The following is a 134,884-nucleotide window of genomic DNA, read 5'->3' as shown; positions in this document are numbered from 1 at the left end:
AGGCGAGGCTGCCGGACACTGGCGCCACTGGGCCCTCTGACCACCACCAGTAGGCAGCGGGTGAAGTGTCTTGCCCAAGGACACAACGACCAAGACTGTCGGAGCCGGGGCTCGAACCGGCAACCTTCCGATTACAAGACGAACTGCCAACTCTTGAGCCACGATCGCCCCGTCGCTCAAACAAGTTACAAGAAATCACATAATGTCACATTTTATTAAAAAAACTAATTTCCCCATTCAAAAGATATAATTTATTTATTTAAATTGTATTAATTAATTAATTAATTAATGTATTTGGGATTGTAGGAGGATTTTAGTTTCAGTCCACTATATCTCTGTAGTCCAATATATTGATGATCTTCATAATTTTCTCAGAAACAATACAAAGAAAGATATTACAATACAGTTGTAAAACCTGCCTGCAAGTCATTGTGTTTTCAGTTTCTCAGATTTGCAGTATTAAAGTAATTAATTGATCGCTGATGACAACACAAAATCTTCTCATACCTGGGATGCACGCCTCGATTTAAGGCCCACATAATATAAGTATAAAACTACCCGTCAGATGTAATTAATATCCTTGATTACCTTGTTTGGCAGCTTGTTGATCCTTTGGCCTTGTTCTTTCTGCCAGATTGAGCGTTTGCAGAACGTTCACCTGTGTCGTGCCTATGAAGCACAGAAGAAGCACATTTCTGATAAGAATGCACACGAGGGAGGAGCAGGGGAGAAACTTCTGTACCACGGGACGACCCAGGACAATTGTTACTCCATAATGAAAACTGGATTCAACAGGCGCTTTGCTGGGCAAAATGGTGAGTGTTTTTATAGTCTACAATTACAGAACATATTAGCATTTATCTCCTAAGGTTTTGAAAAGTACCAAATGCAAACTGTCAGTGCCAACAACTTGCATAACATGTTTTAACCAAAGTCAACACTGGAGTCTTCTTACATTTGCACAAATATTTTCAAAGCACTGAACAAGTAGAACAAGGAGAGTAGAGCTACAATTAAATGTGGAAAGAAAAAAAAACATTGTCTTTACACTAACAGGTTTTCTGTTTCAGGGCATAATAAAAGTAACCTGGTCCTTAGCAGTCTAGTCTTAAAATTAAGTAAATAAAACCCCGGTTGATAGGGAAACATGATATATTAAGTTTCATTATTCTTTTAATAAAAATTAAGCAAAAGGGGGAGCCAGTGTATGAAAACTAAAGTGTCCCCTTAAGAAAACATCTTTATAAAAGCAGGAGTTTTGGCATTCTACTGATCTAGAGCATTCAGGTGTGTGTCAACATAATACCACAATTTTCCTAGGAGTGGACATCCAAGCAAAGTTGCCCCAAGGTCAGGACCTTGCAATGCTCAAAGAAATTGTGAAACACCCGAGAGCTACATCTCAGACTCTACAGGCATCAGTTAGCATGTTAAAATAAAGTTCATCTCTATGCTATGAGATTAGAGACAATCTTGCCTAAAATGATTCATTCAGACCAGAATGGCTTTATCCAAGGGAGGCAGGGGTTTCACAATATACGGAGGGTCATGAATATCATTTATGAGAAAAAAGAGACCAGAGACAATGCGTTAATCTCAATGGATGCGGAAAAAGCCTTTGACAGGATCGGATGGCCATTCTTATTTGAAGTTTTGAAAAAGTTTGGTATTGGAAATATATTTTTTAAATGGATTCAGTTGATATACTCCAACCCTCAAGCAGAGATTTTAACTAATGGTCTTTTTTCCGCACCATTCAGGTTATATCGTGGAACTAGACAAGGGTGCCCCTTGTCACCTCTCTTGTTCACCTTGGCAATTGAGCCTCTTGCAATGGCAATTCGGAATCATAAAAACATATCAGGAATTAAAGTAGGCAATGCTGACCACCGTATTGCCCTATATGCAGATGATGTGATCCTGTTCTGCACTAATTTAAACAAATCAATACCATCCATATTAAGTCTCATTAATACATTTAGTACATTTCCAGGTTATAAAATAAATTTTGATAAATCCGAAATATTATTTTTGAATAAAAATGAACGACAATATCCTCCAATCAATACTCCCTTTCTGCTATCTAAACATGGGTTTACTTATCTGGGTGTGAAATTAACTCACACAATTGAAAATATTCTGGCATCCAATTATAATTCCTTAACGACGTCAGTTACTGCACTTCTAAACAGATGGATGAAACTACCTATATCTTTAATTGGTCGTATTAATATACTAAAAATGTCAATTTTGCCAAAATATCTTTACCTTTTTCAATCAATACCTCTCTCTCCACCAAACTCTTTCTTCTTAGATTTGCAAAAACTATTCCGAAACTTTATTTGGAATAACAGAAGACCAAGACTCAGAATCTCATTATTATACCTCCCTTATGAAAGAGGAGGTTTACAACTTCCAAATTTAAAGTGGTACTTCTGGGCTGCTCAAATCAGAGCGGCAATGTTTTATTTTGTTAATGAGTTAATTCCAGTGTGGGTTTCTATGGAGTCTACAGAAATCAAAATTCCCCCTAACTTATATCTTTACTCAGCCGACAGGAAGACACTAAATAAGCAAACTAAGAACCCCTTTCTAAAAACACTATAATGATCTGGTTTGAAATACATAACTACTTGGGAGAAATGATACAACTGTCTAGGTTTACTCCGATATTTGGAAATAACAACTTTCTTCCTGGTAGGGCGGATGCAGGTTTTAAATTTTGGTTCGATCAAGGTATAAGAAAAGTGTCTGATATATTTAGGAATAATACTCTTATGTCTTTTGAACAACTCAGAAGTACTTTTTCTATTCCTGCCAAACATTTTTTTAAATTTCTTCAATTAAGAAATTTTGTCTTAACCACACAAGGTAACAGCTTAAAAATCCCCACCTACTCCTCTCTAGAGAACACAGTTATAAAGGATCTAAATGGGAGAGGCCAAGTTTCTCCATTGTACAAATTATTTATGGAAAATTCCAAAGAATCAACACAGTCTATTTTAGAGGCTTGGAGGAATGATTTGCAAATGAACATATCTGATGATGAGTGGTATAAATCATGCTCCTTGGCCCAGAGTCAGACAATTAATGTGCAATCTCGGCTACTTCAATATAAATGGTTAACAAGACAATATATTACTCTGTCAAAAATGCATCATTTTAACTCAAACATCCCAGACACCTGTATTAAGTGTGGAGTGGACAGGGGCACTTTATTTCACTGTATATGGGAGTGTCCACATGTGAAAAATGTTTGGGAAAAGGTAATAAATCTGTTGAGTCAAATTATTGGTGATGTGATTCCACTTCATCCTAAAATATATATTTTAAATATATACCCGAATAATTTTGTACCTGCTGCAAACAATAGAGCTCTGTTAATGATTGGACTTTTGGAAGCCAAGCGCTGTATTGCTATGTGTTGGAAAAATCAAAAAATATGTGGACTATCTCAATGGCTTAATGGACTGACATCTATACTATCTATGGAGAAAATAACTTATACATTAAGGAATAAACTGGACAAGTTTTGGGCGATATGGTCTAAATTCTACGACTTTCTGGAGAGCTGCAAAGTATACACTGTGGACTTAACAGCCTGAAACGCTAACTTGATTTGTATATCTGTCCTTCCCTTTTGTTATGGTTTTCTTTGTTTTTGTTTCTATTATTATGTTGTTTCTGTTTCTGTTGTTGTTGTTGTTGTTGTGGTGGTTTTGTTTTTATTTATTTATTTTATTTTATTTTTACTTTATTATTTTTTTATTTTTTTATTTAATTTTATTATTTTTTTTTTGCTCACGGTGCATCATGTAAAACCGGTTAAAACCAATAAATAAATGTTTAAAAAAAAAAGTTCATCTCTGTACAGCTAGAAAACAACTGAAAGAGTATGGCTTGTTTGGAAGGGTTGTATTTTTTAGTGCAGATACAAGACTAGTGCACCTTACAGTCATTCAGTTGACCATGAACGCCTCTGTTCTAGAGAGTCTAATGGGAGGCTATCTGTCTGACAGCTAAAGCATATCCAAACTGGATCATGCAGCAGGATAATGATCCCAAGCACAGCAAATCTACAACAGAATGGCTGAAGAAAAAGTCCTGCAATGGCCCAGTGTCCTTACTCAAATGCTGTGGTGGGACCTTGGGAGAGCTGTTCATAAATAAATTCCTGCAAACCTCAATGACCTGAAACAACGCAGTAAAGAAGAAGGGGGCTGAAATTTCTCCATAACAATGTGCAAGACTGATAAAATCACACAAGAAATGATTACTTGAAACTATTACTACTTAAGATGGTTTAATTATTAAGGTATTGAGTCGTAGGGTCTTAGTTTTTCATACACTGCTTCTGCATTTTGGTTTAGTTTATTTTAAACAAAATTTACTATCCTGTATGAGACTTAACAGATTTTTTACCTTATGAAGTGGTACGTGAGAAAAAACACTTTGTATTAATAGTTTTTTTACTCCATCAGTCCATCGATGCGTTATCCAAAGCGTTGGTTGGCATGAGCAACCAACTTTGTGAACACCATAACACAAAAATGAGGCGACATAAGATTTTCAAATCGATATCATAGGTGTCTCTATTAAAAATCTTGTATGAGTTCAAATCTCAGTGGCCTTGAAGTCAGCACCCCTGTTTCAGTCTTTTTAAAGATGACATTCAGAGTTTTTTCCCAATTTGCATTCAGTGAATTTTCATAATAGTAGTAAGCCTTTCACTGGTTCTGACTACCAGGAAAGAAAATGTTGTCCAACCAAATTGTTTTTAATCCCCCAATGTTTGTAAGGTAATCAGAAGACTGAAATAATGTTTTGGGGAAAAAAAGTTTTTATTTTTAAGATATCACATGCCCATTGTACAGGACATTGGAAGGCCAAACAGGTAAAACTGAACTTTGATGGCAAACAGTTGCTCCCCCCGACCCAAAAAAAGGGGTAAACCTAAGAACAAGTTTAACATCCACAGACCAGCATCACTTTTGATTAGTTCTGTTGTGCTTATTTGGAATGATGCTTTAAAAAGCAATTCCCCTTATTGGAATCACAGAGAAATACCTTGCACTTTGTGCACATCACTTATGTTTTGCTCTTGCAGTTGGATCTGCGACATCTTGATGCATTTGTTTCATGTCCACCATCTCTGGAAGATGGATAGCAACATAGCGTCTCAGAGCTTCATTTGGCTGTGGTTTCCACTTTTGTTTTGGGGGAGTAGAGTCATCTTCACTGTCACTTGCGCTTCCTGCTTGAACCCAAGTAATCAACTCTTCACCAAGGAGCAGCTTGAAGTCGAGGAACTTCAGTGGTTTCTTCCTCCGCAACTGCAAGTCACTTCTATACTGAAGCCACGAGTTGTTTATTTCCAGATTAAAAAAGTGTAGAACTGCACATACTGTCCGAGTGCAAGAGGCCATCCTGTAGAAACTCAACATTCGGTCAACAAGGTCACACTACCCATGTTGATAGTGTACTCAGAAACTGCCAGTGGCTTTGGCACCTGGACAAACTTTTTGTCTTTCTTGGATCATCTTGTGCATGTGTCCTGAGGTTCAATACCATAGGCAGAGGATGCCTCATGAGGGTTCCAGTTCCAGCCAGCCCTTTCATCTTTAGGGTTTCAAGGACGTTAATAGTTGTAAAGAACCTGTCAAAGAACAGGTGGGCTTCTTGGGGAACAGACTCTGCCAAATGAAGAACAGTTTGCTCTCCAATGCCTATTCCTCCTGTATCTTCAAAGGTAGTCTTGCCTTGGTAGACCACAAACTCTAGTTGGTGCGGCTAAGACAAACACCTTCAATCCAGTTGGGCATGACTTGCCTGGTACATACAGGCACACTGGCGCAATTGTTAAACAAAATTTGGCATTGTTTTAAAATTGTCAGATATGCGGATGTAGAACCCACACACAGGACTCTTTGAATGAAGACAGTGCGTTCATTTACAGTGAGGTGAGTGACAAAATGCAGAATATTTTCTTCTGGCGATTATTGTCTCCATTTCCTCTGTTCCCAAAACCTGCGCGTCAGCTCGATCCACCTGTTTCCGTGATTCTGCAGGAAACACTACAAAAGCTGTTGTTCATGACGGGGAAACCACTCTCCAGACCCGGACTTGCAAGTAGACCAGAACACATCACACACACACATGCACACACACAGATGAGGAAACGGGGAACTTGAAGACACATCACCATGGCAAGACACCCAGTGAGGACAGTGGGCCATGACAAAAATACAAACTCAAGATGTACTTTGAATTCCTGCTCCAGAGTGGACACCGACTGGACTGTTCAGCTTGATCTGACTCCTCAATATCTGCTTGCCCTGCCTGAATTTCATCCTCAGAGCTCCCTGAATCATCTTCCTCTGCTTCTTGCTCAAACAATGCATCTTGATCTTCTTCATCAGACAACTCAAGATTTGAGTTTCCCTCAACAATGTGCAATAAAATTCCATATGCTTCTGGTCATTTAAAAAAACAGAAGAAAATGGAGGAAATAACTACAAATGTCCACTACAGAGAACATTTCTTTAAACCAGGGGTCAGCAACCCTAGGCACGCGTGCCACAGTTGGCACGCGAAGGAATAAATGATGTCACGACCATAACTAGACTGGCCATCGGGCATACCGGGCATTTGCTCGGTGGCCCGATGACAGTGTAAACAATGAAAGGTGGTGGATTGGCCAGATGCTGGCTGGTGTGTAAAAATAACTCAGTTGTTTGGTGGTGGCATCGTGGAGCTTCCACAGATTCAGTAACATTAACAAGTGGTGGAGGCCAGATGAGGGAGAGGGGAGGCAGGAGGAGGAGAGACCCGAGGCGGTGAACTGAACTTCAGGTAAGAAGTTATGACCTGCAGTCTATCTGGGTCAGATATAAACCAAGTTTAGGTGGAGTTTATTTTCGTTGTGCTGACTTTTTACAGTCAGTTACAATAACTCGTACTGCATACTAGCTAGCATGATGGATTTTATATACTTCTGGGTGGGTGCTATGATGTTACTGATAGTGAACTTTATTTTATTCATAAGGTTAGTTAGTAGAGTTGCCAACTGTGTCGTAAAAAACAGAATCGTCCCGTATTGAGAGAAATTATTACGCGTTTCGTGTTGAGCTGAGAAGGGACGCAGTTTGTCCCGGACTTCATCTAGGATGAAAAAGACACAAAGGTGGATTTATTCTGTCGTTACGCTGCACAGCTGCCTCTTCTTCTCTCATTCTCTCCCCTCTCTCTCCTGTTTCTACTTTAATCGTGAAACTGATCAATGATCAGCTGATCGGCTTTACTCTCTTGTTTGTTTATCGCCCACTTTGCGCCAGAAAGAGGAAACCAGCGGATGTCGCACTAAACAACAGCAGCACGTTTAAGCTTGATCAGCTGTTGTTAGGATTTATTTAATATTCATTTCTAGTATCAGCTGATGTTTGCTGGAGCCACAGCTGTAAAAGCTGCTGGTCATGATATCGGTTTGTATATCTGGTGAGAGGGAAACATCAACAGCTGAACAGGTGATGGAGAAACAGGTTTATCAGGATCTAGCAAAGTTTTGCCAGGGGGGCCAGGTAGAGCATTAACAGGGAAAGGGGGCACAAAGAAATACTTTTCTTTCTTATTCTCGTTTAAAATGTCTGACTGTTATTAAATAATTATCTGAATCTTACAACCAAATCAGATTTTCTCTCACATAAGTGTCCTCAGGTAGCTGTCTGAATGCTGGACACTCGGAGACCTGTGTCTTTGAGTGGGAGACCAGAGATCACATTAACATGTGTGTCTCTGTATTAACAAACATGCCATATTGGCTTAGTTTATTTTTCTTATCATTGTTGTGAGGAGACCATATATAGCATTTGTATTTTCTGTTGTACAGTCCATTTGCTGTTATGGAGTTCTTGTTATGGATGAAAAGTCTTTTTTCTTTTGTCTTTTTTTGTTTCAAAATAGCTGATAACTATTCACTGATAGCTGCCAACATCTGCAAACAAATAGAAATCTATAAAGTGGTTCTGTATTGTGTGTAACTGTTCATATAGAGCGTTATTAAATTTATTGATAATGCAATCATATGGCACGCTGACTTCTGAGGAAATTTTAAATGGCACTCGCCATCAGAAAGGTTGCCTACCCCTGCTTTAAACACTTCAATACTATCCTTAATTAAAGTAAAATTAGCATACTATGCTTTAATGTGTTATTATTAAGGGACTTATCTAAAATATGTTAACAACATTTATAGTCAAAAATTGCTCCACCACAACCACCCACACATGCAGGACCTTGGAGTAGGGGTATGTCACCAGGGTGCAGAGGAGGCTACCCCCCCCCCCCCCCCCCCCCCCTCTGTCCCCTTCTGGCTGCCTCTGCCTCAATTTTATCCCACAACTTAGACATTCACATTACTCACACTCTCATTACACATACATATAGGATCTTGGGGGTGGGCACGATACACGGAGTCCAAATTACCATCAGGGTGTACACCTCACCCCTGGCATCATTGCCCACCTCTCAATTTTAAATACACGTAGACATTGAGGGCTAACAGGAGGGACTATGCGCTTACCTGCTGCTCTCTGGCAGGTAGCTCCATGCCCTCCTGGGTTTTAAATGCACCTTAGAACACACATGCATCAACACTACAATGAGCGGGTGGAGGGAGGTTTGGAGTCTTCTCTCACCCCCATTCTCTGCGGCCTGCTGGAGCGGGGGGGCTAGGAGGAGGAGTTGGCCGTCCGACTGCGGTCTGGAGTGTGGGGCCTCCCTGCTGCTACGGAGTCGGGGCGGTCTGCCTCCCCCCACCGCAGGGAAAAGGGTAACACCACCTGGGTCTGGGTGCAGTTCCCCCCTCCAGGGGCAAGGGTACCTAGACCCGGTTCGTAGAGTACGCTTGGGGAGTGTGATCGTGTGTACAGCGTCTCTTTATGTCTGTCTCCACGTTGGTTGAGTGTGGAGTAAGTGCATATGAGAGCATGAGGGTGGGAATGGATGTTTGTATATGTGTGTGCCTGTATGTCTGTGTCTATATGTCAGGTTGGGTATCAGACGCCACCTCTCTGGGGACATCTCAGGCCCTCCAAGGTTTGGAGGCCTATCTCCACCCACCACCACTTCCCCTGCCAGTGGCGGACTCCCTCAGGTGTCGGTGCGTTGGTGGTTCTTTGTGTCTGGGGGTGGGCGTCCGGGTACACACCGGCTCACTCCTTGGCGGCCGCTTATCGGGGCCTGGAGCCTGGGGCTCGCTCGGGCCACTTCGGAGGTGGGGTGCCCCCGGCCTCTCGGCCGGGGGCTCGGTCACTCAGGCACAGCTGGCTGCCGGCGGAGCTCACGGGCGCGTTACTGCAACTCCCCCTGGCTTCTCCTCCGCGGCTGCTGAGTGAGCCCTCATCTGGGACTCTCCTCAGCTCTTACTGGGACAGTGGCGCGGCTGCCCCTCTGTTGGTCTTCCTTGGTCTCTTGTGTTCTGGGGGCCTCTGGATGTCTGGAGTTTTGATCTCCTCCATACCTGCTTCATACCCTGGAGGACGGGGCTGTGGCCCCCCCCACACTCCCTAGCAGATCGTTACATGGAGAAACCTTTGGAATGCAAGCATGCTGATCCACACAGGTGTACACACGGGTGTACACACGAGTATTCACAGACGCGGACTACAGCTTTCTTGGCTGCTGCCTCAAAGCACATTGTGCGCTGTCTGTCTTGCGTGCTGCACAATATCGTTTATTATTTAGTATCTACTGATATCTACTGCTAGCTAGTTTATTGGGATGGTGCCGTTTTTTTTATTATGTTGCTCTTTGTTGTTTGCTTTCTCTTCTGTTTTTTTTCTCCATACAGGTGACCCAGGTGTTTTTTTTTTTTTTGTTTGTTTGTTTGTTTTTTTCTTTCTTCCCCCCTTTCTCACCATCTCTTCTCCCCTTTGGTTTTCTTTCTCTCCCTCTCTTTCTTTCATTCTTTCTCCCTGTCCTATCCCCCAGTCATGTCTGTCCCGTTTGTAGCAACTGAAAATAAAATAAATTCATAATTGTAATAAAGGTCAATCAAATGGACCAATATGGCAAGGCCATGATGATCCACTTGGTAAAATAAATCCGCTTGGCATCTTTCTTGGCCTTAAGACAACAATTCTGATGGCTAAAGATCCAAACAGGACAAAAAAATAAAAAAAAAAATAAAAAAAATTGCTCAATAAAATGTTTTATGCACTTACTTTTTTTTCTTCCCATAAAATGTGCTTGTAGTAATGGCCGTCATGTTCCTTGATGAAAAAACTAAAGTTCCCAAAGCCTCACCTCTTTACATTTGGTATCATTGGAAAGCCCTAAATGTGCTCTGTAAATACCAAAAGGAGGTAATTCTGTAGTATGTAGTGGATGGGAGATATTCAGGTTTAGAAATGTCCTCTACAGAGGACAAATTTGTATTGCTGATGGTCAGGGGGATATGGATGTAAGTACAACTGTATGGAATTTTTGGGCCAGAGCACAATTTGATAAGAGAAGTGTTAAAGGATGTTCCACGCTTCAGAAAACTGACTCTTAAGGTGCATAGATTTAAGTGTTAATTACAGTATTTGTTACTAGTTACCAATGAGGAGAGTTAATGTGTTTAATGAAACCTTTGACAAGTAACAGGCAGTCAACTATAACCACTGTTTGGTCCTGCATACTGTCATGACAATGCAGGTAAGAATACACTGTGATTACGCGCACATAAGAATGAATAAATTATTTTCATGTCTGGTGACATTGGTGTTTGAAGGATGACATGGAAGGCAGGGATTTGTTTTTTGTGTTTTTTCTTTTTACACTGTTAAGCATTTGTAGCTTTAGCGACACATGAAACCTGGGGGCTTAAGTGTCGGTGGGGTTTTAAGTGATTGTGAAGATGTTTTCAGGTCTAGTACAATAACAGCACTTGATTCCTTATCAGGTTGAAAGATGTTTTTGTGTTCCTGTCAATTAACAGTGTAGTTAAAACACATGGTGAAAGATATGAAAGTAACAGTATGAACTAGTAATTCTCTGTTCTACAGCTTGTACTTCCAGGGTATTTGTGACACCTAAAGAATCTACTGCCAGGAGGCTGAGGGGTATCATGTAATTAATGTTGCAAGTCACTACAGTGTAAATAGGATCACCTATTGCTAATTTTGTTTTTTTCTTTTCACACTCAGCAACTTCATATGGTCGCGGGACCTACTTTGCTGTAAAAGCCAACTACTCAGCCCACCCCACCTACTCCAAGCCAGCTGCTGATGGTTCTCAGTTAATGTTCGTCGCCCGAGTCCTCACAGGCGTCTACACTCTAGGCCAAAAGGATATGATGGTGCCTCCACCTCGAAACCCCCAGCAGCCTCACGACCGTTACGACAGCGTGGTAGACAGAATGTATAAACCCAGCATGTATGTTGTGTTTCATGACAACCAAGCGTACCCTGACTACCTCATCACATTCAAGGGAGAGTAAAGGAAAAGTGTTTTCCACTGTTTACAAAGGAAGGTGTCTTAAAAAACCCCAAATAATAATATAAAACTTATATATGTACATTTGAAACTACAGACAATTATATTTAATGAAATGAAATTAAGTATTGAATTATATCTGATTTTAAACTCGTGGAGTAAGTCCATTCCTTAGTACTTCCCAGTTTAGTTTCATGTTATTTTGTATCGTTGTCATCTTTTGTCAGCAATAAAGCTGTATTTTGAGTTCAGTCCTGTTTTCCTGTGAGTTGGCGTTTGGGTCCTATTTCCTGCCTGCCACACAGCCAGTTCATGACAGAATTAGCTAAACAGTAACTGCTTCTGATTGAATGAAATGACAAGTCCTGAGAACCAGCCTTTTATGGCCTCATTTATGGCCTCTGTAATGGACATTTGTTTTTAGTCAATATCTTTTGACCTCTTTGAGCTACCCTATTAAGTCCTGATGTACTAAATAGAGGACATCCTGGGCTTTCCATTGATATCTCATGTGTTTGGATTGTCTCTATTACTTCTAAAGAGGAAGAAAATCACCAAAAAAGGTCAATGGGAAGAGTCTCTTATTCTCGGTTCTCAGATGGATATGTATATAAACACTGGAAACATATTACAAGATTATGCAGTTTTAAATCTTTTATATAGTTGACATTTGCATCATATATCTTCACTTTGTAAAGTATAAAGCACTTAGAATCACATATAATTAATCTGAGAACTTGTCACAATACCATAATAAAGATTTATTGAATGATAGTCTGGTCCATGCTTAAAAAAGGGGAAAAATTAGAGTAGGTGGGTGATCAACATTCAAAAGGAAACTGTGAATTTTTAATTGAATACTTGTAACCAGAGATGGGCAGTAACGCGTTATACGTAATGTGTTACAGTGGTCCCTTTTTTGTCGCAGGAGTTCTAAAAATAATCTGCGATAGGTGAAATCCACAAAGTAGCCAACTTTATTTTTTACAATTATTATAGATGTTTTAAGGCTGTAAAACCTCTCACTACACACTTTATACACTTTTCTCAGACAGGCATGGACATTTTCACACTTCTCTTGTTTAAACACTCTCAAAGTTCAAACCTTAATAGAAAAATAACAAAGATCAGACCCTGTTTTCAGGTCCAGAACATGGGAATAAAGCATTAATGAATCAATGGTACAGAAGTAGAGGAAGCAAGAAGAATGAGTCGAGTAAAGTTTGACTCTTCTGACTGTTTTGTTTCGCTTAATGCGTCGTATAATGCAGTCTACCTTATGGTCCGAAAAATACGGTTACTTCTACCTTCCTTCAGCATGTCCAGAAGCAAGGGCGTAGATTTGGCATGGACGGAAGGAACATGTCCCCATTAATATCCAGCGATTATTGAATTGTCCCCACCAATAATTTGATCTCTTCGAGTAAAGAAAAACAAACCCGATAGAAAGAAAAAAAAAACGATCTGTCAACGTCTCATTCACCCAGCGGTTACAGGCTATACTAAGCTTTGGCCCACATCAGTCTAAAATTGTATGTAACCATGAATAGCGTGTTTTGGAAACTAACTGCACAGCAGGCAGCACTATTAGTTATCTCAGTCTCCCAGAGCATTTCTAATTTTGATTGAAACTGTCACAGAAAACGGCAGCGTCGAGTAAGCCAGGATATTAGATATTAGATACAGAGGCTGTTAGAATTATATGTCTAACGTTAAAATGTCGGTGACACAATAATTTCATCCTAATGGTACTGACATATTCATAGGGTTAATTTTTGAGACAAAATATCATGAGGTAGTCATGATTTTGCAAATATCCACCTTGTAGTGCAGTTTGCACAAATTGTTTTAAAAATGCACTCACGCTACAAACATTACTGATGAGTCAAGATCTGCACAAATTGACAGCACTGAAGCAGCTCCACATTTTATTCTTATTGTCATGTATGTCCTATTTGTCAGGTGACAGAAGAACCAACACAAAGCTCAGAGAGCAATGGTGATACAAGATTACAGGTGAAGTTGGATGATGACTTGTTGGTTCATGACTATTTGAAGCACATGTGTGACTGCATGTATTTGGAATGTCTCACTGTTATTTATCAGGTGACAGAGGCAGCTCTGCCATGTTGTAGCTCAGACAGAGGCGAGGTCACAGGTGACTGACTGATGATTTGGTGCTATAGTTTAAATAGTATTTATTATCATGACAGTTGTTAGGCTGCTGATGTAAACTGATTCATTAGTGTACATTTGACAGAGAATCTGAATTGACATGTCTCACTTTTTATATGGCACGAATCAATGTGTTATTTTATCAGGTGGCAATATGTCCTAGTGCAGTTAGAGAGGAAGAGCCAGGGCCAAAGCTGAGGCACATCAAGCACAGAATAATATTCATCTTAGATGAGTAGTTTTATGTACAAAAACCACCAGGTCATTCAGTGTTCCCTTAGTGCTAATGTATAAGAGATGTTGGTGTACTATAACTGAAGTAATGTTGTTAAGTCCTTAAAGTCATATTCTTTTATTGTCATGACTGTATTTGAAGCTATTTTTATTTTTGTATGATACCTGATTTATATGGATTATGGCTGAAGTAAACTAAAGTCTAAAATACTTAGTCAGTCATTTGTTTAATAGTAATTTAACATTATGTAATTTACATATAAAACTATGAATTGTAATTTTAAATGGTTTAAAAGCATGTAGAATAGCATATGTATATGTAGCATATGAGGAATATGATTAGGTTTGAGACTTTTTCAGAGATTTACAGCGGGACCTGGGTGGTCCGTCGGAATGCCATTCACTCACTTGATGGATAAAGTGAGACAGAGTAAGAAACTGGGCTAACAGAGAGACAGACTGACATGGGGACAGGAAGTGAGTGAGAGGCAGGTGGAAGGGTTTGATTAGAGTGTGACGTGAGAAGGGACTGCCTTGACACAGGGACAGATAGTGAATTGACTCCAACTGGAGGGCGGGGGGTGATACTGCAGGTCACCACCTGACATGTAGAGGTAATCCACACATGGGCCAGCACCGGACCACCATTGTGTCTCCAACTGGCTTTGTGCTGGCCCATGTGTGGGCCACCTCTGGTAAACCTGATCTGAGCCGTCATTCTTTGCGGTATGTGGGCCATGTGTAAGCACATTGTGTGGGCCATATCCAGGCCATACCAATTTTGCTATGTGGGTTGTAGTTTGTTTTTCTTTTTAAATTATTGTCACACTGTTAAAATATTGTCTATAAGCTGATATATTTTTGTTAGCTGTGGGGTTCAGGACCAGTTAAGTTTCACTGTTTATTCTTGTGACCTGTGTGCAGTGGGGTCTGGTAGTTTCAACACTGACATACTTTGTAGAGTTATATTAAGATGTGACAAGTTGAATGAACTGCTCTATACCCTAGAACATACCCCAAAGCAAACCTTTACACTACACACACACACATACACTAACGTCAGCATTCCCAACTTCAAGGTCCTCCCCACGGCTCTGCACATGACCCTAATGGAAAATTGCAAAGCAAACATAAATAAGTTCAGGATTTGGTGGGCTCCCAGTCAGCTTTCCTAGTGTGTGGTGACTTCACTGGCCCACTTCTGGACCTAGCAGCCTAAGACAGGGATTTTTGCATGTTTATAACTGTGGTTTATAGCTAATAGCTATTATAGCTAAAACAAACAAACAAACAAACATTGGACTGATTCAGCAGACTTCAGATCTCTTGTTAAAACCTTATATATTGTGAGGTTGAAATTGTTAAATATTGTCATTGTGTTATTAAGTTTGTAAGAATGATCAAAGACATTCTTCTGTTTCTGTTGACCTCCCCAGCCTGTATTTTATTATAGGCACATCCTATGTGAAGGTTCTGTTTTCTTGTTTAGTAAGCTTCCTGCTTTTATGACCCTTTTGTGGGCAGGAGGTCACACAAACGCACCCCCAAACACACACACTCACATGCATACACACACACACACACACACACACACACACACACACACACACACAGATGGTCACACATACATGCATACACACACACACACACACACACACACACACACACACAGATGGTCACACATACATGCATACACACACACACACACACACACACACAGACACACACACACATAGACACACGTGCTTACACGTGCACACATATACACACATAGTACCTTGTCTTTTAGAACCATAGGGGGGGTTTACAGTGGGTGGTGCTTGTGTGTACTGTAACTGTTTCCAATAAAAGGCGGCAAGCAGAAGCTGGTTCTTCGAAGTGGTCTGACCGAGGGCAGGAGGGCTGCTCTAAGGTCCTTCTCTTGCGTCTTGCTTCCTTGTCGTGGGAATAAGTCTCTAAACCAGCAGGGCCTGTGGAAGCGTAGACCCAACATATATAACTGTGACTGCTCACCGAAGAGCATATTTTTATGAAAATCTTCTTCATGAGGTAAAAATTCATCATAATAATATAATAATAATAAACTTTATTTATAAAGCACACTTAAAAACCAAGGGTATGCCAAGGTGCTTAACAAGTAAAATAGAGTATAGGAGCCAAAAAGAAGTCCAGCTGTCATATCCTGTATTCGTGAATCCCTCCCCAATCTGGTCAGCGATTTGCTGATGGTAAATATGTCTATTGCTGCACAAAATGAGCATTAGCAAACTTAAGCAAACAATTAACCATTAGCACTAAACACAACAGCTGAAACTGGGCTATGCTATACATTAATGAAGCAGCTCAGCCATGGAAACCCATGCCATGACGCTCCCAGTGCACAGTTTTTGTGCTGATATTAACCTCAGTTGGGGGTTTGGAGCCCTGCAGTTAATAGCTTTCAGGCACTATCAGCATCTGTACTCGGCAGCCCCACTCTGTAGGTATACATGTTCTCACACTTTGTGGCTGAGGTGCTGTGGTTCCTAAATGTTTCCACTTTGAAAAAAAAACACCTCTTTGAGGTGATAGTGGAATTTGTACAAGTAAAGAAATGTCACAAACGAACCTGTTGGCATGGTGACATCCTGTCACAGCACCATGCTCACTTCAGTGGCCTCTTTAGAGCGACCCAAGAACTATTTCTTTCACAAATGTTTATAAAGACAGACTGCACAGCTAGGCGTTTGATTTGTACACCTGTGGCAATGAGACTGAAAACGCCAGAATTTAAAGATTACGAGGTGCGGCCCAATTAAAGTGAATGTAAGAAAAACAGACAAAACATAAAGTTCATGGTATTTCGTGTATAAAACCAGTCACTGCCAGTTCCACAGTCAGCAAAATGCTTTGAAGTTTCAGTCTAGTGTTACGGGTCCCAAGGATGAAGACCACGATGACAAATATGTTACCTGTAAAAGCAGGTGAAGAGCGGAGTAAGGAAGACACGATGCGTCTCTGCTTTCCTCCAGAACGTGTCTCAGTCTGATTTATTTCACACAAATAAATGCTATAAAACACTAAACATGAGCTTTCAATATACTGTTCAGCTGGTTCCTCATTTACATCAATTACATTTACTTATTTCACAACATCAGTGAAATATACTCTTTTAACTGGTTCAGTTTCTCCAGTTCACACTTCTTTCCATAACAACTACATTCTTTTATCATATCCATAAACACATCACATTGTCTTCTGCAGTGTCTTACTGGCTAAACAGTTATATTCAATAACAGCATTGGTAAATACATTACATTTGTTCCCTCCAGTAATTTACTGGCAAAATCACTATTTAGTGCATCATGAAACACAGCTTGTTTAATTAACCCGTGAATGCCTCTGTTAGCTACACAGAGTTGCTCAGAGTGCTTGTGTTACACTAGCTAATCTACTCAGTCACTTTCCACATAACTATTAACATTCATATCTCACAGAACTGATTTGATTGGAGCATTACAACACGTTTGCACAGAGCATAGGAGCGCACTGACTCTGCTTCACGAGCGCTCCACCTAACGAGCGGGCTCGCGGTGCGGTCGCGCGGGACACTCCTCTGGTTTTCTCCCGCGTTTACATGTAATTAACTCGGGCGGACCGCCTTAACTCTCTCATTCACATTAACGTGGGTAACCATGGTAACAATAAACAACATTTTCGGTGCGAGCACCATTTACCGACCTGTAAAAGCAGGTGAAGAGCGGAGTAAGGAAGACACGATGCGTCTCTGCTTTCCTCCAGAACGTGGGGGTGTCCAAATTCATGGGCTGCATCCTCCTGAGGCCGCATTTGTAGACCGATTACGTTACAGTGACGCGATGAAGGCTGTCCAAATTCATAGACTCCTCCGAATGCAGCCGACAAATGCGTCCTCCTTTTCCCCGAATTTGAAGGATGGGTCGGGTGTGTCCTTCGTGGCCTACCATATCCCAGAATTCATAGCACGGCCCAGCCAAACTCCAGTTTTCAACAATGGCGGTCGCTACTAAGTTTTTAATATTACTCTTACTAATCTTTCTGGGTCACAAAATAAACTTTTAACATATGGTAAATGGCCTGCATTTGTATAGCACTTTTCTAGTCCATAGGACCCCAAAGCACTTTACACTACATTCAGTCATCCACCCATTCACACACACATTCACACACTGGCGATGGCAAGCTACATTGTAGCCACAGCTGCCCTGGGGCGCACTGACAGAGGCGAGGCTGCCGGACACAGGCGCCACCGGGCCCTCTGACCACCACCAGTTATATATTTTCAGGCGAGAAAGTAGCTGTGTAAACATCAAATATCTGTTCGGTTTATCAAGACATCACATATTTGCAAAAGTGCTCAGACGTTTTCGGAGACGTCTGTTACCCACCAGCTTGATAGCTAGCCGGGAGCTCGAGGGTCACTAGAGCCGCCAAGAACGGCACAACACATAATTTTCAGATCACTGCGGTCTTTTGCTACTCGGGTTAAACGTAATGTATAAGTCACTTAGACAACCTAAAAATGTTATTCTTTGGCTTTTTTCAGTGTTTTGTTTGTTCGTGAGTAAATCGGTTTGGCTGAGATTAAAGTTATTAGATTAGATTAGATAAAATAAAACTTTATTAATCCCCCGGGTGGGTTCCTCCTTGGTTTTCACACAGCTGAATAAACATCAAACAGAAAACTGATTAAACAGAAGTGTGAGACGGTCGAGAATTTACAATAGTGTCCTGTTATATTTTAGTTCAATTCAATTCAATTTTATTTATATAGCACCAAATCACAACAGCAGTCGCCTCAAGGCACTTTATATTGTACAGTAGATCCTACAATAATAGGAACAGGAAGAAAACCCAGCAATCATATGACCCCCTATGAGCAAGCACTTTGGCGACAGTGGGAAGGAAAAACTCCCTTTTAACAGGAAGAAACCGGCAGAACCAGGCTCAGGAAGGGGCGGGGCCATCTGCTGTGACCGGTTGGGGTGAGAGAAGGAAGACAGGATAAAGACATACTATGGAAGAGAGACAGAGGTTAATAACAGATATGATTCAATGCAGAGAGATAGCAAGGAGCAGACGGCTGAGTTTATTAAACTCCACCGAGACAGCGGTGATGCTAATCTGAAGGCTAGACCGTCCAATTTCACAGCCGTTTACTTCCGGCCTACCCGACCTTCTGAGGACCCGGCCTTCGCGTTCTACATGGGCCGGGTCCTCAGGAGGATGCAGCCCATGAATTTGGACACGACCCGTGTCTGAGGAAGCAGCGGAAGGTGGGCTCCACTTACTGCACCCCGAAACCCCGGAGCAAGCACCAAAGTTCCGCCCTCACTGCTTTCTAACATAAAATGAATCCCTATTACATGGACTTTCTATCCTCTTAAAGAACTGAAAATAAATACATATAGCAATGAAAAATGTCCCGTTACATGAGTGTTTTACACAAAATAACATTAATGTGGTCATTCCCTCACAGGGGTGCCACACTAGCTTTAATTTGGACTAGTTTCAGCTCGCTCTACAAAAGGGAAGGTTATTTGGTTTTGCACTTCCTTTATAAAGAGGAAATGCAAAACCAAACCTTCTATATTACGACACGAGTCAGGACAGCCGTGAGTCCATCATAAAAAACTGATTCAATAGGAGCTTTTCTGGGAAACATGGTAATGTTAAAATACATTAAGAATCGATGTAACTGATGTAACAGAGTGAGATGAAAATAGAAGAGGCAGATTTTCCCAGCCCTTGTAGGCGGGGCTGCTGAAGCACCTTTGAATGGGAAGGACATATTTAAAGAGGCACAGATCACTGTTCATGTCGAGACAGTTCAACATATAATTTATGTCAGGTCTCTGGTCTTTCTGTCAATTTACACGTAAAATATGAGCATTTCAACAATGTTATTCAAACCATATGTTGAAAAAAACATGTCATTATTTGTTCATGCATAATAAACTAAGCTTACTTCAATTGAACTCTAAAGTTTGGGGTCTGAGCTTTAGATATTTGTAGATTACTACTTGAAACTACATGTGAGAATGTGGAAGAACACTGTGGAAGACCAAGACAAAATCTATAAGTGTAAACAGGCATTCATGTGAAAATGAAAACACTTGATGACTTATAAGTAAATGCAGAGTTTAATAATGAAGTGAATGATGTGTAATTTCCTCAGCAGTGAATATTATGGCATTTTGAGTTTGTTTAGTAGCTGTGGCTTTATGAAAATTTCAGTGTTTTAAAAATGTATTAAATCAGTGATGCTTTTTTGCCCTGTGAATTTTAACATATACTGTTTTAGCTCTTAAAATAAACTATTTGAGAAAGAATAATCAAAGATACAGGTACAAAAACTGACTGATTTCCAGATTTTAGATTCATTCCTCTGACACTCAGGGCCGTGTGTGTCTGAACATCCTGAACATTTATTTATTTATTAAAGAATACACACATAACACCTACATAAATGCTTTTTATCAGTACATCAGTACAAGCAATAATTGTGCTTTACTTCTTAAAACGGTTTGATAGTTTCTATAAACATTTTAAATAACATCTTTTCATTCACTGTATTAACAAATTAACATTTTAGAACTGGCTCTATTGCTATTATGTTTTGTTTTCTTTCACTCTGAAAGCCACTTCATGAATTAAACCGAAATGTCACATGAAGCAAAACATGAATAAAAACACCTTAAATGTAATTATTATTACGTTTCACTGCACTGACACAGTTTTGGGTCTATAATGACACCTAGTGGGTCGGTGTGGTAATATTACAGGATATAAGGAAGGTTTTACACGAAGGGATTCCTGTATGTTCAGGGTGTGCCCCGCCTCTACAGACCTATGGTAGCTGGGATAGGCTCCAGCTCCAGTGCGTCCAGATAGGGATAAGCGCAAGAGGACGAATGGATGGATGGGTTTATGTGAAATATATTTGCAGATCAGATGAAGCATAAAATAGGAACCCTAATTTGTTGTAAGCATAATTACTGGTAAAATGTCTTTCTCAAAATCATATTAAGACATAAATATAATTTAGAGTTATACTCTGACAGCTGACACACCTTTAAAGTACCTGCAGAGCAGGTGAGCCGAGAAAAGCCCCTGAGAATTAAATGCGGACTTTTTCCATTGCTGGGTGTGGGAGTGTAAACACCAGGATGTGATACTTTAAAAGTGAAAGTGAAACAAAAACAGGCCGTGACAGAGCGACACAAACAAGTGTTAGACGGGCTGAAAGTTCTCATGTTAGTGTAGAATTGCAGATAAAATGGATGAATATCCGTATCCACTGTTTTTTGAAGCCACTGACTTTACAGACAGAGAGAAGGAGAAAGTGAGGAGATACTTTCAGAAAAGGCGAGACTCCGGGGGTGGCGACTGCGGAAATCTTGAAAAACTCGGAGGAAGCGTTTATAAAATCTGTTTCAAGTTAAAAGAGGGTAGGACAGTCGATCATTTGTAAAAAAAAAAAAACAAATTTTAGATTTGTGTTTAAATTCAGGCTGTTTCAGTGACTCTGTTTATGGATGTTTTCCAGATCAAGACAGAGTTTTGCAGAGGAAGTTTCACACCATCACTCTTCCGAGTGGAGAAGTGCGGCTGACCGTGAGCCGGACAAGTTCACCACAGACCTCTGACCAGCCATCGACAAGCCAATCACTGGTACAGTTTACTGCTCTTTCAAACATGACTTTTGGTTACAGTAAAAACTGAGCGCCAGAATAATGTGGCCAAACTAGTTTAAGAGGAGTGAGTTAGCCTCCAGGGGAAGTTGGACAGCTGAGGACAATATTGACAAAAAACAGATGATTATAAAATATTTCAAAGACACTGTAAGTACTGCAAAGAATACATTTTAAATAGTAAAACAGTCCTTTTTTAAAAAAAGATACACGATCATTAAATTTGACGTCAGGGACAAATATAGAGAACTATGTGTTTGCTCCACTTTTGCTGGGCCCTCTTTTTTATAGCTTTCATTTCATTGTGCCTCAGTGTTTTCAGTGGCTGACAGTTCTCAGGTTTCTTTCACTTCTGAGTCTTGCTGTTAATACAGAGTGTAAATATACAGTCTAGTTCAGCATTTTTTAAATAAGAAAGCCTTCCCTGAAAAATACATCATGTAGACGGCACAGTATGTAGATACAAATACAAAAACTTTATACACTATTTTGCATTTAAAGCCTTTGTAGATAAGGAAGAAACCAGTGCCATGTATGATACTCCATCTCCATACCATCAAAGATACTGTTTTTAAAAACATAGGTCATAAAAAGCCAGATGGTAACACTCTCACTGGACACTTTATTAGGTACACCTTGAGAGTAACAGGGAAGACTTCAGTGCTGCTTTAAATCTTTGCAGTTAATTTTTTATTATAATGTTGTGATGTTATTTGAGTTAATGTTTCCTTCCTATCAAGTCAAAGCAGTCTGGCCATCCTCTGACCTCTGACATCAAGAAGACGTTTTCATGCAGAGAATTGGATATTTTCTCTTTTTCATTCCATTCTCTGTAATCCCTGGAGATGGTTGTGTGGGAAAATCCCAGTAGATATATATATCTGAAATACAACAAAATATTAAATTCTTTGTGGAATCCATTGCCACTGCATCCCGTTGGCACACAAATGAAATAATATTGTGTTCTAAATTATCACCAGTCATTGCATTCTACTTTCAGTTACATTGTGCACAATATCCTGTCCGTTTTAGAAACAGGGTTGTAGCATATTTCTGTTCTAACACAGTGTCAGAGTCAGATATAACAATCAAAAACAAAAACATATAAACAGATATTAATTTAATGTGTTTTTATCAACATAGGACTGTATGAATCTGTCCCGAATTCGACAAGTGGCACAAAAACAAACCAATGGAGGCCCCAGTAGAGTGCAATCAGATGAAGAGTTTATTAAGAACACACATGCAGGAAGAAGTAAACTCGAAGCAGTCTGGCCATTCTCCTCTGACCTCTGACATCAAGAAGACGTTTTCATGCAGAGAATTGGATATTTTCTCTTTTTCAGTCCATTCTCTGTAATCCCTGGAGATGGTTGTGTAGGAAAATCCCAGTAGAAATAAATCAAAGCAGCCCAAATTTATTTTTCATTCTGATGCTGAGTTCGAACTTCAGAAGATCCTCTTGACCATGTCTATATTGTTAATTGCGTGTGATTGGCTGATTATCCTTATGTATTAATACGCTTAAAGAGGTGTACCTAATATAGTGGCCAGAGTGAACAAAATATTAAATTCTTTGTGAAATCCATGGAGACTGCACTCTGCTAGCACACAGATAAAAAACCTTTAAATTATTCACCAATCATTGTATTCTGCTTTCCTTTACATTATACACAAATACCCAGACTGTTTTAGAAACAGGCCTGTAGCATATTTCTGTTCTAACACAGTGTCACACAGTGTGAATTGGGGCAACGGACTGGACATAGAAGAGATGGCACATATTGGATGGAGTATTAATAGATTTAAAGTAAAAAGAAATAAAAAAAAAAACCAGACATGGTAAAGATTACGTCAATTAGAGGTTTTGAATGACGGTTGTGATTCATTTTTGACTTACTGCCCAGGCCTATGTGGTACACTCCCACTGTTTACAATAAGTAGCCTATCGTATATCATAAATTGACAGATTTTTTTTCTTTCCTTCTTTCAGATCTCTAGAAACCCAAACATAAAGGGTCTTGAGAAGACTTTCAGGATAGATGTTTTCCTGATGTTTTTCCTGAGAGACAACTGTAAAGCATACAAATTTTTGGAAAAACAACTGTCTTCAATCGGCTGCACAGTGGAGCTAAATTTTGATGAAGAAGAAGTTTTGGTTAGAGGGGAGGTTGACAAGGGTCCAGGAGGAGGATTTGGTGGTGCTGCAGAGAAATGGGAGTGCCAAGTGGATCAGGTCTTCATTCGGCTCACCGAGACCTACCTCTGTTATCATGTGCTTGAGCCAAAACAGATGAAAATGGTACTGCAGGACTCGGCCTTTAAGACAGATGATATCAAAGTTTACACAGAGAGTGGCTATGCTGTGGTTGTGGGAGAGGTTGATGCCATGAAGGAGAAGATTGCAATTCTGGAAAAAAGCCTACCCACCAAAAAGGAAGTGCCAATTGTGGAGAAGAAGTTCAAGCTCATAGAAGAAGAGTTCAATCGAGAAATGCGTGCTAATTGTCCAGAGGTTGCAATCATCAGAGGTAGTGCCATGATCACTTTGGAGGGCCCTGACAAAGAGGTGCAGTCAGGAGCTGCAAAACTGGTTGAACTGATTAAGAACGTAAAGGAGAAGAGCGTTAAGTTCCCTACAGCTCTGCTAACCTTCATGAAGACCAGTGATGCCATCCCAAAATACCAAACTCGCTTCCAGCAGAGCCTCAGAAACCCTGTTTTCTTTGAGGTGGGTGCAGATCTGGTTCTGTCCAGTTTGTCCTCTGATGCTCTGAATGAGGCCGAGGCAGCAGTAATGAGAGACCTTAAAGTGACCACTGTACAGCTGCAGGGTGCAACAGATCTCAACAGGTTGAAAGAAATTCTGATGAAAGCCAAGAACGAGGCAAACAGTAGAGAGTTCAGAGTGGACATCAGCTACATGCCAGGCGCCAGGGGAACCTCAACAACCAACGTCCAACTGGTGGGCTACAGTGAAAATGTGGCCAAGCTCAATGAAGTTCTTCATGACTTCCAGTTGAATCAAGTTTCAACTCAAGAAAACATCAATCTGCTTCATCCTGAACTGGTCGACTGTTTTAATAAAATCTTAGACTTGATTGGCATGAAGCAGACCAAGGTGACCTTACAAGCCTCACATTTTCCAAATCCTTGTGTGTTTGTGTCTGGTCCTCGATGTCATGTTCAGGAGGTCAAGGAGGCCCTAACATCAACTCTAGACAGTGTTGTAGTAGACACTTTGACTCTAGATGGACCAGGGGCTCAGCAGTACTTCCAGGAAGAGGGTAAAGTGACTAAAGAGCTGATAGAGAGCTCCTATCACGTCATTATCCGAGATAAACAAACTGCAGCCATCCCAAATGTGCAAAGACCACGAAACACCAGCAGACTCAGTGATACACCTAGATCTCTCAGCTACAGCAGCAGCATGTACAGCACAGTTGGAAACTCTGCAATCAACAGAACAAACCTGAAGATCAAACTCAGCAGTTTAGAAAATGAACAGGTTTGATTATTTCCATTCAATTCTATTTCCCATAATCCCAAAATAAAATATCAACATTCATGTTATTCAATATTATTTCTGCAGGCGGATGTTCTGGTGGTCCCCATGCTCAACAAGCAGCTGACTTCTACAAATATTGGCAACAGTTTGTTGGCCAAAGCTGGGAATGTATTAAAGTTAAAGTTTGATTCAGTCTTAGCCAGTTGTGCCCTCGCCCCTGGTGATGTTCAGCTGGTTGATGCACCTCCATCTCTGGGCTGCTCCAGGATTTTCTTCATTGAGTGCTTGCCTTGGGACGGAGTAAGAGGAAAGAGCGTTCAGGTAAAATTAAGGACTTTTATTAACACTTCTGGTGATGGAAAAGTGCTAATTCATATTTAATTTACCTTCAGAAAACCATTGAAATGCACTTTATAGCTGTACATAGATGAAAGTATTAATTGGAATAATCAGATGATATCTACGTGTATGTACAAAAGTAGAATCGAGACAAAAAAATATACAATAAAATATTTCTTAATTTAATTGAAAAGCGAAAGCATTAATGTACCAACCAGATAACTGCAAGAGCAGTCTTATACAACCAAATTGAACTTTTTGTGCAGCCTCACTGTTTTCCATGTGTGCTCTGTTAGTTGCAGTGTGCAATCCAAGAGTTTGAAAACATAGTTTAAAAATATGTAACTTTTGATTTGCAGGCTCTTGGTAACGGTCTGAAGAAGTGTCTGGAGCTTTGTGCACAGCTGAATTTGGGTTCAGTGGCCATTCCAATCATTGGGCCAGGAATTGTTTTACAATACCCGCTGAGAGAAGCTATTCAAGTGTTGACTGACGTCATTCACCAGTTTGGATTATCTGCATCCTCTGGATCTCTTACAAACATCCACATTGTCATTAAACCTGGTTACCCTGATTCTGAGGAGGTCAGTGTCAATCGATATGTCCTGATCTGATATGCATATCATACTTTATTTATAAAACACTTTAAAAAACAAGAACAGGGCTGTCCTGACCAGACATCAATTATTTATGTTGTTATTCTTGTGTTTTTATTTACAGTGCTACCACGATGTCTACAAACAGCTCAGCTTAAATATGAACCAGGGAGGCCAAGGTAAACTAGCACTACTCAGACTGTCTTTATTATGTGACATTAATGAATAGTGAGCAGATAAAAAGCATTCAGCCAGTGTCATATTTTACCATATTCATCAGCACCCTCAGTCATCAGATTAAATGTCAAACAAAATCTAATGTGTGGTGTTCTTCGTCTCAGCAATCTTCAGGTCCCTCACCAGCGACCTAGATGACATCATCATAACAGTGGGAAGTGGAGTTAAACTACATGTGGTGTTTGGTGACATCACTAATGAGACTACAGATGCTGTGGTGAACACAACAGACTTCCAAAATTTTAACCTTGGTAGGTGAAACCGAGGATGCATATAAAGGCAGGAAGGCGGAGTGAGCAGGAGGCCCATGATGTAACTTTGAAGTTATTTTTAACCACAATGGTAGCATAGCTCTCTATGGATGACAAAGGAAAACAGCTCTTCATGAAAATCTGCACAGATATAGGGATACCCATATGATTGTAATCTTTGAAGTTTTCATCTAGCATTATTAACAAGCCTCTTGGATTAGCTAAAAACCTCACTATATACTTATGAAGAGCATAACTGACAGTTTGACATTTTGTGATGCATATGGAGCTGCAACACTAGATAATTTGTTGTATTTTGGATCTCATACCTATCATGATTATAGTTTCACATAGTGAAATAAAGTGCATATTACGCATAATATGCACATTAGTCTTAGTGGATGGCAATCCAAAACTCTGAGGCACAGGCGATGGAAAGCAATCAGATGATCAAACTATAACAAAGACAAGTGAGTCAATAACAGTCTGGCAGGGAACAGAGGTGACGTGGTGAACTGGTATACTGCCTGTGGTGTCAACCTGGCATGAGAAATGTTTGATCTCCAGCCAAGCAGGTTTGGCAGGGATTAACCTTTGACTTACCTGTGAGTACCATTTCCCATAAATGCATTTAGATTGATTAGGGGAAATAGGGTTGATGACTCACTGTATGCTTCACAAGCTTTCCTTCACGGACAGATTATAAGTTCTTTAATATATATTTTTCTGATTTTTCGTCATCTACAGATGGAGTATGCAAAGACATCTTAACTGTAGCTGGACCAGAGGTGGAAGCTAAACTGAAAGCAGGTGAGAAAAAGAGAAGCTGCTACTTACCTTCTCATCTTACTTATCTGACTCTCACTCATGCTTCCTGTGTCACTTTCTGTGCAGCAAAAGTGAATCGAGGAGAAATTTATGTGACCCAGTCTGGAAACTTCCCCTGTAAAGCTATTTTTCATGTATGTGGAGAAAAGGATCAAGCTCTCATTGAACAACTTGTGTGTGATATCATTGCCTATTGTGAATGCTATAAATACAGTTCAGTGGCAATTCCTGCCATCTGTGCTGGTAAGTATTTTTTTTGGGCATTTCTATTCATTCAGTTTGTTGTGAAACACAAACACACACACCTAAATGCAAGTGGTGTTTTTTCAGGAGCTGGAGGGTTGAATCCTGCGATTGTAGCAGGAGCCATTCTTCAAGGGATCAAGGCTTCTGCATCATCTATGAACAGCCTCACCAACATCCGTCTCACCCTGATTAAGATCGATGTCTTCTTGGCTTTTAAAGAGAAAGCGATGCAGATGTATTCCTCAGCTGTCATCAACAGAGGTGACAGAAATATTCACAAACTGACATCTTATGTGCAATTGAATTTTAAAACGAATTTGAAAATAAAAACTGATTACAAATTTATTTTACTGAAATTTTTTCCTGATTTGTTCTAGTACTTCCAGTACTTCCAGTACTTCCAGTTCAAGTACAGCAACAACAGCCTCCTCATTCTGTGAGTGCATACCTCAGCAGTCTCCATATCAGCTCTACAAGTCAGCAGTCTGTCTTCACGTTCCTGGGTCTTTCCAAAAAAGACGTTGATGATGCCATGGAAAAGCTGAAGCATCAATATCACACACAGTGCTCCAGTAACACCTTCTTAAAGGAGGAACTGGAACCCCTCGACCAGGATGACATGATGGAGCTGAAGGAGCTGGTGGAGTCTGAGGGTTTATTCATGCAAACTGATCAGTCTGGCTCTCTAACAGTGAGTGGGTTGAAAGACGGGGTCACCCGGGTGATGAAGAAAATGAATCAGTGTCAGTTAATGGGTCTTGCTAATGAGGTGAGAGTCAGGGAGGAGGAGGATTTGTACCTCCGAGTTGTTTGGTGCATCCTGGCACATAACGGAAACTGGGAAAGACTTCCCAGAACAGCCAATCACCAACTGGAAAACAACGAATTAACAGAAGGAATAAAAGACGCACAGGGACTCGTATGGGAGGTTAATCTACAGACAATGATGGCCACACAGCAACTGAGCAGACAGGCGATGAAGCTAAAGCGACTTGAGAATCTGAGAGGTGAGAAGAAAGAAACTAAAAAACTACTTGTAGTAAAGAAGGTTGCAAAAGTCTTTGTGAAACATGAAAGCAACAATAAACTGTTCACTTTTAAACAAAAAGTATGAAAATCCTAGATCAGCTGATAAGGTTGGATCATGTTGATTTAACAGGAGTGTTATAATATTGTCAGACGGGCTCCATTGCAAGTTTTGGTTGTATTCATTCATGATACTATTAAAATCTTTTTTTCTTTTTACGTGCTTCATTAAAGATTTGCAGTAAATAGCAAAATAAAACTCAACATAGGCTCTAGGTGTCTTCTCATGTGGTATATGCTATATATGCTTCTCTCTTTCAGACTTTACTTACCCTCTGTACTGGGACAGCATGGCTGCTAATGAGAGCTTGAAGGTCGTTACACTGGAGCCTTCCTCTGCAGAGTACCGGGCAGTGAAGGAGGCCTTCAAACGAACTGTTGCCAAAACTGTGATGAAGGTGGGTGGCTGTCCTTTGTGTAAGGGAACATTTCAGTTTCTATTTATATTACCTGTCTTATAATATGAATGCTGCTTTGTCGCTACTTTATTCTTCTTTAGTCAATAGAACAGTTTATTTATTTTGATTCACTAAATATAACAGTTGTTTATTCAATTCTTTGGCTTTTTTTGTTTTGTTTTTTGACTATTAGCAAAAAACAAAATCCTGCAATGGCAATGTCATCGAAAACATGATTTTGCTTATGCGTCCACGTATTGTTATGGTTGTTTTTGCTATTGGGGCTTAACACTAAATAATCATAATCAGTAACAACATGTTAAAAGGGGGTTTGTCAAGGTCTGGCTGTGTGGCAAGCAGAGGTTGGACCCAAATGCAGCACTCCAGAGACGAAACATGAACTTATGCAGCTTTATTGCTGAGAACTACAAACTGAAAGTACAAAACAAAACTCCTGGAATGGTAACTAAGCAGCGTGGCAACATGAAGTAAACTGCACATGGGGGGTACATGGCAGTAGGACATGAAGACTGACAACATGACGAGAAACGGAGACAAACTGTGGAACAGACTTAGTGTTTGAGTTCCTCACTAAGTCTGTTCCACAGCTTCACTCCCACATTCAGTGATATGAAAACTTCTTTTATCAGTAACAAAACACATTTATATAGAAAAGGGAAGAATAAAATAATATTAAAATTTAATTCCAAATCAGTCAATGTCACATTTTACAAATAAATTCATTTCCTCTTTTAAAAGATGATTCATTTAATTAAATTTTCTTTATTTATTTCAGCATTCATTTGGGATTTTAGGAGGATTTTACTTTCAATCCACCATTGAAACTATGCCATCACTATGATGACATACTTTGAACTACCCCTCAGATGTAATTAATATCCTGGATTATCTTGTTAGGCAGCTCTTTAATCCTTTGTCCTTCTTCTCTCATGTCAGATTGAGCGTTTGCAGAACGTTCACCTGCGGCGCACCTATGAAGCACAGAGGAAGCACATTTCTGATAAGAACGCACAGGAGGGAGGAGCAGGGGAGAAACTTCTGTACCACGGGACAACCCAGGAAAATTGCGACTCCATAGTGAAAACTGGATTCAACAGGAGCTTTGCTGGACAAAATGGTAATAATCTTTTTATAGAGTCCACATTTACTGAACCAAAACTTTGTGTTATAAATGGTTCTTTACTTCTTATATTCTTTATATTCCTTAATGGAAAGATTGGTGTTCTTTATGGTTTTAGAGTTTTAAAGCTTGTTATAAAGCAGCTCTTCTCTGGATGATTATGCCTCCACCTGCTTTGGTAGATATCTAGAACTCTGTGAAAATAGAATAGTGCTTGACTTCTAAGCATAGAGACTACATCCCTGGGTCGTCTGAAATCAGCAGCCCGTGAGTTAACAGCCAAATGCGTTAAACGATTTTGCACCTTAGAGTCATTCAGTCAACAATGAACGTCTCTGTTCTAGAAAGTCAAATGCTCAAAATTATACAATGCTGGGTCAATAGGACAATAAAAAATGGCTAAAAGAAGACAAGAAAAGTGCTACAATAGCCCAAAGTCAAATGTTGTGGTGGGACCTGAAGAGCAGCGGTCCCCAACCGTTTTTGCAGCATGGATCAGTTTATGTCCAACAGAATTTTCACGGACCGGCCTTTAAGGTGTTGCAGATATGTACAACAAAATAAAACCAGTACCGGTACCAAAAAAAAAAAAAAAGATTTATTCATAACACAAGGGACAAGGCCCAGGGACACTGAGTTAACAATAAAAACGAGGCCTAGTAGAGTAACGGCACTTGATTTCTTAAAGACATGTTTTTATGTTCCTGTATGCACTAATAAAACATGCTGCAATCCACTGCATGGTTAAAATCTTGAACACCTGGTGAAAGATATGAAATAAACAGTACTTGTAACAAAGGCAGGGTTAGTGAACTAGTAACTAGTTCTGTGTCACTACAGTGTAAATACAATCATCTGTTGTTAATTTCCTTTTCTCTTTTCACCCTCAGCAACTGCATACGGTCTTGGGACCTACTTTGCTGTAAATGCCAACTACTCGGCTCAACCCACCTACTCCAAACCAGCTGCTGATGGTTCTCAGTTAATGTTCGTCGCCCGAGTCCTCACAGGTGTCTTCGCTCAGGGCCAAGCTACCATGAAGGTGCCTCCACCTCGAAACACCCAGCAGCCTCATGACCGCTATGACAGTGTGGTAGACAAAATGGATAACCCCAGCATGTATGTTGTGTTTCATGACAACCAAGCGTACCCTGATTACCTCATCACATTCAAGTGAGAGTAAAGGAAAAGTGTTTTCCACTGTTTATAAATGAAAGTGTCTGAAAAATCAATTATGAATAATATAAAAGTTACAAATTGAATTGTCACTGTCACCGACCTAGCTAAACAGCAGCTGCTTCAAATGAAATTAAAAGTTACATATATGTACATAAACACTGGAAACATGTTACACAATTATGCAGGTTTTAATCTTTTATTTGGTTGATCTTCTTACATCTTCACCTTGCCAAGTGTAAAGTGCTTTGAATACATCTAATTAATCTGAGAACATGGCACAATACCCTAATAAAGATTTACTGACTGACAATGGTCCATTCTTGAGAAATTAGAGGTGGGTAATCAACAGCAGACTTCCTGTTTAAAACCCCCAAGCTGAGGATTTTGGCAGTTATCTTAGTTTATATTTTATTTATTTATTTATTTATTTTAATAAAACCAGACCATACCAAGACAGTGTTGGACCTGACTGAGAATCTCAGGGACACGAGCTCTAATTTACACCTTCGTTATTGTCTATCTTACTCTAAATGGGAAATGAACACGTTGAACTAGGCCAGGGGTCAGCAACCTTTTACACCCAAAGAGCCATTTGGACCCGGTTTCCAAGCAAAAGAAAACACTGGGAGCCGCAAATACTTTTTGACATCTAAAATGAAGATAACACTGTATATATTGTTTTTTACTTTTATGCTTTGTGGCGGCGTGGTCTGAAGCGCTGCTGCAGGGGAGGCGGACGCACCTGAGCAGCACCCGCAATCACGCCTCGCCGTCTTAACGTCTGTGCTCTCTATGCTGTTGTTGTGTCGGGCTGTGAGCTGAAAAGCTACAGCCGGCTGTATGCGTACAGCAACCGTGTGTGAAAAGTGGTCAATAAAGAGATGCTGAAAAGCATGTTCATGGAATGTTTACAATGGGACTTCTGCTCCTGAACCTCTGCGCACAGCGTCTGCAAATCAGGGCTTTCATCTTTACGCAGGACTGTAAGCTGTCATCTGTGAGCGGTGTTTGTTTTTAACATAGTTCAGGGAAGAGAACAGCTGCTGACATAATGTGGATCCGAAGATCCATAATTGGCCTACCTGGGGTTGAAAGTCTCGATAAATGCATGTCGTTTCAGCGGGTATGACGCTTATTTTGAGCGATGAAAAAATAATAGAATAGAATTGTATTTTTATATTTCTAGAATTACAAGTTAAAAAAGAACTAACATAAATAAAATACACTTCAGCTAAATACTTCTAATTTCTTTTCCCAAACCACGCGGAGCCACACTATAAGGACTAAAGAGCCGCATGTTGCCGACCCCTGAACTAGGCATAAAAACCCTCAGGTCAGTCACAAGACAACTGGTAAATAAGTCCTGAAGAGCCTCAGTCTGGTTTTCTCTGACCTGTCCATAGTTCCAGTCAGTCTCAGCAATGTCATCATAGAAACCATGATAGATGATCCCCATCTCGGTCATCACACACTCCTCCCTCTCCATCTCATCATCCAGAAACACAGCATCCTCTGAGGGACGACAACATGTCAGGTGACTGAGTGGGACAAAAACCAAACTGTGATGTTACAGTTCAGACTTTAAAAGACACACACATAAAAATTAAAACAACACAACAGAGGATACCCAAACATCCTGATGAGATTTTTTTATTATTGTTATAATTGCAGGCTAAAAGTTTCACATATGGGACATTTCAATTTATAATGTGATGCACACCTTTAAGTCTCTACTTAAGAAGACACAGCATCGCAGCTTTACTTTAATTCACCATAAAGTAGCCTTGAAGGTGCTTATTGTAAAGCCCTTGGTCTAAAAATATCTAAAAATCTTCCAAACTTAACTGAGATTATTAACAGATTGCAATAATGAGGTAGAACCAGAAACACGTTGAATTTTTTATGTAATACCACTTTGTACCCCTAGATGGTGCAGCGAATCAGTGAAAGCTTCATTTAAGAACACATTCTTACATTTTTATTTCTCACAGTGGCCTGGAAGAAATTTAAAGCCTGACAAGGAGACAAACAGATCAGGCTGGTTAAAAGGAAATATTAATATTTAAAGAGAAACACAGATTTGAAAATTTTGACACACAAATGCCGAAAATTCCAGGTAACAAAATCCAAAGAAGTGGATCTGATCTGGATCTGAATCAATTTTCTGAGATTGTAACAAATCCACATAGTAAAAGTCTGTCCCCTGCAGTAAAGTTTGTATTTAAATACTTTAAAGGGTAATTACATAAAGTACCTTTATGCCCTGAGCTTTCTACTTTAAATACAAGAAGAAAGTGCTGGGAGAGAAAACTGAAAATTTATATTCATTTCCCAGCGAGCTGCTACTCTGTAGAGATCTTTGTACATCTACAGCACCTCCGTGGGTTGAGAATACAAAGTCTACACGGCTACAGGAGTTTCTTTCTTTAGTTCAAACTTGTAACATACACCTGTTAGTTGGGGTTGGATCACGTCCACAGCATAAACAAACCGCTGTGGAGTTTTGGAACTGTACCGAGACCATCTGCCAGAGCCTGCCCATGCCAATCAAAGTAAGACCAAATAGGCATTGTTTTGGTCCACACCAAGTACAATTACTGTTCACACCTGGACAATCGAACCATACCAAGGAGGAAAACTAACCCATGTTTGATTTAAATATGATGACATATCATGACAGTAAAGATGGCGCCGGTGTACGTGGCTGCTCGTCTGTCGCTGTCAGTTTTGTTTGTTTTTATATTGCTCCTGTCGTGTGTCACTCAAGAAATCGGGTCATTACTGGTGTACGATCGCCAATCGCTTCTGAACCTCCGAAGTTCTGGACAAAATACAGCTCCATTTTCTAACGGAGGTCAGAATTCATGGTGTCCGTTGCTGTCACATATCCCAACTTGCCCATGCCGTGCAGTCATGCTACCTCCCCGGCGTAGACGTCGGGGTAGGCGCAGTGGTCGGCTGGTTAAACTCAAGATCTCTTTAGCACACCATCCCACTACCGTCAAAGGAATACAGAGATTATTTCCTGGAGTTTTTGTGCACCGACGTTTCCTGGACCCCGTGGGTTCCTGCCTCATCCCCGTGGTCTGCCAGGATGATGCACCGCTCCTCCGTGACCCCTGTCCCCCTCGGCTCAACGTGCGCCGGGCGAACCTCCGCAATCTGAGGCCGCTGTGTCGGACCCCCTGTGCCGCTGGGGTTTTTACCTCATCCCCGGCTCCTGTCAGGATTGGGCTGGTAAACGCCAGATCGCTGGTGAACAAATCTTTTATTCTGAATGAGTTATTCACCTCCTGGAAACTAGACTTCATGTGTGTCACGGAGACTTGGCTTAATACTGGTGAGTCCAGTACTTTATCTGAACTCTTACCAGCGGGTTGTTCCTATTTTAACACACCAAGGACATCAGGGAGAGGAGGAGGTACGGCGGTTGTTTTTAAAAAGGATTTTAAATGTAAACAGTGTGTTTTACAGCCCTCGTTTTCCAGCTTTGAGCTCACGTGTTTTGAAGTTAATCGCTCTAACTCTGTGCTCTTTGGTGTTATTTATCGTCCCCCTAAATACAATAAGAATTTCATAAATGACTTTTCAGAATTTCTAGCTGGGATTATGCCCAACTACGATCATGTTCTTATTGTGGGAGATTTTAATATCCATGTCTGCTGTCCTGATAAACCTCTGGTGAAGGAGTTTTTAAGCCTCATTGACTCTTTTAATCTGGTCCAGTCCGTACCTGGTCCCACACATGAACACGGACACACACTAGACCTGGTCTTGTCACACAGTCTACCTGTGTCTAATGTGGAAGTGACTGACACTGCTTTCTCTGACCATATGGCTGTATTATTTGATGCTGTGTTTTCACGCACTACAGCTCAAACCGGTGCTCCTGTTCACCGCTGTCGGATTATTAACCCTTTCACTGCTGCCCAGTTCTCAACTGCTTTTAACCAGCTGTCTATCCCCGCCGATCGTACTCCCTTGGACACAGAGAACCTCAGCTCCTGGTTTCAATCTTCTTGCCTTACCATTCTGGACTCTGTGGCACCATTAAAAACCAGGAAGCCCAAGGCTAAAACCGATCCTTGGTTTAATGACGCCACTTGGACTGTGAGGAGGGAGTGTCGTAGAGCTGAACGCAGATGGAAGAGGGACAAACTGCAGGTGTCTCTTCAAATCCTAAAGGACTGCTGGCGCCTCTATCAGGATGCAATCAAAGAGGCTAAAAGAAAATACTTCTCAAAGATCATTTCCTCCAACAGTCACAATCCACGTGTGTTATTTAAATCTATTGACTTAGTCTTAAATGCTCCACAAACTGTTTGGAGGCCTCTCATAAACTGTCTAATGATTTGATGTGTTTTTTCATTGAGAAGGTTGCAACCACGCGGGCTCTCATTTCTTCTCCTGAGTCTGACCCCTCTGTCTTGATCCCTTGCTCTGCTGTTTTTAACCAGTTTGAGCCTGTGTCTCTTTCTTATTTAGAGGATGTGGTTGGCCACCTGAGGCCCTCTGGTTCCCCAAATGATCCTGTCCCACCACAATTTTTTAAGGAGATTTTTCCTAGCATAGGCCAGGCTGTTCTTAGTGTTATAAACAGCAGTTTAATATCTGGTGTAGTCCCTGCTAATTTTAAGCATGCGGTAGTACAACCCTTGCTTAAGAAACCTGCCCTGGACCACACTGTATTGGCTAACTGCAGACCTATCTCCAAGTTGTCTTTTATGTCTAAAATCTTAGAGAAAATTTTACATTGCCAATTGATGGATTTTTTAAATGAGAATGGTATCCTGGAGGTCTTTCAATCAGGTTTTAAAAACTTGCATAGCACGGAGTCAGCACTCTTAAAGGTTTTTAATGATATCCTCCTTTCCTGTGACTCTGGCAATCATGTTGTTCTTGTCCTCCTTGACCTAACAGCTGCCTTTGACACTGTAGATCACAACATTTTACTGTCTCGCTTGCACCATCTTGCAGGCATTCGTGGTACTGCTTTGAAATGGTTTAGGTCTTATCTTTGCGACAGAACTTTTAGTGTTAACTTTTTAGGGTATGAGTCTTCCTCTGCCACTTTTCAGTCTGGGGTCCCGCAGGGCTCAATTTTAGGGCCTCTGCTTTTTTCATTATATTTACAGCCCCTGGGAACCATCCTCAGAAGGCATGGAATATCCTTCCACTGCTATGCTGACGACTGTCAGATCTATCTGCCTCTGAAGCAGAACGATGCCTTCTCTATTAAGCCACTTTTAGCATGTCTAGAAGACATTAAATCTTGGATGTCCCTAAACTTTCTAAGATGCAATTCCAGCAAAACTGAGGTCATTCTGTTTGGTCCTAGTGGACCTTGTGAACCCTCTGCTATTGATTTGGGACCCCTGGCAGAGTATTTTAAATCTGTTGTTACAAACCTGGGTTTTAAGATGGACAGTGATTTTAAATTAGATAGTCAAATTAGGGGTACTGTCAAGTCCAGTTTTTATCATCTAAGGCGCTTGGCAAAGATAAGACCTATTTTATCTCAGCCGCATCTTGAAACGGTAATCCATGCTTTTATTTCATGTCGTTTAGATTACTGTAATGCACTATATTGTGGAGTTAGTCAGCATCTTCTCTCTCGTCTGCAGCTGGTCCAAAATTCTGCTGCACGACTTTTAACCAGAACTCGTAAAAGAGAGCACATAACTCCCGTCCTGGCTTCACTCTATTGGCTGCCTGTATATCTTAGAGTTCACTTTAAAATTCTCATGTTTGTGTTTAAATGTTTAAATGGTCTTGCCCCAACTTACCTCTCTGAGCTTCTGCATCCTTACTCACCCCCCAGGTCTCTCAGGTCAGCTGACAAGCTGCTCCTGGAGGTACCCAGGTCCAAGAGGAAGCTCAGAGGGGACAGGGCCTTCTCTATTGCTGCTCCTAATCTGTGGAACAATCTTTCCCAGCACATTAGAGAGGCCCCTTCACTGTCCACTTTTAAAACACGTCTTAAAACTCATTTTTACTCTTTGGCTTATGACACAGTCTGACCCTGATTTTATTGTTTTAATCTAATGTGCTGATTTTATTGTTTTAAATGTGTTTATATATATATTACTTATCTTATATTATTATTACTATTTTTCTCATTTTTTTTAACATGCTCAATGTATCATGTTTGGCATGTCAAGTGTACAGCACTTTGTGTTCAGCTCGTGGCTGATCTGAAAGCGCTATATAAATAAATTGCTTGCTTGCTTAAATAGATTAAACGGCACAGGTGTGAAAACACCCCAAGTCACAATTGGAGCAATGCAACCATGCAAGCAGATGAAGGTAGAAGTTTAACATTATGATTGAGCAGTGATTTCACAGTACTACTTCTGGTGCAAAAGGGTACTTGAGTATGTTGTATCCTGTGTAAATCTGGCTTTGGGGGTGGTTATAAAATGATTAATATTTGTATCGGTTCTGTTCAGGTTTATTGTATGGCTTCACTGTTGTATTTTAAGAGATATTGTAGTTTGTTTTTCTTCTCAAATTACTGTCACACTGTTAAAATATTTTCTATAAACTGATGTATTTTTCTTAGCTGCGGGGAGGCAGATGGCTGCCCCTCCCTGAGCCTGGTTCTGCTAAAAGGTTTCATCCTGTTAAAGGGAGTTTTTCCTTCCCACTCTCAGTCAACGCTGTCACTGTTTGCTGATCTAACCTACTATCAACTGAGCAGCCATAAAAATAATCACTCTGAAGGAAAAACTGCTGAAGCACCTTTGAATGGGAAGGACATATTTAAAGAAGCACAGATCACTGTTGATGTTGAGACAGTGCAACATATATACGTGGTCACTTCTGGTCTTTCTGACAATTTACACCAAAAATATGAGCATTTCAACAATGCTATTCAAACCATATTTTGAAAAACCATGTCATTATTTGTTAATGCATAATAAACAAAGCTTGCTTCAATTGGACTCTAAAGATTGGGTTCTTAAATATTTGCAATTTCCTCAGAAGTGAATAATATGTGATTTTGAGTTTGTTTAGTAGCATTATCAAAAACAAAGTGTTTTTAAAATGTCTTACATCAACAATGATTTTTTTTCCCTCTGAATTTTTAGATATACTTTTTTAGCTCTTAAAATAAATTCTTTGAGAAAGAAAAATAAAGGATATAGGTACAAAAACTGTGACTGATTTCCAGATTTTAGGATTCATTCCTCTGACACTCACTGAGTCAGGGCAGTGTGTGTCTGAACATCCAAATTAAATTTGTTGTCTTTCTTAGCTAGATCATTCATTGCCTAACATCAGTTTAAACTGTTTCATTAATGAATGAATGAATGAATGAATTAATGAATTAATTAATGAATTAATGAACACACAGTGTAACACCTACATAAATGTATTTTATCAGTACATCAATAATTGTGCTTTACTTCTTAAAACTGCTTCATAGTTTCTATAAACATTTTAAATAACATCTTTTCATTCATTGTATTAACGAATTAACATTTTAGAAATGACTCTATTGCTATTACATATGTTTTCTTTCACTCTGGAGGCCACATCATGAATTAAACCTAAATGTTAAATGAAGCAAAACATGAATAAAAACAACTTGAATATCAAATTTCCCTGGATTACTATTACATCTCACTGCACCGACACAGTTTTGGGTCTATAATGACACCTAGTGGGTCGGTGTGGTAATACTGCAGGAAGGTTTTACACGGAGGGATTCCTGTATGTTCAGGGTGTGCCCGGCCTCTACAGACCTATGGTAGCTGGGATACGCTCCAGCTCCACTGCGTCCAGATAGGGATAAGCGCAAGAGGACGAATGGATGGATGGGTTTATGTGAAATATATTTGTTGTTGTTTCAGTTGTTGTTTTACTAAAATATTTCTATCTGATCAGATGAAGCATAAAACCCTTATTTGCTGTCAGGATAATTACTGGTAAAATGTCTTTCTCAAAACCATATTAAGACATAAATATAATTTAGAGTTATACTCTGACAGCTGAAACACCTTTAAAGTACCTGCAGAGCAGGTGAGACGAGAAAAGCCCCTGAGAATTAAGTGCGGACTTTTTCCATTGCTGGGTGTGGGAGTGTAAACACGAAGAGGCGATACCTTAAAACTGAAACTGAAACAAAAACGGGCACTCACAGAGTGGCACAAACAAGTGTTTGACGGGCTGAAAGTTCTCATGTTAGTGTAGAATTGCAGATAAAATGGATCAATATCCGTATCCACTGTTTTTTGAAGCCACTGACTTTACAGACAGAGAGAAGGAGAAAGTGAGGAGATACTTTCAGAAAAGGCGAGACTCCGGGGGTGGCGACTGTGGAAATCTTGAAAAACTCGGAGGAAGCGTTTATAAAATCTGTTTCAAGGAAAAAGAAGGTAGGACAGTCGGTCATTTGTAAAAAAAAAAAAAAAAAAAAAAAAAAAAAAAAATTAGATTTGTGTTTAAATTCAGGCTATTTCAGTGACTCTGTTTATGGATGTTTTCCAGATCAAGACAGAGTTTTGCAGAGGAAGTTTCACACCATCACTCTTCCGAGTGGAGAAGTGCGGCTGACCGTGAGCCGGACAAGTTCACCACAGACCTCTGACCAGCCATCGACAAGCCAATCACTGGTACAGTTTACTGCACTTTCAAACATGACTTTTGGTTACAGTAAAAACTGAGCGCCAGAATAATGTGGCCAAATCAGTTTAAGAGGAATGAGTTAGCCTCCAGGGGAAGTTGGACAGCTGAGGACAATATTGACAAAAACAATTTCTTTGTTATAGTTTTCATTTCATTGTGCCTCAGTGTTTTCAGTGACTGACAGTTCTCAGGCTTCTTTCACTTCTGAGTGTCGCTGTTAATACAGAGTGTAAAATACATGTTCAGCATTGTTTAAATAAGAACACATTACCTGAAAAATACATCATGGCACACTGTGCAGATACAGATATAATATTTAGTATTAAAGCCTTTGTAGACAAGCAAGTAACCAATGCCATGTATGATACTCCACTTCCATATCATCAAAGATACTGTTTTTTAAAAACAAAACAAAACACATAGGTCATAAAAGGCCAGATGGTAACACTCTCACTGGACACTTTATTAGGTACACCTTGAGAGTAACAGGGAAGACTTCAGTGCTGCTTTAAATCTTTGCAGTTAAATTTTTATTATAATGTTGTGATGTTATTTGAGTTACTGTTTCCTTCCTATCAAGTCAAAGCAGTCTGGCCATCCTCTGACCTCTGACATCAAGAAGACGTTTTCATGCAGAGAATTGGATATTTTCTCTTTTTCATTCCATTCTCTGTAATCCCTGGAGATGGTTGTGTAGGAAAATCCCAGTAGATATATATATCTGAAATACAACAAAATATTAAATTCTTTGTGGAATCCATTGACACTGCATCCCGTTGGCACACAAATGAAATAATATTGTGTTCTAAATTATCACCAGTCATTGCATTCTACTTTCAGTTACATTGTGCACAATATCCTGTCCGTTTTAGAAACAGGGTTGTAGTATATTTCTGTTCTAACACAGTGTCAGAGTCAGATATAACAATCAAAAACAAAAACATATAAACAGATATTAATTTAATGTGTTTTTATCAACATAGGACTGTATGAATCTGTCCCGAATTCGACAAGTGGCACAAAAACAAACCAATGGAGGCCCCAGTAGAGTGCAATCAGATGAAGAGTTTATTAAGAACACACATAGTTTTGCAGGGATAGCTCAGTAGGTAGAGTGGTGGCCCCATGATCGGAAGGTCGGGGGTTCAACTCCACTGAACGGCTACCCTGAGGTACCGCTGAGCAAGGTACCGTCCCTACACACTGCTCCCCGGGCGCTGCACTGGCGGCTGCCCACTGCTTCACTGGGTGAATGGGTTAAATGCAGAGGAACTATTTCCCTATGGGGACTAACACGCACACTTTACACTTTACATGCGGGAAGAAGTACACAGCATCACATCAGCATATGTCTTCTGCCCAAAAATACACAGAGAATGGTTTATATATCATCAGGGTTTGACACCCCCTCTTGCATTGTATAACATATTTTTGTATTTCTAAGAACATCATTTGTATCTTGTACAGACAATGAGATGATTTTTAGAGCTACGGTCAGACACAGAAGTTCTTTTCCGAAATATGGCGATGATTTCAGGCCCTGGAGGTCCCCGTGGACTTGTCCTCCTGTTGACCCATCTTCTGTCACCTGTTACTAAGTAAACTCAAATGCCACAGGTTGTAACAAGAAGCTGAATACATTCAGGCCTTCACTCAAGCCTGTTTCTAGATTATATGTACTATATGTGTTTTGTAAGTGTGTATGCAGTTTTAACCTTCTGTTGCTCTTAAGTCACCTACACAATAGATTGCCTGGACATTTGTGCCAAACAAAGCTTGAGACTTTTAATTGACTGAGCTTTAACTCTTTACTGAGCACAAAATGCAATGTGTATAAAATGGTCTTAGCTGTACCTGTAATAAAAAGGTTAATATAAAGTCAGCAGGTTTTAATAAACATCTTAATGCAGTATCAATACTATAGATTATATCATTAATGATGCAGAATATATTGTAGCCACAAAATAATTTCTTTAATTCCACAGTGGCAAATGCTGTGGCAACTGCTCAACAACTTTTTTTTAGAACTGGTTTATTTAACCCTTTAAGACCTACCATAGAACCAAGTCAGCCAGAGCTTATATTATATTTTTACATGCTGTAGTGCCATTTCTGGGAGCATTTCAAGTTTCTATACATCAATACAACCCAAATTTTAATAATATGTATGCATTAAGTGCATAGTAATTACATAATTTGCAAAAAAGTGCAATAAACTACACATTTTTGTTTTGTTTTTTTAACATATATTTCTAGTTAGAAAAATATAAGAGGCTTATCCCTCAAAACTGTAAATACAAAAAAGTTGCACAAAATAGTTTCCCACCACAGGAAATTTATTTTAAGTGTCTTCATAGTTTTGTTTTTGAAATACACCAAATTTTATATACTGCAGGAAAAACGAAAATAAATAAACTTGCTGCAAGTGCTTTTTATGCAGTTTTTGCAAAGCTATATGTGGAAGGAAACTGTGACCTAGGACAAGCTGATGGCATAAGATGTAAGTACAACTCCTCCGGCTTCATATACAAAAAAATTATTGCGCTAGCTTACTTGGTTGCAGCGCTACCGGGATTTAAAAATAGCTATGCAAAACAGAGTGTGCCCGCTCCGACCAGCTTTAAAGGGTTAAGAAACAAATACTAAGACATGTCTTTTTTCTCTTAAGAGTTGCTGATTAAAATGGTGTTTGAGTGTTGGACGTTGTGGAGCTAGGGCTGGACGGTTGGACGTTAAATCAAAATTGTGATTAATTAAACATTTTCCTCAGGTTCGAATAATGAATGATTATGATTGTAAGGCAGGCATACAAAAACTAGGTTTGTGCTGTAAATATACTGAACCACTAAAACTGAGATAGTTTTGGTATTTTCCCATAGTTGTCTTCTTTTTGTTTGATGTTGTTTTTACTATAGCCACATATATGTCCAAGCAATGGAAATGGTAATTATATTTGGCAGTGTTTTATGTTTCCTCCATGAAGGGGGTCATTAATGCCACAGACTGGACATATACTGGACATAGCAGAGATAGTACATAATGGATGAAGAATATGATTCATTTTTGACTTACTGCCCAACCCTATGTGGTAAATTGTTTACAATAAGTAGCCCATCTTTAAGCATCAACTGACAAATTTGTTTGATTTCTTTCCTTCTTTCAGATCTCTAGAAACCCAAACATAAAAGGTCTTGAGAAGACTTTCAGGATAGATGTTTTCCTGATGTTTTTCCTGAGAGACAACTGTAAAGCATACAAATTTTTGGAAAAACAACTGTCTTCAATCGGCTGCACAGTGGAGCTAAATTTTGATGAAGAGGAGGTTTTGGTTAGAGGGGAGGTTGACAAGGGTCCAGGAGGAGGATTTGGTGGTGCTGCAGAGAAATGGGAGTATCAGGTGGATCAGGTCTTCGTCCAGCTCACCGAAACCTACCTCTGCTATCATGTGCTTGAACCAAAACAGATGAAAATGGTACTGCAGGACTCGGCCTTTAAGACAGATGATATCAAAGTTTACACAGAGAGTGGCTATGCTGTGGTTGTAGGAGAGGTTGATGGCATGAAGGAGAAGATTGCAATTCTGGAAAAAAGCCTACCCACCAAAAAGGAAGTGCCAATTGTGGAGAAGAAGTTCAAGCTCATAGAAGAAGAGTACAATCGAGAAATGCGTGCTAATTGTCCAGAGGTTGCAATCATCAGAGGTAGTGCCATGATCACTTTGGAGGGCCCTGACAAAGAGGTGCAGTCAGGAGCTGCAAAACTGGTTGAACTGATTAAGAACGTAAAGGAGAAGAGCGTTAAGTTCCCTACAGCTTTGCTAACCTTCATGAAGACCAGTGATGCCATCCCAAAATACCAAACTCGCTTCCAGCAGAGCCTCAGAAACCCTGTTTTCTTTGAGGTGGGTGCAGATCTGGTTCTGTCCAGTTTGTCCTCTGATGCTCTGAATGAGGCCGAGGCAGCAGTAATGAGAGACTTTAAAGTGACCACTGTACAGCTGCAGGGTGCAATAGATCTCAACAGGTTGAAAGAAATTCTGATGAAAGCCAAGAACGAGGCAAACAGTAGAGAGTTCAGAGTGGACATCAGCTACATGCCAGGCGCCAGGGGAACCTCAACAACCAACGTCCAACTGGTGGGCTACAGTGAAAATGTGGCCAAGCTCAATGAAGTTCTTCATGACTTCCAGTTGAATCAAGTTGCAACTCTAGAAGCCATCAATCTGCTTCATCCTGAAATGGTCGACTGTTTTAATAAAATCTTAGACTTGATTGGCATGAAGCAGACCAAGGTGACCTTACAAGCCTCACATTTTCCAAATCCTTGTGTGTTGGTGTCTGGTCCTCGATGTCATGTTCAGGAGGTCAAGGAGGCCCTAACATCAACTCTAGACAGTGTTGTAGTAGACACTTTGACTCTAGATGGACCAGGGGCTCAGCAGTACTTCCAGGAAGAGGGTAAAGTGACTAAAGAGCTGATAGAGGGTTCCTGTCACGTCATTATCCGAGAGAAGCAAACTGCAGCCACCCCAAACGTGCAAAGACCACGAAACACCAGCAGACTCAGCGACACACCTAGATCTCTCAGCCACAGCAGCAGCATGTACAGCACAGTTGGAAACTCTGCAATCAACAGAACAAACCTGAAGATCAAACTCAGCAGTTTAGAAAATGAACAGGTTTGATTATTTCCATTCAATTCTAGTTCCCATAATCCCAAAATAAAATATCAACATTCATGTTATTCAATATTATTTCTGCAGGCGGATGTTCTGGTGGTCCCCATGCTCAACAAACAGCTAACTTCGACAAATATTGGCAACAGTTTTTTGGCCAAAGCTGGGAATATATTAAAGTTAAAGTTTGATTCAGTCTTAGCCAGTTGTGCCCTCGCCCCTGGTGATGTTCAGCTGGTTGATGCACCTCCATCTCTGGGCTGCTCCAAGATTTTCTTCATTGAGTGCTTGCCTTGGGACGGAGTAAGAGGAAAGAGCGTTCAGGTAAAATTAAGGACTTTCATTAACACTTCTGGTGATGGAAAACACAAAAGAAAAGATAATTAAAGATAATAAAATACTAAATTAATGCCAAAATATTAATGCACAAACCAGATAACTGCAAAGGAAGATTTATGCAACCAAACTGAACTTTTTTGTGGATCCCACAGTTTTCCGTGCTCTGTTGCAGTGTGCAATACAAGAGTTAAGTTTGAAAGCATTGTTTAAAAATATGTAAATTTTGATTTGCAGGCTCTTGGTAATGGTCTAAAAAAGTGTCTGAAGCTTTGTGTACGGCAGAATTTTGGTTCAGTGGCCATTCCAATCATTGGGGCAGGTGTTATTTTAAAATACCCGCTGAGAGAAGCCATTCAAGTGTTGACTGACGTCATTCACCAGTTTGGATTATCTGCATCCTCTGGATCTCTTACAAACATCCACATTGTCATTAAACCTGGTTACCCTGATTCTGAGGAGGTCAGTGTCAGTTGATATGTCCTGATCTGATCTGTAACATGCAGGAATCAATTATCTATCATGTTATTCTGTGTTTTTATCTACAGTGCTACCACGATGTCTACAAACAGCTCAGCTTAAATATGAACCAGGGAGGCCAAGGTAAACTAGCACTACTCATACTGTCTTCATTATGTGACATTAATGCATAGTGAGCAGATAAAAACATTCATTAAGCCAGTCCCATATTTTACCATCTTCATTAGTACCCTCAGTCATCAGATTAAATATATCAAACAATAGCTAATGTGTGGTCTTCTTCCTCTCAGCAATCTTCAGGTCCCTCACCAGCGACCTAGATGACATCATCATGACAGTGGGAAGCGCGGTTAAACTACACGTGGTGTTTGGTGACATCACTAATGAGACTACAGATGCTGTGGTGAACACAACCAACTTCAAAAGTTTTGACCTTGGTAGGTGAAACTGGGAAAGACAAGAAGATGTAGTGAGCAGGACAACCCAGTTGCATCTGTAAAATTATTTTTATCCACAATGGTAGCATAGCTCTTTACGGATGGCAAAGGCAGACAGCTGTTCATTAATATCTGCACAGAAATGGGGATAGCCATATGAATATAATCTTTGAAGATCAAAGTTTTCATCAAGCATTATCAGTAGGTCACGTATATTAGCTAAAAACCATATAATTATATATACTCAGCAAAAATACAATAGATAGTCATGGTCCAGCAGCATAAGTAATTATGCCACTACTTTCTAATGCACATGGGCCAGCAAAACTAGATAACTTTTTGTATTTGGGATCTAGTACTGATCATGGTTATAGTTTCACATATTATATAATTCCCTCGAAGCACAGACCAACGCAATTGGTTTTCTGTCACTGGTTTATTTGAAGACTGCTCTCCAAAGCCACCGTGAAAACTACACAGCATTAACAACATAAAGACTCAACGTAAGACACAGCGCCTAAAATAACACTGTACAACAAAACAAAATAGACCAATAATACCTCGTTGGCTGCAAAAAATGAATTAGTCACCATTCTTCAGAGGTTTCCTTTTAAGCGTGTAGTTAAAGTTCATTGTACTTAACGTGACTTTCAATAAAGAACATTACAGGCTCATTCTTGCTCCACACTTACAGGTGTTTCCCCAACTTCCAGAAAGGAAAAAGCGAGACTTGTAAACAAGCTTGACTTTCAAAATAAAAGCACCATAACTTTAACTACATAAAATAACATAACATAAATAATCTACATCTTAAACAATTTACAACAATGACACAGACCCTGACAAGATAAAAAAAAAATGATCCAAATTATATAAAAAATGTCATCATCCCAGCAGCTACATATTATATGTGTGAAACTATATATGTGAAATCATAGTGCTTTTTTTTTCTCAAAGATTTATTTTTTATTTATTGCTTTTCCAACAACATTTTAACCAACAGGAAGAGAGAGTTTACATAAAATAGAGGAGGAAATTAATAAAAAAAAATTTGAGTGTATAATAGTAATATATGTACATCGTGTATGAACAGTGTTGGGGAAACACATAGATATAGTTATACATACTCTCCCATGTAGATCATTCAGATATTATTACAGAAAATATATATATATATATAGATAAGTAAAACAAAGCAAAACAACACCCCCCCCCCAAAAAAAAAAAAAAAAAAAAAAATCAAGGGTTAACAGACAGTGCTCCAGAAAAAAACAGGTATAACACAGTGAGACATTAGGTTTAAGTGCATTATTCCAGGGCTTCGGTCTTAAGTTTAGTCCAAGGGTGTCAAGTTAGTTAGAGAGGCATCCGACCTAACGGTTGCAATGATAAGCTGTGTCCTCTTCAGTTCCAGTCCATTTAATTTCACATCTCTTCTCCTGTCCTTCTATTGAACAGGCCCAGCACTCGCAGGCCCCCCAGGTTCTCTTTAACAGCTGCAACACTACTTCTCCCATACAGGTTAAATGGATATAGTCATTTCTGTTCACTATCGATCATCTCCTCACAAAAATAACAAAAACTTTCCCCACATTTTTTTAAAGGAAGCATGTTTACCCTTTATCATAGACGTAAGTTTCTCCAAAGCAAGGGATTTTGACAGTGTCGACAACCAAGTTCTCAAGTGTGGTCTACTAATGGATCTCCATGATTTGGCTATGCTATATTTCGCCTGTAACAGGCAGAAGATTGTGGTTAAAAAAAACCACAATCCCCGAATTTCAGCGGGGAAAATTCCTAGGATGCATAGTTTAGGACATAGGTCCAGCTTGACACTTGTAATATGAGCAATTACATCTAAAACTTCTTTCCAAAACTTTTGGATTTCTGAGCATTCCCACAGGCAATGCATCAGTGTGCCTTTTTTCCCACATTTAACACATATGTCCAGAGTTTTGGGGTCAAATTTGTTTAATAATGTTGGGGTGATATATGTTCTCATTAGCCATTTATACTGGATTAGTTTAAATTGGGTGTTTATAGATTGTGTTTGGGCTTTCAAGCAGGCTTTTTGCCATTCCTCTGTAGTTATTCTATACTCTAAGTCTTGACACCATGCGAGTCTTTCTTTTTCTGAGGATGTTTGAGAGCCATCTCTGAGGTTGCTGTAAAAACGGGATATTAAACCTTTCTTCAGCTGATGGTTTATTGCTATGTCCTCTAATGAGTTTAGAGTGGGCAATGTTAGGGATTTTTGAGTTTTTGATATGAAGCTTCTGATTTGAAGAAATGTTTGGTTGGAATGCCAAATTTCTGTGTCAAGCCATTAAAACATAGTAGGGTGTCCTTGTCATATAGGTCTCCAACTTTGGCCACAGGCCTCTGACGGCCCACATTTTAAAGCCCATAGTGCATATTAGGCATATTCAGCAGGAACAGGCTTAGTGGATGACAAAATGCAAAACTCTGAGGCACAGGTGCTGGAAAGCAATCAGGACTGAGATTATCAAACAGTAACAAAAATAAGTGACTCAGTGACAGTCCGGCAGGGAACAAAGGTGAACAGGTATGCTGCCTGTAGTGTGTACTCGGCGTGAGTATCGTTTGATTTCTAGCCAAGCATGTTTGGCAAGGATTAACCTTTTACATACCTTAGAATACCAATTCTCATAAATGTATGTGGATTGATTTGGGGAAATTGGGTTGATGAGTAACTGTAAGCAGGAAGCAAGACTAAGAAATTAAATGGGTAGAATGTCTGATACTACACTGCAAGTATTCAACTGTGCCACAAAAGGGAACATAAAATAATACTGTGGCATCAAGTGTCTTATTGTTGTTGCTGTCTACTGTTGATCCAAAGTTGTGCTTACTAATTAAATACAATTATTAAATATATAAATATATCAGTATTTAACCAATAGGCACTACATATTCATTTTAATAAGATTATCTTAGACTTTTTGGAGTCCTAACTTTTCCTTTCCTGCTACTATAAGGTTGGCTTTTGTGATTTTTATTATATACTAACAAATCGAAATCTATTTGTTAACCAACTGTGCAACTTGCCCTAAACTTTACAGTAGCAAAAGTCGGCATGTTACTAAAAAAATGGATGGCAATAGTTATGTAAAGGTCAATAACCACCATCATCACCAGTCAGTCCTGGTGCTGATTAGCTGTGTTAGCATGCTAAAATTAGAACAAGATTAGCATATAGCACAGCTTCACAAACTTGCCTTTATTGACAGATTGTAAGACCTTTAATATATATTTTCTTATTTTTCGTCATCTACAGATGGAGTATGCAAAGACATCTTAACTGTAGCTGGTCCAGAGGTGGAAGCTAAACTGAAAGCAGGTGAGAAAAAGAGAAGCTGCTACTTACCTTCTCATCTTACTTATCTGACTCTCACTCATCCATCCTCTGTCACTTTCTGTGCAGCAAAAGTGAATCGAGGACAAATTTTCGAGACCCAGTCTGGAAACTTCCCATGTAAAACTATTTTACACGTGCATGGGAAACAGGATGAGGTCCTCATTGAACAACTTGTGTGTGGTATCATGCGTTATTGTGAAATTCATAAATACAACTCAGTGGCAATTCCTGCCATGTGTGCTGGTAAGTATCTTGTTCAGCATTTCTATTTATTCTGTTTGTTGTGAAACACACACATACACCTAAATGCAAGTGGTGTTTTAACAGGAGCTGGAGGGTTAAATCCTGCGATTGTAGCAGGAGCCATTCTTCGAGGGATCAAGTCATCTGCATCAATCATGACCAGCCTCACCAACATCCGTCTCGTCCTGATTAAGATTGATGTCTTCTTGACTTTTAAAGAGGAAGCGATGCAGATGTATTCCCCAGCTGTCATCAACAGAGGTGACAGAAATATTCACAAACTGACATTTTGTGTAGTTATTTAGTGTAATGAATTTTAAAATAAAAACTGATTCAAAATATTTTACTGAAAACTTTTCCTGATTTGTTCTAGTACTTCCAGTACTTCCAGTACTTCCAGTTCAAGTACAGCAACAACAGCCTCCTCTTTCTGTGAGTGCATACCTCAGCAGTCTCCATATCAGCTCTACAAGTCAGCAGTCTGTCTTCACGTTCCTGGGTCTTTCCAAAAAAGACGTTGACGATGCTATGGAAAAGCTGAAGCATCAATATCACACACAGTGCTCCAGTAACACCTTCTCAAAGGAGGAACTGGAACCCCTCGACCAGGACGACATGATGGAGCTGAAGGAGCTGGTGGAGTCTGAGGGTTTATTCATGCAAACAGATCAGGCTGGCACCCTAACAGTGAGCGGGCTAAAAGGCGGGGTCACCCGGGTGATGCAGAAAATGAATCAGTGTCAATTAATGGGTCTTGCTAATGAGGTGAGAGTCAGGGAGGAGGAGGAATTGTACCATCGAGTTGTTTGGTGCATCCTGGCACATAACGGAAACTGGGAAAGACTTCCCAGAACAGCCAATCACCAACTGGAAAACAACGAATTAACAGAAGGAATAACAGATGCACAGGGACTCGTATGGGAGGTTAATCTACAGATGATGGTGGCCACACAGCAACTGAACAGACAGGCGATGAAGCTAAAGCGACTTGAGAATCTGACAGGTGAGAAGATCTCAGTGTTGTGTAAAGAGCCTGACTGATACTAGAGTTTGATGCTTGAGAGCAATATAAAGTTAAAACAAACAATTGTTAAGATTTTGATTTAATGATTTATTAAAGAGATTTCAATGAAATGAAATCAAGATTTAATGAAAGGACAGTGTAGAAATAGAAATGAATAATGTATAGCAAACTACTGCACCTGTAAGAAAAACAAACATACAACAGCTGGTACACAGAAATTTGCAAATGCACAGGTACATAAATGCAGTGCTCTAGATTAACTTTTTGCCTCAGTTGCACTGGTGCGCCTAACTTTTTTTCTTAGGTCCACCAGCACAAAAGTTAAGTGCACCCAAATTTTTCAACCACATCATTTAACCCCACAGTTAGGGGCGATTGTGGCTCAAGAGTTGGGAGTTCGCCTTGTAATCGGAAGGTTGCTGGTTCGAGCCCTGGCTTGGACAGTCTCGGTCGTTGTGTCCTTCGGCAAGACACTTCACCCGTTGCCTGCTGGTGGTGGTCAGAGGGCCCGGTGGCGCCAGTGTCCGGCAGCCTCGCCTCTGTCAGTGCGCCCCAGGGTGGCTGTGGCTACAATGTAGCTTGCCATCACGAGTGTGTGAATGGGTGGATGACTGGATATGTAAAGCGCTTTGGGGTCCTTAGGGACTAGTAAAGCGCTATATAAATACAGGCCATTTACCATTTTACATGTTCACTTTTTTTTTACTTGCTGTCCATACAGACAGTATTGATTTGTAAATAATCTTGTCAACACAAAGTTCTTTATTTGGTGCACATTTCTACAAGAAAGATAAGTTACTGAAAAAGTGCTTGTGCTTAAAGTGCTTTGGCATAATCTAAGGGTTTCACAATTTGGCATAATTTTAAAAAGTTAAAATTTCTTCACTATTAAACAGCAGAAATGAGGCTTTCTTGTCGGAAGTCATTTTATCCCTTCAAGCTACTCACCTCTATTCACCTGCACTTTCAAACGCATACACGCAAAGGACTACAGGAATATCTGGACCACGGCCAATCACAGAGGTCCCGCCCGGTTATCTCTGATTGATTTAGACCACAATATGGGCATAATGTGTGTCTGTTGTTGACCACACGGAGACTTTCGGAATTGCGGACACTTTTTATTTTTTTTGTACTGAACGGCTGGTCACACCGGTGCGACCTAGGATTTTTTTTAGTCACACCATGGAAAAACTAAGGTGCATATGCAACCAAACTGGTCACACTCTAGAGCCCTGAGAGTCCCAGAGTACTATTGGCAATAGGTAACCGACCCTGCTAGAGGCCAGCCACTGTGGTGCGAGCAAAAAAGCTCAAGTTCCTGAGCTCCAGGCGCCCAAGAATTGTCCAGTACCCGGCAGATGTATGTGGGGGTATGAAACAGGGGCGTGTGAAACGCAACCCACAACCCTCCGTCAAGACACTACGTGTATGAGTGATAAAAAACAGTTTGAAGTAAAGAAGGTTGCAAAAGTCATTATGAAAGTAAGCATAAACAGTTCATTTTTAAACAAGAAATATAAAAATCCCACATCAGCAGATAACTGAGGATCATATTGCCCTGTTATTTCATGTTTAAATGTCTAACTTAGAAGCAGTGTTATGTTATTGTCAGACAGGCCCTATTACATGTTTCATTTTGGTTTTATTCACAGACCATCCCATGAAAATATAGATTTTTTGATTTGTTGTTTGTTGATTGGTATTTACTGCAAGATTTGTAGTAAATAGCAAAAAATAAATCTCAGCATAGGCTCTTTCTGTGTCTTCTCGTTTGTATGCTATATATGCTTGTCTCTTTTAGACTTTACTTTCCCTCTGTACTGGGACAGCATGGCTGCCAGTGAAAGTATGAAGGTCATTCCCCTGGAGTCTTCTTCTCCAGAGTACCAGACAGTGAAGGAGGCCTTCAAACGAACTGTCACCAAAACTGTGATGAAGGTGTGTTGCTCTCCCTGCATCAGTTTCTACTTATATTACCTGTCTTATTATACGCATGCTGCTTCATCACTACTTTATTCTTCTTAAATGTTATTAATGAAATATTATGCAACTGTGAAGTGGAACACAGATATTTCTGTTTTAACTTGCTTTAATATTTATGTATATTATTCACAGTAATTCCCCATTATTTATTTATTATTGCTTCATGTTTATGACGTATCCTATCATAAATTCTTCCTCACAGTTTGTTGAGATATACATATTTACAGATATATGTACATATAAACAGATACTGACACAAATATACATGAACATACATGCGCACACCCGTACATGTATATACACACTGTCTGTGTAAATAGTGGGTGAGAACGACCAGTCAGAGCGGTCATGCTGGGACTTTGTTTCAGTTCCTCACTCAGCCTGTTCCAGTGCTTCACTTCCACATACAGAGATGCTAAAACTTCATTTATTAATAAATAAATTATATTTAAATAATTAATGTACATATAAAATGGAAGAGTAAAACATCATAATATAATTTCAAGTTACAAGAAATCAGTCAATGTCACATTTTATAAACAAACTAATTTCCCCATTTAAAAGATATGATTTATTTAATTCAATTGTATTTATTTATTCATTCATTTGGGATTTTAGGAGGATTTTAGTTTCAGTCCACCATATCGCTGAAGTCCACTGAATTGATGACGACATAATTTGCAGTATTAAAGTAATTAATTGATTGCTGTTGATAACACAGACGCTTCTCATACCTGAGATGCACGCCTCATTTTATGTCCCAGAGAATATATAAGCATAAAACGACCCCTCAGATGTAATTAATATCCTTGACTACCTTGTTTGGCAGCTTGTTGATCCTTTGTCCTTCTTCTCTGTCGTCAGATTGAGCGTTTGCAGAACGTTCACCTGCGTCGCGCCTATGAAGCACAGAAGAAGCTCATTTCTGATAAGAATGCACAGGAGGGAGGAGCAGGGGAGAAACTTCTGTACCACGGGACGACCCAGGACAATTGCGACTCCATAATGAAAACTGGATTCAACAGGCGCTTTGCTGGGCAAAATGGTGATGGTCTTTTTATAATCCACAACTACAGAACATGCCAGCATTTATCTCTTAAGCTTTTGGAAAGTACCACATGCAATCTTTCAGCGCCAAAACCATGTTCTAACCAAAGTCAACACCGGAGTCTTCTTACAATTGCACAAATATTTGCAAAACACTAAATATCACTCCCTCCAGGTAATACACAACACCATGGTTCTTCATTCACAGATGGATTTATTCTTCCGTCACACTTCTCCTCCAAACCACCATAAAATCCACAGTCAAACTGTCATTACATAACCGTAAAGAATGACCAGGCATAAATATTACAAATAAACATTTAAATCAAAGTTAACAAATATGCGATAAACAAAACACAGTTACTGTACCTCGCTGGCTGCATGTAACCATGAGGGAATTAAACAATGCTTAACAAAAAAACACTCCCCAACTTCTTTCACCTCTTCTTTCAACACTTCGCTTCACTTTGAAACAGATTATTTAATCTTTTTTGTGACTTATTTAACTTACAACTTAGCTTCTTTGCACATGCTTTCTTAACTTCCCTTTGCGTCTCTTAAAGGAGCCTATGCGCAACACAGAAAGTAACATAGTACCTACCCCAAAAGAAACAACAATAAATAAAGGAAATAGAAAACATACATAAACACAATAAATTAAACACATTGAAATAATTTACATTTATGGCAGTTAAAGTAAACAAGTAGAGTTACAATTAAATGTTGAAAGAAAAAACATTGTCTTTACATTAAAAGGTTTTAGTTATCAGAGCATAATAAAAGTAACCTTGTCATTAGCAGTCTTGAAATTAAGTAAATAAAAACCTCAGATGACAGGAAGATATATAAGGTATATTAAGTTTCATTATTCATTTAACAAAAATTAAGCCAAAAGGAGGAAGCAGTGTATGAAAGCCAAAGTGACCCCTTTATAAAGTATTTTTATAAAAACAGAAGTTTTGGCAATCGTTTTTATCGTTAATTTTTTATCTTTTTTATCATTAACTTGGTTTCCCTGGGTCTTTTCCCTTGTGTTATGAATAAATCTTCTTTTTTGGGGGGGGTACCAGTACTGGTTTTATTTTGTTGTATTTCACGGACCGACACACAAAATATTGTCGGTTATAAACCAGTCCATGACACAAAAAAGGTTGGGGACCGCTGTTCTAGAGTATTCAGGTGTGTGTCAACTGTTGCAACCACAAGACCTGGGCACATTGCAGTCATTGAGTAAACCATGAGCGCCTCTGTTCTAAAGAGTCTAATGTGACATTATCTGTCTGACAGCTAAAGCATATCCAATATAGATCATGCAGTAAGACAGTGATCCCAAGCACAGCAGAAAATCTACAACAGAATGGCTGCAAATGCTGCAATGGCCCAGTGTCCTTGCTTAAATGATGTGGTGGGACCTTAAGAGAGCTGTGCATGAATGAATTCCTGCAAACCTCGATGAAGTGAAGCAAGAGTAAAGAAGAGCGGGACGAAATTTCTCCATGACAATGTTAGAGCTAGATAAAGTGACACAGGGAATGACTACTTAAAGTCATTGCTGCTTATGATGGTTTAATTATTAAGGTATTGAGTCATAGCTTGTACTTAGTTTTGTTATTCACTGCTTCTGCATTTTGGTTTAGTTTTTGTTAAATAAATAATAACATCCTGTATGAGACTTAGCTTGATCATTTTTTTTACCTTATGAAGTGGCACATGAAAAAAAACCCACTTTGTATTAATAGTTTTTTTTTTACTGTATTTGCCCACCGGGCAAGCGTTGTTTGACATGAGCAACCCACTTCGTGAACACCATAACACAAAACAAGGCGACATAGGATTGTCAAATAGATACCATAGGCGTCTCTATTAAAAATCTTGTTGTCTGATGTTCCACGCTTCACAAAACTGACTCTAATGGTGAATAGATTTAAGTGTTTATTACAGTATTTGTTATTAATTACAAATGATGAGAGTCAATGTGTTTAAATAGACCTTTGACAAGTAACAGCCCATCAAGTATTACACTATTTGGTCCTGTATACTGTCAGGACAATGCAGGTAAGAATACACTGTGAGTATGAGAGCATTCATATATTAAGGCTGAATAAATTATTTTCACTTCTGGTGACACTGATGTTTCAAGGATGGCATGGAAGGCAGGGATTTTTTTTTTTTTTGGGGGGGGGGGGGTTGTGTTTGTTTAAACATTAGTAAGCATTTGTGGCTTTGGGACACATAAAAACTGGTGTTTTATGTGACTGTGAAGGTGTTTTCAGGCCTAGTACAATAACAGCATTTGATTCCTTATCAGGTTGAACAGATATTTTATGTTCCTGCATTCACTAATAAAACATGTCAGTTACAGTCAACAATGTGGTCTAAACACCTGGTGAAAGATATGAAATTAACAGTATAGTGAACTAGTAATTCTGTGTTCTACAGCTTGTACTTCCAGGGTATTTGTGACACCTAAAGATCTACTGCCAGGAGGCTGAGCGGTATCATGTGATTGATGCTGCAAGTCACTACAGTTTAAAGAGGATCACCTATTGTTAACTTTCTTTTTTTCTTCCTACCCTCAGCAACTTCATACGGTCGTGGGACCTACTTTGCTGTAAAAGCCAGCTACTCAGCCCACCCCACCTACTCCAAGCCAGCTGCTGATGGTTCTCAGTTAATGTTCGTCGCCCGAGTCCTCACAGGCGTCTACACTCTGGGCCAAAGTGATATGATGGTGCCTCCACCTCGAGACCCCCAGCAGCCTCACGACCGCTATGACAGTGTGGTAGACAGAATAGATAACCCCAGCATGTATGTTGTGTTTCATGACAACCAAGCGTACCCTGACTACCTCATCACGTTCAAGTGAGAGTAAAGGAAAAGTTTTTTTCCACTGTTGACAAATGATGGTGTCTGAAAAATACAAAAAGAAAATTATAAAACTTATATATGTACATTTCACATTACAAACAATTATATTTAATGAAATTACGAGTTTATTTCTTAAGTATTGAATTCTGTCTGATTTTATGCTTAATTATTGACCTGCTACTGAAGTAGAAATATATGTACATAAACACTGGAAACATATTACGCAATCATGCCGTTTAAAATGTTTTATTTGGCAAAAATTTGCACCTTATATCTTCACTTTGCCAAGTGTAAAGCACTTTGAATCACACCTAATTAATCTGAGAACATGGCACATAACCCTAATAAAGATTTACTGTATGACTGTGTGGTCCATTCTTGAAAAAGGAAAAATTAGAGGACGTGGGTGATCAACATTTAAAAAGAAACTGTGATATTTAATTAAATTGTGATCAAATTAAGCAAACACATATGCAAACTTGTTCAGTTCATAATCAGGTAACTGCTGAACATAGCAAACCATCTGGTATAGTAGTTTAAAATGTTAACTGTGGTAAAATGAGCGTTAAACACATGAGTGATGAGATAATAGCTCCAAAGGATGATAATCTTTCTTGTCTGTGTCTTGAGATGTTTCTTTTGGAGTAATTCTCCCCCCTAGTGGCCAAAAAATTATCAAAAATTTATTTAAATGTGCTAATTTTAGAGCTAAAAATTATTCACTTTGTCAAAGGGTCAAAAAGATAGCTTTCCCATATATCAAAAAGGCAAGTCAACCTTCCTTGTGTTTTCATTTACTACAAAACTGAATCTATGTTTAAAATATAAGCCATCTAGCTACTAGCTATTCATTTTACTACTATCTGCAGCATTTGAAAAAAATATCACCAATGCTAAAGCTATATAGCTGAAAAACTGGAGTTGGATAATGACGATATAGGCCTCTATGTGGTAAAAGAATAACTGAAGAATGAACGGATAAATGAATATCCGTTTATTTAGCTTCATGTTCACGGATTCTCAGGGGTTGATGGTGACAGACGCCTGGCCGTGAACCTGCCGGAGAGCAGGACAGTCCAGAGTGGTGATCACCCTGCTTGTCCCGGTCCTCTGCAGAGTGAAATACTCAGTCCAGGTCAGAGAAGAGCCTCCTATGACCAACCTGAGAAAAGACAAACACGTCAAAAATATTAAAGCAAAAAGTGGGTTTTTTTCCTTTTGCTACTATTTAGAGGCTATAAAATTCACTTGTATTTTTATTTTTTATTCCTATTTATTCTATTTATCCCCTTTGTATATTTTATTTATATTTGTCTCTGTATTTATATATGTGTGTGTGTGTGTGTGTGTGTGTGTGTGTGTGTGTGTGTGTGTGTGTGTGTGTGTGTGTGTGTGTGTGTGTGTGTGTGTGTATATATATAACAATTCTGTAACTGTAACTTCGGTCGTTGCTGTGCTTTTTTTGGAAGTCGAATTTCCCAGAGGAACCCACCCGAGGGATTAATAAAGTTCTATCTTATCTTATCTTATCTTATCTTATCTTATCTTAAAATCGTTAATCTGGAAAGATCCAAAGGAATAAGATGAAACTGAAACCAGTTTTTGGTTTTATGTGGAAATATTTTATACAAACAGTTGTTCATGATCACTCACCTGTAATACCTGGACTTTGGCTCCATCATCCCAGGTCCTTCCATGCGAATGTAGACGTTCTCCAGGTTGAAGCTGAAGGGGTTTGTGAACTCCACAGTTGCTATCATCTCTTCACTCACTTTGCCTCTACCAGACACCTGAAGTACACACAGGACATGTAAAAATCCACCCCTAAAATCCAACTTTGATAAACAGGACATCAAACATGTAATGAAAGCAAAGCAAACCGTTTGCTCATAGGGGGCTGTCTGTTTTGTGTTGAACAACATTTTTGCTCTAATGATCTTATTATTATTATTATTATTATTATTATTATTATTATTATTATTATTATTATTATTATTATTGTTGTTGTTGTTGTTGTTGTTGTTGTTATTATTATCTTCTTATATAACTTACTATTAACTGAGCAGCCAATCAAATAGTCACTCTGTCAACTACACAACATTAACGGCACATAAATCCATCTTCAAACATCTCTGTGTTTAAATTCCTGAACTTAAATTTAAAGAAAACTGGCTGCTCATGACAGCACAAGTTTTACTTTGTGTAACTGCTTCTGCCACAGTGCAGTCTGGGTCCTTACTTAGCAGAGTGAGATGGAAATAGAAGAGGCGGATTTTCCCAGCCCTTGTAGGCGGGGCTGCTGAAGCACCTTTGAATGGGAAGGACATATTTAAAGAGGCACAGATCATTGCTGATGTTGAGACATACAATTTATGTGTGGTCACTTCTGGTCTTTCTGACAATTTACACCTAAAATATGAGCATTTCAACAATGTTATTCAAACCATATGTTGAAAAATTTGTTTATTTGTTCATGCATAATAAACTAAGCTTACTTCAATTGGACTCTAAAGTTTGGGTTCTGAGCTTTAGATATTTTTAGATTACTACTTGAAACTACATGTGAGAATGTGGAAGATCAAGACAAAATCTGTAACTGATGACTTATGAGAGCACAAAAGTAACTGTAGTGTTTCACACTAAAGTGAAAGATGTTTAATTTCCTGAGCAGTGAATAATAAAGGATGTTGAGTTTGTTTAGTAGCTTCATGAAAATTTTAAACTGTTTCAAAATTTATTAAATCAATAACGCTTTTTTGCCCTGTGAATTTTTAGATACACTGTGTTTGCTCTTAAAATAAACTCTTTGAGACAGAAAAATGAAAGATACAGGTACAAAACCTGGGACTGATGTCCAGATTTTAAGATTCATTCCTCTGACACTCGTTGAGTCGGGGTTGGTGTGGTAAGGGTTATAAGGAAGGTTTTACACGGAGGGATTCCTGTATGTTCAGGGTGTGCCCCGCCTCTACTGACCTATGGTAGCTGGGATACTGCGTCCAGATAGGGATAAGCGCAAGAGGACGAATGGATGGATGGATGGGTTTATGTGAAATATATTTGTTGTTGTTTCAGATTTTCTCAAATGTTTCTATCGGATCAGATAAAACATAAAGTTCAAACCCTTATTTGCTGTCAGCATAATTACTGGTAAAATGTCTTTCTCAAAATCATATTAAGACATGAATATAATTTAGAGTTATACTCTGACAGCTGAAACACCTTTAAAGTACCTGCAGAGCAGGTGAGACGAGAAAAGCCCCTTAGAATTAAATGTGCACTTTTCCTACTGCTGTGTGGGAGTGTAAACACGAGGATGCGATTCTTGAAAACTGAAACTGAAACAAAAACGGGCCGTGACAGAGCGGCACAAACGAGTGTTTGACGGGTTGAAAGTTCTCATGTTAGTGTAGAATTGCAGATAAAATGGATGAATATCCGTATCCACTGTTTTTTGAAGCCACTGACTTTACAGACAGAGAGAAGGAGAAAGTGAGGAGATACTTTCAGAAAAGGCGAGACTCCGGGGGTGGCGACTGCGGAAATCTTGAAAAACTCGGAGGAAGCGTTTATAAAATCTGTTTCAAGTTAAAAGAGGGTAGGACAGTCGGTCATTTGTAAAATATTTTTTTTTAGATTTTTGTTTAAATTCAGGCTGTTTCAGTGACTCTGTTTATGGATGTTTTCCAGATCAAGACAGAGTTTTGCAGAGGAAGTTTCACACCATCACTCTTCCGAGTGGAGAAGTGCGGCTGACCGTGAGCAGGACAAGTTCACCACAGACCTCTGACCAGCCATCGACAAGCCAATCACTGGTACAGTTTACTGCTCTTTCAAACATGACTTTTGGTTACAGTAAAAACTGAGTGTCAGAATAATGTGGCCAAATCAGTTTAAGAGGAGTGAGTTAGCCTCCAGGGGAAGTTGGACAGCTGAGGACAATATTGACAAAAAACAGATGATTATAAAATATTTCAAAGACACTGTAAGTACTGCAAAGAATACATTTTAAATAGTAAAACAGTCCTTTTTAAAAAAAAGATACACGATCATTAAATTTGACGTCAGGGACAAATATAGAGAACTATGTGTTTGTTCCACTTTTGCTGGGCCCTCTTTTTTTATAGCTTTCATTTCATTGTGCCTCAGTGTTTTCAGTGGCTGACAGTTCTCAGGTTTCTTTCACTTCTGAGTCTTGCTGTTAATACAGAGTGTAAATATACAGTCTAGTTCAGCATTTGTTAAATAAGAAAGCCTTCCCTGAAAAATACATCATGTAGACGGCACAGTGTGCAGATACAGATGCAAATACTTCACATACTATTTTGCATTAATGCCTTTGTAGACAAGGAAGCAATGCCATGTACAGGGAGTGCAGAATTATTAGGCAAGTTGTATTTTTGAGGAATAATTGTATTATTGAACAACAACCATGTTCCCAATGAACCCAAAAAACTCATTAATATCAAAGCTGAATATTTCTGGAAGTAGTTTTTAGTTTGTTTTTAGTTTTAGCTATTTTAGGGGGATATCTGTGTGTGCAGGTGACTATTACTGTGCATAATTATTAGGCAACTTAACAAAAAACAAATATATACCCATTTCAATTATTTATTTTTACCAGTGACACCAATATAACATCTCCACATTCACAAATATACATTTCTGACATTCAAAAACAAAACAAAAACAAATCAGCGACCAATATAGCCACCTTTCTTTGCAAGGACACTCAAAAGCCTGCCATCCATGGATTCTGTCACTGTTTTGATCTGTTCACCATCAACATTGCGTGCAGCAGCAACCACAGCCTCCCAGACACTGTTCAGAGAGGTGTACTGTTTTCCCTCCTTGTAAATCTCACATTTGATGATGGACCACAGGTTCTCAATGGGGTTCAGATCAGGTGAACAAGGTGGCCATGTCATTAGTTTTTCTTCTTTTATACCCTTTCTTGCCAGCCACGCTGTGGAGTACTTGGACGCGTGTGATGGAGCATTGTCCTGCATGAAAATCATGTTTTTCTTGAAGGATGCAGACTTCTTCCTGTACCACTGCTTGAAGAAGGTGTCTTCCAGAAACTGGCAGTAGGACTGGGAGTTGAGCTTGACTCCATCCTCAACCCGAAAAGGCCCCACAAGCTCATCTTTGATGATACCAGCCCAAACCAGTACTCCACCTCCACCTTGCTGGCGTCTGAGTCGGACTGGAGCTCTCTGCCATTTACCAATCCAGCCACGGGCCCATCCATCTGGCCCATCAAGACTCACTCTCATTTCATCAGTCCATAAAACCTTAGAAAAACCAGTCTTGAGATATTCCTTGGCCCAGTCTTGACGTTTCAGCTTGTGTGTCTTGTTCAGTGGTGGTCGTCTTTCAGCCTTTCTTACCTTGGCCATGTCTCTGAGTATTGCACACCTTGTGCTTTTGGGCACTCCAGTGATGTTGCAGCTCTGAAATATGGCCAAACTGGTGGCAAGTGGCATCTTGGCAGCTGCACGCTTGACTTTTCTCAGTTCATGGGCAGTTATTTTGCGCCTTGGTTTTTCCACACGCTTCTTGCGACCCTGTTCAAAGTCAAAGTCAAAGTCAACTTTATTTGTCAATTCTGCCACATGTACAGGACATACGGAGAATAGAAATTTCGTTACTCTCAAACCCTAGATGAAATAGCAAATGAACATTTAAATAAAGAGAGTGATTAAAAAATGCAAATAAAATAATTAAAAAGTAAAAATTGAAATAAATAAATACAATACAAATTAGCAAGAAAGCTATGCAATATACAATATACAATATTCAGGTAAGGGTAAATGACATTGAGTGTAAACCAGGCAGAGTAGTGCAAATAGGCAAATAGTGCAAATGGAGATTTAGTAATGTTGACTATTTTGAATGAAACGCTTGATTGTTCGATGATCATGCTTCAGAAGCTTTGCAATTTTGAGACTGCTGCATCCCTCTGCAAGATATCTCACTATTTTTGACTTTTCTGAGCCTGTCAAGTCCTTCGCCTCTGTCAGTGCGCCCCAGGGCAGCTGTGGCTACAATGTAGCTTTACTCCAAGCTGTATAGGCTTTCGAGCCTATACAGCTTGGAGTAAGACAACATGCATGAAGAGGATGATGTGGACAAAATACTCATTTGCCTAATAATTCTGCACTCCCTGTATGTTACTCCACCTCCATACCATCAAAGATACTGTGTCATGGTCCTGGGTCCTTTTGACAAAGTGTTTTGAGTTCGCTTGTATTTTTGTCACTTGGTGTTATTATTTGTGTTTTACGTCCACTGTGTTTATTCTATAATTGGTTTTTCTGCTTTGCTTTTTGATTATTAGATTCCCCTCGTGTCTTTACCCCCTGTGTCTCCCTCTGTGTTTGTTTCTTTGTGTGAGTCCTTGTGCCTTGTGTTCCATCATGTTTCCCCAGGCCGTCTGCCTGTGCTCTCCCTTGTGTTCCCTCGTTCCCACCTGCCTCTCCTCCACTCCCACCCATATCATGTTTCCTGTTTTACTGTGAAGGTCCCGTGTTTTTTCTGTTCAGTCTAGCTTCCCCTGTCTCGTTATGGTTATTCGTATCAGCTGTACTCCTCGTGTGTTCTCACTTCCTTGTCATCCCTCTGTGGATTTAGGTAAGTGTCCTCCCTCATAGCTGTGTGACTCTCCCTGTGTCTCCCCATGAGTTTATAGGTTGTCGCAGTTTAGTTTATTTCTATTTGTATCACCTCTACACCTGCAATAAAGCAGTTCACATTTTTCATCTCTGTGAGTTTCCGTTTGGGTCCTTTTCCTTCCCTCACACAGCCGTTTTGTGACATACTGTTTTTAAAAACATAGGTCATAAAAAGCCAGATGGTAACACTCTCACTGGACACTTTATTAGGTACACCTTGAGAGTAACAGAGAAGACTTCAGTGCTGCTTTAAATCTTTGCTGTTAATTTTTTATTATAATGTTGTGATGTTATTTGAGTTAATGTTTCCTTCCTATCAACTCGAAGCAGTCTGGCCATCCTCTGACCTCTGACATCAAGAAGACGTTTTCATGCAGAGAATTGGATATTTTCTCTTTTTCAGTCCATTCTCTGTAATCCCTAGAGATGGTTGTGTGGGAAAATAAATAAATTAAAGCAGCTCAAATTTATTTTTCATTCTGATTCTCAGTTTGAACTTCAGAAGATCCTCTTGACCATGTCTAAATGGTTAGTGGCATGTGATTGGTTGATTATCCATATGTATTAATAAGCTTAAACAGGTGTACCTAATATAGTGGCCAGAGATTGTTTGTCTGTGTGGTTCGGTCACACAAAATTTTAAATTCCTTGTGGAATCCATGGACACTGCGTCTCGTTTGCACACAGATTAAAAAAAAAACCTCAACATCATGTTTTAGATTATTCACCAGTCATTGCATTCTGCTTTCATTTACATTGTACACAAATACCCAGACTGGTTTAGAAACAGGCCTGTAGCATATTTCTTTTATAACACAGTGTCATAGTCAGACATAGCAATCAAAAAGAAAAACATATAAACAAAAATATTAATTTAATGTGGTTTTACCTACATAACAGAAAGGACTGTATGAATTGGGGCAACTGCCATAAAATCAATGTTGTTGTTTTTTGTTTGTTTTTTTGTAGAACTAGTTTATGATGATTGAATGATTGATGTGTCCAAACAACAAACACTGAATTTTAATTTAGCAGTGGGCTCAGTGTTTCATGTTTACTCCATGATGGATCTCGTGTATGCTGTAGACTGGACATAGCTAACATAGTACATAATGGATGAATTATTAACAGATTTAAAGAGAAAAGAAATAAAATACATGACATGGCGAAGATTACGTTGATTAGAGGTTTTGAATAAGGGTTATGTATTACTTAATGTCCAACCCTATGTGGTACACTCCCACTGTTTACAATAAGTAGCCTATCGTATATCATAAATTGACAGATTTTTTTTTCTTTCCCTCTTTCAGAGCTCTAGAAACTCAAACATAAAAGGTCTTGAGAAGACTTTCAGGATAGATGTTTTCCTGCTGTTTTTCCTGAGAGACAACTGTAAAGCATACACAATTTTTGAAAAACAACTGTCATCAATCGGCTGCACAGTGGAGCTAAATTTCGATGAAGAGGAGGTTTTGGTTAGAGGAGAGGTTGACAAGGGGCCAGGAGGTGGTTTTGGTGGCGCTGCAGAGAAATGGGAGTGCCAAGTGGATCGGGTCTTTATTCGGCTTACCGAGACCTACCTCTGCTATCATGTGCTTGAGCCAAAACTGGTGAAAATGATACTGCAGGACTCGGCCTTTAAGACAGATGATATCAAAGTTTACACAGAGAGTGGCTATGCTGTGGTTGTGGGAGAGGTTGATGCCGTGAAGGAAAAGATTGCAATTCTGGAAAAACGCCTACCCACCAAAAAGGTAATGCCAATTGTGGAGAGGAACTTCAAGCTCATAGAAGAAGAGTTCAATCGAGAAATGCGTGCTAATTGTCCAGAGGTTACAATCATCAGAGGTAGTGCCATGATCACTTTGGAGGGCCCTGACAAAGAGGTGCAGTCAGGAGCTACAAAACTGGTTGAACTGATTAAGAACGTAAAGGAGAAGAGCGTTAAGTTCCCTGCAGCTTTGCTAACCTTCATGAAGACCAGTGATGCCATCCCAAAATACCAAACTCGCTTCCAGCAAAGGCTCAGAAACCCTGTTTTCTTTGAGGTGGGTGCAGATCTGGTTCTGTCCAGTTTGTCCTCTGATGCTTTAAATATGGCCGAGGCAGCAGTAATGAGAGACCTTAAAGTGACCACTGTACAGCTGCAGGGTGCAATAGATCTCAACAGGTTGAAAGAAATTCTGATGAAAGCCAAGAACGAGGCAAACAGTAGAGAGTTCAGAGTGGACATCAGCTACATGCCAGGCGCCAGGGGAACCTCAACAACCAACGTCCAACTGGTGGGCTACAGTGAAAATGTGGCCAAGCTCAATGAAGTTCTTCATGACTTCCAGTTGAATCAAGTTTCAACTCAAGAAACCATCAATCTGCTTCATCCTGAAATGGTCGACTGTTTTAATAAAATCTTAGACTTGATTGGCATGAAGCAGACCAAGGTGACCTTACAAGCCTCACATTTTCCAAATCCTTGTGTGTTTGTGTCTGGTCCTCGATGTCATGTTCAGGAGGCCAAGGAGGCCCTAACATCAACTCTAGACAGTGTTGTAGTAGACACTTTGACTCTAGATGGACCAGGGGCTCAGCAGTACTTCCAGGAAGAGGGTAAAGTGACTAAAGAGCTGATAGAGAGCTCCTGTTACGTCATTATCCGAGATAAGCAAACTGCAGCCACCCCAAACGTGCAAAGACCACGAAACACCAGCAGACTCAGTGATACACCTAGATCTCTCAGCTACAGCAGCAGCATGTACAGCACAGTTGGAAACTCTGCAATCAACAGAACAAACCTGAAGATCAAACTCAGCAGTTTAGAAAATGAACAGGTTTGATTATTTCCATTCAATTCTATTTCCCATAATCCCAAAATAAAATATCAACATTCATGTTATTCAAAATGATTTCTGCAGGTGGATGTTCTGGTGGTCCCCATGCTCAACAAGCAGCTGACTTCTACAAATATTGGCAAAAGTTTGTTGGCCAAAGCTGGGAATATATTAAAGTTAAAGTTTGATTCAGTCTTAGCCAGTTGTGCCCTCGCCCCTGGTGATGTTCAGCTGGTTGATGCACCTCCATCTCTGGGCTGCTCCAGGATTTTCTTCATTGAGTGCTTGCCTTGGGATGGAGTAAGAGGACAGAGTGTTCAGGTAAAATTAAGGACTTTCATTAACACTTCTGGTGATGGAAAAGTGCTAATTCATATTTAATTTACCTTCAGAAAACCATTGAAATGCACTTTATAGCTGTACATAGATGAAAGTATTAATTTGAATAATCAGATGATATCTAAGCATGTATACTCAAAACTAGAGGAACAGACAAAAGAAAAGATAATAAAATATTTAACTGAAAAGTAAAAGCATTAACACACAAACTAGTCAATTAACTGTACCTATAACTGCAAGGGAGGATTTATGCTCCAAAGCCTCACTGTTTTCCATGTGTGCTCTGTTAGTTGCAGTGTGCAATCCAAGAGTTTGAAAACATAGTTTAAAATATGTAACTTTTGATTTGCAGGCTCTTGGTAACGGTCTGAAGAAGTGTCTGGAGCTCTGTGCACAGCTGAATTTGGGTTCAGTGGCCATTCCAATCATTGGACCAGGAATTGTTTTACAATACCCGCTGAGAGAAGCTATTCAAGTGTTGACCGACATCATTCACCAGTTTGGATTATCTGCATCCTCTGGATCTCTTACAAACATCCACATTGTGATTAAACCTGGTTACCCTGATTCTGAGGAGGTCAGTGTCAGTTGATATGTCCTGATCTGATATGTAACATGAAGGCATCCATCTTTCATCATGTTATTCTGTGTTTTTATCTACAGTGCTACCACGATGTCTACAAACAGCTCGGCTTAAATATGAACCAGGGAGGCCAAGGTAAACTAGCACTACTCATACTGTCTTCATTATGTGAGATTAATGAATAGTGAGCAGATAAAAAGCCTTCAGCCAGTGTTATATTTTACCATCTTCATTATCACCCTCAGCCATCAGACTAAATATCAAACAAAATCAATGTGTGGTGTTCTTCGTCTCAGCAATCTTCAGGTCCCTCACCAGCGACCTAGATGACATCGTCATAACAGTGGGAAGTGGAGTTAAACTACATGTGGTGTTTGGTGACATCACTAATGAGACTACAGATGCTGTGGTGAACATAACAGACTCCCAAAGTTTTAACTTTGGTAAGTAACCTTGGTGAGCAGGAGGATCACTATGGCAAAGTCAAACAGCTGTTCATGAATATCTGCTCAAAAATGGGGATGCCCATATGAATATAATCTTTGAGGATCAAAGTTTTCATCTAGCATTATCAGCAGGTCACTTACATTAGCTAAAAACCTCAGCATATAATTACGAAGAGCTTAACAGATAGTCATGGTTGAACATCATAAGTATTAGAAAGCCACTAATTTCTAATGTATATGGAGCTGTAAAACTAGATAATTTCTTATATTTTGGATCTCATACCTATCATGGTTATAGTTTCACATAATGAAATCTAGTGCAAATTAGGCACATTCAGCAGGAACAGGCTTAGTGGATGGCAAAATGTAAAACTCTCAGGCGTAGGTGATGGAAAGCAATCAAACTGTAACACAGACAAGTGACTCAGTGACAGTCTGGCAGGGAACAGAGATGAACAGGTGAACTGGTACGCTGCCTGTGGTGTCAACTCAGCATGAGAAATGTTTGATCTTCAGCCAAGAAGGTTTGGCAGGGATTAGCCTTTGACTTACCTTTGAGTACCATTTCCCATAAATGCATGTGGATTGATTTGGGAATATAGGGTTGATGAGTAACTATTCAGGAAACGTATCCAACTGTGACACAAATTGGAACTTAAGATGAAACTGTGGCATTATTATTATTGTTGCTATTTCCAAAGCTGTACTTACTAATTAAATACATTTATTAAATATATTTTACCAATAGGCATTAGACATTCATTTTACTAAGATTATCTTACTCTTTTTGAAACCCCAGTTTTTCTTTTAATGTTACCATAAGATTGGTATTTGTGATTTTTATTACATGCTAACAAATCAAAATGTATTTGTTACTCAACTGTGCAACTGACCCTAAACATTACAGTAGCAAAATTTGGCATGTTACTAACAAAATCAGTGCGCTCCAGGGTAGCTGTGGCTACAATGTAGCTTGCCATCACCAGTGTGTGAATGGGTGGATGACTGAATGTAGTGTAAAGCGCTTTGAGGTCCATAGGGACTAAGTAAAGCGCTATACAAATACAGGCCATTTACCATTTTTTACCATTTACCAAAATAGATGGCAATAGTTATGTAAAGGTTGGTAACCTCCATCATCAGAATCATCAGTCCTGGTGCTGATTAGCTTTTTTAGCATGCTAAAACTAGCACAAGATTAGCATGTAGCACAAACTTGCCTTCACTGACATCCTTTAAAATATATTTTTTCTTTCTCTATATATGGCTTATGCAAAGACATCTCAACTTTAGCTGAACCACAGGCGGCAGCAACAGTGAATCGAGGAGAAATTTTCGTGACCCAGTCTGGAAACTTCCTCAGTAAAGCTATTTTACATGTGCATGGAGAACAGGATGAAGTCCTCATTGAACAACTTGTGTGTGATATCATTTGTTACTGTGAATCACATAAATATAATTCAGTGGCAATTCCTGCCATGTGTGCTGGTAAGTATTTTGTTCAGCATTTCTATTTATTCTGTTTGTTGTGCTACACACACACACACCTAAGAGGCAGGGGTGTTTTTGCAGGAGCTGGAGGTTTGGATCCTGCGATTGTGGCAGGAGCCATTTTTCGAGGGATCAAGTCATCTGCATCAATCATGACCAGCCTCACTGACATCCGTCTCATCCTGATTAAGATCGATGTCTTCTTGACTTTTAAAGAGGAAGCGATGCAGATGTATTCCCCAGCTGTCATCAACAGAGGTGACAGAAATATTCACAAACTGACATTTTGTGTAGTTATTTAGTGTAATGAATTTTAAAATAAAAACTGATTCAAAATTATTTTACTGAAATTTTTTACTGATTTGTTCTAGTACTTCCAGTACTTCCAGTACTTCCAGTTCAAGTACAGCAACAACAGCCTCCTCATTCTGTGAGTGCATACCTCAGCAGTCTCCAAATCAGCTCTACAAGTCAGCAGTCTGTCTTCACGTTCCTGGGTCTTTCCAAAAAGGACGTTGACGATGCCATGGAAAAGCTGAAGCATCAATATCAGACGCAGTGCTCCAGTAACACCTTCTCAAAGGAGGAACTGGAACCCCTCGACCAGGATGACATGATGGAGCTGAAGGAGCTGGTGGAGTCTGAGGGTTTATTCATGCAAACAGATCAGGCTGGCACCCTAACAGTGAGCGGGCTAAAAGACGGGGTCACCCGGGTGATGCAGAAAATGAATCAGTGTCAGTTAATGGCTCTTGCTAGAGAGGTAAGAGTCAGGGAGGAGGAGGATTTGTACCTTCGAGTTGTTTGGTGCATCCTGGCACATAACGGTAACTGGGAAAGACTTCCCAGAACAGCCAATCACCAACTGGAAAGCGACGAATTAACAGAAGGAATAACAGATGCACAGGGACTCACATGGGAGGTTAATCTACAGAGAATGGTGGCCACACAATCACTGAGACAGACAACGAAGCTGAAACGACTTGAGAATCTCACAGGTGAGAAGATAGTTCTCAATGATTTACAAAATGAGCCCGACTGATACTGGAGTTTGATGCTTGAGAGTAATACAAACTCAAAAGAAACAAATGTTAAAGTGTATAAGATGTAATGAAAGGATGGAGTACAAATAGAAATGCATAATATATTGCAACCTGCCGCACCTGTAAGAAAAACAATCATACAACACCTCGAACACAAAACTTTAAAAATGCACAGCTACATAAATATCTGTGTGTGCATGTGTGTGTGACAGACAGAGAGAGAGAGAGTGAGAGAGAAGAGTATGTGTATGCGTCTTTGTCACGAAATATACATGAAAATGAGTGTGGGAAGCTGCAATAACACCTCTCAGGAGCCAGAGCATGATAGAGATGGATCCAGGAGAACCATTTGAAGCCCCCAAGAGTACCAAAGACCTGAGGCCACACATCTCAGTGATATCTGTGCCTCCATGCCAGCAGGAGAAGAAAGGAGGCCCTTAAATGGGCAGCTCAGAGCCAAGGGGTGGGAGTCCCAGAGGGCTAGAGGCAACAGGCAACCGACCCTCCTAGACTTTGGCCACCCTAGTGTGAGCCAAGCTCAAATTCCCGGGCTCAAGGTGCCAAAGAATTGCCCAGTAGCTGGCAGACGTGTGTGGGTTTGTGAAACAGGGGTCTAGGAAGATGGCTCTACCCACTGTGACCTACGCTACCCACAACCCTCCATCAAGACACTACATCTATGGTTGATGCATTGTATGAGGGAATGAGAATTTACTACAAGAATTTGTAGTAAATGGCAAATAATAAAGCTTAGCATAAGCTCTTTCTGTGTCTTCTTGTTTGTATGCTGTATAAGCTATATATGCTTGTCTCTTTCAGACTTTACTTTCCCTCTGTACTGGGACAGCATGGCTGCCAGTGAAAATATGATGGTCATTCCCCTGGAGTCTTCTTCTGCAGAGTACCGAACAGTGAAGGAGGCCTTCAAACGAACCGTCGCCAAAACTGTGATGAAGGTGGGTGGCTCTCCTTGCGTAAAGGAACGTTTCAGTTTCTAATTGTATTACCTGTTTTATTATATGCATGCTGCATCACTACTTTATTCTTTTGTAGTCAGTACAACCAATGATATTAAATGTTATTAATGAAGTGTAAAGTGTAAAAAATATTTCTGTTTTTATTTGCTTTAATATTTATGTATATTTAGGTATATTATTTACAGTAATTCCCATTATTTATTTATTTATTTATTCATTTATTTATTTATTATTGCTTCCTTTTTATGACATATCCTATCATAAATTCTACCTCGAAGTTTGTTCCGTGTATTTGGTTTTGTAACCCCAGTAACATGCCCAGAGATATATACATACATATACACACATACTGATGCAAATATACATGTGCACACACATACACATATATAAACACAGTGTTTGTGTAAAAAGCGAGTGCAAACTGTATCTTTGTAGTGGTCATGCTGGGACATTGTTTCAGTTCCTCACTCAGTCTGTTCCAGTGCTTCACTCCCAACATAGATGCAAAAACTTCATTTATCAGTAAATAAAGGATATTTAACTAATAAATTTATAGATAAAATGGAAGAGTAAAAAAGATCACAATGTAATTCCAAGTTACAAGAAATCAGTCAATGTCACATTATATAAACAAACTAAATTCACCATTTGAAAGATATGATTTATTTAATTAAATTGTATTTATTTATTTTTTAATTGTATTCATTCATTCTGGATTTTAGTTTTAGTTTCATATATCTGAAGTCCACTGAATTGATGATGACATAATTTTCTCATTCACAATACAAAGAAAGTTTCAATACAGTTGTAAAACCTGCCTGCAAATCATCATGTTTTCAGTTTTTCAGATTTGCAGATTTAAGGTAATTAATTGATCGATGTTTACAACCCAGAATCTTCTCATACCTGAGATGCACACCTCAATTTATGGCCCTCAGAATATGAGCATAAAACTACCCCTCAGATGTAATTAATATCCTTGATTACCTTGTTTGGCAGCTTGTTGATCCTTTGTCCATCTTCTCTCTTGTCAGATTGACCGTTTGCAGAACGTTCACCTGCGTCGCGCCTATGAAGCACAGAAGAAGCACATTTCTGATAAGAATGCACAGGAGGGAGGAGCAGGGGAGAAACTTCTGTACCACGGGACGACCCAGGAAAATTGCAACTCCATAATGAAAACTGGATTCAACAGGCGCTTTGCTGGACAAAATGGTGATAATCTTTTTATAATCCACAAGTGCAAACTGTCAGTGCCAATAATTTGCATAACATGTTCTAACCAAAGTCAACACCAGAGTCTTCTTAGAGTTGCAGGTTTTCTGTTGCAGGGCAAAATAAAAGTAACCTTGTCATTAGCAGTCTAGTCTAAAATTAAGTAAATAAAACCTCAGATGATAGGAAAACGTGGTATATTAAGTTTCATTATTCATTTAACAAAAATTAAGCTAAAAGGAGGAAGCAGTGTATGAAAGCCAAAGTGTCCCCTTAATGCTTACATGTGTGTGAGCATCTTTATAAAAACAGAAGTTTTGGCACTACTACTGGTCGAGAGCATTCAGGTGTGTGTCAACACAATACCACAATCTTCCTAGGAGTGGACGTCCCAGCAAACTTGCCCCAAGATCAAGATCTTGCAATGCTCAGAGAAATTGCAAAACACCCAAGAGCTACATCTCAGACTCTGCAGGTGTCGTTAGCATGTTAAATGTTAAAGTTTATGACTGTACAACTAAAAACAGACTGTCTGTTGACTGTGTGTTGTTTGTAAGGGTTGCTTCTTTTTTTTTCTTTTTTTTGCAACCACAAGTCAACATGAGCACCTCTGTTCTAGAGAGTCTAATGTGAGGCTGACAGCTAAAAAAAATCCAATACTGGATTACGTAAAAGCACAATGATTTCAAGCATAGCAGCAAATCTACAACACAATAGCTGGAAATGCTGCAATGGCCCAGTGTCCTTGCTCAAATGATGTGGTGGGACCTTAAGAGAGCTGTGCATAAATGAATGCCTGCAAACCTAAATGAACTGAAGCAACACGCTAAAGAAGAGTGGGCTGAAATGTCACCAGAACAATGTGTGAGACTGATAAAGCCACACAGAAAATGATTACTTAAAGTTATTGCTGCTAAAGATGATTTAATTATTAAGGTATTGAGTTTCGGGTTTTTGGGGGGATTTTTTTACCCCATCAGTCCATCGAGCGGGCATTGGTTGGCATAAGTGACCAACTTTGCAAACAAAATAACACAAAACAAGGCAACATAGGATTTTCAAATCGATACCATAGGTGTCTCTAATAAAGATCTTGTTTGAGTTCAAATCTCATTAGTCTTGACCTCAAGGTCAGCACCCCTGCTTCAATCTTTTTTAGGGTGGCATTCCGTTTTTTCACAGTTTGCATTCAGTGAATTTTCATAATGGTAATAAGTATTTTCCTGTTATATGAGTGTAAGTATAACTGTATGGATTTTCAGGCCAGGGCACAACTTGATACGAGAATGGTTAAAAGATGATCCCCGCTTCAGAGAATTGACTCTAATGGTGCATCGATTTAAGTTTTTACTATAGTATTTGTTACTAATTACAAAGGAGGAGAGCTAATGTGTTTAAATAGACCTTTGACAAGTAACAGGCAATCCAGTATAACCACTGCTTGTTCCTGTATACTGTCAGGACAATGCAGGTAAAAATACACTGTGATTATGAGAGCATTCATATATTAAGGCTGAATAAATTATTTTCTCTTCTGGTGACTTTGGTGTTTCAAGGGTGATATGAAAGGCAAGGCTTTGTTGTTGTTGTTTTTAATCTTGTTAAGCATTTGTGGCTTTCGTGACACATAAAACCTTGGGTTTAAGTGATTGTGGAGGTGTTTTCAGGTCTAGTACAATAACAGCGCTTGATTCCTTATTGGGCTGAAAGGAAAGATTTTCATGTTCCTGCATGCACTAATAAAACATGTCAATTACAATCAACAGTGTAGTTAAAACACCTGGTGGAAGATATTAAAGTAGCAGTACATGTAACAAAGGAGGGTTTAGTGAACTAATAATTCTGTGTTCTACAGCTTGTACTTCCAGGGTATTTGTGACACCTAAAGAATCTACTGCTAGAAGACTGAGGGGTATCATGTGATTTATATTTCAAGACACTACAGTGTAAATGTGATCAGCTATTGTTAATTTTCTTTTTCTTTTCTTCCTACCCTCAGCAACTTCATATGGTCGTGGGACCTACTTTGCTGTAAATGCCAACTACTCGGCTCACCCCACCTACTCCAAGCCAGCTGCTGATGGTTCTCAGTTAATGTTCGTCGCCCGAGTCCTCACAGGCGTCTGCACTCATGGCCGACATGATATGAAGGTGCCTCCACCTAGAAACCACCAGCAGCCTCACGACCGCTATGACAGTGTGGTAGACAGAATAGATAACCCCAGCATGTATGTTGTGTTTCATGACAACCAAGCGTACCCTGACTACCTCATCACATTCAAGTGAGAGTAAAGGAAAAGTGTTTTCCACTGTTTACAAACAAAGGTGTCTGAAAAATCCAAAAAGAAAAATAATAAAACTAATATGCACATTTCACACTACAGTTATATACAGTGAGATTTTGAGTTTGAATTATAGAATTATGTCTGATTTTAAGCTTAATTATTGACCTGTCACTGAATTAGAAAAGTTACATATGTGTACATAAACACTGGAAACATGTTACACAATCATGCAGTTTTTAATCTTTGATTTGGTTGACATTTGCATCTTACATCTTCACTTTGTAAAGTGTAAAGCACTTTGAATCACATCTAATTAGTCCAAGAACATGTCACAATACTCTAATAAAGATTTACTGTATGATTGCCTGGTCCATTCGTAAACTGTGACATTTCATTTGAATTGTGGTGACATTATGCAAACAACATCTAAAAAATATTTGAATTCATAATCAAGTAACTGTTAAACATAGTAAACCATCTGGTAGAAGAGTTAAAAAAGTTAACTGTGTTAAAATGAGAGTTAAAAACATGAGTGAAGAGAGAAAAGCTCCAGTGGGATGATAATCTTTCTTGTCTGTGGCATTTTTGTCCACAGCTAAATGTGTTTTACAAGAAAAGGGCTCTATATGTTTCCTTTGGAGTTCATTTACTACAAAACTGAATCTGTTATATATATCCGTTCGTTAAGTCTGACGTCACTAGCCGTGTCTGGGCCTAAACTCTGCTGCAGGTCCATATATCAAACGATCACTATGGCATTACTGAGAGTTGAAAAACTGTCTAAACTCTTTCATCTTTAATAAAATGATCAGCGTTCTGCTCTACCAGGTGTAACAATTGAGTTTAACATCCAGGCATCCATGAAAACGGAATTTATGACATTTAACGGAGTTAGAAGTTAGCAGGAAGTTAGCTCGCTAGCTTCTATCTAAATACAATATAGCATGTCCTGACTGTGGGGTTTTGGAAACAAATTAAAACGTACAGCTCTGTTATCACTTCCAACATAAATGAAGACAGAAAACTAAACAGCAGTGACGTTTGTAGGGTTACTGAAGTTTGGCTAGCTGGTATATAATGATGTGCTACGTGACCGCTAGCGACACAGCTATGTTAGCATAATATAAACAAGCTAACTTTTTTTCCACTCGATAAAAGTTAACGTGAGTGTTCTCGGTGGTCAGGAACAAATGTAATTGCATGGCAGGATGCTGTAAAAGGACCAAACTTCAGCCAGGACAACAACTGAGATAATCCATCCACAATACGAGGTTAGTCATTCATATACTGCTGCATGGGCTGGGCTGTAGTTACATCCTAAGGTTTTAAAAACTGAGCTTAAATAAATGATTAGCGGTAATAAAAGCCGAGGGAGGTCAACAGTGATCACTGACTGTTTTAGGAGCTTTTTGAGATTAAATAGAAGAAAATACAAAACATTAAACATGTTAACAACACAAAAGCCATATTAAACGCAGACTACTTTAGGCACGGAAGTAGGATTTGTCACGTCATCACTTAACAACCGGATTATATTATATAAAATATAAGCCATTTAGCAGCTAGCTATTAATTTGACTACTATCTGTGCAGCATTTGAAAACAATATCAGCAATGCTGAAGCTATGTAGCTGAAAAACTGTAGTTGCATAACAATGATATAGGCCTATATGTGGTAAAAGAATAACTGAGGCTAAATAATGCTGGGCGTTTGTGAACGTAGCAATTCTCAGGGGTTGATGGTGACAGACGCCTGGCCTTGGACCTGCCGGAGAGCAGGACAGTCCAGAGTGGCGATCACCCTGCTTGTCCCGGCCCTCTGCGGAGTGAAATACTCAGTCCAGGTCAGAGAAGAGCCTCCTATGACCAACCTGAGAAAAGACAAACACGTCAAAAATATTAAAGCAAGACGCAGAATCCTTTGAAATGGGTGTTTTGTTTTTTTTCCTTTTGCTACTATTTGGAGGTTATAAAATCTCATCCAAAGGAATAAGATGAAACTGAAACCAGTTTTTGGTTTTATGTGGAAATATTTTATACAAACAGTTGTTCATGATCACTCACCTGTAATACCTGGACTTTGGCTCCATCATCCCAGGTCCTTCCATGCGAATGTAGACGTTCTCCAGGTTGAAGCTGAAGGGGTTTGTGAACTCCACAGTTGCTATCATCTCTTCACTCACTTTGCCTCTACCAGACACCTGAAGTACACACAGGAAATGTAAAAAATCTACCCCCAAAATCCAACTTTGTATATGATAAACAGTTGCTGGATAGGACATCAAACATGTAATAAAAGCAAAGTAAACTGCCCGAGTGGAACCAGGTTTGTCTTTAATGTGATGTAGGATGCACACTGCAACTGAAGAAACACCAGCAAAGAGAAAAATGCTGCAAAAGCACACAAAACACATCAGAAATAGAAAAAAAAACTCTAAGGACAAAAAATAAATAAATTGTGAAACAAAGTGTTTCTAGGGACAAGATAAAATGACGGACGAACTGCAGCAGTGAAGAAACGTGCAGTGTTACACTGAGGCTCACTTAAAAGAAGCAGAGGGTTCATCATTGTCGAGAGGAAAGAAAGGATACAGGTATCGTGTGTTTTAACCACACGAGTCATATGTTTGCTATTAGCCGTTTACTGTTAGCTTGTCACTTTCACAGCTGTTCCATCACATAATGGTGAAACACTTCATTTTGTTTTGTGATTTTATTTATTTATTTATTTATTTATTTTTGGATTTTGTGGTATTTCCTTGTTTTGCTTCTGTTGTTTTTTTATTCAATTTCCATTGTGTTTGTGTGCTTTTCCAGCATTTTTCTATTTGCTAGCGTTTCCTTAAGACGCAATGTGTTTGATCTCTCGGGGGCCACCACAAGGAATCATTTCAGACCTCGATGATGAGTTTGGGGTTGCGCAGGGTGACGACTTTCATTGCGGTGATGATTAGACCGGTCTCTCTGATCTTCCCCGTAACAATGAAGTGGAGGTTAGCTTGTTCCACCAGACGCTTCATATATTTCTTCGACTCCACAATTGCCACCTCCTTCTTATCTGTTAAATATAAAAATATTTCTACTTTGATGTGTGTATATTTCCTTAAATCAAAGTTAGAGATAAGATAAAAGATTAAATACTCATCGAGGCAGACATTTGTCCATAACTCAGGATTACACTGAAACAGTTGTCTACATTTGGTAATCATCTGTGGTTTCATGACTATGCCTCTTCATTTCCATGCCGTACACCTGACTCACTCATTTTGGGTTCAATCACCACCCTGGGGGTCAAGAACAGGAATTCGGTGCTGGCAACTCCAGTATAATACACCACACTCCCGCTGATGTAGGCGTCCACAGTGCGGCGCTCATCACTCTTGTTTTCGAACTCCACGTTCAGCTCAAAGTTGTCACCCACGCTGATCTCCAGGTTGGGCAGGACCACGTCCACATCAGCCGCGGGAGGGCTGGACTTCTCTCGTTTGCAGCCGTACTCCTCTGCTTTTTCCAGGACTGTCCGCTCCTCTGTGCTGCCTGTGTTGGGCATTTGAAAAACATTAGTGTGTTTGTATATTAACAGAATAAATTCTGACGTCCTTTTTTATTTGCTTTGCATTTTTAAAATGGTCTTGTCTCAGAATCGTCTAATCTTTGCCCAGTTTGTGATAAATGAAGCACCAGGAGTCTTTTAGTCCAGAGTACCAACTGTGGATAAAAACAATACAGCACGATGCCAAATGGAGCTGATTTCCAAATGAAAATAACTCAAATTCACAGTGTTTTCCTAAAAACACTGCCTAATCTGGCAACCGTATTGGAGTTCATGATGCCCGACAACGAAAAAATAATGTTGCAGTTATATGCTAAATGTAAATATTAGACCATGTAATTTTTAAATCTGTGTTTTTCTCAACACATGACAAAATAGTGAACTTAGAAAATATACACAAATTGTGAAATTGCACCTCTTTAAAATGCAGCTCAATTAAACCTAGCTCCAAGAATAATTTTCACCGACAGTTCTGAGATAAGCTGCATGTTATTCTTGGATGCGCTTGTAGGACCGGCTTTAAAATCGCATGACAAAAATATCATACATAAATAAATGATATTTTAAAAAAAATATAATTTAAAAAAAAACTGCATCACCAACGTAGCCTGGAAAACATTTGCTAGTTAGATGAAGTCAGCTATCTCATCGTAGCATATTTATATGCATATTTATAATTATACGCTTCTTGGAGTGAGTGCATACACTCATGAAGTTTAGTAACTTCAGGTCACTGCAACAAGCCCAGGTACAGTTTACCGACGGATGGGTGCAGGACCTTGAAATGCACCGTGTAGAAAGTAAAGACCAGCGTACGTATCATAAGTTTACCAGTCTCACAAATCGTCGTCATAAATACACATTCGTTAACCGTTTATTAATAGGACCTTTGAGCTCAACGGTAGTTAATTAGCAGTGGAAATAATTTCTGGTAGCATCACAGAAATGTAGCAGTGACAACAATATTGTATGCTGTAATCGCACTGGACAATTAGTGATACAAAACAACTGTTTTACCCTGTGAATAAAAGTATATGTTTTTGTCAATGTACCATAATAACAGAAGCGAAACACAATATTCTGTCAGGACAATTCACTATTTATGCACAATAAACAAAGGAGCATAGCTCGACAATTTCTGTTCAGCGCCAGACTTGCTTGTAACCTATATCACCAATTATGTTAAGAAAAATGACGCATTAACTACAACAGCAGACTGACCTTTGTGGAAATGCTTGGAGCAGACTAACCTGTGAGCTGGAGTGTTCTGGGACGTTATAATTGGTCTTTGAATGGCTGCAATCCAGTCGCATCTTTGTTACTTCGGAAACATGGCTCGAACAATTTCTCTTCAACGACGTAATCCGATAACAACCGATCTCTTTACCCGTCGGCTTCCCGTGGCTGTCATGCGACCGGCTATTGCAGTTAATAACACAACAGCTTCTTGACATTTTTGTGTTTCTTTTTATCGCTGTGTGACTGGTTTCAATTGAAAGCCTGCGTGCGCTAGTACCGCTTGCCACGAGTTCCCAGAATCCTTTGCGGTTCTACCCGTGAATGACGTCACATTTTCAATCTCTATATAATATGCATGTTAAATTTTATATTTGGGGTAAAATATCAAGTCTTTTCAAGTAAACCGGTTCAAGTCCAATTCAAGTCCCAAGTCATTGGTGTAAAAGTCCAAGTCAAGTCACAAGTCTTACAACATTTTTTCAAGTCAAGTCTAAAGTCATAAAATTAATGACTCGAGTCTGACTCGAGTCCAAGTCATGTGACTCCCACACCTCTGCCCGACAGCATTCAAGAGTGCCAACAATGAGCTGTTCTCCCGTTTGAACTTGCCACCTGGCATTTCAGCTCCAAGGATTTAAACACTGACTTAGAGACTGGCGGAGCAGGGTAATCCATCACTGTAAAAATGAAGCCTAACAGTGTGTTTCTGCTCAAGTGTTTCCATTTTCTTTTCTTTTTTTCATTATTTCATGATGTCAAGGTGACTGCATTCATTTTGCACATTTTAAAGCTGCTCCTTCATTTACTGTGGCATTCTGAGCTCAGGCTCCAGCACAGAAAACAGATCTGCTGCTTCCTGAAACACTGACATTTGTGTTCGATGTAGTCCCTGACCTTCAGCAAATTTGTATTGATCTGTAATGTCGCGGCGGGTCACATCTCCTGGAGATTTGGTCAGAACCAGGCGGCCTACGTGAGTTCGGTTCACTCTGACTGGCTCCAGGGTCCCATCTTTCCTCCGGGAATGAAACACCACATCACTGTTAATCTGTAGAAGGAAAGAAATAGGCACTGTAAAAACAAATACTGTGTGCCTTCTGTCATCAAACTGCCTGGTTATTGGTCATAAAACACAACAACCAGCGAGCGACGTCATTAAATACAAACACATTCTCAGTAATTCTAGAAAGAGAGTAATTCAAAGGCATTCACCTCGGCAAACACGAACGCAGCGTCAAATGGGAAGCAAATCTGTCCGTGCTTGATGGCCTGGACTGACGCAGGTCCACATCTGTACATGCCTTTATGGATTACAAAGGAAAAATCAAAAAATCAGTGTGACTCAAAGCACAGAAAACATTTGCCTCTCCTTTTACATTGCTTTGACCTAACCCTACAGCATTGGGAAAACCAAGGGAGGAGATTATAGAATTCCCTAACCTTATTACTAAATTTTTGCTAAATTTTTGCTCACCATCACTGGTCTCCTGTGGTGTTGCATCCACAACCTGCCAGCCCCCAAAGCCAGGAGGGAGGTCAGGTCTGGACATGTAGCACTCGTTCCAGCAGTGATAGTTCCTGACAAAAAAAAGAAACAGTGGTAAATATATAATCCAGTTTAGTTTGTATCTAATAATTTAATTTAGGTATATTTTCAGAATCAATTACTTAATCTTGATTATCTGGTGCTCCTACGAGAATACTGTAAATTTATTTCTCAGTAAATTTTGTTGCAATTCTCTGGAGAACAAAAAAGTCTGATTCTGAGTACTACCATTTGAAGTGTGTTAACAGACACCTACCAACAGGAGTGCAAAACATGTAGACCAAGGCAAGTAAAGAAATCTCAGGATATCTGTTAAATGGAAAGTTTCAGTACCAGATGGAGTCCCTGGTTCTGTTTCGATCAATCTTGCCGTTTTCATCCATGATTATGTCAGTCTTCAAGTTTCCATCGTTGTCGTGAGCTGAGTAGTAGTTGGTGACGACCCGAGATGGGATGCCCAGACAGCGTAAGACTGAAATGCAGAGGCAGAACTTACAGTCAAATCAAAAACAAGGGCGGGAGTCAAGAGCTTAAGAAATGTGGTTCTAAACTGAGTGAGCTGGTGCAGAGTCAAAGGAGACTGTATGTAAAAGGCACCCACTGTGACATCAACCAATGATGAGCAGACATCATGTTTAAACCCCCAAACTGAGGATTTTGGCAGTTATCTTAGTCTATATTTTTGTTTATTTATTTATTTATTTATTTATTTTAATAAAATCAGACATACCAAGACAGGGTTGGACCTGACTGAGAATCTAAAGGAACTAGAGACCATAAACTCATTATGGACATTTTTCGTGAGGTCAAAGATGAAGGGAGCCAAAGGGCTTTCCCTTTTCTTTTTCCAACCAGAGCAGTCACTGAGTAGTGGCCATTATGCTGTATATATATATATATATATATATATATATATATATATATATATATATATATATATATATATATATATATATATATATATATATACATCTTATGCTGAACCTTCCTTAACAGATTTGTTTTTCCCCACAGAGTTCTTATAAATAAATAAATAGTTTGAAATGGAGAGTCATTTTTGAGCTACTTAGATCCAGTAAAGCTCTCACAGGTGTTGAAAACAGCAGCGTACACCCAGCACTGAGCGTAGCAGACAGGCATCTTGCTGCTGTTGTAGGTGAGCAGGATGTCCGTGCTGCCGGTCCAGGAAGTGGGTGCCACTCCATAGGTGTAGTCACCACTCCAGTTCCCCACCAAAACGCCTTCATCATCCCGAGAGTTCAGCTGCAAGGAAAAAGACAAGGCTTTAGATATTCACTGATTAAACACAGGGTACGGGAAAGCAGCACTCATATTAGCATTGCTCTCACCATGGCAGAGGCTACTCTAACGATCTTGATGGGGTCTCCTCTGTTGGTGATGGGCATTTCAGCCCGGTCCATGATGTACAAACAGGAATCCAGGATTCCATAGTTGAACTAGGCATAAAAACCCTCAGGTCAGTCACAAGACTTAACTGATAAGCCCTGAAGTGCCTCAGTCTTGTTTTCTCCTACCTGTCCATAGTTCCAGTCCCTCTCAGCAATGTCATCATAGGAGCCGTGATAGATGATCCCCATCTCGGTCATCACACACTCCTGCCTCTCCGTCTCATCATCCAGGAACACAGCATCCTCTGAGGGAAGACAACATGTGGGGTGCTTGAGTAGGACGAAAGCCAAACTGGGATGTTACAGTTCAGACTTTCAAAGACATACACATAAAAAAAGAAAACAACACAGCACACCTGCCACCCAGGGATTGAAGAGGATGTACATGTCCCTGGTGCTTTCCTTCCTGGTCCTGCGGATGCCATAAGGTGTCACCACGGCAACGTACATCTGGTACTTCCCCACAATGCAGTTTGCTGCTGGGGTGATGGCCATGGTGACCACGTTGTCAGAGGTGTTTGTGATGCGGCCTTCCCAAGTGGTCTGACGCTGCTTTGTGGGGAAGACAGGGACGTAGGTGCCCTTGCTGAACTGAGGGCTGGAGCCTGAGGGAGCAGCAAACATCAGCACATTTACATCATCACCTTTAAGTAAATATATTCTGGTGATTTATGTTTATGCAAGTCTGCTCTGATTGTTCCTAAAGCAATAATAATAATAAAAAACTGTACTCTTTTTTTTAGATATCCCCCCTGGGTCAACCCACCTGAATCAAATGATTAGTTCATTACCAGGCCTCGGGAGAACTTCAAGACATGTTGAGGAGGTAATGTAGCCATTTAAATCAGCTGTGTTGGGTCAAAGACACATAAAGCCTTTTGTCTAAAACTATTTAGAAATACTCCAAACTTAACTAACATTATTAACAGGATGCAAAACTGAGGTAGCACCAAGAATAGAAATAGAACAATCCTTTAATTGTCCCACAAGGGGAAATTTGGTTGTAACAGCAGCAAGAAAGACACATATACAAACAAACAGGACACAGAATAGAAACATACACAATTTTTTATATATTTACATCAAGGACTATAGTTACCAAAAAACAGAGTATTGTACCGTTATTAAAATTAAATAAAATTAAATACAGATAAGAGGCAAACCCAGGTTGTAGTGTGAATCGGTTGATAAAATTACAGTGCTGATGTAAACATCTGTGTTTGGTGGGAGCAGTTTTGATTGTACAGTCTGACAGCTGCAGGGAGAAAGAACGTGTGGAAACGCTCCTTCATGCATCTAGGATGCAGCAGTCTGTCACTGAAGGAGCTCGGTTGATCTGATATCCTCGTGTTGGTGTTGTTCCCAGATCATCATACTAAATGTTGTTCCAGGATCAACATTGCAAGTGACCAATCAGAATGTTGTGACGTCATACCTTTGCGACTTCGGGAAAAACCGGCGTAAAACAAAAAACTGTACTTAAGCTGCGTGAAACCGCCTCTGTCCGCCGATCAACGGACCCTGACCCTAACCCTAACCGTAACCCTTTAATAAACAGTAAGCAGAATTAATATTGTCCTTGCAACATTGGAATTTCATAAATGCACGAATGGCTTGGCGCGCAAAGGAATAACGTCACAACAATGTGATTGGTCACTTGCAATGTTGAACCTGGAACAACATTTTCATGATGGTCTGGGAACAACACCAACACGAGGATATCAGATCATCCGAAGGGGGGGCTCTGCAGTTCGGCGACAGAGACGTGTTGACTTTTGCATGTAATACCACTTTGTACCACTAGATGGTGCAGCGAATCAGTGAAATCTTCATTTAAGAACACCTTGAATTTTTATTTGTCACAGTGGCCTGGAAGAAATTTAAGGCCTTACTAGGAGAGAAACAGATCAGGCTGGTTGAAAAGAAAAATTAAAACTTGAAGAGAAGCACAGATGTGAAAATGTCGACACCCCGGCTTGATGCATGCCAAATAATCCAGGTAAGGAAATCCTAAAAAGTGAATCTGATCTGCATCTGAATCAAGTTTCTTGCATTGCAACACATCTATCTGGTAAAATTTTGTCCCCTGGTAGTGTTTTTAGTTAAATACTGTAAAGGGTAATTACAAAAAGTACCTTTAAGCCCTTAGTTGTTTACTTTAAAACTACGTTACCACCTGCTCCATGGGGACCACAGATAAGAGTAGTACTTAGTGGATTTAACTCACCGATGACAAACTCCAAAGCGAACTTATCTTCAGCAGGTTTGTAGGGACGACTGAAGGTGATCTTGACCTGGAACTCTTGTCCTCTGCGCACGATTAGATAGTCAGAGTGGTACAGCGCGGTGTGATGAGCTATCTTGTTGCTCTCATCGGGCCTTTTCATCATGTCCACCTCACTGATGTCCAGATATTCTGAACAGACAGGGAGAAACAAAGAGAGAAGACACAGGATGCATAAATTCTCAATGTTTCTTTTTTTTGTCTCCTACCACAAGAGGACAGTGATCGCCCCACTTTGGAGGAAATCAGATGAGTGACAGAAAATGAAGAGAAGCATCTGTAGAGAAAGTGGATATCAGATGCTGCTGATCATGCTTCCAGAAAAAAACTGTATTTTTCTAGAAAAACGTTTTGTTTTTTTTTTATTATTTCTGACCTACATGATATTCAGAACCCAGTATGTTCTTCAAAAGTTCAAAACTTTATCAAGCTTATTCACTTGCAGTGGGGACGGCTGAGCTGAAAGTCCTCAAATGACCTTATCTGAAAACTTTAACTTGGTTATTTCTCTGGCTTAATATTACACTTCAGTGGTTCCCCAGTCCTGCTCTCGGCATTGAAAAGGTCACTCTTATTTTGTGCTTTGCCTCCCACAGAAAGCCTTTGGATGGTCGTAGTCAACAGTTTATGTGATGAAAAGCTATCTTTTGGGAACACAGTCTGAACTGTTCTCTCCTTATTAAAAACATAAGTGTTGCACCAATAGGGAAATTCAATCGACTGTTCATTTGCGGTTGTTTACTGATGTAATTCCAGTCATTGCTTTCATAAATTCCTGTTACATCTGGATATCTCTGTGTGTGCAGCTCTTTGACGGTAATTCAGACTGCAGTGCAGTGACATGCAGCAGGAAGTGAGCAGAATTTATCCCCTTTGGACGTCATTCATGTGTCAGTCATGCGTAAAACGTACTGGAAACTGACAGGAAAGGGGCTTTATCTTCTCCACAGAAGACCCACTGTGTCATCAAATAACTTTTTTTTTTTAATTTTCTATAAATAACAGCTTACTGTCGAGAAGAACAGACTCGTCCAGTTCTTTACATGATCTGACAAGCGTCTTCCCCTTTGGGTTTACTGAACTTTTTTCTCACTTCAATGCATGCATATTTTCAAGAAACGTATCACATACATAAACATGAAATTCCTCCTTCACCTGTCAGAGGAGGGTATCCCCTGGGGCCTGGTTGAATAAAGTACTCATACTCGGGGATGTCGCTTGTCTCAGAGTTGGCGCTGGCAGCAGGAGCTGCGGCGCGGCCACGGTTTGTCACTTTGGGAGGAGGTCCAGTGGGAGCGGGAGGAGCAGGAGAAGGAGCCGCGATGGTAGCTTCATCAGACATGATAGTGATTGCTCAGGGTGGGTGATTTCAGACAGGAACTAGGAGGGAAGAGAGGATGTGTGAATACTAAATTATTAGCAATGCTGGGTGAAATAGTAGAGTCAGTGTCATGCAACTTTAAACAAGTCCAAATCTGGGCACATGCCACAGACTGAAGCAGAATCTGTAAGAACATAAAGAAAGTGAAGAAGAATGTGCTCACCTCCATAACAGAATTAAAGACCGACACCATTACCATCAACAACAACAACCATCTTGTTTTATTTACTGTTGGTAAAATTATTTTCTTTCCAATTCATCTGTCAAGCTCCTAAAGGCCTGTTTTCAAATTGATCTGCCTTCCACCTCTGGAAAATTGGGGAAAGATTTTCATACATATATAGATAGATTAAAGTCCAAAAAGATCACACGCTAAGATGAAGTTGGGGTGTAACCAAACCTTCCACATGCCTCGATAAATACTTTTCGGGTTATATCTTTTATGTCACACATGGCTTGCATGTGTGTTTGTGGCTTGGATAGAGACTTGGTTTATAGTCACTCCCATTCCTGCAAGCTCCTGGTCATGAAAGACAATTTTAGTGTTTTATGATTTATTTTCACTCCACAAATAATGTTTGTTTTTGTGGTTACAGAACGTGGAAAAAATGACATAAGCTTCAGCACAGAGCATTTATCATGTCTAAAAGAAAAGGACTTATTCCAGTCATGAATGGAAACCACAAAGAATCTTACTTCAGTGTGTTTACTGAAGTAAGATTACTTAGTTTGGCAATAATATCAATAGACTTTATTCACATGTCAGTTTGCAAAGTGTTTTGAAAGACAGACAACACATTGTAGGTGATAAAGGTACATGAAGCTGAGCTGTGGCAGAAAACAAAAGCAAAGCTCCTGAAATCATTACGAGGAGATTTAAAAATGGGGGTATGTGTTATTACTACTAGTAGTACCAGTGATTGTATGTTATACAGTGGCAGTAGTTTTTTCCCCAAATGTTTGAAATGTAACTGCATGCTTTTATTACTGTGATATTTACAGTGGGGCAAAAAAGTATTTAGTCAGCCACCGATTGTGCAAGTTCCCCCACCTAAAATGATGACAGAGGTCAGTAATTTGCACCAGAGGTACACTTCAACTGTGAGAGACAGAATGTGAAAAAAAAAAAATCCATGAATCCACATGGTAGGATTTGTAAAGAATTTATTCGTAAATTAGGGTGGAAAATAAGTATTTGGTCAATAACAAAAATACAACTCAATACTTTGTAACATAACCTTTGTTGGCAATAACAGAGGTCAAACGTTTACTATAGGTCTTTACCAGGTTTGCACACACAGTAGCTGGTATTTTGGCCCATTCCTCCATGCAGATCTTCTCGAGAGCAGTGATGTTTTGGGGCTGTCGCCGAGAAACACGGACTTTCAACTCCCGCCACAGATTTTCTATGGGGTTGAGGTCTGGAGACTGGCTAGGCCACTCCAGGACTTTCAAATGCTTCTTACGGAGCCACTCCTTTGTTGCCCGGGCGGTGTGTTTTGGATCATTGTCATGTTGGAAGACCCAGCCTCGTTTCATCTTCAAAGTTCTCACTGATGGAAGGAGGTTTTGGCTCAAAATCTCACGATACATGGCCCCATTCATTCTGTCCTTAACACGGATCAGTCGTCCTGTCCCCTTGGCAGAAAAACAGCCCCATAGCATGATGTTTCCACCCCCATGCTTCACAGTAGGTATGGTGTACTTGGGATGCAACTCAGTATTCTTCTTCCTCCAAACACGACGAGTTGAGTTTATACCACAAAGTTCTACTTTGGTTTCATCTGACCACATGACATTCTCCCAATCCTCTGCTGTATCATCCATGTGCTCTCTGGCAAACTTCAGACGGGCCTGGACATGCACTGGCTTCAGCAGCGGAACACGTCTGGCACTGCGGGATTTGATTCCCTGCCGTTGTAGTGTGTTACTGATGGTGACCTTTGTTACTTTGGTCCCAGCTCTCTGCAGGTCATTCACCAGGTCCCCCCGTGTGGTTCTGGGATCTTTGCTCACCGTTCTCATGATCATTTTGACCCCACGGGATGAGATATTGCGTGGAGCCCCAGATCGAGGGAGATTATCAGTGGTCTTGTATGTCTTCCATTTTCTGATGATTGCGCCCACAGTTGATTTTTTCACACCAAGCTGCTTGCCTATTGTAGATTCACTCTTCCCAGTCTGGTGCAGGTCTACAGTACTTTTCCTAGTGTCCTTCGAAAGCTCTTTGGTCTTGGCCATGGCGGAGTTTGGAGTCTGACTGTTTGAGGCTGTGGACAGGTGTCTTTTATACAGATGATGAGTTCAAACAGGTGCCATTCATACAGGTAACGAGTGGGGGACAGAAAAGCTTCTTACAGAAGACGTTACAGGTCTGTGAGAGCCAGAGATTTTCCTTGTTTGAGGTGACCAAATACTTATTTTCCACCCTAATTTACCAATAAATTCTTTACAAATCCTACCATGTGGATTTATGGATTTTTTTTTCACATTCTGTCTCTCACAGTTGAAGTGTACCTCTGGTGCAAATTACTGACCTCTGTCATCATTTTAAGTGGGGGAACTTGCACAATCGGTGGCTGACTAAATACTTTTTTGCCCCACTGTATATATTTTTTTTACTTTTAAATCTGAATCTTTAGGTGGTTTGGGGCATTTTATATCCATATCTTACATATTCTAACTTACTGAGCCAGTCATATCTGTCACTGGTGGTCAAAAGGTTGAGTCTGTTTGAGTTTATAGAAAAGGGAACAGTCTGTATTTGTTCAAAGTTGTTTTTTGCTAACATCGGGTCAGATTACATAAAGGTTGTGACATAAAGCACAATGCCACTGGTGAAAATCGATAACTTTTTGCTTTTAATTCATGGTTAATCCACGTATAGAGGTGTCTTCGTGGTGCTAATAGTGAGCCACACTGTGACCTCAGTGTTTTCAAACTGCGGTTGTTTCTTTGGTAATAGGTCAGCACATTCGGCTGCTACCTTTGTGGTTTGAGCCCACTCATGAGAGTTTCCTGCTTTAGCAGTGTAGTCACTCTTAGTTCAGATATCAAAACCTTCATACAAAAACTCAGGAAATAAAGCTGTGGATTAACAGAGCCTGGCTGTTTAATCAATAATGAGAGAAAAGATATAAAGATACAGCTTCTATAACTTAAGAGCAAATAGAGGCCCATTAGACAGGAAGACACAGCACACTCTGCAGCCCCGTAGTTCAGCCTGTTTCTGTTTCAACCAAAGAGCTGGTGGGTTGAGCCCCCCTGGGACGCCCATTGTTTTTGACAATGTAAGCTCTCTGATTATGGTGGTAAGCTTGCTACTCTTTGCATTCACATACATAATCTAAGGACAAAGGAGAAGCTTTTCATTACTGGAAATGTGTGGTTTCTCTCAGCAGCCACTTGTGGTCTGTGTTTTATTAGCCAATCACATCAGAGCAGGCTTTTTTGCATGCTGGTAAACAGTGAGTAAAATGAGGATTGCATTTGCTGAACTCCAATCTCAAATGCAGTGGTTGTTGTCTGATGATAATGTGCCTTTTGTTAGCTTTTTAAAATGACCTGCATTCATAAACAATAGATGGTGGCCAGGATAGGAATTATTTGATTGGATATCCACCGGCTCACCTGGAAGTTCCCAGTAAATTACTCTTTGCTTGGAGAGGTTAAGTCATCAGAGTAAGAACTGTGATGAGGATGAATTGGAATATCAGGTTGTGCTTTATGCTTTATGATGCATAAAGAGATAACTTGCATGTTTGACCTTTTGAATCCATTTAATGTCAAAGTCACACCCCTCACGCCCTCGAGGCTTCGGGTTGTTTTTGGTTTAATCATGCAACTACTGTTGCTAAGAGCCTTGCTTTTAGACTTGAGACTTGAGTAAAGGCAAAAAAACAAACAGAGGTATAACTTAGCAGAGCTGTTTGACATGTATTTCCTCTTACTGGGGATGAAAGGTTCAACCAGCATGCCCACTCCAAGAGGTCCTCCCACATTACGTTTTGTGCCATAATGCATGGGATATTTCAAATTGTGTAGGCTATATTGGGCTTAATGATACTTTGCATCACTCTGTCTTTCCAAGGCATCCCAATAAGGCAATCTGTGCCACTGGTGGTTCAGGTGAAAACAGAGCGCTCACTGTGCTGTATGATGAGTCATCCAGCACACACCCCCACATTATACAACAGTGGGTTTTACTCTGAGCCAGGTGTTTTTACCACAGACTCCACGTAGTGTGCACCCTGCAAGCATCTTATGAAAGCAGCACTTGTGTATATAATGCTTAAATCAGCCTTTCCTATACTTATGTAATCTTTATGGCACTAGCTGCACGCCTTCCTGCACGGCAGTGGCAGCCCACTCTGCCTGTTGCAAGCAGGGTTTTGGTAACCCCCATCTGGGCTGAAGGGTTGATGTCATTTTTGTCCTGTTTCTTGTTTTGTGGATTTAATGAGTCACTGAGTAGACCAACTGTGTCTGTTTGCATCCTTTTGGTTTATTCACACCTAGGGCCAAGTTTGAATCCAGCAGTTTGATTAGTCACCACAGTGGTCATTACCTTTTCTCTTTTTGCAGCTGAGCTATTATACGGTCATATTTAGTAAAATATTAACTTGGGAGAGTAATAATACCCACCAAATGAATATATTAAAGCAAAAAGGACACAATTAACCTAACTCAAAAAGTTAGTGGATTGGATAAAGTATGACACTGTGAATGCTGAAGTGAATCTGCAAAACTGTCATAAACTGAATAGCTGTAACCATAATTAAACCTGTTTTGTTACTTTACAACACTACTTCTCTGTTTTCGAATAACACTGGAGTGCTTAATGTGTTTGTTTTTTTCAGTGTTTTTGGGGGCAACTGCTGACACAGAAAAAAAACCCTGCAGGTAAAACAATAAAACCATGAAAAGAGCCAAAGACTCTCGTTAAAGCCTTTATTTAAGCAGACTAAGTCTGGGATGCATTAAAGGGTTTGTAGACGCAGCATGTGCATAGTTAGTGATTAACCTCTGGTTATAGTTTTTTCATTTGCACATATATTAATAACTCTGGTCATTTTCTCACAGTTACTGCCCACTGATAATGTTCAGGTTATAACCACTTGGTTATTACATTTAGTTAATTTGGTGGAAAATGTGAAAATGTGACCCACTAAACATAACTAAATTAAAATGCAACAAAGTGTATCAGTAAGAGTGATGATAGGGCATATAGTGATGTGCTAGAAGCTTCGTTAGACACACTCAGAGTTGTTGTGATTGCACAACAACAGTTCTTAAATGACTCTCAGATGGAAATACATTTCTTCACATCTGGAAGTTATAAACAAACATTTGCCAAATTGCAAAGGAATTTTAGTGTAGTAAAATAGTTTCACCAAAGCTGTTACTTACCAGTCAATCTTCGTATATGGAAAGAGCTCAAAATGTGGAGCGGACACAGACACACCTCAGCTGAAGTTGTAGAGGAAAGCTGTTGTTTGTTGGAGTCGGTCTGCTGCTGCCCCATGCAGGAGTCTTCTGCTTCTCCTTATATACCCCACTGAAGGAAGGAAAAGCGTGTGTGTGTGTGTGTGTGTGTGTGTGTGTGTGTGTGTGTGTGTGTGTGTGTGTGTGTGTGTGTGTGTGTGTGTGAGACATCTGCAGAGAAAGACGTGTAACTGTGCTGTCCAGCTTAGAAACAGGATGTGGAATGTACCATCTTCATACAACCCACAGATGGATGCGGCTCAGGCACATAAAGTCACTGACTAAGTTTCTGGTTTGAGATATTTGAGGACTCACATGAATAAACCTGCACTTAACTCTTTCTACCTTGAACACTGCGGAAACTGTTATTAAACACAACACTTCTTAAATGTTGCTGTTTACAGTCATAAAAGTAGATGCAGTACGGGGCAGAGTAGCAATTCAGAATGTTTTTATTTTATTTTGTTTTCAGAAATGCTTCAAATAAAACCACCTTTTTCTAGCTCATTTTACATCACACATCATGCAGTTTAAAACATATAACAATAGTATCAAAAAGGTATTATTACAGTTTCTGTTAGGCAGTGTGATCTTTAAAAAATGAGGAAAATTTATACATTTTTGTCTGATTGACAAGCTTCCTTTTTCATCATGGCAATGATCCCAAACATACTGTCAAAGCAGTAAGAACATACCTGGATGGAAAAACACACAGAATGAGACACTTTGTGTGCTATCCCTAAATCATTGCACCTTTTTCCCACTTTCAAAGCTAAATATAAAGAAATGAGAATGGCTCAAGACTTTTGCACAGTACTGTACACCTAGAAGGTTCACTCTAGACTTAAACATAAGTGCTTCTGAAATTAATAGTAAATTTAACTCACAAAAAGTAGCTGTCGACCTTGTGTTATGTTTGTTATGTATTAATTTAGCATTGTAAATTATTTATAGTTTCCTCCCACTTATGTCGGTTCATTGTTGGTTCAAAAGCATTTTGATGGAGGATGTCTATTTCAGTGTGTTTATAAATTAAATGTGATTTGTTTTAGCTTTCTTTTTTAAATATAACCCTTTTACTCAGTATAAGATGTGGTCTTTGTGCTGCATGTTCATTCACTTTTAATAGCGGTGACTCTGTTTGTTGTTGCTATTTGCTCATGTGCTAGTTTTATTGAAAGTGTTGGCTTTGGTTTTTTATTATTTCAAGGTTATGATAACTCTGCTACGCCACTAAAAAGTATTTGCCATCTCAGTCTGTTTGTGCTGTGTTTAAAGTATATTTGTATGTATATAATAAATAGCTTCACAAATCAAGCTTCTTGGTTTGTCAAATGACTCCAAGAAAAAAGCCTAACATTTTCTCTGCTGGCAGGAATTCAAAGTTTATGTAGAAACCATATCAGATGTGAAAGAAAAATCCTGATGTGAAAAACTGGGGTTAAAGCCTGGTCAGCTTGGGGGAAGAAAAACATACCTGGTTATGTTTGTAAGCGCGTGGTCTGGGTTTTTTTTAAAAAGGCTAAGGTTAGACGGTATGGCAAAGCTATTTATTCTATCATTTCTAAAACTGGCTCATGGGAACATTTTAACTCTTGAAAGCCCAATGATCTACTGGAATCACTGGGTGAAAATTCCTATTTTAACACTAAGGCAACTAAGGAAGTACTTGCTTTACTTGTTGGGACATTTCTACACTGCTTCAGCCTCACACTTGTTGAATCTCAAGTTGCATACATTTTTTTTGTTACTGTCTGGCTGAGTAGCTGACTGTGTGAAGTATGAACAGTAGACCCGAGTGCAGACAGAACGTAGAACGTAATTGAGTCAACAAGAAAAAAGAGCCGTTTAATATGGCTGATGGAAAAATACAAAGTAATGCATATGTCAAACAAAGACGAGAACAAACAATGACCTAAACTGGGGAAACTAAAAATAAAACATGAAAAACTCTAAACATGAAACTTGGCGTGGATACAAAGATACCTGATATGACATAGACATGGCGCAAAAGACAACAGACGCCCTGACATTAAACAAAGGAGGACAGAGGACTTAAATACACAGAAAGATAAAGAGAGGATTGGGAACAGGTGGGCCCTCAGCTGGGACAAATCAGACCTAACGAGACAAGGGGAAGCAAAACAAGACACACTGCACACAGGAAAGTGCTCTAGCACTATATGAGTGCTTGTGTATTTATACACAAGCACTCATATATATTCAAATAATTTAAAAAAACTTTCATTTACCTGTTACTACCACACACCAAATCCGGTCGTTGGTACTTGCTGGCTTGTGTAGCCTCTGGGTAACAAAAGCTCAGCACTGCGCCCAGCATCCTGGAGTACTTCTGTTGTGTTTTGGAGTTTTTACGTGTTTTTGAGTTTGTAGGTGCTTCGGAGTTGTTATGTGCTTCTAAGTTTTTACGTGTTTTGTCAGTTGGGGCCACCGTAAATATACTTTTATTTATTCACTCCACATAAAATGTAATAAATAAATCATATAATACAAAAACCAACTGGTCACAGTTCAACTTTTAACTAAACCTGCAAACCACAACACAATTAAATATAAATTAAAATATGAAAACAAAAAGAAGATGCACATTCTCTGTCATACGGGCCTGCATGAATAAACTTTCTGAATCCTTTATCATCCGCAACTGAAAATAGTTGTGGATGATTACTATACCTTTCCAATGTGACTGTCACAATCCTGGGTCTTATGACCCAGTGTTTTGAGTTTTAGTTCATTTTGATGTTTTAGTTTATGTAAGCCCTTCAGGTTCCTAAGTTCATTTGTTATCATGCTTAAGTGTTTCTAGTTCTTATTATTTCCCCCTCGTGTTTCCAACTATGGTAAATCTCCCCTGCTCTTCATGTGTTTCATGTCTGCGTCTTTCATTGTGAAGTTTGGGTTGTCATGTCTACGTCTCATTATGTTTCCTGTTTTATTGTGAAGAGGTCTGGTGTTTCTGTGTTCATCGTGTTCAGTTTTACTCTTCCCCTGTGGCGTTGTTATGTTCATGTTGATCTTCTGTGCCTTTCTGTTCCATGTTTCAGATCCCTATGTTCTGTCTCCCCCAGCCTGTTAAGTTCACATGTCTTGAGTTCCGTCAGTGTGTTTCCTGTTTTACTTTCACAGTCTGTTCTATGTTAATGTTTCTAGTTTTGCTTCCCTTGCCTCGTCCTGCTTAATTACTCTCAGCTGTGCTCTCCTCCTGTGGCTCATTCCCTCTCGTTATCCCTCAGTGTATTTAAGCCCCAAGTTTCTCTTTGTCAGTGTTGTGTCCTCCCTCATAGCTGTGTGATTTTTCCCTGTGGCACCTTGTGCTTTAGATTTCCCAGGTTAGTTTACTTTGTATTGTTTTTCGTGTCCCACTTCACGCCAGCAATAAAGCTGTGTGTTTTGAGTTTACCTTTTGACTCTGTGAGTTTGCGTTTGGGTCCTACTCTTGCCTGCACACAGCCGTACTGTGACAGTGACGTTGTTATCCCTGGCTCTCTTTCTCTCTTTCCCTCCCGCTCTCTTCCTGTGCTACTGCGAGTGTAACTACCGCCTCTGATGGGTTTAGATTTTATTATTGTCATTTGTATTAAGAAATATTTAACCATATATGCTTAGAGGTGTATAATCGATTGTTTAGTGATTGGATGTGTAGGGTTAGGGTTAGGGGTAGTTAGACTACTTTAGTAGTCTGCAACTTTGTGTGCATTCCAGAGTGTTCTGGCATTCACACCCACATCCTAGGAGCATGGGAGAGGTCGTACCTTCTCTTATTGTTTTGTGGTAGGATAAACGTATCTATATCTGTTTTAGTCTAAGTGCCTTTTGTTTAGATGAACTGCTGGACTTCCAGACCAGCAGGTTTAGGGAAGTCTTTATGTGGTCACACACTGACCCCACACACACACACACACACACACACACACACACACACACTTACACAACGCACAGGTAAGGTACTCTTTGTGTGTATGTAGACGTCGTATGTCAATGAACCTATGCATATTCATGTAACCTCAATAAAAGAGCAGTGTTACAGGGGAGCGGATGAGAGCGACTGGGGTCAAGCGAAGGGACGGCGTTTTTCCAGTTCTCTCCTGTGCACGAGAAAGATAAAGAACTTTGCCTACTCGTGTCTTGCTTTGCTGTGTAATTAAATTGTCCTTAACGTTCCAGTGAATAGGTTTATGCTGCAAACCTATCAGCCACTCCCCCCTCTTCCCAGTGCAAAGCACAAGGCTCGCGTGTGGAGTAAAGCAGAAAAAAAGTGCAAGAGAGAGGGTGAGAGAAGGAAAAAAAAACCCACGGCTCGCGATAAGGAGCCGGCTCGCGTCGTTCATGTCAAAGATCCGGCTCTAAGAGCCGTTTCGTTCGCAACCGACACATCACTATGTTCCAGTTTGTATTCTGCTAATGTTACCACTGCTATTTTTGCTAATATGGTATTACCACCTTTGCAAACACTGCTACATCTGTGGCTGCTCGCAGTCACAGTTAGCCTGCTCTAGCATTAACATGTTGCTGTGGAGTCACTAGATGTAAACAGTTTTCCATACTGGCACTGATATTGTGTCAAAGGTTAATAAAGAGCAACAAATGAGTCCAAAAACAATAGAAGTCAAAACTTCCGAGGAGTGGATGGTTAGTACATGAACAAAATATCTCTTTCATTAATACGTGAGAAAGACTTTCCATCAGTGGTACTCAAACCATAAAATATGGTTTAATTTTCAGAGCTGGAAAGACGTGCACTCTTAAATCAGCCATAAAAAGAAACTTTATTGGCCGCAGTTCTTTTACTTTAAAAATGAAACCCCACAAGCCTCACGGTTCAACTAAAATTACAGAGGGAACACGGCACTGTACATTTCTGTGTTTCCCATTTCCACCACTAGCACTTATCTTCTCCATTGACCAGTTAATTTCAGGGGCAAACTAATCAGCAAATGCCAATGGAAATTTACATGATACATTAAAGAGAGCTCCAGCACAGATGGTGGAATTTTTCGGGCTGATTTTTTATTCATGATATGGACTCTTTTAGATGCTGGACAGCCTCACATTTGGATGGGATTGCTGCCGCTGCTGCAGGGAGTCCAATAAAAGTAATTCATTTGACATTTACAAAAAGCAGCGCGCGTGTCAAAAGGCATCCATCATGGTAATACTCGCAGAACACTTAACAGACCTCAAAACAGCTCCGCTTGGGTTAATGGTGCCAAATCAATATGGCTGATTCAGTCCTTTCCATAAACAGGGTTTGTTTTTATTAACCCTGAGCAGTGCTGGAGGAAAGGTTGAATCATAAAGAACATGATCTAATATTTGTGTGTGTTTTCATGGTGCTCACTGGACAGGACAGGAGAACATGGTGTACCATGTGTGTATACCCAGAGAGGTCACACAGCCAAGGTGCAGGGACACAATACAACAACTCTTAGGAAATAAATGCATCCCGTATTTCAGATTGACCTGGGGTAAAGCTAAATTGTTATTTTCCTCTGTGCTAATCTAGCTTCTCTCTCATACTATATTTAAGTAAAAATAAAATATATACAGCATGTATAATATGTCTGCCTATGAACAAACTGAAGAAATGGGAAAAATCCTGTTCAGTCCATTATTTCAATATTTCATCTCAGAATCTCAGTTCTTTTCTCCTGCTTTTTGTGTAACTGGGAACATAATCTCTCTGTGAGGCCCATTTAATAGCTGTTCTAGCTTTTCTATCATATCGCCTAAGTTTGTTGTCAGTTAGCCCGAAAGACCCACAAAATCGTTGTCCATCACTTGAAGGTGGTTGGATGCTACTGGATATTTCAGGACACGGTTGCTTAGGTAATCCTTCAATGTCTTTTACTACCAGGTCTTTATCCTACACTCATTGGCAATCGCTTCACTCACTCATCTGGAAGTTATAGGAATACAGTGGCTTGCAAAACCCTAAAAGACTGGCAGCTGTAATTGCAGCAAAAGGTGGTTCTACAAAGTATTGACTCAGGGGGCTGAATAATTACGCACACCCCACTTTGCAGTTATTTATTTGTAAAAAATGTTTGGAATCATGTATGATTTTCATTCCACTTCTCACATGTACACCACTTTGTATTGGTCTTTCACGTGGAATTCAAGGGGGCCGAATACTTTTGCAAGCCACTGTATTTGACCTGCGCGGTCACCATGCCACCATTTTTCTTTGTAGTTTCTGGTGTTCATATCATTATGAATCCCTCCTAGTATGGCTGTAGCTTTGATTTGTTGGTCAAACATCACTTTGAAGCTGATGGACAGTCACTTGTAGACATTACGAGTTCAGTTGCCTAGAGGAGGCTCTTAAGCTTCACTGGAAGCAACATGGAAACCAGAAACCACAGAACGTGAATAAGATTCTGCAAGTAAGGAAGAAATAAGTGTTGGTAATGGGAAGTGGGTGAGAGCCAAGATAAACTTCTCAACTTCCAGGTGAGCGACTGGAGAGTCTGGAATGTGTGACCAGATGTCAATTTGTCAGCAAATTGGTATTTACAACAAGGTCATATATCAGAGCCATTCTTCACTGTAATTGGTAGTGAAGTGAATTACTGTCAGTGCGCCCCAAGGCAGCTGTGGCTACAATGTAGCTTGCCATCGCCAGTGTGTGAATGTGTGTGTGAATGGGTGAATGACTGAATGTAGTGTGAAGCGCTTTGGGGTCCTTAGGGACTAGAAAAGTGCTATACAAATGCAGGCCATTTACCATTTACCATTTTTACTTCAGTCGCTCACATGGATTTTGATTGTAATTTATCTCAGTTCTTCAACATTAGCGGTTCATTTTCCCATAGTTGCTCGATGCTGTGAATGTCATTCAGTTTCTGTGCAACCCGGTCACCATGTCACTTCTAGTTTGGACACAACTTAAGGTCAAGATGTTCAGATCCATAAAACCACAGAAAATAAATAACCAGGGATAAATGGACAAAGCAACACTGAGAACAGGAATACCAGAGGGTAAAGATGCACAGCTGTGCCAAATCTTGCCAGAAGAGGAAGTAAAACTAAAACATGGAAACAACTAAAACAACATAATGTAGAAAGATAAGTGAATCAATAGAGGAAGAAATATGGGAGAGCAGGGGGATTACTGTTACTATAAATACAAGAACCAAGCACCAGAACCAAACAGTTTACTAAAGAAAACTGTAGTTGGAGCAGAGTCTTTCTCATGGCTCTGTATGTCAGTATCTAAATCAACAGCTTGTTCAGCTGTCATGACAATCATCATAGTTTTTCTCTATGCTGTTTGAAGACTTGTCATCGGAGCCCACCATGTCTAAATCAGGGATGTCACACTCATGGTACATTGAGGTCCACACACAGCGCACTTTGATCTGGAGTGGGATGAATGAAACTGCACTTTCTGTCAGTGTAAAGATGTTTAGACAGTGAAAAACAGAAACTGGTTTTCAGCTCTGTCATTTAATTACTTATTACTTAACTACTTTGGTGTAGCATAACTGGCTTTAGTCTATAAAACTTGATGATGTTAAAAGTCCAAAGATTTATGGCCTCCTTTTCCAAAGCTGTCCAGCAGGTTGAAGTCTTTGCTGGCCCTCATTTTTGACCCACCGGTCTAGATCTGTAAGGTTTGATCAATATTTGTTGGTTGTACCAACATCCAAAACTGTAGTTTTGAGGTTGTGGGCCCCAAATCATGGCACTTGTTTCCGTTGGACGTAAGACTCATTGAAGCTGTTCATGTTTCTAAAATAAAGAAAGAGGCTTGCCTTTATTTAGTTTTATCTGTTTATGCTATTTTAATTGTTGCATCTTATTCTGTATTGTGAAACACTTTGTGAATGTCGTTATTGAGAAGCGCTATTTAAATAAAACCTTACTCACTAACAGCGGAAACATTTGCTCTTTTTAGTTGTTTTTTTTCCTCTCTCTCAGCTGCCGTTTCCGAGTTCACTCTGAATTTGCATGATGTAAATATGGGGAAGTGATTGTAGGATGGTTGGCGGCTTCAGTTAGTGTAGTGTAGCCGTCAGTAAAATGAGGAACATAGTGCATCGTGGTGCTCTGATAAACGTGATGAAACGTGCTCTTCCTTCTTCGACACAGTTAGTTTCAGTTAGCAACACGTTTCTGAAGTAGAAAACAAACATTAAAATTCTGCATCTTAAATAAATGCAAACCTGTCTTCATCCTTTGTGCTTTATAAAACGGGATCTTAAATTAAAGTTTGCATGTGCTTCCTCAGTATGAAAAACCTCTGTGGCGATGACAGTTATCTTATTTCGAGTCGTCTCTTGTCGCTCATGGGTAGAGGAAACCGAAGTTCCACACTCTTAACCACAGAGCACCATTTGACGGTAAGGAGCTCTGCAGTTCTCAAGATAACACATGCATCTGCTCATGTGTGCATGCAGAAGCATGTTCTGTGTATGTTCACCGTGTGCATACATGTGTGAACCGTTGCATCTGTGTGCGGCATGTAGGAGCAGAGACGTGTTGCCTGCGTTTACTTTGCAAACATGGACTGTCACAAAAGCTCACCGTGCCACCCGTCTGACTTCCTGTCGTGTTCAATGAGAGCAAGTTAAAAAACCACAGACAGGTCACGTGAGGCAGCGAGTCTGCCTCCCTCAGACAGTCTTTGTTCACTTTGTGTGACTGCAATCATTAGCTTGGGTCAGTTATTTAGTAAGCGGGGGAGGGTTTTTTTGTGTTTCCCTTCGTAATGATGGTGAAGAAATCGTTGCTGTAGAAAAAAACACAGGAACTAAAAAAGAGGAAGAGGAAGAAGAGGAGGAAAGTGCACGCAGGGGCGATGGACATGACTAATGAGAACTGCAGTCCGGCCGTAAGCACAAACGGTGGTGAGTTTCTTGTAGATCTTTTACTTTTTTATAAAACAGTAATTTTTATTTTAGCTTGCACTCTGGCCCCTTTGAGTGACGCTGAAGACAGACTGATAACGACAATGATAAACAGTCTCACTTGATGATGCAGATGGGCTTTAATGTGTTACAATCAGTATATAATTTGCAAGCATAGTATAATAGTCCTCTTACAGATGTTGGGTAACACTGGGTGTTGAAACTGAGGGCTTCAGGTGCAGTTTTAAGAATAAAGTAGTGAGCAGATGTCTGACTATTATCGCATTTCTGTGTCTGTGTCATTCAGCTTATCCGGTGCGGTGCATTGAGGAAGTACTTCTCCCTTTCTTCACAGATGAGAGCCTGCAGGCCACCATGAAGCCACAACACCCCCCTGCCTCAGACAGTAGCCCCCCTGCTCTTCAGGAACTTAGGCTGGTCCTCCTTGGCCGGAAAGGAACCGGGAAGAGCGCCGCAGGCAACACGATACTGGGAGGAGTGGGGGGATTTGAAAGCGGGAAGCCCACAGAGGAGTGTGTGAAAAGGCGAGCTGATGTGGTGGGGCGAAAACTCACAGTGGTGGACACACCTGGGTGGGAGTGGTACTACCCGCTTAATAGCACTCCAAACTGGGTGAGGAGAGAAACTTTGAGAAGCGTGTCGCTTTGTCCTCCCGGGCCTCACGCTGTGCTGCTGGCCGTGCGGGCCTGTGCTTCTGTGACAGATGACTACATCATAGAGATTGAGGAACACCTGGAGCCGCTGGGGAAACACGTGTGGGAGCACACTATGGTGCTGTTCACCAGAGGAGACGAACTGGGCATGGGCACCATGGAGCAACGAATCGTGTCAAGCGGCCCGTCGCTCCACAGACTCCTGCAGAAGTGTGGAAACAGATACCATGTTGTGAATAACCGGAGCAAAGGAGATGAGACACAGGTTAAAGAGCTGATAAGGAAGCTGGAGGAGATGGTAGATAAGAAGAGGGATGGAAGCAACCATTTAGAGATGGATACCGTCGTGTTGGGGCTGGAGGCCGATGGGAAGAGGAGAGCCAGGGAGAGGAGAAAGAAACAGCGACAGATGGAGGCGCAGATGCAGAGAGGGACCATCAAAGCCACTCTCATTAGTAAGTCTGTTTATTTTTATAACACTTCCCAAGTTTTCTTAAGTTCATGAAATCATTTCATATGATTAGAAGGCCCAGAAAAAAGGTTGATCGAGACCAGAACAAAGTTAATATCAGTCGTCACTGCATCACAAAGATGGAGGAATTATAAATGATGATATTCAACAAGCATCAGGTGCAAACACAAAGTTTAGTTTGTGCCAAAATTATCTTGAGATCCACACTGTCTGCACCAGCCACTTTATTAGGTACACCTTGCTAGCACCATGTTTGACCCCCACCTTGAATGGACCTAATGTGTTTGTAGGAAGAGCTTCAGTCAGGATTTAGAGTTTATCTTTACACAGAAACAGCACTGCTAAGTGACTTCTCATCACTTTAAAGGTTTTGCATTAGTTTCATTAGTTAGTGCTAGTATTAGGTTCGTTTTCCTTTTTGCCTTCAGCACGGCCTTAATTCTTTGTGACACAGATTTAACACGGTACTCGAAAAATTCTCAGGGATTTTGGTTCATATTGACATGATAAGCTCACACAGTTGCTGCTCATCTGCGATATTAACCTCATGTTCCACCACATCCCAAAGGTGCCCTATTAAATTGAGATCTGGTGACTGGGAGGTCATTTAAATACAGTGGACCCATCGTCATGTTCAAGAAACCAGTGACAATTGTTTGTTATCCTGCTAGAAGTAGCCATCACTGTCGTCACAGAGTGTATCCATCTTTACAGCTTGAAGTGAAAAAGTGATTGTCAAATGTTTTTTCAATGTGTTCAGTTCAGACATAGACATTGTGCATGATTTTGGCACAAATAAAACGTCACAGACCAGAAATACAACTCTAAATAACAGTGCTGATTTGTGTTTAGGTAGGTTGTATTTGCTAGGATGAAGCTCAGAAGCTGACAGAGACTGAAGTCACTAAAGTAATGTGATTATTAGATTTAAAGTGAAAAGAAACACAAGTGTGTTTCAGAAATGTCTTCATTTACACACAGACAAAGAAGACACAGTTTTATATTGCAACATTCTGATTATTGTCTTTTGATTGGCCAGTATAGTCAGTGTTATATCCCCACCTCTTGCTTTGGGATGCTGTAGTTAGTGCTTGAGATCCATGGAGATGGAGATATTTTTCAATATGACTTTTAAATTATTTTAAGGTGGAAAAAAATACCCGTTTACGTGTGAATGTAGCCTGAGCGATTATTCTGGGCAATTTTTTTTACAAAAAAAATTAAAAATTAAATGAAAAACATGAAATATTTGGAGATTACAGCTGGGTTATGGCATTAAAATAGTTCTCTTTTACTGAAAATGTCCCCTTTTTGTCCTGTCAGGCGATGGGCCACAGGGTTCTGAGCTCGACGCCCACCAGTCTTTCTCCAAATCCCCTCGACGTCTTCCTGAGATCAGACTGGTTCTACTGGGCGAGCGTGAAACTGGAAAAAGTTCTGCTGGGAACACCATCCTTGGAAAACCAGGGTTCTTCCAGTCGGGAGCCGTAACAGAAGAGTGCATTCGTCAACAAGCGGAGGTGGCCATGCGGCTGGTGACTGTGGTGGACACGCCGGGCTGGGAGGCGGGTGTGGCAGGTGCAACTCCAGAGAGAGTGAAGAGAGAGATTGTCTGCAGCGTATCTTTGTGCCCTCCGGGTCCTCATGCACTCCTGCTGACTCTGAGGGTGGACACACTGGTGAAAGCGGGACATGTGAGAGAACATCTGGAACTTCTGGGAGAAGGTGTATGGAGACACACAATCTTGCTGTTCACCCATGGAGATCAGCTCAGAGAGGGAGTGGATATTGAGCAGCACATCCAGAGTGGAGGCAGGGACCTGCAGTTGCTTCTGGAGAAGTGCAGGCGGCGATACCACGTCATCAGCAGTGTAGATGGTGGAGGAAGAGGAGGTAGAGGTTCCAGTAAGGTGACAGAGCTGCTAGAGAAAGTGGAAAAGATGGCAACAATGAACAGATGCGAGGCTTTCTCCGGTCTGGTTCAAGAAGTCAGGGATTTGAGCCAACAAAGAAACGAAAAGTTCAACCAGCGTCTGAAGGAGATGGCAGATAAGATGCTTCGTCAGGAGGCAGAGCTGAAGAACATGAGGGACAGGGAGATGAAGAGCATCAGATGGTTCTTTGATAGAAGGAAGAAGGTGAAATCTCCAGGAAAAGCTGACATTCAAAAGGAAGAAGCGGAGGATGAAGACATGAGGGTCGGCGAGAGGAAGAACGATTTTGGTGAGCTGGAGGACAGGATGCGATGGCTGACAGAGGACAGAGAGAAAGAAATTCAGGATCTGAGCCTGGAAAAGGAGAGAATCTGCATAGCACTGAGCCAAGCTCAACAAGAAAGGGAAAAACTGCTTTACAAACTGGAGATAAAAGAGAGAGAGATTGAGGAACTGCAGGAAAGAACCGAGGAGCAGCAAATTAAGCTTCTCGACCTTGAGCGTGCCAGCGTAGAAAAGGAACTTGAGACGAAACAAAGGGAGGATGCTTTTAGAGCAAAGACACAAGAATGGATGAAAGAATATGAGAAACTGAGGCAGACCATAGAGCTCCTCAACAAAGAGATATCTGACTGGACTGAAAAACACGAGTCTTTAATAGCAGAAATCAGCCGGACTAAAACCCACTATGAGAACACTCTAAAGAGAACAGTACAAGAAAAAAACAGGGAGACGGCAGAGATGGAACAAAAACTAAAGAGTGAGATGGAAGTAAAAGTGCTCGAAAAAGACAAACTGATGGAAGAACTGAGGAAGGAAGCCTCGGAGGAAAAACAAGTAACTCTCAATAACGTAAAACAACATGAGACAGATATGGAGAGGAAATTGGAAGAAATCAAATCACAGCATAAGAAAGAGATGGAGGTAAAAATACAGGAGAAGGAAGCAGAGATACAAGGCATAAGGAAGCAGCACGAGGAAGAGATGGCCACAAGGATTAATGAAATAGAAAAAATGATGGAGACAGCAAAAGTTCAACAACAGCAAGAATATGAAAAGAAGCTGAAAGAAAAAGCTGATGACTTGGAAAGGATGGCACAAGAGCACGGTGATGAAATAAAGAACATACAGCAAGAAAAACAAAGGCAGGCCGCAGAGCTGAAAGAGCTGTTTGCTAAAGAAAAGAAGGAATGTGTGGAGGCCAAAGAGAAAGCAATAGCAGATATAGAAGAAAAGTGCCGTGCACAAATGGAAGAAAAGATGCTGGAAAATGACAAAGACAAAGAGATGATTCATCAAAACCACAAAAGAGAACTGGAACAAAAGATGAGGGAGAAAGAAAAGGAGATAGAGGCCTTAAAACATCAGCATCAAGAGATGACGCTAAAAATCAGTGAGATGGTAAATCTGATGGAGACGAGAAGTGCCCAACACCAGGAGGAAGTTCATAAAAATGTGAAACAAAAGGAGGAGGATGTGGAGAGGATCCAGCAACAGTACACTGAAAAACTAAGGAGCGTAGAGCAAGAAAGGCAAAAGGAGACCGAAGAGCTGAAACAACAGTTTGCAAAAGAAATAGATAAACAACTGCAGGAAAGACAGAGACAGATAAGAGACTTGGAAGAAACCTATGCTGCCCAAGTTGAAGAGATAAAGCTAAAGCATGCAAAAGAAAAGCAAATACTGAATCAGAACCATGAAAAGTACGTTCTGGAAAAACTGCAAGAGAGAGATCGGCTAACAGAGGAGTTAAAGTGTCAGCTTAAAAACGAAATCGAAGAAAGTGAAAAGGACAAAGAGCGATACAAGAGAGAGATGGAGCAAACGCTGGAGGAGAATGAAAAAGAGATCAAGGAGTTTAAAGCGTTTGTGGAAGAAATGAAAGAAAAAATGCAACAACAGCAGGAGAAAGAAAGGGATCACTTAAAAAACATGCAAGAGACTGAGCAACAGCTGCAAGAAAAGGAAAAGGAAACAGAGGAGATGAAATCCAAACTCGTGGAAATGAAGGAGAAGCTTCGACAGATGGAGGAGAAAGAAAATGTTTATTTGAACTACAAAAAAGCTTTGGAGCAAAAGCTGGAGGAACAAGAGGCAGAATTAGAAAGGTTGAAAGAACGTGTAAAGGATCTCGAGCAACGGTTGCAGCAGACAGAAGAGGAAAGAGAAAGAGACAAGTTAAATCACGAGAAACAGATGGAGCAATCTGCGGAAGAAAACAGCCGAGTGATAGAAAAGTTAAAACAGCACATTAAAGATATTGATGAGATCCTGCAAAGAAAGGAAGAAGAAAGAGGGGAAATCATTCTCAGCCAAAAGAAAGAGGCAGAGCAACGGCTGCAAGACAGAGAACGAGAGATGGAGGAGATGAGACGGCAGCTTTTAAGTGACATGGAGAGAAAACTGAAAGAGAAGGAGGCTGACATTGAAGGCGCCAAACAGCTGGCCGACTCCAGGGAGACACGATGGAAGGAAGAGCAGAAGGTGAAGGATGAGAAAGCGGCGAACGAGGTGAACAAGCTGATAGAGATCATCGACAAGAAGACAAAGGAACTGACACAAGCCCAAAGTCTTCTTGCACAGAGAGACGGCGAGATTGATGAGGCAAAACAGACATGTGCGAGCTCCTTAAGAGAAATAGAAGAGCTGAAAGAAAGCAACGACCGCAAAACATCCGCTATCGACGAGATACAGCAGCGGCAAAAAGACCAAGAGAGGGAAAAGGATGCGGAAATGACAGAAAAACTGCAGGAGAAAGAGAAAGAGCTTGACCGCCTCAGGCAAAGAGACAGGGAAAATGAGAAGGAGACCTTCCAGCTGAGGCTAACAATCGAGCAGACAAAGTCAGAGCTGAAGGAACTCACTGAGAAAATGGAAAAGGAGATGACGGCTATGATTCAGGAATACGAAAAGGAGATCAAGATGAAAGATGAGGATATTGAGTCAATCACACAGGAAAAGGACGGCACAATAAGTCGGCTAGAGGAAGAAACGCTTAAGAGCATTCAAGTCATCACAGAGAAATACAAGTTAAGTCAGAGGAGAGTTGAGGAGCTGCAGGAGCAAAATGAGATGATGAGAAAAGAGACTGACAACCTCAGAGCTAAGTGTGAGGAAGTGAAGAAGGAGAGTGACGAAGAGGTCAGGAAATATCTCAGAGGATACGAGGAAATCCAAATCACGCTAAGAGAGAAAGATCTGGAGCTGGGGCCTTTAAAAGACGCCAGTGCCCAACTAAAAGTGGAGCTAGAAATGGTGAAGGAGAGAGAAGATGAGACTAAGGCGCAGATGAATGAGCTGAGAGAGCATTTTGAGAAGCAGATGATGGAGAAACAAAGCGAACAGAGAACGAGGGATGAGGAGCTCGAAGAGAAATTCCTAAGAAGGGAGAAAGAAGTGAGTGAAAGGGAGCAAGTTCTGCTACGAAGCAAAGAAGAACTGAGCAAAAGACGTCGCGACGTCAACGCACAACAGGAGGAGCTTGGCGAAAAACAGGCAAAGTTGGAAAGTAAAGAACAAGAACTTCGAGAACTGGAAATCAGTCTGCAAATAAAAGAACAAAAGAAACGAGAGGAGAAGGATAAATACGAGCAAGAAGTGCAGCAGAAGGCGCAGAATGTTGAGAAAATGGAGAGGGAGCTGGAAAGCTTACTGAAAGTCCTGGAGGGCAGACAGAAGGAGCTAAGCTCTCACGGTCACGATCTACAGAAGAAGGTCAGAGGACTGAAAGACCAAGGGAAAGAGCTGAAAGACAGGGAGTACTACTTGAAGAACGAAGAACAGGAGTTGCTCAATTGGAAGTCGGAGCTGCAGATGCAGAACGAGCACGTGAACTACACAACACAGCAGTTGAATGAGATGGGCAGGGAAATGACTCTGCTGAAGGAAGAGCTTCGCAAGAAGGAGAGGAATCTAAAGGAGTCGCTGAAAAAACTGAGCACGTGGGAGCAGAACCTCAAAGAGCGAGAGGAAGAGTTGAACCGGAGACAGCACAGCGTTTTGGAGAACGGACAACATGGGACTGATGATAAGAGATCGGAAGACAGCTCGCCTTTAGAGTGCCGAGAGGTCAGCGAGAGGAGGGAAAGAGGAAGAGGAAAAGATTCAGATAATGAAGATCAGAGGATGAAAACAACTTTGTCAGCTGCAGAGAGCAATAACTGTCATCTTGAAACACTAAAAGTCGAAACGCTGACGGAGACAAAGAAGACAAAAGTGAGACAAGAAGCGGCCGAAAGTGCAAAGGTGATCTGCGAGTTGAAGCTCCTGTCTCGACCTCGCACAAGAGCAAACAGCAAAGGCTCTCCCGGGTCAGATTTGAGGGTGATGGTTTTGGGAGAGACCTGGTCTTCCTGCTCCCCTGCTGGTGTCACCATCTTGGGTGGAGAAGCGCCCAAATTCAGCGGCTCTAGTTTCAGGTCGTGGAAAGGCCAAATAGCCGGAAGGCGCCTCGCCGTCGCAGAGCCGCTCAGCCTGAGGTGGCGAGACGGACCCGACGAGGCAAACGCCTCTCAGCTGAAAGGCATTCTCGACAGCATCTCCTGGTGCCACCCGGGTCCCCACGTCGTCCTGCTGCTCATGCCGGCCTTCCTGACCTGCACGCAGAAGTACAGACGAGCCGTGGAGGAGCACATGAGCCTGCTCGGACAGGAGATCTGGCAGCGCGCCCTGGTGCTGTTCACATGGGGGGAGATTTTAGGGGAGAGCGCAGAGCAGCACATCCTCAGGAACGGAGAACTGATGGGGCTCGTAGAGCGCTGCGGGGGCAGGTACCATGTGCTGACCAGCAAAAAGAATAACGCCGCGATTGAAGGCTTATTCGACAAGATGGATGACATTGTTACCCTGCCCAGCAGAGAGCAGTTTCCGGTGTAAAACTTTTACAGAACTGATTGAATTCATCATGCAAAAAATAAAAATGTTAAAATGTATATTTCCTCCTAATATGTAGAAATATTTGAATAAATGTGAGTAAAGGAAGAATAAGCTCTCACATCCGGATTTTTGCTACAGATAATCTGTAATCAGTCTGATTAGTTTTACCTTTTCAAGCCTCGAGTTTAGAGTGTTTGATCGAGCTGCTGCATTTATAACACAGTCTCATGGGTGTCAGGCCACACAATGAACTGATAAACTGATTCACGTGGGACAATAACTGTAGTTTGAAAAAGCAAGTATCATTTAACTGCTAGATCCAAACAGGTCTGCTGCATTTATACTTTGGTATTTGTTTATCTCCAGGTTTAGAATGATTCGGGTTAAAATAGAGCTCATGCCTCTAAGTTTAAAAATCTTTTCTCTGTGTCGCCTGGGTTAGATTTATCATAAGATAAGTGCGATGTGAAAAAATATGTGACACATAGAAAAAAACACATCCCACTGAAACACATTTAGTCCAAAGCTGTGCTGACTGTCACAAAAAAGGCAGTTTGTGTGTGCGCACATGAACAAGCACCACATTCTGTGACTAACTCAGGATTAGCCATGAGACTGAGCTGACATTTAGAGCCACAACTACAAACTGACTGTGTGTGTAGGAGGTTACATGATTGGTAGTTTGTCTTTTACCAGGATTACTCAGAAAGTTATGGATGGATGTGGACGGAAATATTTTCGGAGATAGGTCTTAGCTTAGGAATTTTTTTAATGTATTCTTTCTCACTGTGACATAAGGCAAAACTGAACATTTGACATCACAGCTTCACAAATACCTATCAATGTGACACAAGGACGCTTGGGAATATCTTTATTTTCTTAAGAGGACTGTGAAATTCATCACCCTTTATATCCTTCTGGATCCAGGGATTCAGTCTGAGCGTGGCGTCAGGGGAATTTTGAGCCTCGGTGAAAGTGTGTGGTCTCCTGTTTTTATGAGGTCACGATAGCGATAAAGAACAAAGTGTTTTAAAAGCTTGTCATTTATTGGATAAACGTGAAATCTTAATCTAAAACCTTTATGGCTGTTAAAAAATTGTAAGAGTAAAATGTACGACGACACGACACCGGTGTGTTTGAAACACGTGGGATGCTGCCTGCAGGTCAGCTAAAGTTCATCTATATGTGTTTCATCATGTTAAACTTATAGATCATGCTATTTATATCTCTTAATAAAGCTATATATATATAGTCAATCACACAGGATATATATATATATATATATATACATAGATAGTGATATATAGACACAGTATATATCTCCTATCCGGCGTGCACCCTGCCTCTCGCCCTGTGACAGCTGGGTTAGGCTCCAGCCCAACCGTGACCCTGAATTGGATAAGCAAAAGAAGATGGATGTTTGGATGGATAAATACATATACATATAAAATTATCCAACATGGTCTCACACGTACACATGTATATTTACATATTTCTATATATAAGATAATCGAGCATGATTTTTTAGATGAACCTTGGCTGACCTGCAGGCAGCATTTAAGTCACTTTCATACTTCATCCACAAGGTGGAGACCTTGTGTCAGTGTAGAGATTACCAAAGTAATCAGTGTTGAAAGTCACAGATTATAAGGAGTTGATGGTGAAAGTATAGTGAAGCTACTCAAATATATATATATAAATATATATATATATATATATATATATATTCGTTTTTTACCGTGTTTTACAATTTTCTGTGTAAATGGCTACTTTTAAAAGGAAAGAGTACACAAAGCCTGAGTAGCAGGCCCGTGCTCCGTCTTGCCTGGAGGCATTTCAGGAGAACCAAACCGTCTCGCAATTATAACCCCAGGGAGCCTCCCACATGCTGAGAGGACTCCTGCTTTGACAAGTAAATTATGACTCTTGATGAGAGAAGTACGGCTTTCTCAGAATGCAATTTTTGACAACCAGAAAAATGCGGGTGGATACATACAACAACTTCCATCATCCGCCGAGCCAGATGCAGCATCCAAAAACACTTGTGTGCAATCATCAGGCTAATAATTATGTAGTGGGAGTGCTGGTCTGTAGCTAACATGGCAGCAATGTTTTTATAATCTGTCCATTCAATGCGAGCTGCCTTTAGAGGCGAGATGAGAGGGTGTTGTGTCAAGATGGAGCGCTGCTCTTTTGATCATCTCCGCAGGGTAGGCCTGCTTTCAAAGCGTCTGGGGGAAAATTAGGAAGAAAAAAGTTGTCAAATTAAAGTTGATAGAGACATAATTTTCATACATTTAGCATAATGTCTTAAAGATATGAGGCAGCCAACACAAACCCAGCTATAATATCCCACAAGCATTGCTCTTTTTCATTTGTAAATCCTTTAGATTTATCATTACATATATTATTTATAATATCACAACACTTGATTTATTGATTATAAGTTTGCATTGATTGGAGTGCATTTCTGAAAAAATGGTAATAGCCATAGATAGATAGATAGATAGATAGATAGATAGATAGATAGATAGATAGATAGATAGATAGATAGATAGATAGATAGATAGATAGATAGATAGATAGATAGATAGATAGATAGATAGATAGATTCAGCATTTAGTGCTTTACCACATATGTCTTAGTGCGTGTATAACATAAATATTGTAGCAAACAAATAATAGTCCTGTAAATTTGCTTTCTATCATGGACTTTGTTGCTCTTTTGGTTCTGAAAGCACTCAATCTTTGAACGATTTCACAAACTGACATAAGACTTTGTTGTCCTACAGACTAAAAACTGCTGTGATTATACATTGAGCGGCCACTTTATTAAGTACACCTTGTTACTACCATGTTCAACCACCTTTTGCCTTCATAACTACTTTAATTCTTCATGACACAGTTTCAACAAGATGCTGGAAACATCCCTTCAAGATTTTGGTCCATATTGACATGAAAAAAATCATACAGTTGCAGATTTGTTGGCTGCTTGTCCATGATGCGAATCTCCCGTTTCACCACACCCAAAAGCTCTGAAGATTCTGAAGATTCAGCTCTGAAGACTGTAGAGGTCATTTGAGTACAGTGAACTCACTGTCAGGTTTAAGAAACCAGCTGAAGATGATCGGAGCTTTGTGACAAGAAGTGCACCTATTTTCTGGAAGCAGCCATCAAAAGATGGGTACATTGTGGTTGTAAATGGATAGATATGGTCTGTCACTCCGTTATACCAAATTCTGACCCTACCATCTGAATGTTGCAACAAAAATCAAGACTAAGCAACATTTTTCCGATCTTCTTTTGTCCACTTCTGCTGAGCCTGTGCCCGCTGTAGCCTGAATTTCTTGTTCTTAGCTGACAGCAGTAGTACCTGATGCGGTCTTCTGCCCCAGCCCATCTGTGCATTGCGATGCTCTTCTGCATACCTTGGTTGTAATAAGTGGTCATTTGAATTATTGTTTCCTTCCAATCATGTGAAAGCAGTCTGACCATTCTTCTCTGACCTCTGGCAAAAACAAAGCATTTTCACTTAGGAAACTTAGGGAACATTTTCTCATGTTTGTACCAACTCTTGAAAACTTAAGAGATGGTTGTGTACAAACATGCGGGTACTTGCCTTCCAGAAAACACAAATAGGCCTTCACCTAGTAGAGAAAAACAAATAATCTACAAGTTTAGGATTTTAAAAGTAGAAGCATATAAAATGTGTTTATTATGTGAACTGTGACCCCAGGAAATCCATCACGCCTGTTCTTCTTCCCATTCAAGGTCACTCGCCATCCAAAAATCACCACTATATCTGTGAGTTCAAAGGTGAATACGTGCTCCACATCAGGATTGTCTCACTGAATGGTGAAAACAGTGCTTGATGAAACGACTCTTGGGCACTCATTTCGGTTTTAGCTGGCATTATTTCAGATTAAGGCAAAATGCTAACCCTAGTTTATCTTTATTTGGAACCTTTTAAGGACCTGAATGAGGCTTTTTGGGAAATATGGAAGAGGGCCACATTTGCATCCACCACAATAGACAGGAACAGCTCAGTCAATCACGTCCACAAATGCTGGAAACAAAATTACTGGGCTGCGTTAAAACAGAAGTTAATGGTTTGGCTGATTTCTATTAAGGTCTGTGCACTCTCATTTGAATAATGGTCTTTCCAGCACTGTTTTTTTCTTTTCGGTACTTGACCCGGGAAGGAAATAAATGTGATTCCGCTTTAACACCTCCATTAATATTCAAGTGCCTTTAATACTCCAGGTTTAATTCGGATTCACCGTAATTAGCACGGCAGCCTGGTGCCAGTTTATGACAACTCATGTTGTGATTGCACATTTGCTGTTGCTAAAAAAAAAAAAGTGCCATTCAGAAAACACAAAGCCACTGCGAGGATCGAATACCTAGAAGACAAGATAGGGATTTCTTCACCGTGCTCGAGGATGATTAGTCGCAACAAAGAATCCGATGCTTTGGTCACGTGTGACGAATGCTTTGGATGAGCGTATCTTTATCACCATGACGCACTGATTTAAAGTTTCAAGCCAGTTTTCTTCCTTTTGTGACTGTTGACATGAAACCCCACGCTTTTGATTCAATTATGCAAATCCATTTGGTCTTATAGCATTTTTATAGCTGCATCTTTAAATCAAATCTAAATTGCCCATTAGTGATTAATTGAAGTGAAACTAATGGGATTTATTAGAAAGCATGACTCCTATGTTGCATTTCCAGTTTGAAATGTAGGTATCTGCGTGATTGTGGTTGCAAAGGTCAGCACTGATCCCTCGGTCCTTATTGAACCTGATGGACCATGAGGAGATCCAAATCTGCGCTCCCTACTGACTCTCCCCACCCCAGCCACCTCCCAGGGGATGCATTTAGATAGCGTTAGTCTTTTGAAATGAGAGGGACCGTTCCACACGGTTACATAAACCACCCATGGTCCCACACAGGCCCTCTGGAGTATGTACCCAAAATAGTTGTAGTGTAAAGGAGCACCACAAAAGCACAAAATGTTCCTGCCGGAGTAAAGAGGTGGCCAGATGTCTCAGAGAGCAGCCACTTTAGCTGAGCTTGAAACCAGAGTCGACTTATCGTGTATGAATTGTTCATATTTTGGATGTTGGAGAGAGTTGGTTATCAAAAAATCAAACTGTACAGTGATCTAGTGTGCAACAACACATAACAGCACAAGCGGCAGGCACTGTTGGCATTAGCTATGTAGATATATGGAGAAACCAGCTAATTATAACAGAAAAATGTGTAAAATGAGAAGATTATGATTGTTAAATGACAGTGTGTTTATGATTTTCAGAAAAAAAATCGAAGAGGCTGCCATTTTTTTTCCTTTGTGCTTCAGTTCAAATTCCTCCTCCTCCTCCTTCTCGTCTGCTGAAGATGGAGCAAAAGAAGAGAGAGAGAGAGAACAAGGAAGAGGAGATGATGCTGCAAATGTTGAATCCCCCTCTGGACTGCATCCTTTCTGGCTGAGCGCTTCCAGTGGGCCACAGCCAGGTCCTGGAATCTAGCTAATGAGACCCACACCCCACCACCGCCACCACCTACCCACCCACCCCGAGGGCTTAATGTCACCCTATTGGCTGAAAACCTGTCAGGAGGCAAATGATTGGCTGATCAAGTCCTGCGCGAGCAGCTGTCAGAGCCTGTTACGAGTCAAACTCACAGCATTCATATCCAGTGTGGCACAAGGTAAAGAAGCTAAATAAGCGAAGTATAAGTATAGACAAACTCAACAACTTGCACACTACAGGTGCTCTGTGGGGCAGACATTTGCATTTTTCTTTCTTTTTTAAATGTTATTAACTTTTGGTGTAACACATGAGAGTGTCGAATTATCTAAAATGATGTAAAAATGTGGCAACATTCGTTTACTGCTTTTTTATTTGAAGCAGTTTCATGCACATGTACATCACTCTGTATCTGCAGCAGGCGAGCTGTATCGTTCGTGTGTTTCGGTTCCCTCTTATGGCTGAATGAGTTATGATGCGTCCACAGAGGATCTTTTTTTCAGGGCTGTAATTCATTCTTCCTTCAAGGCTTCATTGAATGTAAAAACATTGCAAAACATCATCAGGATATGATTTACTTCCACTCACTGTAAAAAAAAAAAAAAAAAAAAAAAAAGAGTATGTACATATGGCTTTTATTTATTCAGAGAGACTTCTAAAAGTGGGGATTGCAGCAAGAATAAAATATTTTAGTTTTTACATATTAAAGACAGAACCTCTTATGTGGAACATCCTACAAATGTTTTTATAGTTGTACTTTGACTTGAATAAGCTGAACAGGATCTGGCCAGCTGGGTCAAAGAGAAACTTTTTTACACACGGCAATGGGTGGAGGGAAACCTAACAGCCACAAAGTTAGCATCACAAAGATCCCCATCTATTCATAGTGTCTTCATCAGTGACTGCCAAGCCAGCTACTCGTGCTGCTGCACCACACAAATCGGTTGCTTGATTTGGCCATACATACAAGGAGAAATTATCTGAAATATTCAGACATATTTTCTACATTTTGCCCAAAAAAATAAAACCAAGGGGGACAACAGAAGTTTAAGACATTAGAAATGTACTGAAGCTTTTTCAGTCCATGTTTGACATTCAGCCTTTCTGTCTGAGTGGCCTCCTTGGAGCTGTGAGTTGAGTTCAACAGAAGGTCAGGATGTGTCTGACAAGAAAGCATGGATGGGTTTTAAAGCTGTATGTCCTTAGACATTCACATGTAAAATGCCCACCAAGCTCTCCACATATGAGCCAGATGCATCTCTTCCTATTTATTTGATTGACTTATAAAGCATTTTAAACCTGAGTCCCCTGACCCCTGAGGTTTCTGGGGGCAGCAGTGCAATTTAGTGATCTAACCTTGGTAGAAATAGATGAAAGATGAAGAGAGCCATCAGAGCTACACGTCTATGAGTGGAATCTGTTGGCACTCTTGTGTCACCCACCCTCTCCCTTTTCCACCCATGTTGGCATCTTTCTCTTTTCTCTTCCTCCTCTCTTTCATAGTTTGTCAATTTGCATCACTTCAAGGCTCTGCTTGCGTTGCCCCTTTAATCATCTGGCAGAGGTTCTGTCCGCATTTGGAGAAGCCAGTACTACCATATTCGCCTAATACATCAAAGTTAGATCACGTAATAACAGATGTTGTCTGAATGCCCAGGAGCAGGGGTCAAAAATTCACAGAGGATGAGCGCACAAATCCCCGTGTGTGCAAGTATGTGCTCTGTACAGTCTGTGCGCTCTATAATGTGTTTCGCTTATTGCGTAATGGCTGTCGATGTATACACCGTAGCGATGCGAGCGTGAATGTACAGCTGTAGGCAGTGTTTATTCTAGCGTATTTGCATCACTTGCAAGCGGTTTCTCTGCCTCTTCCTGTGCACTGATGCGTCACTGGCAGTTACACACACTGAAACTCACACACCACATGCCTAATCCAGCATATCCTCGAATGACCTGGTAACCTTATGTAGCTACTTTATATAAGACTGAGCAGAAAAAAACCAGATCTCTGTGATGGAGTAATGGGTATTACACGACTTATTACTCATGCCCTCACTCTCTTTTCCACTCTGCAACAGGACAAGGACGCTTTTTACCTTATTTGAACTCCTTCCTTTCTTAATCTCTCAAAGATAAAGAATTTCAATTGCATTTTAGAACAAAATATCCACCCTCTACGCGGGAAAGGCTTAGCACTATGAACCACACATACACACACAGAGACCACTTCCCTGGCCCCTGCAGAATATTTTAGTGGCTGCATATCTGGGAAGAAAAGCCAAGTTGGAGAGCTGTCTGGCACCATGTAACACCTTGAAAACGTTTTCTTTCGCCTTTCCTCTGGGATTACAGGGAAGGAGGGGTTTTTTTCTTCTAGTTTTATCTCGATTACTCTTATGAAATTTTGATAAGTGACAGCTCTGGGTTGAGGGTGAGGAGATTAAAGATTAATTTTGCATGTACGCTGAAGTCACTTTGAGAAGAACTATTCTTCCACTGCTTAGTGTGCAAAAGTGTTACATGTTAAGTAGACAGTATCGGTGGCTTGCATGTTGTGGATAAATCCATGCAACTACAGTCCAAGAGTCTTGAGCCAACTCGTATTTCTTTATGTTTTGCTAGAAAGATGAGAAATAGGTGCAGTAATTTACTGAAACATGTACAAACATACATAAAATGCAGTTTTAAAAAAGGCAGAGATTGTATAATTCTAACAAGTTTTGAAAATAACATGTAACTTCCAGATGGTATTACATGGTGGATCAAATCAGTTTTGACAAGGTCTCCAACACCACTGACTGCAATGTAGCAACGAATCATGACAGAGCCTCCACATGGCTGTAGACACTCACCTCCATATCCCTTTCCTTACCTCCTCTCAATGATTTTCCTTCCTATGTTTTAAGACGATGACTTTCAGATGGGAATAACCTCATTGGTGAAAAAATACTATTTTATTCCTGTGAAACTGCATCATCTTTGACAATCACTGCAAATTCAACTAAAGAAATACAAATGATGTATTTTTGTGACAGGCTGCTGATGACAAAGTGTATAGAGATAGAATTTCAGTTTTGTTCTTTGTTAAGTTATCTATGTGAAGATGTTTGAATGTTATGTTTGAATGAAGGTCTGTGTTAACTAGTTATAGTTAACAAAGAAAGAAATAATCAGATACAAGGACTCTACTGAAAATGAATGAAAACACATCAGCAAGGCAAACTTTGAAAGAACCCGGAGAACTATTGCTTTAAAAATGACAAAGAACTCGATTTTCCATTTCTTCCGGAAGAGGAGACAATTTTTAAGCTCCTTCTGAGTTTCTGAGTGCCCTTGTTGTGTTGTCGGTTTTGTTTTGTTTTTTTGTTTTTTTATATTAAAAATCTTAATAAACATATTTCTTTTAAATGACAAGGAAGACTGGCTGCTGTCTTATATTAGGGTCTTTACCTTATGATAAAAGCTCCTTGAAGCAACTGTTGTTGTGATTTGACACTATATAAATACAGTTGAACTGAACTGAATTTAATTGGAAGAAAACTGTAGAGAAAGGAGGAGTGCGTCAAGGTTTTTGTACAGCAACGTGTTTCTGTTTCAGTCAGTTTCAGTTAAATAATTTCATTAATTTTTTTCAGTAGATCTCACCATACAGGGAGTGCAGAATTATTAGGCAAGTTGTATTTTTGAGGAATAATTTTATTATTGAACAACAACCATGTTCTCAATGAACCCAAAAAACTCATTAATATCAAAGCTGAATGTTTTTGGAAGTAGTTTTTAGTTTGTTTTTACTTTTAGCTATTTTAGGGGGATATCTGTGTGTGCAGGTGACTATTACTGTGCATAATTATTAGGCAACTTAACAAAAAACAAATATATACCCATTTCAATTATTTATTTTTACCAGTGAAACCAATATAACATCTCCACATTCACAAATATACATTTCTGACATTCAAAAACAAAACAAAAACAAATCAGCGACCAATATAGCCACCTTTCTTTGCAAGGACACTCAAAAGCCTGCCATCCATGGATTCTGTCAGTGTTTTGATCTGTTCACCATCAACATTGCGTGCAGCAGCAACCACAGCCTCCCAGACACTGTTCAGAGAGGTGTACTGTTTTCCCTCCTTGTAAATCTCACATTTGATGATGGACCACAGGTTCTCAATGGGGTTCAGATCAGGTGAACAAGGAGGCCATGTCATTAGTTTTTCTTCTTTTATACCCTTTCTTGCCAGCCACGCTGTGGAGTACTTGGACGCGTGTGATGGAGCATTGTCCTGCATGGAAATCATGTTTTTCTTGAAGGATGCAGACTTCTTCCTGTACCACTGCTTGAAGAAGGTGTCTTCCAGAAACTGGCAGTAGGACTGGGAGTTGAGCTTGACTCCATCCTCAACCCGAAAAGGCCCCACAAGCTCATCTTTGATGATACCAGCCCAAACCAGTACTCCACCTCCACCTTGCTGGCGTCTGAGTCGGACTGGAGCTCTCTGCCCTTTACCAATCCAGCCACGGGCCCATCCATCTGGCCCATCAAGACTCACTCTCATTTCATCAGTCCATAAAACCTTAGAAAAACCAGTCTTGAGATATTTCTTGGCCCAGTCTTGACGTTTCAGCTTGTGTGTCTTGTTCAGTGGTGGTCGTCTTTCAGCCTTTCTTACCTTGGCCATGTCTCTGAGTATTGCACACCTTGTGCTTTTGGGCACTCCAGTGATGTTGCAGCTCTGAAATATGGCCAAACTGGTGGCAAGTGGCATCTTGGCAGCTGCACGCTTGACTTTTCTCAGTTCATGGGCAGTTATTTTGCGCCTTGGTTTTTCCACACGCTTCTTGCGACCCTGTTGACTATTTTGAATGAAACGCTTGATTGTTCGATGATCACGCTTCAGAAGCTTTGCAATTTTGAGACTGCTGCATCCCTCTGCAAGATATCTCACTATTTTTGACTTTTCTGAGCCTGTCAAGTCCTTCTTTTGACCCATTTTGCCAAAGGAAAGGACGTTGCCTAATAATTATGCACACCTGATATAGGGTGTTGATGTCATTAGACCACACCCCTTCTCATTACAGAGATGCACATCACCTAATATGCTTAATTGGTAGTAGGCTTTCGAGCCTATACAGCTTGGAGTAAGACAACATGCATGAAGAGGATGATGTGGACAAAATACTCATTTGCCTAATAATTCTGCACTCCCTGTATATGCACCAAATATCTCAGCGAAAAGAGACGAGACAACATTGTTCCCTCAGTAAAACACGGTCACGATTGGACAGCAATTTCAAACAAGAGAAACTGAACACATTATTACTGTGAAAAACAAATCCATTTGGTTTTGTTTTTTAATTCAATGTTTTCATTGACAGTTGTGAAATGGCTGCAATCACACCGCCAGACAACATCTACTCCATGTATCTGATGAGCAGGTTTTTTCTATATAAAGCTCAGTTGTTCATTCATATATATCTACTCAGATAACATAATTGAGTATAAATTGTTGTGTTTCTCATTGTTCCCATGTTCTAGATTTATTATTGCTTTGGTTTAATTAATAAAAGAATAAAATGCACAAAAACAAGTTTCGCAAGCAAGCTCATCTGATGTTCATGAAGGAAAAATAGCAGTCTTAAAAATCTAAATCGTTCGGCTGAACACCAACTCCACTGATTGTAGTAAATGAACCACCCTCAGTTGTCTTACTACAGAAGATATTAACACACACACACACAAGCAGAAAAATTTCTAGCTGGTTAACTGAAAATGTCTTGGCACGCATGATGAGGGTCACATTTAATGCCTGAGTCAACAACCACAAGTTCACAGACACCTATAAAGTCAATGGACTCACAAGATTAAGCTGTTGTCCTACCACTTCTCTGACCCCAAGTTTTTTGTTAGAAGCATTTTAGAAGAAACGAACATCAAACACCCTTGTTTTTTTCCACATCATAATCTGAATACATCAACAATGGTGAGACAATAAATACCAGTAACTACACATGGCCAGAACATTAATAAGCCATTTTACTGAACATGATGCTGATTATTTCTATGTTGTAGCTAAAATCTAAGGTGAGGATGTCACACACGCTGCCATGCTTTCTATGAACAGTACCCATGACCTTATAAGAGCTCAGTCTTGATGATCATTATGAAATGATGTCAGTTTTATTTCATCCATCCAGCAGAGTTTTATTTAAGGGAAAACACAGCAAACCTCACAAATTCAAGGTTTCAGAATTCCAAGAAGGAAAAACACTGACCTTAACTTCATGTTAGGTGCCTGGAATTCATAGTTAGTTAGCGTTTCTATAACTCTTTCATATCTCCCTGTATTTTCTTTTAATTTGGCACCAACCCAACATAGTCTTTTGCATACTACTCCAACCCACCTTGACCTGAAACACCATTATAATATGACCTTACACGAAGTCATCAGGGTATGTCTCCAGCACCTTCTACTTTATAAGCGATAAATGACGGGGTTTTTAAAAAATGATTCGTTTTATAGCGCCACACACCCGCGGGTCAATGTCGCTTTTTTTCAAACAAATACCATCTCATTTTGAATCGCATATTTTCCTCACACTTTGATCCGCAACCACGTCAAGGCTACTGTCAGGGACGCAAATGACATTCAAATCTGAAACATCCAGTATGGCAACCTTGTGGTAAAAGAAGCAATCCTGTAATGGTGAGATCATTTCCTCAACCCCTGCAGTACCCGATGTGTCTTTTATTATGTCCTTGAGCGAGATGTCGCTTACCTCAAACACTATAAAAACAAGACCCCCTGAACCAGAGAGTTTAAACCAAGAGGTATAAGGCCTGTCATGCCTCTGTGCGCTGGGAAGGCTGATGGGTGGGGGAAATAATCAGCTCAGTGGCTGGACAGAAATGGGTTTGTCTCTTTGTGCGTTTGTTGTAGAACTGACCCAGATTTAGAGTGAATAAGAGGGCCAACTATGAAAATAACACCATTTTTAGTTAACGTTTTAGCAGCTTAGGCAGTTTTAATCTTAATAAGTCAGTAAACAGGCATGAAATAGAGAGAAAGATCATCACAGAGCAACAGTAGAGGAAAACACTACTTACTTTCTGACTTACTATATGTAAACTAAGTAGTTGACTGTATAGGAATACATAGGATTACATTTTTTAAGAAACCTAATTAAATAAATTATAACAGACGAATTGAAGTTTTTGGATTCTTTCCTAGAGTCCAGCCTGAGGCCAGTTTTAACAATGATGGCTTAATAATCCCTGAAGTCTCCTGTGAACTCGTAGGAAATGATTACAGGATACAGCGCAAATCTGCTGCTAAATACACAACATAAATGCTACCAAAAGAGACAATCATCCAGCTTCTTGTCTGTGTATGTAAGATGTCACAGTGCCTCTGCACACTGCATATTGTCTCCTTTGAAAAGCATGCAGAAGAAGGCCCTTATGGTTACTGTAGCTTTGCTGTGACTCACGTTGTGCCCAAAGCCATTATATTTGTATCCCAATCTGTCAAATTAGATCTACAGCGGGTTCAGACGTGTGTGTGCGTGTCTGTGCACGTATGTTTGTGAGAGTGTCCCATTCAGCAGGTTCAGCCATTCTGCATTCGATTGCAGTGCATTGTTTCCACTACACTTTGATTTATTGCATCGATCCTCGTCTACAGCAGAGCCAGAGATTTAACATGGCTGCAAAAAACCTGCTGGAGGGGACAGAGGTTTGACTCTAAAGAGCCCAAAAGCAGAGTGAACGTGCGCTGCAGAGGAGCCTTAAACCTGGCGAGCAGAGTAAATCATTAAATGCTTGCGAGTAAGAAGGCCCGCATCATGAAAAATGCAAACGGTGGCATATGGGGTGCCAAGCTGTGTCAGAGGCAACATAGTTACAGCCCATAGATAAATCCATATCCATTACTGCCATTCCTCTCTCTCTCTCTCTCTCTTTCTCTCTCTCTTTTTAAAGGCAGAGGTCAAGAGTTCAAATCTCATCACACAGGAAACACCCCTCTATGTCTGCTTCTGTTGCCATGGTAACTGCCTGCGGCTGCCACCGCCATCTGACGGACAGATAAAAACGAGAACGAGAGAGCAGGGGGTGCTTTCATTGCTGCAGGTGCATTTTGATGCAGTCTGACGCAAACTAGACGCCTTTCTACTGCTCTGCAGGTCTCGGTCCCCCAATCCTCTCACACACCTGGACTATTACAAGTGTTTTTCCAACACATCGCAACGCATCTTATTCACACGCTCCTGAAGGGAACATGTGCAGCAGCACCGTACATCAGAGAACTACAACGATATGTGTGGGGTTTGATATATTAACCCGGTTCTGCTGAAGAACACTCTGTGGAAAGTGTTCTTAATAGAGGTGAACTCAGGTGCTCCATTCTAAAATGTTCTGAAACAATATAACAGAATGAATATGATAATATTAATAAATGAGCAAATATTAACACAACATAAATGTTTTAGTACATAGTGATTACTGAGAGTATATGGGCCATAGGCAGGTCATTTGATAGTGAGATGAATATTGCTATGATTGATTAGGCAGGAAGGAAGGGGATCATTTAAGTTTGTAGATCGTTATACTCCTTCTAACAAGTAAAAATATGGGTTACTTATATACTATTGATTAATATAATGGGTGTTTTGTTTAGTTAAAAGTCAATATATGTCAGTTGTACTATCTATCTATCTATCTATCTCTGTCATGGTCTCTTGGTATCTGACTTGTGATTCTTTGGGGGTTTGGGGGCTAGAGAATTCAAGTTCAATATTATTTGCTCCTTCTAATTTTGTAGTCATTCCTAGTTCTTTTTATTCTTGTTAAATTTTTATACCTTTGTTAGATGGTGGTTTAGATTAGGTTGGTGATATCCCATTTGTTTCTATTCCGTCCCAGTCTTGTTTCTGTGTTTTGTACTTTAATATCTTCTCTAAGAAGTCAGTCTTGTCTCCATGTTTGTTTACCTTTTGTTTTTGTGTTAAGTTCGGATGTTTGATGTTCGATGTTGACTGTCGGTGTCTTGCTGTTGGTTAGTTCCTGTTTTATTTTGGTAGTCTGTTGTTTCGCGCAATTTGTTTTGAGTTTTACCTCTGCTGCCTTGTTATTTCCTTATTTGTTGCTGCTGTGTTTCCCACGTGTTTACTCTTCTTTCATTACTTGGTGTATTTATTGTCTGCCTCTTCCCTCATCCTTTGTGATGTCCTCCCTCAGTGCTGAGTCTGCCTGGATTCCAGCTTAATTTTGAATTCCTGCCCGCTGCTCTTCATTTTCAACACAGTTCCAGCAAAAAAGCTGAGTTTAAGTTCAGCGTCTTCAAAACCCTGCATTTGGTCCCTATTCTGCCTGTGACGCAGCATTTCATGGCAATCTTATATATTGTGAAACTAACCTCCGAAAGGTTTTGAAATCATTTTTATTTATTTGAAATCTTTTGAAAGTCTCAAAAAAAACCACCGTAGTAGCTGTAAAAGTGGTCAAGTTGTGAATTTGGATTTACATGATACGCTGAAAAAGGTAAACTATCATTTATTCAACTATCTTATGAAATATAAAAGTTCAAATTAATAAGAAATACAACAGGGTCGCGACATATGAAACGTTTCATGCAGCTAGCATCCATATCCGTGCACGCAGAAAGGAAGTAGCAGTAAACCAGCTGGGCCTTTAGCATCGAGCAGTAAGTGTAGTTGTTCCATCAATTTTAAATGTAACCTGAAGTGTCTTTTTTATGTCAGTGCGAACCTCTCCTTCCCCCCCAAAAAACAATAAAAGTGTGTGAAAGAAGGGAGAAAAGTACATTCAGGAAATATATTTACTCCGTCATGAACTTAACGTGACCTAATTATGTTTGGATTAAGACTCAACACGTGTTAACCTCCGTTTAACCGCATCACTGTAAGGCGTACACTCAGCTGTCGGGTGTTTTAAAGGAGAACACACACACTCACATAATACACACTAATGCGACTCTGTGTTTGTGAGTGCTCCACTGGAATGCTAATTTGACGTTAAAGAATTACCAAGGGACATAAAGTGAAGGAAGCGGGCTAAAGTAGCAGCTCTAATATGGGCCTTAAGTGACTATTGAAGAAAAACAACTTCTGGCATTTTTTTTTCTTCCTACACATAAAATGCTGATCAGAATTTGTTTTCAATATTTAGCTCCACGCTGACTTTATTTAATCCTCTGAGGCTCCTCCCCAACACACTGGCTCGAAAAGAAATATTAGCATATATCCACTGGCAAAAATAAGCAGAGCTATTACACAAATTAATACTTAAATTAGCTGTTTGGAGTTTGTCGTCTTCCCCTCGCAAACTGTGCTCAAATTTGAAATTAATTTCCCAGAATGTGTTTTCAAATTAACAAGAGGGTTAATGCAGGGCTATTAGAAAAATATTTTTCTCACCATCACATTAATTTAATTTCGTGTTTAATTGCACCGCAGCAGAGATGGGAATAATAACAATAATAGTGATTGTGATATATTTGAAAAAAAAAAAAAGGCAACCAATTATCATTTGTGATTCTGACTGTGTGATGAATTATTCATGAAATCAGAGTTAACGAGACGCAGAATGAAGGGATCAGCTTGCCCACTGAGGAGAGATTGGTATAAAGACAGGAGACTGCCTTTTCTGAGAGGACACACATTCAGGCTGCTGATGCTCCTGCTGCTGCTGCTTGGAGACAGAAATCAGGTAATTATTTTTTTTTCTCAAACAAATATAATAATTTATAATTTAGTGGCAATTTACAGCCTGACTTGTTGTTATCTATTTTTAACCAATACTTTTTAAATAATAAGACAGCTTATTTACCTTAAAGAGCTTGCAGTGCTTAATGATGTTTAGAATTATTTTAGAAATATTGCGTGGAAATATATTTTTTGGATACAAATATCTGCTTTTAAATAACAATTTGTATATTTTTTAATTTACAAAACAGTCACCTTCATATTTTATTGCATTCTTCTTGCTGTTAATATTTTATTAACTGTTATTAAAAGTATATATATATATTTTTTAAGGCTCTATAATCTAATGGGAATGCAAACATATATGTTAAAATTTCTACTCTACTTTTTTTTTAATGACACAGGGATTAATTGCACTCCTCATTCAGCAAACTCAGGCATGATTATAAAAACACTCCCTCAGCACAGTAACCTTCCCCTGAACTCGGCGGACGTCAGGACCCGGGAGCCTCAGCGTGGCCGAGTCCCTCCGTGCGGTTCTTTCACAGTTCACAGGCATCTCGACCTAAATGCAATGTGACGGGAGAACCTTTACAGAAACAAACGGGAATATAGTATCAGGGAAGGCTGACCGAGCTGTGAACCAGGGCCCTAACACAGAGCAAATTAACATCAGCAAAAATAGCTCCACGTTTTCAGATCGCTTATGTTCCGGGCAGCGAAATGCATCAAGTCCTGTCAGGTCATTTTAGCCCGCAGAAGCCTAACAAAAACAGGCCAATGTGAGAGGGCTCCTTTGACCAGGCATCATCTTCAAACTTTGACCATTGAGCTGGACCAGTACTGAGGTGCTGCTGTTTGTGTCCTGCGGGCAAAAGTCCCCCTTGGTATAAGCTTTCAGTTCCACTATAATCCATCATGAAATCTCTTTTCTGATGCCTTTGGCTGAGCTGACTTGTCTAATGATGCCATCTTTGCCACTCTGCCCATCCAGCCGGAAGAAAGACTGAAGAGGCTGTCCTGCTATTAATACAGTTAGTTTGTAGGGCCACTTAAAGGCTTTTCCCTGTACTGTGATTGTGCAAGGTCAGCATTTAAAGAGCGCGACAAACAGCTGTCAAACCAAACCCTCTTTCCAGACAGAAAGCTAATCATAGAGCCCAGACTGGACTGGTCTGGTGATATTAACATAGGACAGCTTCATAAGATGGATTTCAAGGTCAGTCTGGTTCAATAGATGGACCAGCAAAGGGTTTCAGACCAGTGCAAATCAGGTCTTGAAAGATCTAGTAGGCATACAGGTTTTGGTTGCTCCTTTTAATTGCATTTGACTACATGAGCTGATTATACCGACACAAACACCTAAAGTAACAAATTCCATTTCTTTTAGACTGATATGATCCTGGATCAAATCACTTCTTGCATTTCCAGCGTGATCGGTTTGTGCTGTTTCAGTCATGCAGTGAATTAATTGATCTCCCTCATTAAAGCTGCTAATGAGGAGAAAAAGCTACAAAGGGGTAACATCTACACAAAAGGGGGGCAAATAGTAAATGAACTCTCTCCCCAACCATGATCCCAAGGCTGAACCCAGTCTGACTGTGATCTCTTCAAACATGTGAAATGTTCGATTTCTAAGCATCAAACGCGTAGCTTCACCCCAGCGCATGCCTGTGGGCGAATTCTTCTTCTGATTAATTGTAGACCAGCAAATTCACAGGAAAAATACAGCCAGGATCAAATACTGAACCGAAAATATGAAAAGATGGAACATGCACAGGAGAAAACAGACAGGCAGAGGTGTGAGATAGCCAGCCCCCTACCCCTCCTCCCCGCCCTCAATGCTTTACAGCCCATTAGGTCAGAGCAGAGCAGGGAGCACAGCTCTTAGGCTGGCGGTGTAATATTGGAGAGGACACAGCTGAGGAAAGGACCGGGGAGGTTTTTAAAAGCCCGTGTTGTTGGCTGTGTAGGTGAGGTGAGATGTCATTTCCTCTCACTGCCTGAGAGCAAAATCACAGTGATATAAAAGCGTGCGGTTCCTCTGCAGCTGCTGAAGGGTGAAGGGACCTGGCGGGGAGCAGATGATGTGGAGGGTAAAGGATATTCTGACATTTGCACGGGCGAACAGAATGTGATGGAGCTGCTGCTGCATAGGAGCAGCAACACCAAAGGAATTGTTGGTAGGACATTACAGTAGAGCCCACTTGGGAATAGTGGGGTAATATTTTCATAATAGTGCTGTAATAAAGGGTAAATATTGTGTAATTACAAAGTCATAACATAATAAAGCTGGTGCTATTAGAATGACGTTTAGATAACAGGCAAAAGGGGCATTTAGCAGCCTATAATACATATAATATATAGTTTATCCTAATGGGGATGTCTGGGATTATAATATGAGGTGGAGTGAGTAAGACGTCATCAACATAAAAACAGACCATCATGTAAAAAAGAATGTTTTCACAGTATTCGACAATGTCCTTTAACCTCCTAAGACCCGAACTCTTCCACAGCCATTTTTAATTTCTCTTTGATATTTGGGCATATTGGGGCCTGATGAATGTAAAAACAACGAATTACCAGATTTTTTTTTTTACCTTATTTTTGTTTTGAAGAAAAATAAGAGCCACATATGAGGATATTCGTTTAAAATTTTGATAGAACAGTGGCAGTATAACGTCCTAGTAAGTGGATATCAGGCCCTTGTAGAGCAAAATTTAGTATTTTGGTCTAAATAACCCAAAATGTGATGTCCACATATGTGGACGCCAGGTCCTTGGAGGTTAAAGTTTGACAATGATGCACTGTGCCACATTAGGAAAAAAAACTAACACAGCATATCAACACAAACAACTATCAGCAATTGTCAAGCACGGTGGTGGAGGGGTGATGATTCTGGCTTTTATTTGCAGCCAAAGCACCTTGCAGTCATTGACTCGAACCATGGACTACTCTGTATACCAAAGTATTCTAGATTCAAATGTGAGGTCATGTAAAAGCAAAATGATCCCAAACACAGGCAACGGTCCAGTCAAAGTCCAGACTTGAGCCTGATTTAAATGCTGTGGTGGGACCTTAAGACAGCTGTGCATAAATGAGTGTCACTAGACATCAGTGAACTGAAGTAATGCTGTAAAGAAGAGTGGGACAGAACTGCTCTACAAAGATGTGAGAGACTCAGAGACATACAAGAAACAATTACTTCAGGTTACGTCAAGTAGTTGCTAAATGTGATTATACAAGCTCCTGAATTATGGTGTGCAGTTAATTTTTTTCAGAATTGGTCTCCTTTGAAAATTTTGTTTTTTTGTATAGCTGTAACTAGTTCCTGACACAGTGAACAGCTTCAGCGGTTGGAGGTCTCTGTGTAACTGATTGTCACATTAACCAAAAGATTAATGGATTGAGTAAACCCAGGAAAGTTCTGTGCCAAATAATGAGGTGTTTTCTAAACCTCTTCACCATCAACTGGTTAGTTTAGTTTAGCATGAAGGGTGACAACTTTTGAGAACAAATCTAAGTCAACAGTAGATTAATCTGAAAAACAGACAAATGGCAGGTGTCCTTTTGCACGAGGTCCTTTTGTGCATAACCTTTGAACACCACGAGCACTAAGATGACTCTTTATCTCTCAAAAAGCACTTAAAAGATTACACCACAACAGCTCTGTAGTAATATATATGTAGAGTTTAGTGTCTCGTCTTTTTAGCCGTCATCTTTGCAACTATTAATTTCAACTAAACTTTCGTGGGCAACATAACAGGAGCAGCAAATGTCGTTTTTGCTGGCCTCTAGTGGATTAACCGGCTATCCAGCAGCGGTGACGTAGCGGTGCACCCCAGGTTATGTCGGGACATCTGATTAACTGTGAGAGCACAGTAGAAGACAGCAGAAACACGAGCTGCTCTATCGGTTTTTCTTTCCTTTTTAGCATCTATATGGTGCACATGCTGTACCTCTGAGTCATTTTTATAAAGTTAAATATGTGTGGGGACAAACCAAATATTAAAGCTGCTTTCTCTACAATAAACTTTTCCCCCCTCTCTCAAAAGAAACCCTGCAGTGCTCATCACCCTCCCCCATGATCCGCTCTGTATCTTCACCCTGCACGTTTCTGTCTTGTCATGTGCCGCGCTTCATTTTCAGTGCATATATTCATATTCATATCCACAACTCTGGAGTTGTTACACACAAATGTTGGATAATATGTAACTCTGCTTGTCTCCGGGGAAACTTTTACTTTGCTTTGAAATCTGTGACTCGCCGGTGTTTGAGATGAGAGAAACGTGAGGGAACAATAGCCCTCTAACAGTGTCTCTTTGTCCACCGATTTTATGAAAACACCCTCTCAATGCTCCTCTCTTCTCTGCACATTAGAATTATCTGAGGTGAGAAAACACCTGAGAACAGAGGAGCTAGACTCCAGGTCCAGGGTGCGATTCAACCCTGATTTCTCATGCCCAGACTTCTTTTCACACTTTGATCACAATTGCTAAGTCGACCTTGGGTCAAGTATCTGGAGAAACCCTCACCTGACTTGCCTGAATTTATGGGTCATAACCCATCAGCGCAAGCTGGAAACAGACAGAAGTGACCGTGTGAAGCCGCACACGCATAGCATCCACACGTTTTACTGATATACAGATCATGTGACAGTGTAAACGAGCACCACATGTTGCAACTATACGCACAAGAGGAACGAGACGTGCACCAAGCTGTAGGTGTCTTCACGCGGACTGACTGAAAGTGCAGGAAAACCCAGACATGCCAGACGGCATCAAAATCTATTGCCCTGTGCCCCGCCGACATCGAGACCCCCGGTAAGAGGAGCCGGAGAGGAAGGGTGGCAGACCTCAGCGTTGGCACTGCAGGGAATGCCAGGGGAGGTGAGGATCACACACTTGCTGAAGAAAAAACATCTTAGCCCGGCTCCTCTTACTGTATCTGAGAAAGCAGCGTATCACATTTTCACATTTGAGTCAGTACTGTTAGTTAAAGCTGCTCTGATCACTATAGTGAACTTTATGGGTCTTTATCAGTTATAAAATAATGACTTTTCAATAGAATAATACAAACTGAAGGGGAAATCTAGCTTTAAACATTGAAACAATAATATTATTGGGAGAATCTTTTACATATTTGTGGAAATAATACGCACCGTGACCTCAAACTAATAAGCAGCTGCAGCACAAATTGAGTAAAAAAAAACCATTTTGAATAATCTATCAAATGTTTTCAGCATTTTTAATCACCAGGAGTGCTCAGACTGAACACTGACGACCTTCCATTCATGCCCAGCAGAGGAATGCTGGCTTGATCATTTTCATTTCTGCTTTTATTTTTGTTTCTTTCACAGTAAAGAAGGAAGACCTTTGTTTGAACTTTGTATCCTCGTGCTCTGCAGCCTGAAACTGCAGTCCCTTTACTGATGATTTTTACATCTGCCCAAAGGGGAATCCCTTCCCAACCTCTTGAACTTTTGAACCCCTTTCATAATCAACCTGATAATGCCAAAAAAGGTTTGCTGTCAAACTAAAAACCAAAGTTCTGTTTTTTTCATCTCCCCCCCCAAAAAAGCCAGCGTTTATGCCCTTTTTTGCGCTGATTCTAAAGCTGTTTTATCTCTCTGCAAACAATATTGACCGAACCAGCAGCAAAAGAAGATCCAAACTACGCCTCACATAAACATCGTCATTAATTCCCTCTGACTTTTGCTGTTTTGCTTCCACCACAATAAAATCACACTTCATGCACATCTCTCTCTCTCTCTCTGTACTTCAAGAACAGTTTCCCATTTAAAAATCTGTTTTCTGCATTATTTGCTTGCTTGTCACGCACAAGTCTACCATTGTTTTTTCCTTTTACTTACTTCTGAAAAAAAAGCCTCATTTCTGCTCTTCAATAGGCTTCTGAACAAATGTAAACTTTTTAAAATTATGCAAAATGCAAAATGCTGTGTCTCTAATAAAACCGCTGTAACTTCAGAGGTAATGTGCATATGTTGATTAATAGTTTTCTTTCATTTTTGATGTACTGCAGAATATTTTTATAAAATCCCAGGCCAGGTAAATCACCTTCATGTTTTTCTGTGTTTTATCTTCAGCTACTTTGACACAAAGGCATCTGCTGTGATGCTCACACCTTTGATAAAGTCTTGCGAGTGTCAGCGTCCTTTTTATAGATACAAAAATATGTAAATGTACTGATCTGAATTATAATATTTCTGACTGTCTGAGGCAAAATTTCCCAGATTTAAATCGAATTGAATCGAATCGATTCTAGAAATCAGTGATGATACCCAGCACTAATACAGAGCGCCTCTATTCTGAGCACCATAGTTAAAACATGCCTGCTCTCCCTTGTCAGACCAGCCACTTGTACTCAGAGAGTATGAAGAGCAATAAGAACTACACATTTATGCACTGTTTCAGTTTCAGTGCACCCTAAATTGCTTTCCAAAGTGGATGTTGGTTTTTCATGCGTCAACCGGTACTAGCTGCACTAGTTTACCCTCAGCTGAACTTGATGCGCTAAATATTTCATGCAGCTCAATTAAACCTAGCTCCAAGAATAATTTTCACCGACAGTTCTGAGATAAGCTGCATGTTATTCTTGGATGCGGTTGTAGGACCGGCTTTAAAATCGCATGACAAAAATATCATACACATTAAAAAGAACTGCATCACCAACGTAGCCTGGACAACATTTGCTAGTTAGATGAAGTCCGCTATCTCATCGTAGCATATTTATATGCATATTTATAATCATACGGTTCTTGGAGTGAGTGCATACACTCATGAAGTTTAGTAACTTCAGGTCACTGCAACAAGCCCAGGTACAGTTTACCGACGGATGGGTACAGGACCTTGAAATGCACCGTGTAGAACGAAAGACCATCGTACGTATCATAAGTTTACCAGTCTCACAAATTGTCGTCATAAATACACATTCGTTAACCGTTTATTAATAGGACCTTTGAGCTCAAGGGTAATTAATTAGTAGTGGAAATAATTTCTGGTAGCATCACAGAAATGTAGCAGTGACAACAATATTGTATGCTGTAATCGTACTGGGCAATTAGTGATACAAAAAACCTGTTTTATCCTGTGAATAAAAGTATATGTTTTTGTCAATGTACCATAATAACAGAGGCGAAACGCAATATTGTGTCAGGACAATTCACTATTTATGCACAATAAACACAGGAGCATAGCGCGACAATTTCTGTTCAGCGCCAGACTTGCTTGTAACCTATATCACTAATTATGTTATGAAAATGACGTATTAACTACTAAAAAATACTGACCTTCGTGTAAATGCTTGGAGCAGACTAACCTGTGAGCTGGAGTGTTCTGGGACGTTATATTTGATCTTTGAATGGCTGCAATCCAGGCCATCCGTCGCGTCTTTGTTACTTCGGAAACATGGCTTGAACAATTTCTCTTCAACGACGTAATCCGATAACAACCGATCTCTTTACCCGTCGGCTTCCCGTGGCTGTCATGCGACCGGCTATTGCAGTTAATAATACAACGGCTTCTCATAAGACATCTGAGTCTCCCACATGTTGCAGGAGTGACGTGAGTTTAATCAGAGTTCTTCGAGCACAAGTAAATGTGGCCTTAGAAGATTTGCTCAACAATAAACTGATTCAGCAGGTTTTATTTGCGATGCTATTCACTTACACTTCTTCAGTTTGTTTGTTTTTTTAATTTATGTGCGCTTTAGTCATTGTGGTGAAACACTGGTCTTCCTCAGTTCTATCTGATAAAACCGGCAGCACATCCAGCATCAAAAAACAGCAATCAGCGTGTGATACACGTGGTGTGAAGCTACATCATTTTAGCCTGAAAATGGACATTTTATTCTGCATGTAACTTCCATCCTACTGAATCATTTAAGGTGGTAACTGGGTGATTGAGGTTGGTGTGTGGCAAGTTCTGTCAGAATACTCTTAGGTTTTGTTTTTAAGAATAAGTGAGGGCTTGTCAAACTTTTGGGGGTTTCACAGACTTCCTCTTATTCCTAAAGGAGGCTTAGCTAATTCATGTGAACTGACGCAAACATTCCTCTGTGCTTACCACCAGCTTACTAGTTGCTAATACACCAAGAGGTTTGTCGCGGTCTGAGACAAGTGACAGAGGACAGTGTTTCTGCTGACTCAATGATGACATGCAAGGCTGTAATGGATACACACTGATGACAAAAGAATTAAGGGAACAGTGGCTCATCAGAGTTTCCTAACAGATGTTTTTCTATTTTTTTCTTTTTGCTAGCATTCTTCTCACTACATGAAATATATACATGGTACCTGTTGCCCACTCAAGTTGCACTGATAGACCAGCTCTTTCACATCCATCAAAAGAAAGTGTGCTGTTCCTCCCATCACAGCCTCAAAGTGTGGAGGAGATACCACACAAACAGAACTGGACAGGGTCAGGGCAGGAGGACTGGTATCTGCTCTTTTGTGGGTACATAAAGACCACTGCTGGAACCCTGCAATGACCTCCAGCAGGCTACTCATCTGGATGTTTCTATCAAAACTGTCATAAACAGACTGCATGAGGTCCTTTAGTGGGACTTGTGCTCACAGTCGAGCATCATGCACTGATCATACTCGGATTTTCTTTCCACTTGTCTTAACAAAACCTCCTCAGAGCCTCTGTAGGTTCTTCAGAACATCACTGCTCAATAAGTCCTCGAAATGATCATACGAGGCTGAAAACTGAAGGTAAAGGTGACAGACGTTTTGCAACAATGCCCCTCAGACTCTGAAGCTCTCGTCCACTGAGCCTGAGCTCTGTGGATCCACCTGATCTGTAACATTTTATGTTTATTTTGCAGTAATTTGGCCTCTAAGGACTTTGTGATATTTATCTTAAAAGATATGAGATTAATTAATTTTACTGTATTTACTTACCTGGACATATTCATATCCCAGAAGTTTGACTTTGTGCTATGCTGAGTTATACTACTATACTAAATATTTTAAAACCTGAAAATTTTGCAGACTCCTGTCACCGTGCCCTGTAGTCATAACACTCTGAGATCCAATCAATTAAATCATCATATCAGTTGTCCATCTACTAGACACACATCTATCCATCCTCCACAAACATCACTGTGTTTGCTTTGGCCTAATTCCAGCACTGTGGCTTCAGAAAATGAGTAAAATGCAAGCACTTTAATTGAATAGATAAAAAAAAAACCTCAGGCAGAAAACACCATTTGTACTTTGTGTTGGCCAGCATGCTTGTGTGTGTCTTTCACTTCTGGTTGTATCATGTTTGTTTAAGCGTTGTGTGCACACATTATAAAGTGGCTGACTGACCTGAAGCTGTTATGGTATCACTGTCCCAGTGTCATTAGCATTTTGCGTCATGGTGTCCCTTCCAACACTATTTTATGAATATAATCAGGATGTGTGTCAGAAGGGCAATGAGTTTTGTGGAGCGCTGCCCTCATGATGACCCGGGCTGATTCAATGCTCTGTGACCTGGATGGAAGAGGAGAGGTGATCCTATAAGAAAGGATCAGAGTGTTAGTTGCAACACAACATATGACTCTGCATACAGGACAGATTGGTTATCGTACACTAAGTCATGTTGTTTTCACTTTAGTGTCTCAACATTTTAGGTTCATCTGCAGTGCAGCTGCTAAAGCGCACTCCCCTGACAGATATAAAGTACATGTAAATTCGACCTTGTTTGTGCTGTTGCTGAGTGGTTGATCTTTGCAGCTTTACACACACTGACGGTAAGTGCACGCAGGAGTTGAGCGAGTAAACTGTGAGACCGTAAAGTCAATGAGTATCAAAGAAATCTGTCTTCAGAGTGCTTTTGTATGGTTTATTGATTTTATTTAAGCCCTCCTTTGTTCTTTTACCATCTTCAAAGCAACCATATGATATATACATCTCAGACTAGTCCCTGATGCTAGGAGAGACGTGCTTGTTTTAATGCAAGTTAAATTTAAGTTTGCTATCTTACCATGAGGCTAAAACCCACGTTTCCCTGCTAACAGTTAGTGACATTGCCTGACCACTGGCACTAAATTTCATTAAAAGGAAAACATGGATTATAATTTATGGCTTACTAATGATCTAGTGGAGCAAGTAATGAGAAGCAAAAGAGTATTTACATATTGCAGATTGAACTTGATGCAAATATTCAGTCATTTTCAGCTAGAATGAGCAGATGTGGTTACTCAGACTGAAAAAGCCATGTAGGCTCTCCTATACAACCAGGAGATGGTTGTCTTCGCTCTTTACCTCTTGAAAGCCTACTGGGGTAACCCTAGAAGCTCGTTTGTCAACAGAGCAGTTTGTGTCGTGTTTCAGGCCTGCTTATACAACAAAATAACATGGTGTGCATCGGACGTTAGTGAGGGTGGTCTCTGTCTATGCAGCTACCACTTGGAAAACCTGAAAACTATTCTAATGGCCATGAAAACACTTCTTTGTTGATGTATACTGATGTGTAATTCTTCATCATCTTCAGTTTATGAACTGAAGATG

At 40.1% G+C, this 134,884-nt stretch overlaps 6 protein-coding genes across 9 annotated transcripts in view; 5 read left to right on the top strand and 1 right to left on the bottom strand.

The window, feature by feature from the left end:
* The window catches only part of LOC113013600 (poly [ADP-ribose] polymerase 14-like), a 26,079-nt gene extending 14,511 nt beyond the window's left edge, over positions 1-11,568 (top strand). Inside the window, exons 10-11 of the mRNA XM_026154627.1 lie at positions 635-815; positions 11,187-11,568. Of these exons, the coding sequence (XP_026010412.1) occupies positions 635-815; positions 11,187-11,479 (474 nt within the window). The 3' untranslated portion in view covers positions 11,480-11,568. The remainder of the gene's footprint in view (positions 1-634; positions 816-11,186) is intronic.
* A 9,546-nt stretch (positions 11,569-21,114) lies between these two features.
* LOC113018871 (poly [ADP-ribose] polymerase 14-like) lies at positions 21,115-31,712 on the top strand. Its single transcript, XM_026162271.1, has 14 exons — positions 21,115-21,353; positions 21,452-21,576; positions 23,590-25,104; positions 25,189-25,425; positions 25,803-26,027; positions 26,164-26,218; positions 26,381-26,527; positions 27,275-27,337; positions 27,422-27,598; positions 27,686-27,862; positions 27,979-28,608; positions 28,949-29,085; positions 30,043-30,223; positions 31,117-31,712. The coding sequence occupies exons 1-14, from the start codon at positions 21,182-21,184 to the stop codon at positions 31,401-31,403; spliced, it is 4,128 nt and encodes a 1,375-aa protein (XP_026018056.1). The 5' UTR covers positions 21,115-21,181; the 3' UTR covers positions 31,404-31,712.
* A 7,852-nt stretch (positions 31,713-39,564) lies between these two features.
* On the top strand, positions 39,565-56,844 carry LOC113018873 (poly [ADP-ribose] polymerase 14-like). The gene is made up of 14 exons (XM_026162273.1): positions 39,565-39,786; positions 39,899-40,023; positions 43,200-44,714; positions 44,799-45,035; positions 45,285-45,509; positions 45,596-45,650; positions 45,818-45,964; positions 49,263-49,325; positions 49,410-49,586; positions 49,671-49,847; positions 49,960-50,589; positions 52,415-52,551; positions 53,461-53,641; positions 56,223-56,844. Exons 1-14 carry the CDS (start codon positions 39,615-39,617, stop codon positions 56,507-56,509), a joined length of 4,128 nt encoding a protein of 1,375 aa, XP_026018058.1. The 5' UTR covers positions 39,565-39,614; the 3' UTR covers positions 56,510-56,844.
* A 3,033-nt stretch (positions 56,845-59,877) lies between these two features.
* LOC113018875 (poly [ADP-ribose] polymerase 14-like) lies at positions 59,878-74,760 on the top strand. Of its 3 annotated transcripts, none has more exons than XM_026162278.1 (13): positions 59,878-60,109; positions 60,202-60,326; positions 64,496-66,010; positions 66,095-66,331; positions 66,702-66,926; positions 67,013-67,067; positions 67,229-67,375; positions 68,657-68,866; positions 68,951-69,127; positions 69,241-69,867; positions 70,732-70,868; positions 71,924-72,104; positions 74,104-74,760. In XM_026162278.1, exons 1-13 carry the CDS (start codon positions 59,938-59,940, stop codon positions 74,388-74,390), a joined length of 4,095 nt encoding a protein of 1,364 aa, XP_026018063.1. In that variant the 5' UTR covers positions 59,878-59,937; the 3' UTR covers positions 74,391-74,760. The 3 variants fall into 3 exon arrangements, with proteins under 3 accessions (XP_026018063.1, XP_026018062.1, XP_026018064.1); XM_026162277.1 differs by having other exon boundaries at positions 68,642-68,866; XM_026162279.1 differs by lacking the exons at positions 59,878-60,109; positions 60,202-60,326 and adding an exon at positions 63,223-63,277 and having other exon boundaries at positions 68,642-68,866.
* A 1,131-nt stretch (positions 74,761-75,891) lies between these two features.
* Positions 75,892-91,356, bottom strand: f13a1b (coagulation factor XIII, A1 polypeptide b). The gene is made up of 15 exons (XM_026162283.1): positions 91,211-91,356; positions 85,576-85,800; positions 84,364-84,552; positions 82,493-82,741; positions 82,263-82,381; positions 82,077-82,184; positions 81,816-81,990; positions 81,061-81,199; positions 80,656-80,759; positions 80,394-80,482; positions 80,076-80,229; positions 77,651-77,926; positions 77,287-77,447; positions 76,454-76,590; positions 75,892-76,260 (listed from the first exon to the last, which is right to left on the bottom strand). The coding sequence occupies exons 2-15, from the start codon at positions 85,760-85,762 to the stop codon at positions 76,119-76,121; spliced, it is 2,229 nt and encodes a 742-aa protein (XP_026018068.1). The 5' UTR covers positions 85,763-85,800; positions 91,211-91,356; the 3' UTR covers positions 75,892-76,118.
* An 8,642-nt stretch (positions 91,357-99,998) lies between these two features.
* Positions 99,999-108,171, top strand: LOC113018868 (trichohyalin). 2 transcript variants are annotated; one of them, XM_026162259.1, is made up of 3 exons: positions 99,999-100,155; positions 100,511-101,284; positions 102,625-108,171. In XM_026162259.1, exons 1-3 carry the CDS (start codon positions 100,107-100,109, stop codon positions 108,108-108,110), a joined length of 6,309 nt encoding a protein of 2,102 aa, XP_026018044.1. In that variant the 5' UTR covers positions 99,999-100,106; the 3' UTR covers positions 108,111-108,171. The 2 variants fall into 2 exon arrangements, with proteins under 2 accessions (XP_026018044.1, XP_026018043.1); XM_026162258.1 differs by having other exon boundaries at positions 100,463-101,284.
* Positions 108,172-134,884: the final 26,713 nt, after the last annotated feature.

The sequence above is a fragment of the Astatotilapia calliptera genome, chromosome 3 (assembly GCF_900246225.1).
Source record: "Astatotilapia calliptera chromosome 3, fAstCal1.2, whole genome shotgun sequence".
Classification (NCBI taxonomy): Eukaryota; Metazoa; Chordata; class Actinopteri; order Cichliformes; family Cichlidae; genus Astatotilapia; species Astatotilapia calliptera.
This window is presented reverse-complemented; position numbering and strand designations above follow the sequence as displayed.

What these genes read in the sequence shown, in the direction of transcription:
- LOC113018871 (XM_026162271.1), top strand. Translation starts at nt 21,182, where the DNA reads ATGGATGAATATCCGTATCCACTGTTTTTTGAAGCCACTGACTTTACA. An exon ending in CTTCCAAAATTTTAACCTTG is followed by an intron (nt 26,528 to 27,274) that starts GTAGGTGAAACC and finishes CGTCATCTACAG; the next exon opens with ATGGAGTATGCAAAGACATC. An exon ending in GAGCTTTGCTGGACAAAATG is followed by an intron (nt 30,224 to 31,116) that starts GTAATAATCTTT and finishes TTTCACCCTCAG; the next exon opens with CAACTGCATACGGTCTTGGG.
- LOC113018873 (XM_026162273.1), top strand. Translation starts at nt 39,615, where the DNA reads ATGGATCAATATCCGTATCCACTGTTTTTTGAAGCCACTGACTTTACA. An exon ending in GTTACCCTGATTCTGAGGAG is followed by an intron (nt 45,510 to 45,595) that starts GTCAGTGTCAGT and finishes TTTTATCTACAG; the next exon opens with TGCTACCACGATGTCTACAA. An exon ending in CCCAGCTGTCATCAACAGAG is followed by an intron (nt 49,848 to 49,959) that starts GTGACAGAAATA and finishes GATTTGTTCTAG; the next exon opens with TACTTCCAGTACTTCCAGTA.
- LOC113018875 (XM_026162277.1), top strand. Translation starts at nt 59,938, where the DNA reads ATGGATGAATATCCGTATCCACTGTTTTTTGAAGCCACTGACTTTACA. An exon ending in CATCGACAAGCCAATCACTG is followed by an intron (nt 60,327 to 64,495) that starts GTACAGTTTACT and finishes TCCCTCTTTCAG; the next exon opens with AGCTCTAGAAACTCAAACAT. An exon ending in TAAGAGGACAGAGTGTTCAG is followed by an intron (nt 66,332 to 66,701) that starts GTAAAATTAAGG and finishes TTTGATTTGCAG; the next exon opens with GCTCTTGGTAACGGTCTGAA.
- f13a1b (XM_026162283.1), bottom strand. Translation starts at nt 85,762, where the DNA reads ATGTCTGATGAAGCTACCATCGCGGCTCCTTCTCCTGCTCCTCCCGCT. An exon ending in GGGATACCCTCCTCTGACAG is followed by an intron (nt 84,553 to 85,575) that starts GTGAAGGAGGAA and finishes CTGTCTGTTCAG; the next exon opens with AATATCTGGACATCAGTGAG. An exon ending in CCAAAGTCCAGGTATTACAG is followed by an intron (nt 76,261 to 76,453) that starts GTGAGTGATCAT and finishes GTCTTTTCTCAG; the next exon opens with GTTGGTCATAGGAGGCTCTT.
- LOC113018868 (XM_026162258.1), top strand. Translation starts at nt 100,107, where the DNA reads ATGGACATGACTAATGAGAACTGCAGTCCGGCCGTAAGCACAAACGGT. An exon ending in GGCCGTAAGCACAAACGGTG is followed by an intron (nt 100,156 to 100,462) that starts GTGAGTTTCTTG and finishes TGTGTCATTCAG; the next exon opens with CTTATCCGGTGCGGTGCATT. An exon ending in CATCAAAGCCACTCTCATTA is followed by an intron (nt 101,285 to 102,624) that starts GTAAGTCTGTTT and finishes TTGTCCTGTCAG; the next exon opens with GCGATGGGCCACAGGGTTCT.